Here is a 144179-nt window from a genome sequence, read left to right as displayed (position 1 = left end):
AACAGCGTTTTACTATGGCATTGATGTTGAGGAAATCGTTTCCCTCCAATAACCGGCAGTCAAGTCAGCGTCACAAATTAAATAATTAAAATTAGAAAACATTGGTAAAATATTATATTGTCATTTAAAGAATTATAGATTTACATCTCTTGAACTCAATCAACTTGCCAGATTTAAAAATAACCTTACTGGGAAATCACACTTTGCAATAATCTGAGCACTGCGCCCAGAAAAATACGCGTTGCGATACAGACTAGACGTCATGTTGGGGAGATCTAAAATCGAAAATACTATGTAAATAATCCATTACCTTTGATTCTCTTCATCAGATGTCACTTCCAGGTATCACAGGTCCATAACGAATGTAGTTTTGTTCAAAAAAGCTCATCATTTATGTCCAAAAATCTCCGTCTCGTTAGCACATGATGTAAGCCAGCCGGACTTCTCGTCATGAACGAGGGGAAAAAATATATTTCCGTTCGTTCAAACATGTCAAACGTTGTATAGCATAAATCATTAGGGCCTTTTTTAACCAGAACATGAATAATATTCAAGGTGGACGAATGCATACTCTTTTATAACGTATTGGAACGAGGGTACCCAACATGAACTCGCGCGCCAGGTGTCTAATGGGACATCATCGTTCCATGGCTCTTGTTCGGTCAGATCTCCCTCCAGAAGACTCAAAACACTTTGTAAAGGCTGGTGACATCTAGTGGAAGCAATAGGAAGTGCCAAAATATTCCTAAGCCCCTGTGTTTTTCAATGGGATAGGTTTAAAGTCAATACAACACATCAGGTATCCACTTCCTGTCAGAAAATGTCTCAGGGTTTTGCCTGCCAAATGAGTTCTGTTATACTCACAGACACCATTCAAACAGTTTTAGAAACTTTAGAGTGTTTTCTATCCATATATAATAAGTATATGCATATTCTAGTTACTGGGTAGGATTAGTAACCAGATTAAATCGGGTACATTTTTTTTATCCAGACGTGCAAATGCTGCCCCCTAGACCCAACAGGTTAAACCGCAGCCGTCGACACAGCAGTTCTTAAAAGAGGAAGTAAACATAGACAAAGCTATATTAAAATTGTCAGTCTAGAGCACCAGTGAAAGGGATTTCGAAAAGGGAGAAGTTAGGAGCAATTTATATAAGGACGGTATTTGGTATCATGATAAGTTACCAATACTACCTAAGTCATTGTTTCAAGATGCGGCAAGATTGACACATGGGCAGAGCCATGTGTCAACAGGGGGATAGTAGAGCAGGTTCGGAAACACTTTGTGGCCTATTGGATGACGAACTATTTAAAAAAACATTTTTTATAATAGATAAGTATATTAAATGGGAAGAAGCGGTCCCAACTTACTGGGTGGACACGATTAGGGTAGTTGGTTTACTAGGATCTATCTCTTTAACCTGTTAGGGCTAGGGGGCAGTATTGACACGGCTGGATAAAAAACATACCCGATTTAATCTGGTTACCACTCCTACCCAGTAACTAGAATATGCATATACTTATTACACATGGATAGAAAACACCGTAAAGTTTCTAAAACTGTTTGAATGGTGTCTGTGAGTATAACAGAACTCAAATGGCAGGTCAAAACCTGAGAGATTCCTTTACAGGAAGTGGCCTGTCTGACCATTTCTTGAACTTCTTTTCCATCTCTATCTTTTACTAAGGATCTCTGCTCTAACGTGACACTTCCCACGTCTTCCATAGGCTCTCAGAGCCCGGGAAAAAACAGAATGTCGTCATTCCAGCCCCAGGCTGAAACACATTATCGCCTTTCTCAAGTGGCCGATCAAGGGACTCTGGGCTTATGCGCGTGACCCGACCGCCCCCGCCTTTGTGATTTTTTCCTCTGTTTGCCGAAAAGGAGATTCCCTGTCGGAATATTAGCGCTTTTCTACGAGAAAAATGGCGTAAAAATTGATTTTAAACAGCGGTTGACATGCTTCGAAGTACGGTAATGGAATATTTTAAATTTTATTGTCACGAATTGCGCCATGCGCGCGACACTTCTTTACCATTTCGGATAGTGTCTGGAACGCACGAACAAAACGCCGCTATTCGGATATAACGATGGATTATTTTGGACCAAACCAACATTTGTTATTGAAGTAGCAGTCCTGGGTGTGCATTCTGACGAAGACAACAAAAGGTAATCAAACTTTTATAATAGTAAATATGATTATGGTGAGTGCTAAACTTGCCCGGTGTCTAAATAGCGAGCCCGTGATGCCTGGGCTATGTACTTAGAATATTGCAAAATGTGCTTTCACCAAAAAGCTATTTTAAAATCGGACATATCGAGTGCATAGAGGAGGTCTGTATCTATAATTCTTAAAATAATTGTTATGCTTTTTGTGAACGTTTATCGTGAGTAATTTAGTAAAATGTTAGCGAATTCCCCGGAAGTTTGCGGGGGGTATGCTAGTTCTGAACGTCACATGCTAATGTAAAAAGCTGGTTTTTGATATAAATATGAACTTGATTGAACAAAACATGCATGTATTGTATAACATAATGTCCTAGGGTTGTCATCTGATGAAGATCATCAAAGGTGAGTGCTGCATTTAGCTGTCTTCTGGGTTTTGGTGACATTATATGCTGGCTTGAAAAATGGGTGTCTGATTATTTCTGGCTTGGTACTCTGCTGACATAATCTAATGTTTTGCTTTCGTTGTAAAGCCTTTTTGAAATCGGACAGTGTGGTTAGATTAACGAGAGTCTTGTCTTTAAATAGCTGTAAAATAGTCATATGTTTGAGAAATTGAAGTAATAGGATTATTAAGGTTTTGAAAATCGCGCCACAGGCTGCAAGTGGCTGTTACGTAGGTGGGACGAATTCGTCCCGCCTAGCCCAGAGAGGTTAAATAATGGATTACATTTTAGCTGATCAGGTAAACCATATAGAATGCCAGAGTTAGAGAGGCCAGAACAGGTAGACATAGAAGTTGAAGATATACTAACAGAACACATGGTTAACCAAACCCGTATGTCCGAGACTTTGTGTCCAACAGGTGAATTACAGGAGAAGATGATTCACTCAATCCAACCAGGAGACTGGGTGTGGATCCAGTCCCTGAGGAGAAAAGAACTGGAAGCAGCCACGGTGGGAGGGCCCATACCAAGTGTTCCTGGTAATAGCCTTCACAGTGAGAATAGCTGAAAGAGCTACCTGGGTTCATATCACACATTGCGGGAGGGTAAGACACACTGACACTGTCGAACAATCACAGAGTTAGGAGAAGAACCGAATACCAATAAGGTTCGGGGGTTACCTCTCTAACGAAGATTCCCTAACCCGCCCAATCCTCACTATGTGCATTCATAGAAGTGAAAGTGTGGGTTGGCCTCTAGCCAGTGATATATTCTCCGGGAGGGGGTGGGGCTTTACAGGGGTACTGGTCAGTCTGAGCTGTCTGATTGTGGGAGCCATATTCCTAATACACCATGAACTACTCGACAAGTCAGAAAGTGGTAACTTGACCCATAGTCTAGAAGATGAGGAGTTTTTATGGCCTAGGTACAAAAGGTCACTCGATCTGGATAAAAAGGAAGTGAGAGTAAAGTTAGGGAAGGATGTCTCAATAGAGTTCTATGCAGACCAAATGGGGTCCCTAACCTCATGGCAGTCTAGGACTCGGACTTCATGGGGAAGATATCTGTGTAGATCCCGGTGTAACTCATGGAATCAGGTCATAGCTCACACAGAGAGAGAAGGCTATGTCAATCCACACACCCAATATAGAAACAGATGGAGTATAGTGAAGGCCAGGGTTTTTGACTGCAATCCAGAGCAAGGGAAGTATTGCTTGAAGATAGGAATGACCATTAAAAGCATAAAGAAAGAGGATTTAGGGTTATGGTATGTTGGCCTTGACTAGACCATTGTCGACACTGCGGTACCATTCCAAGTAGTAGAGGTTAGGACAGGAGATAGTTCTACCGCCAGCCAGAATACCAGTAGTACCCCTGATAAAACGGACATTACCGTGTAGTCATCCAGAGCCAAGGACCGGTGAGGATAGTTCAGACGAAAGATCTTAAGGAAGTGATTGAGGTGGAGACTTGGTTTGGGGATTCCAACCTATGGCTGGAATGGATTCAGTATACAGCTAGATCAGTAGCTAAAGAAGAAGGTTATGCCTGCACAACAGCCAAACTTCAGTTGACAACAATCCCCTTTCTACTCGATGGAATTAATTTACCAAAGGGAATGGCCTGTATGGTAAAGCTGTTCATGAAGGCAAGGAAGCCAGACAGTTGCACTGATCTGCATTATCTGTATCCTATGTGCCTGTTAGATCCAGACTTCCCCTTTCACAGTCGCAGGAGGAGACTATTATTGTGTGGCTCGACACAACACACACGGATGGAACGTAGGGGAAGTAAGAACATGCAATAGGACAGAGAATGTTACAACTGACGAGACAATGAGGGACCTGACTGGGTGGTTGAGTTCCGAGGACTTTAGTAAGATAAAAAGGCAGAGAGCGGATGTCTGGTGGTTGTGTGGAGGTATGAAGCTGTGGCCAAACCTGCCTGCAAATTGTACTGGTATTTGTGCATTGGTACAGTTAGGCATGCCCTTCACCCTTATACAACACAAAGACCTAGTGCCAGGTGAAAGAGAGGGGAGGAGTGCTCCGTCAGGGTCCTTTGACGATAGAATTTACATTGATAGCATTGGGGTTCCAAGGGGGGTGCCTGATGAGTTTAAAGCAAGGAATCAGATATGGGCTGGATTGGAATCAAGTCTTTTTTGGTGGTTGACTCTCAATAAAAATGTGGATTGGATAAATCACATTTATTATAACCAACAGCGTTTCATCAACTATACCAGAGAGGCAATTCAAGGGTTAGCAGAACAGACAGCTGCGACCACTTTGATGGTATGGCAGAATAAAATAGCTTTGGATATGCTTCTGGCTGAAAAGGGTGGTGTGTGTGTGATGTTCGGATCTGAATGCTGTACTTTCATCCCTGAGAACACAGCTCCAGATGGATCAGTGACCAAGGCCCTGGCCGGTCTAAACAATTTAGCTCAGGAGTTAGCAGAAAATTCCAGGGTGGACACGGCACTCACGGGATGGTTTGATAGTACGTTCGGAAAATGGAAAAAGGTTGTAATCACTGTGTTGTGGGCTGCTTTCACCTGTATGACTGTGTTGATATTATGTGGTTGTTGTTTGGTCCCTTGTGTGAGAGGTCTCATTTCCAGGGCTCTGGAGAGATCGATGACGGAGCAGATGGTGAGATACGGACCGATTCCAAGTTCAGACCAGTGGGATGACAAATACCTACCGCCGAGCCTGGTGGAGGATTCATTCAATTACGAGGAGCCCATGTTAGACGAGACCATCTTTAATGTTTAGGAAGACTGTTTCTCTAAATGAAGGTCATAGCAAAAATCCTAATCCGAAGAGTTATGACTGGACATAGGCTTAGAACAGTCATTGATAAGTATGTAATGAAAATACATGTATTCGTTTTCTTTGATCTAGTTTGATTTTGTGTGACATTTCTGAATCCAATAAAAATAGATGTGTTATAGTGTATGTGAAATATTTAGCCAATAGGGTTGATTGTAATGGAAATAATATGATTAAAGGTTTGACTAAATGATTTCACCCTAAAAAAGGTATAACCGAGTGATTATAAGATGAATGTACTAATGTGTGTGTGTCAGAAAAGTTGACCTCTTGGGGCTACCCTAGGTTAGGGAGCGCCACAGCGCATTTTGAAAAAAATTCGTTCCCATTTTCAACGGCCTACTAATCAAACTCAGAAGCTAGGACATGCATATACTTATTATATATGGATAGAAAACACCCTAAAGTTTCTAAAACTGTTTGAATGGTGTCTGTGAGTATAACAGAACTCATATGGCAGTCAAAACCCCGAGACCGATTGAAACAGGAAGTGTAATTCTGAATTGTGGACTCGACTTCATCACTTTGCCTATTAATCAAACCGTGAGCAATGGTTCACTGAGCACTTCCTATTGCTTCCACTAGATGTCCCCAGTCTTTTCACAGTGGTTTGAGCCTTATACAGTCGAAACTCAGTGAATGATACGCGTTGGAAATTGGTCACAGGGGATGGGCCATCACCATTATGACGTCGGCGGCCCTGTCTACCCCCACCTTTGGAAGTGTTTCAAAACACTCTGCAATCGTCCCCGTCAAATCTTATTGGCTCTCTTGGTGTTACAGGCCCTGAAGATTAATGTTTTACAACGTTTGACATGTTTGAACGAACCTAGAGGAGGGGAAAAGTACATTTTCCTAAACTTCTGTCCCGCGCACGTCGGAAGATTTGGAGATAGCCCTAGGACACGCTACCAACAGCAGGCTAATGGAACATGAATTATGGACTTTTTCGACCGAAAATACATCTGTTGTGGACCTGGGATTCTGAGTGCTTTCTGATGAAGACAACTAAAGGTAGGCGATTATTGACAATATTATACAAGATGAGATGTGACATGCGATTGTTCCAAGATGGCGCGGCGCTAGTATTCCAGGCTCATTTTCTGAGTATCGCAAAGTGTGATTACCCAGTAAAGTTAATTTAAAATCTGGTATGACAGGTGTTCTCAAGAGATATTCATCTATAAATGTTAGATTGACAATATAAATTAAAAAAATTGTTTTCGAATAGTAATAAATGGAATTATGCACTGTTTCCCGGGACGCATTTGAGGGGAAAATAGTTAGTCAACTCAGACGCCGATGTAAAATACTGTTTTTATATATAAATATGACCTTTATTGAACAAAAGAATGCATGCTGTGTGTAACATGATGTCCTAGGTGTGTCATCTGATGAAGTTTGTAAAAGGTTAGTGCTGCATTTAGCTGTCTTCTGGGTTTATGTGACATTATATGCTAGCTTGAAAAATGGGTGTCTGATTATTTCTGGCTTGGTACTCTGCTGACATTATCTAATGTTTTGCTTTCGCTGTAAAGCCTTTTTGAAATCGGACAACGTGGTTAGATTAAGGAGATGTTTATCTTTCAAAGAGTGTATGTTTGAAAAATTTGAATTTTGACATTTATTTGGTTTCAAATTTGCCGCTCTTGAAATGCACCTGCTGTTGATAGGGTGCACCACGGGTGGCACGCTAGCGTCCCACATAGCCCCAAGAGGTTAATGATTTAGCAATGTAAGTAACCAGACAGCAGACAACTTGTGACCACTGTGAAACTGATAACAGGAAGAAGGTCTCCCCACCCAGGGAGGGGAGAAACCTTTAGGCTTGCAGTAGATTATGTAACATGGGGCAGGATATGATAAGCAATGTATGAGATGGAGAAGACTTGTAAATAAGCATTGACAGTGTTAAAGAAGAGGAGGGGCATTTGTAAGGGGTATGACATATGGTATGACCAAATGTCAGGTATAAAAGGCTGTGTACATTGTATGATATTCAGAGCTCTCGTAAATAAACATTCTGACAAATTGTAGCTTGGCTCTCCGTCTGCGTCATTCAACCAGAATTTTACACCCTCTGGGGGGCAGACAGAGTAGTTTGATTGAAGTTCGGTTTATGAACATTGGGAACAGAATTCCCATGACAGAAGGTAGAAACTAAGGCCTGTAGGACCTGCCTTGTTGATAGTGTTGTTAAGAAGGTAGAGCAGGGCTTTATTATGGACAGACTTCTCCCCATCTTAGCTACTGTCGTATCAATATGTTTTGACCATGGCAGTTTACAATCCAGGGTTACTCCAAGCAGTTTAGTCTCCTCAACTTGCTCAATTTCCACATTATTCATTACAAGATGAACAGGTGAGCAGTACGCGTCTATGAAATGAGAGCATGAACAGTGTGAGGACCGTTAAAGCGTCTTAGGGTTAGGGGGCAGTTTTCGGAAGTTCGGAGAGTCTGGCGAGCCCAAAGTAAAATGCCTGTTACTCAGGCCCAGAAGCTATGCATATAATTGGTAGATTTGGAAAGAAAACACTCTGACGTTTCCAAAATTGTTCAAATAATGTCTGTGAGTATAACAGAACAGATATGGCAGGCGAAAACCCGAAGAAAATCCGACCAAAAAATAAATAAAATCACAGGCTCATATTTGTAAAGCTATTGAAAACTCCTATGTCCATCACCCAGATTGCAATTCATAATAGCATCCACTAGATGTCAACAGTATTTATTCAAGGTTTTGAGGCTTCTATTTTGAAAAATAAATAAATATTTACACTTTCAGTGAGCTGACTGCTTGGGTCACATCAGTGTTTTTGCGCGCGATGGAGAGGGTCCACACTTGCGAATTTGGCATTCCTATTGAACACAGTACTTTCCGTATGAAATATTATAGTTTATTTACATTTTAGACAACCTGAGGATGATATAGACACGTTATTTGACTTGTTTGGACGAAATTTACTGGTAGCTTTTAGAACTTCTTTGTCTGCACGTTGAAGGAGTGGATTTCTGAAGTCATGGCGCCTGCTAAACAGACTATTTTGGGATATAAAAGAAGGACTTTATCGAACAAAACGACCATTCATTGTGTAGCTGGGACCCTTGGGATTGCAAACAGAGGAAGATCTTCAAAGGTAAGTGATTTATTTTATCGCTATTTGGGATTCTGTGACGCCTGTGCTTGTTTGGAAAATATGTTGTTGTGGGGTGCTGTCCTCAGATAATCGAAAGCTATGCTTTCACCGTAAAGCCTTTTTGAAATCTGACAAAGCAGTTCGTTTGCCAAGATTCTAAGCTTTTAAATGATGTATGACACTTGTATTTTCATGAATGTTTAATATATTTCTATTTTGAATTTGTTGATCTGCAATTTCACCGGATGTTGTCGTAGGTGTTTCGCTAGCGGTCCTCGAGCCCTAAGAGTTAAAAAAACCATGTGCCCTGATTTAGTTAAAACTGGTTCCATCAGATCCCTTACAAAACCTTTTACAACTGATTCATCACTGTCATACCTTATAGGGTCCAGAGTTTTCCTGGTTAGGTCAACAGATAAGGACAAACTCTGGGCCCCAGGGCAAAAAAATTCCCCCCCCCCCCATTCTGGAACCTATGGTTGCCACCAGTCTGCTTGCCGTTCTCAGTTATCGTCAGGTACTGTATGTGGATGATCAGGGCTTTATTCAGAAAAAGTTTCTTGGGCTACTTTGATTTGCCAAGTGGGCGAGATGTGAATTCCGTGTTTATCTTCATGGACAAACTTGTTGTTCAAACCTACGATGGCTCAGCTTCAAGGGAACGTATCTGCTATTTTTACATTTTCATTTTAGTCATTTAGCAGACGCTCTTATCCAGAGCGACTTACAGTAGTGAATGCATACATTTCATACATTTTTTTTTCTCCGTACTGGTCCCCCGTGGGAATCGAACCCACAACCCTGGCGTTGCAAACACCATGCTCTACCAACTGAGCCACACGGGGGGAGTTATGTGTATGTCCAGCTGAGTCCCCTCCTGTTCCATGGTTTAACAAGCGATGAACACTCCACTACCATTGTCAACTAACTCCTCACATGAACTGGAAGCCATGTCTCATGTGGCCCACTCATCCACTGGCACATTGAATGTTTCCTCTCCATGCACGGTGAGGGAACCCCTGTCAATTTTTCTCTCATTACTTTATGTAGAGTCAATCACAAACACAATCACATTATTACACATCCATGATTTGACCCCTTGCTTGGACTAACTCATTCTTAGCTCTTTTGTCTCACTGTGTAGTGTTTTTGTGTTATTGTCTTCCCAGTCAAATCCTGTCCTGCACTGGTCAAGCCTCTGAACACTTCAACTCATGCCTCATACCCTCATTCAATCACTGCTGTGATCCCTTCCCAAAATGGTGTAAGTAGCCCTCTCATTCCTATTCCCCATAATATTGTACTATAAGTGTCTTTATTAAATGCTTTAGGTTAAAATAATTACTCTTTGACGAATTTTGAAACACATTTTGACGTCTCTGTGCGTAACGCACCTATACTGTGGGTCTCCCATCCTCCTCAACAACAGAAATGTCTAATAACGTCTAATACAATTCATCATTAATAATTCTGCAAGTTTTCTGTGTTCATTAGCCTGATTCTACTCACTGTGGTAGTGTGGAAGTGTTCAGCTGTATTATTTGGCCTGTGGTCCTGTTGTCCACAGTCCCATCGGTGAAGATAATGTCTTAATTGAGCTTCTTGTCTGTGACTGAGATACGTAATCTGCACATTTACTAAAACGTCAGCTCTCATCTCTCCCAATGTTCTCAATGTCAAACCATGAAGGCCGGGTAGTTTTTTTTCATGATTGCAACCCAGGTCATTTTAGTCGGCTGGCCCTCGCTACATATTCGTCGCCAGACCCACTGGCTCCAGGTCATCTATAAGTCTTTACTAGGTAAAGCTCCGCCTTATCTCAGCTCACTGGTCACGATAACAACACCCACCCGTAGCACGCGCTCCAGCAGGTACATCTCACTGTTAATTCCCCAAAGCCAACACCTCCTTTGGCCGCCTTTCCTTCCAGTTCTCTGCTGCCAGTGACTGGAACGAATTGCAAAAATCGCTGAAGGCGGAGACTTATTGCTCCCTCACTAACTTTAAACATCAGCTATCCGAGCAGCTAACCGATCGCTGCAGCTGTACATAGTCCATCTGTAAATAGCCCACCCAATCTACCTACCTCATCCCCATATTGTTTTTATTTACTTTGCTGCTCTTTTGCACACCAGTATCTCTACTTACACATCATCATCTGCTCATCTATCACTCCAGTGTTAATCAGCTAAATTGTCATTACTTTGCTACTACGGCCTATTTATTGCCATACCTCCTCACGCCATTTGCACACACTGTATATAGACTTTCTTTTTTCTGTTGTGTTGACTGTACGCTTGTTTATTCCATGTAACTCTGTGTTGTTGTTTCTGTCACACTGCTTTTTCTTTATTCTTGGCCAGGTCGCAGTTGTAAATGAGAACTTATTCTAAACTGGCCTACCTGGTTAAATAAAGGTGAAATAATAAAAATAAAAAGATCCTATATCATAATGAATCAGATTACATGGAGAGATGGGACTGATCCTAGATCATAATGAATCAGATTACATGGACGGGGGGGACCTGATCCTAGATCATAATGAATCAGATTACATGGAGAGGGGGACCTGATCCTAGATCATAATGAATCAGATTACATGGAGAGGGGGGACCTAATCCTAGATCATAATGAATCAGATTACATGGAGAGGGGGGACCTGATCCTATATCATAATGAATCAGATTACATGGAGAGGAGGGACCTGATCCTATATCATAATGAGTCAGATTACATGGAGAGGAGGGACCTGATCCTAGATCATAATGAATCAGATTACGTGGAGAGGGGAACCTGATCCTAGATCATAATGAATCAGATTACATGGAGAGGAGGGGGGACCTGATCCTTGATCATAATGAATCAGATTACATGGAGAGGGGGGGACCTGATCCTATATCATAATGAATCAGATTACATGGAGAGGGGGGACCTGTTCCTAGATCTTAATGAATCAGATTACATGCTGAGGGGGGGACCTGATCCTAGATCATAATGAATCAGATTACGTGGAGAGGGGCGACCTGATCCTAGATCATAATGAATCAGATTACATGGAGAGGGGGACCTGATCCTAGATCAAAATGAATCAGATTACATGGAGAGGGGGACCTGATCCTAGATCATAATGAATCAGATTACATGGAGAGGGGGGACCTGATCCTAGATCATAATGAATCAGATTACATGGAGAGCCGGATATATATAATATACCCTACTATTTTTTTATATTTAATATGCCATAAACTATTGTTTTTTTTAACAGTTTCATTAGTTCATTGTAATTAACTTAATCATTATGACACACCCCTCTCTATTGTCATTGGTTGCACTAATTGCACTGTTTGTCTACATAACCTGGCTCAAGTATTGATGACATCACCCTGAAGAAGGCACAGTGATGCTGAAACGTTGGTAAATACCCAATAAATGACTGGGAGTTTATATATGGAGTGTGGGATTCTCTTTATTTTGATAGTTTATAACTCTTATGTATGTGCCATCTTTTTGTGTTTTTCAGGCAGCCTGGGAAAGAACTGAAAAAACTCACTAAAGAGTCAAGACAGAGATACCAGAAAGACCCAAGAAGACTTGGACGCAGCATCAGAGGACAGAGAGGGATGTTCAGAACTCACTCAGTCTGGTCAGTTGGTGAGGGTAGACTTGGAGGCTGCTTACCTGACATGGAGGAAGTCCTCCCTCCTCTCCCCTACCTTCACTATACCCCCTCCTCTCCCCTACCTTCCCTATACCCCCTCCTCTCCCCTACCTTCCCTATACCCCCCTCCTCTCCCCTACCTTCCCTATACCCCCTCCTCTCCCCTACCTTCCCTATACCCCCCTCCTCTCCCCTACCTTCCCTATACCCCCTCCTCTCCCCTACCTTCCCTATACCCCCTCCTCTCCCCTGCCTTCCCTATACCCCCTCCTCTCCCCTACCTTCCCTAAACCCCCCTCCTCTCCCCTACCTTCCCTATACCCCCTCTCTCCCCTACCTTCCCTATACCCCCCTCCTCTCCCCTACCTTGTTTGTGATTAGGTTAGAAGAGAATGACTCCTCAACCCAAGAGGTCCTGGAGCAGCTGTGATCAGGATAGAAGAGAATGACTCCTCAACCCAAGAGGCCCTGGAGCAGCTGTGATCAGGTTAGAAGAGAATGACTCCTCAACCCAAGAGGCCCTGGAGCAGCTGTGAGAGAGCATCAGTGTTGAAGCATTTGGGGAAATTTAAAGAAGGTTTCCTGGTAAAGAGGATTGACTGTTACGTAAAGGGTCAGAGCCACTGAGTGGACAAAATATTAAGGATACCTTCCTAATATTGAGTTACGCCTGGTCAGTTTGTCATGGAAAGAAAGGTGTCCTTAATGTTTTGTGTTAATTACATAATAATGATACATTTATGGATTGTTTTATGTAGCCTATTGTTTTCTATTTATTCAACCTGCCATCTACCCACCTGGGGATTGAGGGTTATGAGAGAACCCCCACATCACTAGCTTCTCTTTATTCAACCTGCCATCTACCCACCTGGGGACTGAGGGTTATGAGAGAACCCCCACATCACTAGCTTGCATGTTTTGCAGTCTTGTAAAGATAAGGAGGGTTCGACTGGGAGGCAGGTTGGCATTTATTGTTATGAATCTTGTCCTGGAGGCAGGTTGGCATTTATTGTCATGAATCTTGCCCTGGAGGCAGTTCAGCAAAGTATCCCCTAGCTGGCACAGGCACAAAGTAATACAATCTGATTTTAATCCTAACCTCAACCCTAACCACACTGCTAATCCTTCCCTTAAATTAAGACCATAAAACAACATTTTCCACAGCCAATTCTGACTTTGCAGCTGACATATCTAGAGGAAATCGCACAGTTCTGCCTCCAGGTCAAGATTCATGACAAACGTCAACATGAGACAGGGAGAGGCAATGTAAAAATCAATAACAAAATTGTTTTCACAATTAACATGCTTTTTCTTGTTTCAAGTATGTTTTATTATGAAAAGTACAATATAACCATGTATACTTGTACAACTATGGAGCGTATGTCCACATATAATTGTACAATTTGTTTTTCCAACATAAAAGACAAGAAATGATCACATTGGTATTTTAACAGTGTTATTGTAAGAGTTTAAATGTTTAAACAGAGGATACATCTAAAACAGGATAAAACAAGTGCAGTATGTTGTGAGAATGTTACTTTAACGTCGACTCATAACGTCACACTATAACTTCATGTGAGTCCCGTGGAAAGACTGCATGTTGTTTTGGGTGGATTGAGTGACGTCTTCATCAACATTTTGCTGAATATTCCAGTAATATTTTCACCTCTTGTCGGCTGCAGACATTCATAAGGAGTTCCAGTAGTTTATTTGCCATTTGCAGGTATTAAAAGTAATACATACATTGTAATTCCTTGTTGGAGCTCTCTCACATACAGGACAGTACATACCAGAGGAGGCTGCTGAGGGGAGGACGGCTGATAATAATGTCTGGAACAGAGTGAATGAAATGGAACACATGGAAACCACGTGTTTGATACCATTCCACTTATTCCACTCCAGCCATTACAAGCCTGTCCTCCCTAAATAAGGTCCCACCAACCTCCTGTGGTACAAACACAAACAGTAAAATATATAATAAAAAATGCAAAGTGGTAAAAGATCAGAAAATATTACAAGCCTGTCACGTGTGAGTGTCCATTGTGTGAGTGTCCAGTGAGTGTGTTCAGTGTGTGTGTGTGTGTTCAGTGTGTGTGTTCAGTGTGTGTGTCAGTGTGTGTGTGTTTGTGTGTGTGTGTGTCAGTGTTTGTGTGTGTGTGTGTTTGTGTGTGTGTGTGTCAGTGTTTGTGTGTGTGTGTGTCCAGTGAGTGTGTGTGTTTCCAGTGTGTGTGTTTCCAGTGTGTGTGTGTATTTGCCCAGTGTTTGAGTGTATGTGTGTTTGTCCAGTTTGAGTGGGTGGCCAGCGTGTGTGTGTGTGTGCCTAGTGTGTGTGTTTGTGTCCAGTGTGTGTGTGTCCAGTGTGTGTGTGTGTCCAGAATGTGTGTGTGTGTGTGTGTGTGTCCAGTGTACGTGTTCAGTGTGTGTGTTGAGAGTGTGTGTCTATTTTGTGTATGTCCAGTTTGTGTGTGTGTCCATTTTGTGTCCAGTGTGTGTGTGTCCAATTTGTTTCCAGTGTGTGTGTGTTGAGTGTGTGTATATCCAGTGTGTGTGTGTGTGTGGTGTGTGAGTGTGTTGTGTGTGTGTGTTCAGTGTATGTTTATGTGAGTGTGTGTCCAGTTTGTGTCCAGTGTGTGTGTGTGTCCAGTGTGTGTCCAGTTTGTGTGTATGGGTGTGTCCAGAATGTGTGTGTGTGTCCCTTTTGTGTCCAGTGTGTGTGTATGTCAAGTTTATGTCTTGTTTGTGTGTGTGTGTGTGTGTCCAGTGTGTGTGTGTCCATTTTGTGTCCAGTGTGTGTGTGTCCATTTTGTTTCCAGTGTGTGTGTATCCAGTGTGTGTGTGTATGTGTGTGTGTGTCCTGTGTGTTTGGTGTGTCTAGTGTGTGTGTGTGTGTGTGTCCAGTTTGTGTCCAGTGTGTGTGTGTGTGTGTCCAGTGTGTGTGTGTGTGTGTGTGTGTGTGTGTGTGTGTGTCTGTGTCCAGTGTGTGTGTCTGTGTCCGGTGTGTGTGTGTATGTGTGTGTGTGTGTGTGTGTGTGTGTGTGTGTGTGTGTGTGTGTGTGTCCGTGTCCGTGTGTGTGTGTGTGTCCGTGTGTGTGTGTGTGTGTGTGTGTCCAGTTATTATTTCAGGGACACTGAGTCGCCAACATAATTAACCCTAAATCCTGGATAGAGGGGCTCAGTGAATGTGGAGGTGAATGTGATCAGGTGGGTCGGTGTGTCAGAGGAGGCTCTATAGAAGGACAGAGTGCCGGCTGACCAGTCCAGATACACTCCTACTCTGTGGGAGCTGGAGGGGCGGACGTCTATGGTAGTGGAGTTATTATTATGCCTGGCAGAGTATCTGTTGTCATAGCAGAACAGACACCAGGACTTGTCACTGTATCCAAGACAACAGTCATCACCCCTTCCTCTCCTGTTGATTCCTTTATATGTCACTCCTATACCAGCCCCCATTATCCCACTCCACTCTACCTCCCAGTAACAGCGCCCAGTCAGACCCTCTCTACACAGCACCTGTCTCCAGTCCTCAAATCTCTCTGGGTGATCAGGATACGGCTGCTCCTCTGTCCTACATGTCACCTTTCTGTTCTCCTCAGACAGAGAGAGGAGTCTGTCTACTGTGTTTAGGTCCAGTGTGAGATCACAGACATCTGATGGATGAAACCAGACACAATATTAGAAATCATCATTCACATTAGAATGTTTACTCACTTTTCACTAATTCATTTAATATAGATGTTACACACACAAACACACACACACACACACACACACACACACACACACACACACACACACTGTCAAAGCAACTCTTTGTAAATTTTGGTGACCCTGATTTGTGCTTCTGTAGAACTACAGCTGATATTTAATATGACCAAGTCAGTAATGATGGTGGTCTTTGAATTAACTTGAATTAAGACTTATTCTTAGTCATATTCTTCACAGCAGTCAACACTCACATTTTCTAAGTCCAGGTTTCATTCTGTTCTCTCCACCATGTTCCACACTGTAGCGGTAAGCAGAAAAACAGACAGTCATTGAGAGATACACCTGAACACACACACACACTAGACACACACACACACACACACACACTAGACACACACACACACAGGACACACACACAGGACACACACACAGGACACACACACACAGGACACACACACACAGGACACACACACACAGGACACACACACATAACTTTGTCCAAGTGGTGGTCAGAATGTTTGTCTTAACTAGCCTGAAAAGTCAAACATGTCTGATATGAACATTGACATAAACCCTCTACCGACTTGAGTTTCTCCAGTCTGCAGTGTGGATCCTCCAGTCCAGCAGAGAGCAGTCTGACTCCTGAGTCTCCTGGGTGATTGTAGCTCAGGTCCAGCTCTCTCAGGTGTGAGGGGTTTGACCTCAGAGCTGAGACCAGAGAAGCACAGCCTTCCTCTGTGACTAGACAGCCTGACAGCCTGCAAAGAGACAAATCATGTCAGTCAAAAGACAGACAGATGTATCATATTATAAATTACAGATTATCAACGTTTTGCCTGCAGATAGAAACATGTATAGTACAAATATTTGAGTAGACTGACCAGACCAGTTTAAAAGCAGTATCAGTCAAAAGAACCAGTGAGGTATCAGATTTAGATTGTATTGAGAATACAGTCCGCACCATATCTATTTTGACAGTGAAGATAACATTTTAAATGTGGCTCTAAACTCCAACATTTTGGATTTCAGATCAAATGTTTCATATGAGGTGACAGTATATAATGTCACCTTTTATATGAGGATATTTTCATACATATCTGTTTCACCATTTAGAAAAATGAAAGCGCTTTATGTATCTAGTCCCCCTATTTAAAGAAGTCATACGTTTTCGGACCAATTCACTTAAAGTGTGTTAAATTAGTCAAAAGTTTAGTGTTTGGTCCCATATTCTTTGACTGCAATGACTACATCAAGCCTGTGACTGCCATGATTGAGAAAGATCATGAATAATAATGAGTGAGAGAGTTACAGAGGCTACAACAAAACATGCTAACCTCTCACCATTACCAATAACAGAGGCTACAACAAAACATGCTAACCTCTCACCATTACCAATAACAGAGGCTACAACAAAACATGCTAACCTCTCACCATTACCAATAACAGAGGATACAACAAAACATGCTAACCTCTCACCATTACCAATAACAGAGACTACAACAAAACATGCTAACCTCTCACCATTACCAATAACAGTGGCTACAACAAAACATGCTAACCTCTCACCATTACCAATAACAGAGGCTACAACAAAACATGCTAACCTCTCATCATTACCAATAACAGAGACTACAACAAAACATGCTAACCTCTCACCATTACCAATAACAGAGACTACAACAAAACATGCTAACCTCTCACCATTACCAATAACAGAGACTACAACGAAACACTTGTTGACCAACTACAGGAATACTGACCTCAGAGTCTCCAGTCTGCAGTGTGGATCCTCCAGTCCAGCAGAGAGCAGCTTCACTCCTGAATCCTTCAGGTCATTGTTACTCAGGTCCAGCTCTCTCAGGTGTGAGGGGTTTGAACTGAGAACTGAGGCCAACACTTTACAGGATGTGTCTGTGAGTTTACAGCCAGTGAGTCTGCCAACACAGAAGAAATACAATGACAGACAGGTTGTATTAAAATTATACGCTTAGCTTTCCCTGTTTACGCTGTTACCCGTTTACAAATAATGTGTTGGGTTTGACCACAGAGCTGAGAACAGAGAAGCACAGTCTTCCTCTGTGACTCCACAGCCTGACAGCCTGCAAAGAGTCAAATCATATTAAAACCACACTGCTATTCTTTGGTGGTGAAAATAGTGTCAGTATATTTCTTCAACTTATTCAGATATATCAGTCATGAAACCTTCCATATCTATTCAGAAATTAAGGTATCATATTATAAATTACAAAATATCAAAGTTTTGCCTGCAGATAGAAACATGTATAGTACAAATATTTGAGTAGACTGACCAGTATCAGTCAAAAGACAGACAGTGAGGTATCAGATTTAGATTGTATTGAGTATACAGTCCACACCATATCTATTTTGACAGTGAAGATAACATTTTAAATGTGGCTCTATACTCCAACATTTTGGATTTCAGATCAAATGTTTCATATGAGGTGACAGTATATAATGTCACCTTTTATTTGAGGATATTTTCATACATTTCTGTTTCACCATTTAGAAAAATGAAAGCACTTCATGTATCTAGTCCCCCTATTTAAAGAAGTCATATGTTTTCTGACCAATTCACTCATAGTGTATTAAATTAGTCAAAAGTTTAGTATTTGGTCCCATATTCTTTGACTGCCATGATTGAGAAAGATCATGAATAATAATGAGTGAGAGAGTTACAGAGGATACAACAAAACATGCTAACCTCTCACCATTACCAATAACAGAGGCTACAACAAAACATACTGTCGTGTCTTTGGGGGTACCATTAAACTGAAGATATGTTTATCAATTAGCTCCCTGTAATTATTATCACGCGATTAAACTGATTAATCGTTTAATTGTAATTAACTAGGAGGTCGGGGCACCAAGGAGAATATTCAGATTACAAAGCTATAATTTTCCTAATATAACTTTCCTATACTATAATATTCTATTCTATTATAGTATAGGCCGATTATCTCCTAGTTTAAATGGTGTATTTACCTCTAGTCCAGTCTCATTCCAAAACGTCGTAAATTGTTGTATCTGCACGAACCCAGTCTTTACTAAAATCATCCATACCTCAATTGTCTTAAAATCATTTATTTACTACACTAAGTAATTAACAGAAAAACATACAAACAGTAATTATTGTCACAAAGGATTGGTATCGGAATGTGCCCTACTGGCTAAACAGTCAGGTCGGCCTGTTGAACAATGGGTCATAAAAGGTCGGCTGAGAAGTTACACAGGGTGATTTAATATTAACAATTGACAATTGAAGGCTCACTCATTCGGGAACAATTGCAATCAATATATATTTACGCTCAGTGTGTCGTTCTGATTCTTGTTGGAGAGTAGTTCTGTTGGGGAGTTTTGTCCGCGTTCTCTCTCTCTCTCTCGGTTAGAATGGATCTTTCAGAGCAACCTTCATTAATGTCGTCATCGAATGGTTGCTTCGTTGGTCTTCGCGTTCAATGATATAATTTACTTAGCTGCAGACTAATAATTAATATCAAAGACTTTTTCTTATTCTGTCGGTATCAATAGTCTAAAAGTTAACCACGTGGTATGGTTCAATTTCAGTAGAGTACTAGGATGGTCAAACCTCTGGCCATAGAGTGTAGGCCTGGTCTGGAGAAATGTAAATCATGGAGTGTTTTATAGTGCCCATCGAACAGGCTGATCAAATGACGCCTGGTCCTGTATATGTCCCTGGGGCGTGCCTATGACTGAGTTAGATTTGGTTACAGAAATACAATTCTATCACATTACATCAGTACATAGCATCTCAATGTCTTACAAAAGCTTTATCCTTATCAATACATTCCATACACCCATATGAGGCAAGTCTTAAACTGAGTCTATTATATAAACAGTTTTATGGTAATATGGCAATATTGTCTCTTCTGAGTATCACAAAATGGTACCAGCGGATCAGTTCGTAGCTGGATTCTTCAATTCTATGAGTTGGAATAATTTCCTTTGTCTCTCTATGGGCCATGTGGCCAGAGACTTTCCTGGAATTTTAGAGTTTTTTCTACCCTTTACACACAGGGTGGATTGTGTGCAAAAGGGAGAGGCCAACGTCATGACAATACTAACCTCTCACCATTACAATAACAGATGCTACAACAAAACATGCTAACCTCTCACCATTACCAATAACAGAGGCTACAACAAAACATGCTAACCTCTCACCATTACCAATAACAGAGGATACAACAAAACATGCTAACCTCTCACCATTACCAATAACAGAGGCTACAACAAAACATGCTAACTTCTCACCATTACCAATAACAGATGCTACAACAAAACATGCTAACCTCTCACCATTACCAATAACAGAGGCTACAACAAAACATGCTAACCTCTCACCATTACAATAACAGAGGCTACAACAAAACATGCTAACCTCTCACCATTACCAATGTATTTATTTATAAGCACCTCACATTGTGGTTACTCACGACTTGGTAGATATTCCCTCAGCGAAGTATGGCAGTTCCATGCAGGTTTCCTCACAAAGTCCAAGGCAAGCACAGCTACCCATGCAGACAGTACTCCTTAGCAGTAACCGATATCCCCATGGCAACACGAACTCGTTAAGCTTCCCAAGCCATTATCTCCCGGTGTCGCACGATGCTAGGCTAACCTCTAGGCTGGCTAATACCTCCACGACGAGACGGTAGCTTCAGTCTTTACTAAGTTTTAACTAAATTATAACAACTCTTTTATTAAATAAAACATGTATTTCCCTTCATGTCTTAGTAGCTATGGGTTTTGTTCTACTTCTGTCGTCTTCTTTTATAATTTTTCTTCACCAACCGTCCTGAGGTAAAACGTCCATCCTTTCACCAACGTCTTTTTCCCTCCCCTTAACCAGGTCAACTCCCATTGGCAACAACTTAACAAGCGACCTTATTGGTCAAAACGTAAACTTCAAAGTAAAACAAACTATTCACTTATACATTAAATAAATATTTATTTAAAAAGCATAATGCATTAACAACATTACAGTTTAGGAGCAATTCAATCATCTTTTAAATATAATACCAATTAATTATAACAAATAAACTCAATACTTGGTTCAAACAAGGGTATTACACAAACATACAGTAAATAATACAGTAGAAAAATAAGTCTATATACAATGTGAGCAAATTAAGTGAAATAAGGGAGGTAAAGGCAAAAAAGGCCATGGTGGCAAAGTAAATACATAGAGCAAGTAAAACACTGGAATAGTAGATATGTAGTGTAAGAAAGTGCAAAGTAGAAATAATGGGGTGCAAAGGAGCTAAATAAATAAATACAGTAGGGGAAGAGGTAGTTGGGCTAAGTTATAGATGGGCTATGTACAGGTGCAGTAATCTGCTCTGACAGCTGGTGCTTAAAGCTAGTGAGGGAGATAAGTGTTTCCAGTTTTAGAGATTTTTGTAGTTCGTTCCAGTCATTGGCAGCAGAGAACTGGAAGAAGAGGCGGCCGAAGGAGGAATTGGCTTTGGGAGTGACCAGGGAGATATACCTGCTGGAGCGCGTGCTACAGGTGGGTGCTGCTATGGTGACCAGCGAGCTGAGATAAGGGGGGACTTTACCTAGCAGGGTCTTGTAGATGACCTGGAGCCAGTGGGTTTGGCGACGAGTATGAAGCGAGGGCCAACCAACGAGAGTGTACAGGTCGCAGTGGTGGGTAGTATATGGGGCTTTGGTGACAAAACGAATGGCACTGTGATAGACTGCATCCAATGTATTGAGTAGGGTATTGGAGGCTATTTTGTAAATGACATCGCCGAAGTCGAGGATCGGTAGGATGGTCAGTTTTATAAGGGTATGTTTGGCAGCATGAGTGAAGGATGCTATGTTGCGAAATAGGAAGCCGATTCTAGATTTAACTTTGGATTGGAGATGCTTATAGTGAGTCTGGAAGGAGAGTTTACAGTCTAACCAGACACCCAGGTATTTGTAGTTGTCCACATATTCTAAGTCAGAACCGTCCAGAGTAGTGATGCTGGACAGGCGGGCAGGTGCAGGCAGCGATCGGTTGAAGAGCATGCATTTAGTTTTACTTGTATTTAAGAGCAGTTGGAGGCCACGGAAGGAGAGTTGTATGGCATTGAAGCTCGTCTGGAGGTTAGTTAACACAGTGTCCAAAGAAGGGCCAGAAGTATACAGAATAATACCAATAACAGAGGGGGTCTGATCTTTGTGCCTCTGTAACTTTCTCATTCATCATCATTCACGATTCATTCATGATTATTCATAATCATGGTAGCATCCACATGAATGTAGAAGTGTTCAGAAACATCTTCTATTCTTACTGACAATACAAGTGAAGTGACTCCAAAATGACAGGACATTATTCACCGTTCAGTTTCTATTAGGAAAAACATCTTCCAAAACACAACCAAGACAAACTGCAAATGCATTCAACAAGTTTGTAGAATCACAAGCTTGATGTAATCACTGCAGGCATGGAATATGGTACAACTACTAAACTTATGACTACTTTAATACAATATAAGTGAATTTGTCCGAATATGTACAACTTTTTCAAATGGGAGAACTAAATACATAAAGTGCTTTACTTTCTTAACAGTAACACAGCTATGTATGAAAATACCCTCAAATAAAAGGTCACATTCTGTACTGTCACCTAATATGAAACATTGTATCTCAAATCCAAAATGCTGGAGCATAGCACCACATTTAAAACTGTAAGCTTCACTGTCCAAACACATATGGTGTGGACGATGTGTGTCTGGTAAACACATGTGGATCTAGTGAACAGTTATCACTTGTTGACCAACTACAGGAATACTGACCTCAGAGTCTCCAGTTTGCAGTGGGGATTCCCCAGTCCAGCAGAGAGCAGCTTCACTCCTGAATCCTTCAGGTCATTGTTACTCAGGTCCAGCTCTCTCAGGTGTGAGGGGTTTGACCTCAGAGCTGAGACCAGAGAAGCACAGCCTTCCTCTGTGACTAGACAGCCTGACAGCCTGCAAAGAGTCAAATCATATTAAAATCCCACTGCTATTCTTTGGTGGTGAAAATAGTGGCAGTATAATTTTTCAACATTTTTCAGATATCAGTGTCCTGAAACCTGCCATATCTATTCGTAAATTAATGTATCATCATTAAAAATGACAAATGATCAAAGTATTGCCTGCAGATAGAAACATATATAGTACAAATATTTGAGTAGACTGACCAGACCAGTTTAAAAAGCAGTATCAGTCAAAAGACAGACAGTGAGGTATCAGATTTAGATTGTATTGAGTATACAGTCCACACCATAGCTATTTTGACAGTGAAGCAAACGTTTTAAATGTGGCTCTGTACTCCAACATTTTGGATTTCAGATCAAATGTTTCATATGAGGTGACAGTATATAATGTCACCTTTTATTTGAGGGTATTTTAATACATACAGTTGAAGTCAGAAGTTTACATACACCTTAGCCAAATACATTTAAACTCAATTTTTACAATTCCTGACATTTAATCCTCGTAAAAATCGCCTGTCTTAGGTCAGTTAGGATCACCACTTTATTTTAAGAATGTGAAATGTCAGAATAATAGTAGAGAAAATGATTTATTTCAGCTTTTATTTCTTTCATCACATTCCCAGTGGGTCAGAAGTTTACATACACTCAATTAGTATTTGGTAGCATTGCCTTTAATTGGTTTAACTTGGGTTAAACGTGTCGGGTAGCCTTCTACAAGCTTCCCACAATAAGTTGGGTGAATTTTGGCCCATTCCTCCTGACAGAGCTGGTGTAACTGAGTCAGGTTTGTAGGCCTCTTGCTCGCACACGCTTTTTCAGTTCTGCCCACTAATTTTCTATAGGATTGAGGTCAGGGCTTTGTGATGGCCACTCCAATACCTTGACTTTGTTGTCCTTAAGCCATTTTGCCACAACTTTGGAAGTATCGTTGGGGTCATTTTCCATTTGGAAGACCCATTTGTGACCAAGCTTTAACTTCCTGACTGATGTCTTGAGATGTTGCATCAATATATCCACGTAATTTTCCTGCCTCATGATGCCATCTATTTTGTGAAGTGCGCCAGTCCCTCCTGCAGCAAAGCACCCCCACAACATGATGCTGCCACCCCCGGGCTTCACGGTTGGGATGGTGTTCTTTGGCTTGCAAGCCTCCCCCTTTTTCCTCCAAACATAACGATGGTCATTATGGCCAAACAGTTCTTGTATTGTTTCATCTGACCAGAGGACATTTCTCCAAAAAGTACGATCTTTGTCCCCATGTGCAGTTGCAAACCGTAGTCTGGCTTTTTTTATGGTGGTTTTGGAGCAGTGGCTTCTTCCTTGCTGAGCAACCTTTAAGATTATGTCGATATAGGACTCGTTTTACTGTGGATATAGATACTTTTGTACCTGTTTCCTCCAACATCTTCACAAGGTCCTTTGCTGTTGTTCTGGGATTGATTTGCACCAAAGTAAGTTCATCTCTAGGAGACAGAACGCGTCTCCTTCCTGAGCGGAATGGCGGCTGTGTGGTCCCATGGTGTTTAGACTTGCGTACTATTGTTTGAACAGATGAACGTGTTACCTTCAGGCGTTTGGAAATTGTTCCCAAGGATGAACCATACTTGTGGAGGTCTACAATTTTTTTTCTGAGATCTTGGCTGATTTCTTTTCATTTTCCCATGATGTCAAGCAAAGAGGCACTGAGTTTGAAGGTAGGCCTTGAAATACATCCAAATGATGTCAATTAGTCTACCAGATGCTTCTAAAGCCATAACATGATTTTCTGGAATTATCCATGCTGTTTAAAGGCACAGTCAACTTAGTGTATGTAAACTTCTGACCCACTGGAATTGTGATACAGTGAATTATAAGTTAAATAATCTGACTGTAAACAATTGTTTCAAAAATTACTTGTGTCATGCACAAAGTAGATGTCCTAACCGACTTGCCAAAACTATATAGTTTGTTAACAAGAAATTTGTGGAGAGGTTCAAAAACACGTTTTAATGACTCCAACCTAAGTGTATGTACACTTCCGACTTCAACTGTATGTGATTGACGATTAAAAATTAAATTCTGATGATGCCATGATTAAGAAAAATCATGAATAAATCATGAATCAGAATGAGTGAGAAAGTTACAGAGGCCACAACAGAACATGCTAACCTCTCACCATTACCAATAACAGAGGCTACAACAAAACATGCTAACCTCTCACCATTACCAATAACAGAGGCTACAACAAAACATGCTAACCTCACCATTACCAATTACAGAGGCTACAACAAAACATGCTAACCTCTCACCATTACCAATAACATAGGATACAACAAAACATGTTAACCTCTCACCATTACCAATAACAGAGGCTACAACAAAACAGCTAACCTCTCACCATTACCAATAACAGAGGTTACAACAAAACATGCTAACCTCTCACCATTACCAATAACAGAGGCTACAACAAAACATGCTAACCTCTCACCATTACCAATAACAGAGGCTACAACAAAACATGCTAACCTCTCACCATTACCAATAACAGAGGCTACAACAAAACATGCTAACCTCTCACCATTACCAATAACAGAGGCTACAACAACACATGCTAACCTCTCACCATTACCAATAACAGAGGCTACAACAAAACATGCTAACCTCTCACCTTTAACCTCAAATAAAAGGTGACATTGTGTACTGTCACCTAATGTGAAACATTCTATCTCAAATCCAAAATGCTGGAGCATAGCACCACATTTAAAACTGTAAGCTTCACTGTCCAAACACATATGGTGTGGACTATGTGTGTCTGGTAAACACATGTGGATCTGGTGAACAGTTATCACTTGTTGACCAACTACAGGAATACTGACCTCAGAGTCTCCAGTCTGCAGTGTGGATCCTCCAGTCCAGCAGAGACCAGCTTCACGCCTGAATCCTTCAGGTCATTGTTACTCAGATCCAACTCTCTCAGGTGTGAGGGGTTTGACCTCAGAGCTGAGACCAGAGAATCACAGCCTTCCTCTGTGACTCCACAGCCTGACAGCCTGCAAAGAGTCAAATCATATTAAAATCACACTGCTATGCTTTGGTGGTGAAAATAGTGGCAGTATCATTTTTCAACATATTCAGATATCAGTGTCCTGAAACCTTCCATATCTATTCGTAAATGAATGTATCATCATTAAAAATGACAAATTATCAACGTTTTGCCTGCAGATAGAAACATGTATAATACAAATATTTGAGTAGACTGACCAGACCAGTTTAAAAGCAGTATCAGTCAAAAGACAGACAGTGAGGTATCAGATTTAGATTGTATTGAGTATACAGTCCAAACCATATCTATTTTGACAGTGAAGATAACATTTTAAATGTGGCTCTAAACTCCAACATTTTGGATTTCAGATCAAATGTTTCATATGAGGTGACAGTATATAATGTCACCTTTTATTTGAGGGTATTTTAATACATACAGTTGAAGTCAGAAGTTTACATATACCTTAGCCAAATGCATTTAAACTCAATTTTTACAATTCCTGACATTTAATCCTAATAAAAATTCCCTGTCTTAGGTCAGTTAGGATCACCACTTTATTTTAAGAATGTGAAATGTCAGAATAATAGTAGAGAGAATGATTTATTTCAGCTTTTATTTCTTTCATCACATTCCCAGTGGGTCAGAAGTTTACATACACTCAATTAGTATTTGGTAGCATTGCCTTAAATGGTTTAACTTGGGTTAAACGTTTCGGGTAGCCTTCCACAAGCTTCCCACAACAAGTTGGGTGAATTTTGGCCCATTCCTCCTGACAGAGCTGGTGTAACTGAGTCAGGTTTGTAGGCCTCCTTGCTCGCACACGCTTTTCCAATTCTGGCCACAAATTTTCTATAGGATTGAAGTCAGGCTTTTGTGATGGCCACTCCAATACCTTGACTTTGTTGTCCTTAATCCATTTTGCCACAACTTTGGAAGTATGTTTGGGGTCATTGTCCATTTGGAAGACCCATTTGTGACCAAGCTTTAACTTCCTGACTGATGTCTTGAGATGTTGCTTCAATATATCCACATAATTCTCCTGCCTCATGATTCCATCTATTTTGTGAAGTGCACCAGTCCCTCCTGCAGCAAAGCACCCCCACAACATGATGCTGCCACCGCCGTGCTTCACAGTTGGGATGGTATGACGGCTGTGTGGTCCCATGGTGTTTAGACTTGCATACTATTGATTGAACGTGTTACCTTCAGGCATTTGGAAATTGCTCCCAAGGATGAAGCAGACTTGTGGAGGTCTACAATTTTTTTTGCTGAGATTTTGGCTGATTCCTTTTCATTTTCCCATGATGTCAAGCAAAGAGCCACTGATTTTGAAGGTAGGCCTTGAAATACATCCAAATTATGTCAATTAGTCTATCAGATGCTTCTAAAGCCATGACATCATTTTCTGGAATTTTCCAAGCTGTTTAAAGGCACAGTCAACTTAGTGTATGTAAACTTCTGACCCACTGGAATTGTGATAGAGTGAATTATAAGTGAAATAATCTGTCTGTAAACAATTGTTTCAAAAATTACTTGTGTCATGCACAAAGTAGATGTCCTAACCGACTTGCCAAAACTATAGTTTGTTAACAAGAAATTTGTGGAGTGGTTGAAAAACACGTTTTAATGACTCCAACCTAAGTGTATGTACACTTCCGACTTCAACGGTATGTGATTCACAATTAAAACTTACATTCTGATGATGCCATGATTAAGAAGAATCATGAATGAATCATGAATCATAATGAGTGAGAAAGTTACAAGAGGCCACAACAAAACATGCTAACCTCTCACCATTACCAATAACAGAGGCTACAACAAAACATGCTAACCTCTCACCATCACCAATAACAGAGGATACAACAAAACATGCTAACCTCTCACCATTACCAATAACAGAGGATACAACAAAACATGCTAACCTCTCACCATTACCAATAACAGAGGATACAACAAAACATGCTAACCTCTCACCATTACCAATAACAGAGGCTACAACAAAACATGCTAACCTCTCACCATTACCAATAACAGAGACTACAACAACACATGCTAACCTCTCACCATTACCAATAACAGAGGCTACAACAAAACATGCTAACCTCTCACCATTACCAATAACAGAGGATACAACAAAACATGCTAACCTCTCACCATTACCAATAACAGAGGCTACAACAAAAACATGCTAACCTCTCACCATTACCAATAACAGAGGCTACAACAAAACATGCTAACCTCTCACCATTACCAATAACAGAGGCTACAACAAAACATGCTAACCTCTCACCATTACCAATAACAGAGGCTACAACAAAACATGCTAACCTCTCATCATTACCAATTTATTTATTTATTTCACCTTTATTTAACCAGGTAGGCAAGTTGAGAACAAGTTCTCATTTACAATTACGAACTGGCCAAGATAAAGCAAAGCAGTTCGACACATAACAACACAGAGTAACACATGGAGTTAAACAAATGTAACCCTCTCACCAGGCTTGAATATGACTCTCACAATATTAACATATGTAGAGTATCTCAGCAGCATGGGATGTTAGGTGAGAAGGACATCTCCAATAAGAATTCCTATTGTAAACTATCTAGGGTTATGACAATAGGGTATTAACTTCAGATGAAATGATTATAGGTTTCTGTTATTGAATCAGGATAAACCATCCCATGCATTAAATTAAAACAATTAATGGCTCCACCAAGGCGACATACATAATGTTCCATATGTGTATTAAAACATTTTCAAACACAAATACATGTTCAGACACAACATCACAAGAAAAAAATAATAATAAACCCCAATGAGTCGTGCACAACCCGTGTCCAAATTAAGCACCTCACATTGTGGTTACTCACGACTTGGTAGTTATTCCCTCAGCGAAGTATGGCAGTTCCATGCAGGTTTCCTCACCAAGTCCAAGGCAGCACAGCTACCCATGCAGACAGTACTCCTTAGTAACCGATATCCCCATGGCAACACAGCTACCCATGCAGACAGTACTCCTTAGTAACCGATATCCCCATGGCAACATGAACTCGTTAAACTTCCCAAGCAATTATCTCCCGGTGTCACACGATGCTAGGCTAACCTCTAGGCTGGCTAATACCTCCACAACGAGACGGTAGCTTCAGTCTTTACTAAGTTTTAACTAAATTATAACAACTCTTTTATTAAATAAAACATGTATTTCCCTTCATGTCTTAGTAACTATGGGTTTTGTTGTAGTTCTGTCGTCTTCTTTTATAATTTTTCTTCACCAACCGTCCTGAGGTAAAACGTCCATCCTTTCATCAACGTCTTTTCCCCTCCCGTTAACCAGGTCAACTCCCATTGGCCACAACTTAACAAGCGACCTTATTGGTCAAAACGTAAACTTCAAAGTAAAACAAACTATTCACTTATACATTAAATAAATATTTCTTCAAAAAGCATAATGCATTAACAACATTACAGTTTAGGAGCAATTCAATCATCTTTTAAATATAATACCAATTAATTATAACAAATAAACTCAATACTTGGTTCAAACAAGGGTATTACACAAACATACAGTCAATAATACAGTAGAAAAATAAGTCTATATACAATGTGAGCAAATTAAGTTAAATAAGGGAGGTAAAGGCAAAAAAAAGGCCATGGTGGCAAAGTAAATACAATATAGCAAGTAAAACACTGGAATGGTAGATATGCAGTGGAAGAAAGTGCAAAGTACAAATAATGGGGTGCAAAGGAGCTAAATAAATAAATACAGTAGGGGAAGAAGTAGTTGGGCTAAATTATAGATGGGCTATGTACAGGTGCAGTAATCTGTGAGCTGCTCTGACAGCTGGTGCTTAAAGCTAGTGAGGGAGATAAGTGTTTCCAGTTTTAGAGATTTTTGTAGTTCGTTCCAGTCATTGGCAGCAGAGAACTGGAAGAAGAGGTGGCCGAAGGAGGAATTGGCTTTGGGGGTGACCAGAGAGATATACCTGCTGGAGCGCGTGCTACAGGTGGGTGCTGCTATGGTGACCAGTGAGCGGAGATAAGGGGGGACTTTACCTAGCAGGGTCTTGTAGATGACCTGGAGCCAGTGGGTTTGGCGACGAGTATGAAGCGAGGGCCAGACAATGAGAGCGTACAGGTCGCAGTGGTGGGTAGTACAGTGGGGGGAAAAAAGTATTTGATCCTCTGCTGATTTTGTACGTTTGCCCACTTACAAAGAAATGATCAGGGTTTTGCCACCAAGTACTAAGTCATGTTTTGCAGAGGGATCAAATACTTATTTCCCTCATTAAAATGCAAATCAATTTATAACATTTCTGACATGAGTTTTTCTGGATGTTTTTGTTGTTATTCTGTCTCTCACTGTTCAAATAAACCATTAAAATTATAGACTGATCCTTTCTTTGTCAGTGGGCAAACGTACAAAATCAGCAGGGGATCAAATACTTTTTTCCCCCACTGTATATGGGGCTTTGGTGACAAAATAGATGGCACTGTGATAGACTGCATCCAATTTATTGAGTAGGGTATTGGAGGCTATTTTGTAAATGACATCGCCGAAGTCGAGTATCGGTAGGATGGTCAGTTTTATAAGGGTATGTTTGGCAACATGAGTGAAGGATGCTATGTTGCGAAATAGGAAGCCAATTCTAGATTTAACTTTGGATTGGAGATGCTTATAGTGAGTCTGGAAGGAGAGTTTACAGTCTAACCAGACACCTAGGTATTTGTAGTTGTCCACATATTCTAAGTCAGAACCGTCCAGAGTAGTGATGCTGGACAGGCGGGCAGGTGCAGGCAGCGATCGGTTGAAGAGCATGCATTTAGTTTTACTTGTATTTAAGAGCAGTTGGAGGCCACGGAAGGAGAGGTGTATGGCATTGAAGCTCGTCTGGAGGTTAGTTAACACAGTGTCCAAAGAAGGGCCAGAAGTTTACAGAATAACACCAATAACAGAGGGGGTCTGATCTTTGTGCCTCTGTAAATTTCTCATTCATCATCATTCACGATTCATTCATGATTATTCATAATCATGGTAGCATCCACATTAATGTAGAAGTGTTCAGAAACATCTTCTATTCTTACTGACAATACAAGTGAAGTGACTCCAAAATGACAGGACATTATTCACCATTCAGTTTCTATTAGGAAAAACATCATCCAAAACACAACCAAGACAAACTGCAAATGAATTCAACAAGTTTGTAGAATCACAAGCTTGATGTAATCACTGCAGGCATGGAACATGGGACTAAATACTAAACTTATGACAACTTTAATACAATATAAGTGAATTTGTCCGAATATGTACAACTTTTTCAAATGGGAGAACTAAATACATAAAGTGCTTTCCTTTCTTAACAGTAACACAGCTATGTATGAAAATACCTTCAAATAAAAGGTGACATTCTGTACTGTCACCTAATATGAAACATCTCAAATCCAAAATGCTGGAGCATAGCACCACATTTAAAACTGTAAGCTTCACTGTCCAAACACATATGGTGTGGACTATGTGTGTCTGGTAAACACATGTGGATCTGGTGAACAGTTATCACTTGTTGACCAACTACAGGAATACTGACCTCAGAGTCTCCAGTTTGCAGTGGGGATTCCCCAGTACAGCAGAGAGCAGCTTCACTCCTGAATCCTTCAGGTCATTGTTACTCAGGTCCAGCTCTCTCAGGTGTGAGGGGTTTGACTTCAGAGCTGAGACCAGAGAAGCACAGCCTTCCTCTGTGACTAGACAGCCTGACAGCCTGCAAAGAGTCAAATCATATTAAAATCACACTGATATTCTTTGGTGGTGAAAATATATATTTGTTCAACATGTTCAGATAAATCAGTGTCCTGAAACCTGCCATATATATTTATAAATGAATAAATGTATCATTATAAGAAATGACAAATTATGGAAGTATTGCTTGTAGAGAGAAACATGTATTGTACAAATATTTGGGTTGACTGACCAGACCAGTTTAAAAGCAGTATCAGTCAAAAGACAGACAGTGAGGTATCAGATTTAGATTGTATTGAGTATACAGTCCACACTATATATAATACTGACCTCAGAGTCTCCAGTCTGCAGTGTGGATCCTCCAGTCCAGCAGAGAGCAGCTTCACTCCTGAATCCTTCAGGTCATTGTTACTCAGGTCCAGCTCTCTCAGGTGTGAGGGGTTTGAACTGAGAACTGAGGCCAACACTTTACAGGATGTGTCTGTGAGTTTACAGCCAGCTAGTCTGCAAACACAGAAGAAATACAATGACAGACAGGTTGTATTAAAAAGTTATTCTCAGCTTTCCTAGCTTACACCGTTATGGTGCACGAATAATGTACAGGCTGTGCATTCATGGCTCAATGCTACAACTTTACTGATCAGTTTGTTTTGTAGTTTAAGAGTTTTCAGCTGATAGAAAGTTTAGTCAGCCAATGAAAATACTGTTGTTCCTACATTCAGTAAAGTTTGGTCTGAGGGATAGTCTCATGATTACTTACAGAGCCAGTCAGCCAATGAAAATACTGCTATAACTACAATTTATTTTGGTGTGCGATATTTACAGTGATACTTACAGAGCTTTCTTGCAGCCTCTCACAGCTGGGAGCAGTCTCCTACGACCCTCCTCTGATGTCTTGTATTCCTTCAGGTTAAACACATCCAGAACCTCCTCTGATATCTGCAGCATGTAGGCCAGTGCTGAACACTGAGCAAGGGAGAGGTTTTTGGATCTGTTCTCTGACCTCAAGTACTCTTGGATTTCCTCCTGTACTGAATGGTCTTTCATCTCTATCAGACAGTGGAAGAGATTGATGCACCTCTCAGGGGACATGTTCTTCCTCTGCATCACCTTAAGGGATCGGATTGTTTTCTGGACGCTCTCTGGACTGCTTTCTGTCTGTGCCACCAGACCTCGTAGGAGTTTCTGATTGGACTCCAGTGACATGCCATGAAGGAAGCGGACAAAAAGGTCCAGGTGTCCATTCTTACTCTCCAAGGCTTTATCCACGGTACTCTTCAGCAGCTCATGCAAGGTTAGCTCTTCAGACACAACTCTAGACTTTCTCTTGAGGAAGGGATTCAGTGCATCCATGTTCCTGGCTGTGTAACAATGGTACATGTAGACAGCTGAGAGAAACTCCTGAATGCTGAGATGAACAAAGCAGTACACCACTCTCTGAAATAACACAGACTCTTCTTTAAAGATTTGTGTGCACACTCCTGAGTACACTGAGGCTTCTTTGACATCAAGGCCACACTCTTTCAGGTCTTCTTCATAGAACATGAGATTACCCTTCTCCAGATTTTCAAACGCCAGCCTCCCCAGCTTCAGAAGAATTTCCTTATCTGACTCCATGAGCTCCTCTTGATCCATCTCATCTCTTCCATGATATTTCTGGTTCTTCAGGCTGGTCTGAATGAGCAGGAAGTGTATGGACATCTCAGTCAGAGTCGTGGGCATCTCTCTCCTCTTGTCTGTACTCAACATGTGTTCAAGGACTATTGCAGAAATCCAACAGAACACCGGCATGTGGCACATGATGTGGAGGCTCCTTGATGTCTTTATGTGTGAGATGATTCTGCTGGCCAGGTCATCATCACTGAATCTCTTCCTGAAGTACTCCTCCTTCTGTGGGTCATTGAACCCTCGTACCTCTGTCACCTGGTCAATACACTTAGGGGGGATCTGATTGGCTGCTGCAGGTCGGGAGGTTATCCATAGGAGAGCAGAGGGAAGCAGATTCCCCTTGATGAGGTTTGTCAGCAGAACATCAACAGATGATGTCTGGGTGACATCAGACACCTTTTCATTGTGCTGGAAATCTAATGGAAGTCTGCTTTCATCCAAACCATCAAAGATGAACATAGCTTTACAGGCAGTGAGTTTCTTTGCATTGCCTATGTCTAGTTCTGTGTGGAAGTCATTTAAAAGTCTGAGAAGACTGTACTGACGATCTTTGATCAAGTTCAGCTCCCGGAAAGGAAGCACAAATATGATCTCCACATCTTGGTTTGCCTTCCCTTCAGCCCAGTCTAGGATGAACTTCTGCACAGAGACTGTTTTTCCGATGCCAGCGATGCCCTTCGTCAGCACAGTTCTGATGCTTCTCTCTTGGCCAGGTAAGGGTTTAAAGATGTCATTGCAGTGGATTGCTGTGTCATGTGAGGTTGGTGTCCTGGATGCTGTCTCTAGCTGCCACACCTCATGTTCATTGTTAACCCCTTCACTCTCTCCTTCTGTGATGTACAGCTCTGTGTAAATCCTGTTGAGGGGAGTTTGGTTCCCTGCTGTTTCCATGCCTTCTATCACACATTCATACCTCCTTTTTAGACTGGCTTTATGGTTTACTATAGCTCTCTGCAGGCTGTCATCCACTACAAGGGAGGAGTAAAAGGATGTGTATCAGACATATTCATTGACAGGATGAAAAGTGGATCTTCCACAACTACAGTAATTTATATTATCTCATATTATTGTAGTTAACTACATTTAAATCATATTGAGGTATTGACTTAGCACAGGTCTGCAAGTGTTCTTACTGTTTTCAGAGCCTCTTGAATCATTGGGTTCCCTCAGGTGCTGTAGTACAGGAAGTGTTCTGGATCTCTTTCTACACTGAGGACAGTCATAGTCTCCTGAAGGAGCAGGTTTCTCCCAGTATCTGGTGATGCACTGTCTGCAGAACCTGTGTCCACAGGTGATAGAGACCGGATCCCTCAGAACCTGCTGGCACACTGCACACCTGGACTGATCCTCTGGCAGAGTAGACCATCCACTACAGAGATAAAGGAGAGAGAGATACTGATCCTTTAACAGAGTAGACCATCCACTACAGAGATAAAGGAGAGAGAGAGATACTGATCCTCTAACAGAGTAGACCATCCACTACAGAGATAAAGGAGAGAGAGATACTGATCCTCTAACAGAGTAGACCATCCACTACAGAGATAAAGGAGAGAGAGATACTGATCCTTTAACAGAGTAGACCATCCACTACAGAGATAAAGGAGAGAGAGAGATACTGATCCTCTAACAGAGTAGACCATCCACTACAGAGATAAAGGAGAGAGAGATACTGATCCTCTAACAGAGTAGACCATCCACTACAGAGATAAAGGAGAGAGAGAGACTTCTAGATGTTACTACTGATCCTCTAACAGAGTAGACCATCCCCTACAGAGTTAAAAGAGGGGGCAGTAATTCCTCTAATAAACTTAGTTCAAACAAACTACACATTACAAAACAAATCTATATGACATCTTGAAGATTCTCCTCTTCACTATTAATATTATTCTGACTAGTGACAGGTCAAAGGTAACTGATCCACCACCATTGGAGTTGACAGGATGATCCATGGAGAAATCACTGTTCATAGACAGACAGACAGCTGGGAACAGTATACTCTGTTCATAGACAGACAGACAGCTGGGAACAGTATACTCTGTTCATAGACAGACAGCTGGGAACAGTATAATGTGTTCATAGACAGACAGCTGGGAACAGTATAATGTGTTCATAGACAGACAGCTGGGAACAGTATACTCTGTTCATAGACAGACAGCTGGGAACAGTATACTGTGTTCATAGACAGACAGACAGCTGGGAACATTATACTGTGTTCATAGACAGACAGACAGCTGGGAACAGTATACTCTGTTCATAGACAGACAGCTTGGAACAGTATACTGTGTTCATAGACAGACAGCTGGGAACAGTATACTCTGTTCATAGACAGACAGACAGCTGGGAACAGTATACTGTGTTCATAGACAGACAGACAACTGGGAACATTATACTGTGTTCATAGACAGACAGACAGCTGGGAACAGTATACTGTGTTCATAGACAGACAGCTGGGAACAGTATACTGTGTTCATAAACAGACAGACAGCTGGGAACATTATACTGTGTTCATAGACAGACAGACAGCTGGGAACAGTATACTCTGTTCATAGACAGACAGACAGCTGGGAACAGTATACTGTGTTCATAGACAGACAGACAGCTGGGAACAGTATACTCTGTTCATAGACAGACAGCTGGGAACATTATACTGTGTTCATAGACAGACAGATGGGAACAGTATACTGTGTTCATAGACAGACAGCTGGGAACAGTATACTGTGTTCATAGACAGACAGCTGGGAACAGTATACTCTGTTCATAGACAGACAGCTGGGAACAGTATACTGTGTTCATAGACAGACAGCTGGGAACAGTATACTGTGTTCATAGACAGACAGCTGGGAACATTATACTGTGTTCATAGACAGACCGACAGCTGGGAACAGTATACTCTGTTCATAGACAGACAGACAGCTGGGAACAGTATACTCTGTTCATAGACAGACAGCTGGGAACAGTATAATGTGTTCATAGACAGACAGACAGCTGGGAACAGTATACTGTGTTCATAGACAGACAGACAGCTGGGAACAGTATACTGTGTTCATAGACAGACAGCTTGGAACAGTATACTCTGTTCATAGACAGACAGCTGGGAACAGTATACTGTGTTCATAGACAGACAGCTGGGAACATTATACTGTGTTCATAGACAGACAGATGGGAACAGTATACTCTGTTCATAGACAGACAGCTGGGAACAGTATACTGTGTTCATAGACAGACAGCTGGGAACATTATACTGTGTTCATAGACAGACAGACAGCTGGGAACAGTATACTCTGTTCATAGACAGACAGACAGCTGGGAACAGTATACTCTGTTCATAGACAGACAGCTGGGAACAGTATAATGTGTTCATAGACAGACAGACAGCTGGGAACAGTATACTGTGTTCATAGACAGACAGCTTGGAACAGTATACTGTGTTCATAGACAGACAGCTGGGAACAGTATAATGTGTTCATAGACAGACAGACAGCTGGGAACAGTATACTGTGTTCATAGACAGACAGATGGGAACAGTATACTGTGTTCATAGACAGACAGACAGATGGGAACAGTATACTCTGTTCATAGACAGACAGCTGGGAACAGTATACTCTGTTCATAGACAGACAGCTGGTAACAGTATACTCTGTTCACAGACAGAGTTTTGATCAAATCTATGGACAAAAAAATACCTCTATCTGATAATCACACTCTGCTATTTATTGCTGCCCAGAAGATATAACTAATGTGCATTGTGAACGAATAATGAAGCTCTGAGTAATAAACCTATTTGACACAGTTGGCTGGAAAGCCTCAATGCTTCAGGAAGTGTCACGACTTCTGCCGAAGTCGATGCCTCTCCTTGTTCGGCGGTCGACGTCGCCGGTCTTCTAGCCATCGCCGATCCATTTTTCATTTGTTTTGTCTCGTTTTCCCACACACCTGGTTCTCATTTCCCTCATTATGTGTTGTGTATTTAACCCTCTGTTTCCCCCATGTCTTTGTGTGGTATTGTTTATCTGTTCATGTACGTGCACGTTAGGCTGGTTGCGCTGGGTTATGTTCAACCCATATTTGTATTTTCGTGTTCGTTTGTGCCGTGTGCTTTTGGTTCGCCAAATAAAAGGCTCCGTTTTGCTACCAAATATCTGCTCTCCTGCGCCTGACTTCCTACAGCCCTTCACGCATACCTTGACAGGAAGCTTTGTTTCAACATCACTGCAGTGACCCCCAGCAGTTTGAGAGCTAGCACATCTGATTCATCTCGTCACGGCAGGTAGCCTAGAGTTAAGAGCATTGGGGCAGTAACTGAAAGGTCGCTGGTTTAAATCCCCGAGCTGACTAGATGACAAATCTTTTGATGTGCCCTTGAGCAATGCACTTAACCCTAGTTGCTATGGATCAGAGTGTCTGCTAAATGACTAAAATGTTACATTTAAACACGATAATAACACCTATGGAATGTTAACAATATATTATGGCTAACCAGAATGCAAAACAAATGTCAGGTTCTTCAAAATAATCTATAAAGAACCTTTGAGATTGACCTCCATAAAGGTTCTATAAAGAACCATAACAAAGGGATGTTTATAGAACTATCCTCCATAAAGGTTCTATAAAGAACCATAACAAAGGGATGTTTATAGCCACAAAAAGGGTTGTAACTTTAATTGTGTGATTGCAGTAATTACATTTATTGTGTAATTGCTGTATTCATTTTATTGTGTGATTGCTGTAATTACTTTTGTGTAACTGCTGTAATTACTTGTACTGTGTAATTGCTGTAAGTACTTTTATTGTCTAGAAGCTGATCCTTCATCAGTATTGTGAAATAATTATAATGTTAAGTAAAGATTTAAATGGAGAAAACTGATCTGAGAGCAGCGCTCCCTTTCTTTCCATCCTATCAGAATTGATACATGCTCCACCAGACGTGATACCTTGTAGTGCTGCTGATCCAGTTTCTACTGGTCTGACTGAGGATATGAACTCTGACCTGTTCACCAGATGTGATACCTTGTAGTGCTGCTGATCCAGTTTCTACTGGTCTGACTGAGGATATGAACTCTGACCTGTTCACCAGACGTGATACCTTGTTGTGCTGCTGATCCAGTTTCTACTGGTCTGACTGAGGATATGAACTCTGACTGAGGTTATCAGTATCGACACATGCTCCAACGACGCACATAGCGACCATTCTCTGTTTTAGGAAACTCATGTTATTTCTTCGGCCATTGTAGGAAAGATACATCTTTAAAACACCTGTAAGCCTAAATGCCATCACTTTCAGGAAACCGTCCCCAGAGAGACTTACAGTAAAGTTGCCGTATATTAATTTGATAATCTATTGTGTCAGAAATGTTCCTGCACAGCAGAAAATGCAAAATGGTAGTGTATTTGAGGTTTAAAAAGGCTTCTAAAGTTTGTAATTTCCAGTTTAAAATGTCACACTTGATATTGAAAAAACACAAATGTGATAAAAATTGTGGAAATATTGGAAATAAACGTAATACATTCTGAAACAGTATTGTTGTCTCACCTCTTAGCTTTGGTCTCATGTTCCCCAGAGAGACTCATTTTAGAGGCAGGGCCCCCCTCCTCTCTCTCCCCAGAGAGACTCATTTTAGAGGCAGGGCCCCCCTCCTCTCTCTCCCCAGAGAGACTCATTTTAGAGGCAGGGCCCCCCTCCTCTCTCTCCCCAGAGAGACTCATTTTAGAGGCAGGGCCCCCCTCCTCTCTCTCCCCAGAGAGACTCATTTTAGAGCACTGACCCCTGTAAACAGAGATCCAGCATGTTGGTTGTGGTTAACACAGTGACAACTAAACAGAGATCCAGCATGTTGGTTGTGGTTAACACAGTGACAACTAAACAGAGATCCAGCATGTTGGTTGTGGTTAACACAGTGACAACTAAACAGAGATCCAACATGTTGGTTGTGGTTAACACAGTGACAACTAAACAGAGATCCAGCATGTTGGTTAACACAGTGACAACTAAACAGAGATCCAGCATGTTGGTTAACACAGTGACAACTAAACAGAGATCCAGCATGTTGGTTGTGGTTAACACAGTGACAACTAAACAGAGATCCAGCATGTTGGTTGTGGTCAACACAGTGACAACTAAACAGAGATCCAGCATGTTGGTTGTGGTCAACACAGTGACAACTAAACAGAGATCCAGCATGTTGGTTGTGGTTAACACAGTGACAACTAAACAGAGATCCAGCATGTTGGTTGTGGTCAACACAGTGACAACTAAACAGAGATCCAGCATGTTGGTTGTGGTCAACACAGTGACAACTAAACAGAGATCCAGCATGTTGGTTGTGGTTAACACAGTGACAACTAAACAGAGATCCAGCATGTTGGTTGTGGTTAACACAGTGACAACTAAACAGAGATCCAGCATGTTGGTTGTGGTTAACACAGTGACAACTAAACAGAGATCCAGCATGTTGGTTGTGATTAACACAGTGACAACTAAACAGAGATCCAGCATGTTGGTTGTGGTTAACACAATGACAACTAAACAGAGATCCAGCATGTTGGTTGTGGTTAACACAGTGACAACTAAACAGAGATCTAACATGTTGGTTGTGGTTAACACAGTGACAACTAAACATTGATCTAACATGTTGGTTGGGGTTAACACAGTAACAACTAAACAGAGATCCAGCATGTTGGTTGTGGTTAACACAGTGACAACTAAACAGAGATCCAGCATGTTGGTTGTGGTTAACACAGTGACAACTAAACAGAGATCCAGCATGTTGGTTGTGGTTAACACAGTGACAACTAAACAGAGATCCAGCATGTTGGTTGTGGTCAACACAGTGACAACTAAACAGAGATCCAGCATATTGGTTGTGGTTAACACAGTAACAACTAAACAGAGATCCAGCATGTTGGTTGTGGTTAACACAGTGACAACTAAACAGAGATCCAGCATGTTGGTTGTGGTTAACACAGTGACAACTAAACAGAGATCCAACATGTTGGTTGTGGTTAACACAGTAATTCTTTAATGTCAATTGTTCTCATGTATTCATTATCTCTTTGAGAAATAAAATATTTACTAACAGACATAGAAACTGTCAGGTGATTTAATGCATCACATGAACATGTAGTTGTGACATTTCATCTCTATGTTAACTGTCAATAATAATAATAATAAAATGTGTCACTGTTTGTCTCACACACACACACACACACAGGGAGGGAATGTTGTCTTTGTTTAATATTGTTTTAGGACATCGAAAATGGACAAAAGGATTAGCCGATGGATTATGAAAACAACAAAAATAATGGGAGAAATGGGAGAAATGACTAGAGAGAGTGTTTTTTAACTCACTGACCATGACCCATGAGTTCTTCTTACCTTTGTTCAGTAGAAAAGTCTCCCTCTCTAAACGCTATAGGTTGCAGCATAGACCGGTCACTCTTCATGGACACACAGCTGGGTACAGGGGAGGCTGGTCTCTCCTGCTTGATTGGGCTTCAACACAACAGAGACAAACATCACATCTCTCATCTACTCTGAGCTCAGATGGGGAAACATAAGAAGAGGTTCATTCCAAAACGCTATATATCCATTTTCAGAAATGTTCTTTAATTAGCTTTTATTGTTTAAAGAAATTATGAAAGAGATTGGTGTGTTTTTTCACTATCTATGTCACGTCCTGACCAGCAGAGGGTGTTGTGTAGTTTTGGTTAGGACGTGGCAGAGTATGTCTGTGTATGTGTGTTCTGGGTGTTGTATTTCTATGTGGGTCTGTATGGCTCCCGATCAGGGACAGCTGGTGATCGTTGTTCCTGATTGGGAGTCATATAATTAGGAGTATGTTTGTCACTTGGGTTTGTGGGTGGTTGTGCTGACACTGCTAGTCTTTTGGGATGTACGTAGCATGTTATTAGTCATTCTGTTTATTGTTTTTTCCCCGTGGATACTTTGCTCTTATATATTAAAAAGATGAGTATCTACATTTCACTTACTGCAGTTTGGTCTCTTCAACATGGCTGTAATTATGACAGAACCACCCACCACAACAAGACCAAGCAGCGGAAAAGGGAGCAGGACGCTGAATATATGTACTATTCTGAGGAAATAGACTTCGACATGGACACTTGTGAGAAATGGACTTGGGAACAGATTCTGGCCGGAGAGGGCCCGTGGCGAAAGGCTGGTGAGGACCGGGAACGCTACCGGGGTACATGACTGGCGAGGAAGCTGGAGATGCACCCCCAATAATTTTTTTTGGGGGGGCACACGGGTAGTTTGGCTAGGCCTAGGAAGAGCCATAAGCCAGCTACCCGTGAGTACATGGAGGAGCGTATGGAGTGGAGGGCGCCGTGTTTCGCTGAGGTGCGCACTCTCTCGCCCATACGCACGCACAGTCCGGTGCGCGCCATTCCAGCCCCTCGCAGATGCCGTGCTAGAGTGGGCATCCAGCCTGGTAGGAGGATGCCTGCGCAGCGCGTCTGGTCGCCGGTACGCCTCCTAGGACCAGGCTACCCTACTCCCGCTCTATGCACGGCAACCATCAGGCCCCTGCACAGCCCAGTTCGCCCTGTACCAGCACCCCGCTCGTACAGGGCTGTTAGTTCCATCCAGCCAGGATGGGTTGTGCAGGTGGTGCGGTCACGGCCACCTGTGCGCCTCCATGGCCCAGTCTATCCGGTTCCTGCCTCTCGTGCTATCTCAGAAGTGAGTTCCTCCAGTCTGGCACGACCAGTACCAGCAACCCGGACCAAGCTTCCCATGAGTTGGCCTAGTCCTATTCAGCCTGTTCCCGCTCCTCGCACTAGCCCTAGGGTGCGTGTCTTCAGCCTGGTACCACCTCTACCAGCCCCACGCACCAGGCTTCCAGTGCGTCGGCCCAGCCTCAAGAGCCCGGCACCAGTGTGCAGTCCAGAGTATCCGGCACCAGTGTGCAGTCCAGAGTATCCGGCACCAGTGTGCAGTCCAGAGTATCCGGCACCAGTGTGCAGTCCAGAGTATCCGGCACCAGTGTGCAGTCCAGAGTATCCGGCACCAGTGTCTAGTCCGGAACCGAGGGAGACTGCCTGCGACCCGGAACCGAGGGAGACTGCCTGCGACCCGGAACCGAGGGAGTCTGCCTGCGACCCGGAACCGAGGGAGTCTGCCTGCGACCCGGAACCGAGGGAGTCTGCCTGCGACCCGGAACTGAAGGAGTCTACCTGCGACTCAGAACTGAATGTGACTAACTGTGTATTGAATGAGTCTGCCTACAGCGTGGAAATGAAGGAACCTGCCCACGATCCACAACGGATTGAGCCTGTCTACAACCCGGACCCCAATGAGTCTGCCTACAACCTGGAGGGCAGGAGGCCGGAACCAGAGCCACCTCCAGGATAGTTGGGGAGGGAGGGTGTAGCACAGTGCCGTTGTTGACGGCAGCCACCCTCCCTTCCCTCCCTTATTGTTTAGGGGGTATTTGTATTTGTTTTTCTTGTGGTTTTGGGGGATTTTGTGGTTTCTTTTTTTAGGTGCATTCGGGGTATGCACCTTTAGGGGGGGTACTGTCACGTCCTGACCAGCAGAGGGTGTTGTGTAGTTTTGGTCAGGACGTGGCAGAGTATGTCTGTATGTGTGTTCTGGGTGTTGTATTTCTATGTGGGTCTGTGTGGCTCCCGAACAGGGACAGCTGGTGATCATTGTTCCTGATTGGGAGTCATATAATTAGGAGTATGTTTGTCACTTGGGTTTGTGGGTGGTTGTGCTAACACCGCTAGTCTTTTGTTTGTATGTAGCCTGTTAGCCTGTAGTTAGTAGTTATTGTTTTTCCTGTGGATGCTTTGCTCGTATATATTAAAAAGATGAGTATCCACATTCCGTCTGCAGTTTGGTCCATTCAACACAGCAACAACCGTTACTAATATGCTGCTGTAAATAGGCATACTAGGTTATTGTACTTCATCAGCCAGTTAGCTTCAACAGGACACATGTCCTACCATCAGCCAGTAAGCTTCAACAGGACACATGTCCTACCATCAGCCAGTAAGCTTCAACAGGACACATGTCCTACCATCAGCCAGTAAGCTTCAACAGGACACATGTCCTACCATCAGCCAGTTAGCTTTAACAGGACACATGTCCTACCATCAGCCAGTTTACTTCAACAGGACACATGTCCTACCATCAGCCAGTAAGCTTCAACAGGACACATGTCCTACCATCAGCCAGTAAGCTTCAACAGGACACATGTCCTACCATCAGCCAGTTAGCTTCAACAGGACACATGTCCTACCATCAGCCAGTTAGCTTCAACAGGGCACATGTCCTACCATCAGCCAGTTAGCTTCAACAGGACACATGTCCTACCATTTGAAATGATGGTGTGAGGAACACTTCCCTGCTGAAATATATGGGTTGGTCAACAGTACATTCCACTCTGTATCAGATTTTCATTGATACACCGTTAACTGATTTAAAGTTAAACATAAAAACGAGTGATAGGTTACTGTTAGATAGTGATAGGCTCCTGTTAGATAGTGATAGGCTCCTGTTAGATAGTGATAGGCTACTGCTAGATAGTGATAGGCTCCTGTTAGATAGTGATAGGCTACTGCTAGATAGTGATAGGCTCCTGTTAGATAGTGCTAGGCTACTGCTAGATAGTGATAGGCTCCTGTTAGATAGTGATAGGCTACTGCTAGATAGTGATAGGCTCCTGTTAGATAGTGATAGGCTACTGCTAGATAGTGATAGGCTCCTGTTAGATAGTGCTAGGTTACTGCTAGATAGTGATAGGCTCCTGTTAGATAGTGATAGGCTACTGCTAGATAGTGATAGGCTCCTGTTAGATAGTGATAGGCTACTGCTAGATAGTGATAGGCTCCTGTTAGATAGTGATAGGCTACTGCTAGATAGTGATAGGCTCCTGTTAGATAGTGATAGTCTTTTGGTACGTAGCCTGTTAGTCGTTTTTTTTTTTGTTGTTTATTGTTTTTTCCCGTGGATACTTTGCTCTTATATATTAAAAAGATGAGTATCTACATTTCACCTGCTGCAGTTTGGTCTCTTCAACACGGCTGTAATTATGACAATCTAATCATGGCATGGGGTTGTTCAATGACAGACATGTATTTGTTTAAAATCTATCACTTGATGGTTTCATTTCAGAGACAAATAATCATGTTTTTTTTCTAAATGCTACATACACAGTAATAATATATCTCTGCCTCACTGTCAGAGAAATCAGTAGTACTGCTAGGTTTTACAGTCAAATGTGACCGACCGTCTCAATTCGGTCGTATGTAGCAACATTTGAAATAGTGTTTTTTACATGAGATAATTTTACCTTTATTTAACTAGGCAAGTCAGTTAAGAACAAATTCTTATTTACAATGATGGCCTAGGAACAGTGGGTTAACTGCCTTGTTCAGTGGCAGAAAGACAGATTTTTTTTTTTCCTTGTCAGCTCAGGGATTCAATCTACCAACCTTTCCTTTCGGTTACAAGTCCAGCGCTCTAACCTGCGGTAGCCTAGAAAAGTAGAGATTCTCAGCCCCGCCAAAAAGCTTGTGTCAGCACTATGCCTTCTTGTGGATGGAATGAACTACTTACTAGGGACATAAGGTAATGTTATGAAATTGGGCTCCATGTAATTAACTAGTTTTCATCAGAAAAAAAACATTGTTAAAAATGGAATATGTCCAGCCTACTTGAGGCGCCCTGAAAATAATATTCAAAAGTTTGGTCCTGGACACAGAGGGGTTAAACACTAAAGTTACTGTCCATCTAGTGAAGAGAGGAGAACCGGACAGAGGTAGCCAGCATCAGTCAACGAGAGAGGGAGGATAGGATAACTGGGATGCTGCTGGTAGAGTAGCTAGCTAGCTAGCTTACCGAGCTGTACCGACTAGCTAGGATAACTAGGATGCTGCTGGTAGAATAGCTAGCTAGCTTACCGAGCTGTACCGACTAGCTTGGATAACTAGGATGCTGCTGGTAGAGTAGCTAGCTAACTTACCTAGCTGTAAAGACTAGCTACGATAACTAGGATGCTGCTGGTAGAGTATCTAGCTAGCTTACCTAGCTGTACCGACTAGCTAGGATAACTAGGATGCTGCTGGTAGAGTAGCTAGCTAGCTTACCTAGCTGTACCGACTAGCTAGGATGCTGCTGGTAGAGTATCTAGCTAGCTTACCGAGCTGTACCGACTAGCTAGGATAACTAGGATGCTGCTGGTAGAGTAGCTAGCTAGCTTACCTAGCTGTACCGACTAGCTAGGATAACTAGGATGCTGCTGGTAGAGTAGCTAGCTAGCTTACCTAGCTAGGATAACTAGGATGCTGCTGGTAGAGTAGCTAGCTAGCTTACCTAGCTGTACCGACTAGATAGGATAACTAGGATGCTGCTGGTAGAGTAGCTAGCTAGCTTACCTAGCTGTACCGACTAGCTAGGATATCTAGGATGCTGCTGGTCGAGTAGCTAGCTAGCTAGCTTACCTAGCTGTACCGACTAGCTAGGATAACTAGGATGCTGCTGGTAGAGTAGCTAGCTAGCTTACCTAGCTGTACCGACTAGCTAGGATAACTAGGATGCTGCTGGTAGAGTAGCTAGCTAGCTTACCTAACTGTACCAACAAGCTAGGATAACTAGGATCCTGCTGGTAGAGTAGCTAGCTAGCTTACCTAGCTGTACCGACTAGCTTGGCTAGCTAGCAGGACGTTCGTCTGTCCCTCATCTCGATGATGACGACGAATCCAGTGAACCACAAAATGAAACAAGGATAGAGAGTGAAAAGGATCTGGCTACACTCATACGGTCCCTGACCGTAAAGCAAAAAGGAAATTGAACAATAAAACTTCGGCGTTTCAACACTGTAACAAACTCTGTCGTTATTCCCCAAGATCACCTCAGCCCACTCTGCGCGTAACCGGTACAATATGCTTTGCGCCACACTGTACGTGGACGCGGACAGATCTGTTTCTGTACAGGGATGCGGGCAGTTTCAGAACGTGGACATGAGCAGTGCAACACAATCAACTAAACCCAATGTTTACAGTGGGTTAAATTAGTAATATTCATTTTTTATTATTATGTTAAACAAACATTCTACGTTTTTTTATAACAATATTTTCAGATCTAGGCCCATGTCCACAAAGCGTCTCAGAGTAGAAAATTGGTCGTATAAGTACTGAGAATAAAGACATTTTACACTTATGTTACACTTATGGGTATAAATTAAAGCTATGCATGAAGTCTCTAGTCCCACCTAGTCGGCAGATATTTAGAACACCTCGTGAGCTGTCCTAAGTAGTTAAGAGTTAACAGCAGGTGTCTTGATAATACAATAGAATAATGCAGCGAGTCAGTGGTTCCTGAGCCACATGTAATTGCTTTGCAGTAGTTAAAAATAATGTTTTATATCTCTATATGGTCAATCCATAAATAATATATGTCTTGTACTTTTGGCAATGATTTATGTATAATACTTATGTATAACAAGTGATACCATGTATGTCTCCAAAGCGTTTTGTCTTCATTTTGGCAGATTAATTTATGCTAATTTCTCAAGATTAACTCAGGTTTTCGTCCAGCGGCTAAGGAGTTGGAGCTGTGGCAGGAGTTGGACCTGTGGTCCAAAGGTGGCTGGTTTATATCCCGGGCCGGCGCTGGAAAAAACGTGAGGAATTGATCTGACCCCTGGAGGTCTGCTGGGTTCATATCCTCAAAACGTTCACCTTTCGTTGATCAGAACTCTAGAGGTTCTTCTTCACTGAACCTAAATATATATAACTTTTAGTGGTTCCATATATTAAGGAAGTGATAGAAGCCTTTTTGGTTCTATAAGGAACCTTCTTTTCTAAGAGTGTAAAATTAACACGTTTATCTTTTGATTATTTAATTATCTACATCATGTTATTTCAAGTTATCCCTTTGGAGCGCAACATCACATTGTTAAAAAAAATTATCCTAAATTTGGCATGGCTATAAATTGGGCAATTGAAGACATCTAGGGCGTAATCTGTGTTCGATGAAAATGAACATTGTATGCAACGTTGCAGGCAACATTATTGGCAAGGGACTTGATGCCTACTATGCCAAAGCTATTTAGAGTTGTTAAACGGGTGTGAAGAGTGTGTTGATATAACGGGAATATTGTCAAAATTCTTCTTGTAACAACGATCAGAATTGGTAAAGAAAATATGCATTCCATTATATTAGGCAATAATTAAGAGTAGGCAAAGTGGTCGTGTCATGTGAAAATTCTATCAAATGTGTTACATTGCAACGAGTACAGTCAGGGTGCCGTGGAGCCCCTGCAGTACCTCCACAGACCCCGGATTGAGAACCCCTGCAGTACCTCCACAGACCCCGGATTGAGAACCCCTGATTTAGCAGATGCTCTTATCCAGAGAGATTTACAGTAACTGCATTCATCTTAAGATAGCTATTTATTTTGGAAATAAAGTTAATAAATTCTTCATAAAATTGTCATCTTACCTCTTAGCTTTGGTGTCATGTCCCCCAGAGAGATGCATTTTAGAGGCAGGGCCCCCCTCCTCTCTCTCCCCAGAGAGACTCATTTTAGAGCACTGACCCCTAAACAGAGATCCAACATGTTGATTGTGGTCAACACAGGGACAACTAAACAGAGATCAAGCATGTTGGTTGTGGTCAACACAGGGACAACTAAACAGAGATCCAGCATGTTGGTTGTGGTTAACACAGTGACAACTAAACAGAGATCCAGCATGTTGGTTGTGGTTAACACAGTGACAACTAAACAGAGATCCAGCATGTTGGTTGTGGTTAACACAGTGACAACTAAACAGAGATCCAACATGTTGGTTGTGGTTAACACAGTGACAACTAAACAGAGATCCAGCATGTTGGTTGTGGTTAACACAGTGACAACTAAACAGAGATCCAACATGTTGATTGTGGTTAACACAGTGACAACTAAACAGAGATCCAGCATGTTGGTTGTGGTTAACACAGTGACAACTAAACAGAGATCCAACATGTTGGTTGTGGTTAACACAGTAACAACTAAACAGAGATCCAGCATGTTGGTTGTGGTTAACACAGTGACAACTAAACAGAGATCCAGCATGTTGGTTGTGGTTAACACAGTGACAACTAAACAGAGATCCAACATGTTGGTTGTGGTTAACACAGTAATTCTTTAATGTCAATTGTTCTCATGTATTCATTATCTCTTTGAGAAATAAAATATTTACTAACAGACATAGAAACTGTCAGGTGATTTAATGCATCACATGAACATGTAGTTGTGACATTTCATCTCTATGTTAACTGTCAATAATAATAATAATAAAATGTGTCACTGTTTGTCTCAGACACACACACACACACACAGGGAGGGAATGTTGTCTTTGTTTAATATTGTTTTAGGACATCGAAAATGGACAAAAGGATTAGCCGATGGATTATGAAAACAACAAAAATAATGGGAGAAATGGGAGAAATGACTAGAGAGAGTGTTTTTTAACTCACTGACCATGACCCATGAGTTCTTCTTACCTTTGTTCAGTAGAAAAGTCTCCCTCTCTAAACGCTATAGGTTGCAGCATAGACCGGTCACTCTTCATGGACACACAGCTGGGTACAGGGGAGGCTGGTCTCTCCTGCTTGATTGGGCTTCAACACAACAGAGACAAACATCACATCTCTCATCTACTCTGAGCTCAGATGGGGAAACATAAGAAGAGGTTCATTCCAAAACGCTATATATCCATTTTCAGAAATGTTCTTTAATTAGCTTTTATTGTTTAAAGAAATTATGAAAGAGATTGGTGTGTTTTTTCACTATCTATGTCACGTCCTGACCAGCAGAGGGTGTTGTGTAGTTTTGGTCAGGACGTGGCAGAGTATGTCTGTGTATGTGTGTTCTGGGTGTTGTATTTCTATGTGGGTCTGTATGGCTCCCGATCAGGGACAGCTGGTGATCGTTGTTCCTGATTGGGAGTCATATAATTAGGAGTATGTTTGTCACTTGGGTTTGTGGGTGGTTGTGCTGACACTGCTAGTCTTTTGGGATGTACGTAGCATGTTATTAGTCATTCTGTTTATTGTTTTTCCCCCGTGGATACTTTGCTCTTATATATTAAAAAGATGAGTATCTACATTTCACTTGCTGCAGTTTGGTCTCTTCAACATGGCTGTAATTATGACAGAACCACCCACCACAACAAGACCAAGCAGCGGAAAAGGGAGCAGGACGCTGAATATATGGACTATTCTGAGGAAATAGACTTCGACATGGACACTTGTGAGAAATGGACTTGGGAACAGATTCTGGCCGGAGAGGGCCCGGGGCGAAAGGCTGGTGAGGACCGGGAACGCTACCGGGGTACATGACTGGCGAGGAAGCCGGAGAGGCACCCCCAATAATTTTTTTGGGGGGGGCACACGGGTAGTTTGGCTAGGCCTAGGAAGAGCCATAAGCCAGCTACCCGTGAGTACATGGAGGAGCGTATGGAGTGGAGGGCGCCGTGTTTCGCTGAGGTGCGCACTATCTCGCCCATACGCACGCACAGTCCGGTGCGCGCCATTCCAGCCCCTCGCAGATGCCGTGCTAGAGTGGGCATCCAGCCTGGTAGGAGGATGCCTGCGCAGCGCGTCTGGTCGCCGGTACGCCTCCTAGGACCAGGCTACCCTACTCCCGCTCTATGCACGGCAACCATCAGGCCCCTGCACAGCCCAGTTCGCCCTGTACCAGCACCCCGCTCGTACAGGGCTGTTAGTTCCATCCAGCCAGGATGGGTTGTGCAGGTGGGGCGGTCACGGCCACCTGTGCGCCTCCATGGCCCAGTCTATCCGGTTCCTGCCTCTCGTGCTATCTCAGAAGTGAGTTCCTCCAGTCTGGCACGACCAGTACCAGCAACCCGGACCAAGCTTCCCATGAGTTGGCCTAGTCCTATTCAGCCTGTTCCCGCTCCTCGCACTAGCCCTAGGGTGCGTGTCTTCAGCCTGGTACCACCTCTACCAGCCCCACGCACCAGGCTTCCAGTGCGTCGGCCCAGCCTCAAGAGCCCGGCACCAGTGTGCAGTCCAGAGTATCCGGCACCAGTGTGCAGTCCAGAGTATCCGGCACCAGTGTGCAGTCCAGAGTATCCGGCACCAGTGTGCAGTCCAGAGTATCCGGCACCAGTGTGCAGTCCAGAGTATCCGGCACCAGTGTGCAGTCCAGAGTATCCGGCACCAGTGTCTAGTCCGGAACCGAGGGAGACTGCCTGCGACCCGGAACCGAGGGAGACTGCCTGCGACCCGGAACCGAGGGAGACTGCCTGCGACCCGGAACCGAGGGAGACTGCCTGCGACCCGGAACCGAGGGAGTCTGCCTGCGACCCGGAACCGAGGGAGTCTGCCTGCGACCCGGAACCGAGGGAGTCTGCCTGCGACCCGGAACCGAGGGAGTCTGCCTGCGACCCGGAACTGAAGGAGTCTACCTGCGACTCAGAACTGAATGTGACTAACTGTGTATTGAATGAGTTTGCCTACAGCGTGGAAATGAAGGAACCTGCCCACGATCCACAGCGGATTGAGCCTGTCTACGACCCGGACCCCAATGAGTCTGCCTACAACCTGGAGGGCAGGAGGCCGGAACCAGAGCCACCTCCAGGATAGTTGGGGAGGGAGGGTGTAGCACAGTGCCGTTGTTGACGGCAGCCACCCTCCCTTCCCTCCCTTATTGTTTAGGGGGTATTTGTATTTGTTTTTCTTGTGGTTTTGGGGGATTTTGTGGTTTCTTTTTTTAGGTGCATTCGGGGTAGGCACCTTTAGGGGGGGTACTGTCACGTCCTGACCAGCAGAGGGTGTTGTGTAGTTTTGGTCAGGACGTGGCAGAGTATGTCTGTATGTGTGTTCTGGGTGTTGTATTTCTATGTGGGTCTGTGTGGCTCCCGAACAGGGACAGCTGGTGATCATTGTTCCTGATTGGGAGTCATATAATTAGGAGTATGTTTGTCACTTGGGTTTGTGGGTGGTTGTGCTAACACCGCTAGTCTTTTGTTTGTATGTAGCCTGTTAGCCTGTAGTTAGTAGTTATTGTTTTTCCTGTGGATGCTTTGCTCGTATATATTAAAAAGATGAGTATCCACATTCCGTCTGCAGTTTGGTCCATTCAACACAGCAACAACCGTTACTAATATGCTGCTGTAAATAGGCATACTAGGTTATTGTACTTCATCAGCCAGTTAGCTTCAACAGGACACATGTCCTACCATCAGCCAGTAAGCTTCAACAGGACACATGTCCTACCATCAGCCAGTAAGCTTCAACAGGACACATGTCCTACCATCAGCCAGTAAGGTTCAACAGGACACATGTCCTACCATCAGCCAGTTAGCTTTAACAGGACACATGTCCTACCATCAGCCAGTTTACTTCAACAGGACACATGTCCTACCATCAGCCAGTAAGCTTCAACAGGACACATGTCCTACCATCAGCCAGTAAGCTTCAACAGGACACATGTCCTACCATCAGCCAGTTAGCTTCAACAGGAAACATGTCCTACCATCAGCCAGTTAGCTTCAACAGGACACATGTCCTACCATTTGAAATGATGGTGTGAGGAACACTTCCCTGCTGAAATATATGGGTTGGTCAACAGTACATTCCACTCTGTATCAGATTTTCATTGATACACCGTTAACTGATTTAAAGTTAAACATAAAAACGAGTGATAGGTTACTGTTAGATAGTGATAGGCTCCTGTTAGATAGTGATAGGCTCCTGTTAGATAGTGATAGGCTACTGCTAGATAGTGATAGGCTCCTGTTAGATAGTGATAGGCTACTGCTAGATAGTGATAGGCTCCTGTTAGATAGTGCTAGGCTACTGCTAGATAGTGATAGGCTCCTGTTAGATAGTGATAGGCTACTGCTAGATAGTGATAGGCTCCTGTTAGATAGTGATAGGCTACTGCTAGATAGTGATAGGCTCCTGTTAGATAGTGCTAGGCTACTGCTAGATAGTGATAGGCTCCTGTTAGATAGTGATAGGCTACTGCTAGATAGTGATAGGCTCCTGTTAGATAGTGATAGGCTACTGCTAGATAGTGATAGGCTCCTGTTAGATAGTGATAGTCTTTTGGTACGTAGCCTGTTAGTCGTTTTTTTTTTTGTTGTTTATTGTTTTTTCCCGTGGATACTTTGCTCTTATATATTAAAAAGATGAGTATCTACATTTCACCTGCTGCAGTTTGGTCTCTTCAACACGGCTGTAATTATGACAATCTAATCATGGCATGGGGTTGTTCAATGACAGACATGTATTTGTTTAAAATCTATCACTTGATGGTTTCATTTCAGAGACAAATAATCATGTTTTTTTTCTAAATGCTACATACACAGTAATAATATATCTCTGCCTCACTGTCAGAGAAATCAGTAGTACTGCTAGGTTTTACAGTCAAATGTGACCGACCGTCTCAATTCGGTCGTATGTAGCAACATTTGAAATAGTGTTTTTTACATTAGATAATTTTACCTTTATTTAACTAGGCAAGTCAGTTAAGAACAAATTCTTATTTACAATGATGGCCTAGGAACAGTGGGTTAACTGCCTTGTTCAGTGGCAGAAAGACAGATTTTTTTTTTTCCTTGTCAGCTCAGGGATTCAATCTACCAACCTTTCCTTTCGGTTACAAGTCCAGCGCTCTAACCTGCGGTAGCCTAGAAAAGTAGAGATTCTCAGCCCCGCCAAAAAGCTTGTGTCAGCACTATGCCTTCTTGTGGATGGAATGAACTACTTACTAGGGACATAAGGTAATGTTATGAAATTGGGCTCCATGTAATTAACTAGTTTTCATCAGAAAAAAAACATTGTTAAAAATGGAATATGTCCAGCCTACTTGAGGCGCCCTGAAAATAATATTCAAAAGTTTGGTCCTGGACACAGAGGGGTTAAACACTAAAGTTACTGTCCATCTAGTGAAGAGAGGAGAACCGGACAGAGGTAGCCAGCATCAGTCAACGAGAGAGGGAGGATAGGATAACTGGGATGCTGCTGGTAGAGTAGCTAGCTAGCTAGCTTACCGAGCTGTACCGACTAGCTAGGATAACTAGGATGCTGCTGGTAGAATAGCTAGCTAGCTTACCGAGCTGTACCGACTAGCTTGGATAACTAGGATGCTGCTGGTAGAGTAGCTAGCTAACTTACCTAGCTGTAAAGACTAGCTACGATAACTAGGATGCTGCTGGTAGAGTATCTAGCTAGCTTACCTAGCTGTACCGACTAGCTAGGATAACTAGGATGCTGCTGGTAGAGTAGCTAGCTAGCTTACCTAGCTGTACCGACTAGCTAGGATGCTGCTGGTAGAGTATCTAGCTAGCTTACCGAGCTGTACCGACTAGCTAGGATAACTAGGATGCTGCTGGTAGAGTAGCTAGCTAGCTTACCTAGCTGTACCGACTAGCTAGGATAACTAGGATGCTACTGGTAGAGTAGCTAGCTAGCTTACCTAGCTGTACCGACTAGCTAGGATAACTAGGATGCTGCTGGTAGAGTAGCTAGCTAGCTTACCTAGCTAGGATAACTAGGATGCTGCTGGTAGAGTAGCTAGCTAGCTTACCTAGCTGTACCGACTAGATAGGATAACTAGGATGCTGCTGGTAGAGTAGCTAGCTAGCTTACCTAGCTGTACCGACTAGCTAGAATATCTAGGATGCTGCTGGTCGAGTAGCTAGCTAGCTAGCTTACCTAGCTGTACCGACTAGCTAGGATAACTAGGATGCTGCTGGTAGAGTAGCTAGCTAGCTTACCTAGCTGTACCGACTAGCTAGGATAACTAGGATGCTGCTGGTAGAGTAGCTAGCTAGCTTACCTAACTGTACCAACAAGCTAGGATAACTAGGATCCTGCTGGTAGAGTAGCTAGCTAGCTTACCTAGCTGTACCGACTAGCTTGGCTAGCTAGCAGGACGTTCGTCTGTCCCTCATCTCGATGATGACGACGAATCCAGTGAACCACAAAATGAAACAAGGATAGAGAGTGAAAAGGATCTGGCTACACTCATACGGTCCCTGACCGTAAAGCAAAAAGGAAATTGAACAATAAAACTTCGGCGTTTCAACACTGTAACAAACTCTGTCGTTATTCCCCAAGATCACCTCAGCCCACTCTGCGCGTAACCGGTACAATATGCTTTGCGCCACACTGTACGTGGACGCGGACAGATCTGTTTCTGTACAGGGATGCGGGCAGTTTCAGAACGTGGACATGAGCAGTGCAACACAATCAACTAAACCCAATGTTTACAGTGGGTTAAATTAGTAATATTCATTTTTTATTATTATGTTAAACAAACATTCTACGTTTTTTTATAACAATATTTTCAGATCTAGGCCCATGTCCACAAAGCGTCTCAGAGTAGAAAATTGGTCGTATAAGTACTGAGAATAAAGACATTTTACACTTATGTTACACTTATGGGTATAAATTAAAGCTATGCATGAAGTCTCTAGTCCCACCTAGTCGGCAGATATTTAGAACACCTCGTGAGCTGTCCTAAGTAGTTAAGAGTTAACAGCAGGTGTCTTGATAATACAATAGAATAATGCAGCGAGTCAGTGGTTCCTGAGCCACATGTAATTGCTTTGCAGTAGTTAAAAATAATGTTTTATATCTCTATATGGTCAATCCATAAATAATATATGTCTTGTGCTTTTGGCAATGATTTATGTATAATACTTATGTATAACAAGTGATACCATGTATGTCTCCAAAGCGTTTTGTCTTCATTTTGGCAGATTAATTTATGCTAATTTCTCAAGATTAACTCAGGTTTTCGTCCAGCGGCTAAGGAGTTGGAGCTGTGGCAGGAGTTGGACCTGTGGTCCAAAGGTGGCTGGTTTATATCCCGGGCCGGCGCTGGAAAAAACGTGAGGAATTGATCTGACCCCTGGAGGTCTGCTGGGTTCACATCCTCAAAACGTTCACCTTTCGTTGATCAGAACTTTCTTTTCTAAGAGTGTAAAATTAACACGTTTATCTTTTGATTATTTAATTATCTACATCATGTTATTTCAAGTTATCCCTTTGGAGCGCAACATCACATTGTTAAAAAAAATTATCCTAAATTTGGCATGGCTATAAATTGGGCAATTGAAGACATCTAGGGCGTAATCTGTGTTCGATGAAAATGAACATTGTATGCAACGTTGCAGGCAACATTATTGGCAAGGGACTTGATGCCTACTATGCCAAAGCTATTTAGAGTTGTTAAACGGGTGTGAAGAGTGTGTTGATATAACGGGAATATTGTCAAAATTCTTCTTGTAACAACGATCAGAATTGGTAAAGAAAATATGCATTCCATTATATTAGGCAATAATTAAGAGTAGGCAAAGTGGTCGTGTCATGTGAAAATTCTATCAAATGTGTTACATTGCAACGAGTACAGTCAGGGTGCCGTGGAGCCCCTGCAGTACCTCCACAGACCCCGGATTGAGAACCCCTGCAGTACCTCCACAGACCCCGGATTGAGAACCCCTGATTTAGCAGATGCTCTTATCCAGAGAGATTTACAGTAACTGCATTCATCTTAAGATAGCTATTTATTTTGGAAATAAAGTTAATAAATTCTTCATAAAATTGTCATCTTACCTCTTAGCTTTGGTGTCATGTCCCCCAGAGAGATGCATTTTAGAGGCAGGGCCCCCCTCCTCTCTCTCCCCAGAGAGACTCATTTTAGAGCACTGACCCCTAAACAGAGATCCAACATGTTGATTGTGGTCAACACAGGGACAACTAAACAGAGATCCAGCATGTTGGTTGTGGTCAACACAGGGACAACTAAACAGAGATCCAGCATGTTGGTTGTGGTTAACACAGTGACAACTAAACAGAGATCCAGCATGTTGGTTGTGGTTAACACAGTGACAACTAAACAGAGATCCAGCATGTTGGTTGTGGTTAACACAGTGACAACTAAACAGAGATCCAACATGTTGGTTGTGGTTAACACAGTGACAACTAAACAGAGATCCAGCATGTTGGTTGTGGTTAACACAGTGACAACTAAACAGAGATCCAACATGTTGATTGTGGTTAACACAGTGACAACTAAACAGAGATCCAGCATGTTGGTTGTGGTTAACACAGTGACAACTAAACAGAGATCCAACATGTTGGTTGTGGTTAACACAGTAACAACTAAACAGAGATCCAGCATGTTGGTTGTGGTTAACACAGTGACAACTAAACAGAGATCCAGCATGTTGGTTGTGGTTAACACAGTGACAACTAAACAGAGATCCAACATGTTGGTTGTGGTTAACACAGTAATTCTTTAATGTCAATTGTTCTCATGTATTCATTATCTCTTTGAGAAATAAAATATTTACTAACAGACATAGAAACTGTCAGGTGATTTAATGCATCACATGAACATGTAGTTGTGACATTTCATCTCTATGTTAACTGTCAATAATAATAATAATAAAATGTGTCACTGTTTGTCTCAGACACACACACACACACACAGGGAGGGAATGTTGTCTTTGTTTAATATTGTTTTAGGACATCGAAAATGGACAAAAGGATTAGCCGATGGATTATGAAAACAACAAAAATAATGGGAGAAATGGGAGAAATGACTAGAGAGAGTGTTTTTTAACTCACTGACCATGACCCATGAGTTCTTCTTACCTTTGTTCAGTAGAAAAGTCTCCCTCTCTAAACGCTATAGGTTGCAGCATAGACCGGTCACTCTTCATGGACACACAGCTGGGTACAGGGGAGGCTGGTCTCTCCTGCTTGATTGGGCTTCAACACAACAGAGACAAACATCACATCTCTCATCTACTCTGAGCTCAGATGGGGAAACATAAGAAGAGGTTCATTCCAAAACGCTATATATCCATTTTCAGAAATGTTCTTTAATTAGCTTTTATTGTTTAAAGAAATTATGAAAGAGATTGGTGTGTTTTTTCACTATCTATGTCACGTCCTGACCAGCAGAGGGTGTTGTGTAGTTTTGGTTAGGACGTGGCAGAGTATGTCTGTGTATGTGTGTTCTGGGTGTTGTATTTCTATGTGGGTCTGTATGGCTCCCGATCAGGGACAGCTGGTGATCGTTGTTCCTGATTGGGAGTCATATAATTAGGAGTATGTTTGTCACTTGGGTTTGTGGGTGGTTGTGCTGACACTGCTAGTCTTTTGGGATGTACGTAGCATGTTATTAGTCATTCTGTTTATTGTTTTTTCCCCGTGGATACTTTGCTCTTATATATTAAAAAGATGAGTATCTACATTTCACTTACTGCAGTTTGGTCTCTTCAACATGGCTGTAATTATGACAGAACCACCCACCACAACAAGACCAAGCAGCGGAAAAGGGAGCAGGACGCTGAATATATGTACTATTCTGAGGAAATAGACTTCGACATGGACACTTGTGAGAAATGGACTTGGGAACAGATTCTGGCCGGAGAGGGCCCGTGGCGAAAGGCTGGTGAGGACCGGGAACGCTACCGGGGTACATGACTGGCGAGGAAGCTGGAGATGCACCCCCAATAATTTTTTTTGGGGGGGCACACGGGTAGTTTGGCTAGGCCTAGGAAGAGCCATAAGCCAGCTACCCGTGAGTACATGGAGGAGCGTATGGAGTGGAGGGCGCCGTGTTTCGCTGAGGTGCGCACTCTCTCGCCCATACGCACGCACAGTCCGGTGCGCGCCATTCCAGCCCCTCGCAGATGCCGTGCTAGAGTGGGCATCCAGCCTGGTAGGAGGATGCCTGCGCAGCGCGTCTGGTCGCCGGTACGCCTCCTAGGACCAGGCTACCCTACTCCCGCTCTATGCACGGCAACCATCAGGCCCCTGCACAGCCCAGTTCGCCCTGTACCAGCACCCCGCTCGTACAGGGCTGTTAGTTCCATCCAGCCAGGATGGGTTGTGCAGGTGGTGCGGTCACGGCCACCTGTGCGCCTCCATGGCCCAGTCTATCCGGTTCCTGCCTCTCGTGCTATCTCAGAAGTGAGTTCCTCCAGTCTGGCACGACCAGTACCAGCAACCCGGACCAAGCTTCCCATGAGTTGGCCTAGTCCTATTCAGCCTGTTCCCGCTCCTCGCACTAGCCCTAGGGTGCGTGTCTTCAGCCTGGTACCACCTCTACCAGCCCCACGCACCAGGCTTCCAGTGCGTCGGCCCAGCCTCAAGAGCCCGGCACCAGTGTGCAGTCCAGAGTATCCGGCACCAGTGTGCAGTCCAGAGTATCCGGCACCAGTGTGCAGTCCAGAGTATCCGGCACCAGTGTGCAGTCCAGAGTATCCGGCACCAGTGTGCAGTCCAGAGTATCCGGCACCAGTGTCTAGTCCGGAACCGAGGGAGACTGCCTGCGACCCGGAACCGAGGGAGACTGCCTGCGACCCGGAACCGAGGGAGTCTGCCTGCGACCCGGAACCGAGGGAGTCTGCCTGCGACCCGGAACCGAGGGAGTCTGCCTGCGACCCGGAACTGAAGGAGTCTACCTGCGACTCAGAACTGAATGTGACTAACTGTGTATTGAATGAGTCTGCCTACAGCGTGGAAATGAAGGAACCTGCCCACGATCCACAACGGATTGAGCCTGTCTACAACCCGGACCCCAATGAGTCTGCCTACAACCTGGAGGGCAGGAGGCCGGAACCAGAGCCACCTCCAGGATAGTTGGGGAGGGAGGGTGTAGCACAGTGCCGTTGTTGACGGCAGCCACCCTCCCTTCCCTCCCTTATTGTTTAGGGGGTATTTGTATTTGTTTTTCTTGTGGTTTTGGGGGATTTTGTGGTTTCTTTTTTTAGGTGCATTCGGGGTATGCACCTTTAGGGGGGGTACTGTCACGTCCTGACCAGCAGAGGGTGTTGTGTAGTTTTGGTCAGGACGTGGCAGAGTATGTCTGTATGTGTGTTCTGGGTGTTGTATTTCTATGTGGGTCTGTGTGGCTCCCGAACAGGGACAGCTGGTGATCATTGTTCCTGATTGGGAGTCATATAATTAGGAGTATGTTTGTCACTTGGGTTTGTGGGTGGTTGTGCTAACACCGCTAGTCTTTTGTTTGTATGTAGCCTGTTAGCCTGTAGTTAGTAGTTATTGTTTTTCCTGTGGATGCTTTGCTCGTATATATTAAAAAGATGAGTATCCACATTCCGTCTGCAGTTTGGTCCATTCAACACAGCAACAACCGTTACTAATATGCTGCTGTAAATAGGCATACTAGGTTATTGTACTTCATCAGCCAGTTAGCTTCAACAGGACACATGTCCTACCATCAGCCAGTAAGCTTCAACAGGACACATGTCCTACCATCAGCCAGTAAGCTTCAACAGGACACATGTCCTACCATCAGCCAGTAAGCTTCAACAGGACACATGTCCTACCATCAGCCAGTTAGCTTTAACAGGACACATGTCCTACCATCAGCCAGTTTACTTCAACAGGACACATGTCCTACCATCAGCCAGTAAGCTTCAACAGGACACATGTCCTACCATCAGCCAGTAAGCTTCAACAGGACACATGTCCTACCATCAGCCAGTTAGCTTCAACAGGACACATGTCCTACCATCAGCCAGTTAGCTTCAACAGGGCACATGTCCTACCATCAGCCAGTTAGCTTCAACAGGACACATGTCCTACCATTTGAAATGATGGTGTGAGGAACACTTCCCTGCTGAAATATATGGGTTGGTCAACAGTACATTCCACTCTGTATCAGATTTTCATTGATACACCGTTAACTGATTTAAAGTTAAACATAAAAACGAGTGATAGGTTACTGTTAGATAGTGATAGGCTCCTGTTAGATAGTGATAGGCTCCTGTTAGATAGTGATAGGCTACTGCTAGATAGTGATAGGCTCCTGTTAGATAGTGATAGGCTACTGCTAGATAGTGATAGGCTCCTGTTAGATAGTGCTAGGCTACTGCTAGATAGTGATAGGCTCCTGTTAGATAGTGATAGGCTACTGCTAGATAGTGATAGGCTCCTGTTAGATAGTGATAGGCTACTGCTAGATAGTGATAGGCTCCTGTTAGATAGTGCTAGGTTACTGCTAGATAGTGATAGGCTCCTGTTAGATAGTGATAGGCTACTGCTAGATAGTGATAGGCTCCTGTTAGATAGTGATAGGCTACTGCTAGATAGTGATAGGCTCCTGTTAGATAGTGATAGGCTACTGCTAGATAGTGATAGGCTCCTGTTAGATAGTGATAGTCTTTTGGTACGTAGCCTGTTAGTCGTTTTTTTTTTTGTTGTTTATTGTTTTTTCCCGTGGATACTTTGCTCTTATATATTAAAAAGATGAGTATCTACATTTCACCTGCTGCAGTTTGGTCTCTTCAACACGGCTGTAATTATGACAATCTAATCATGGCATGGGGTTGTTCAATGACAGACATGTATTTGTTTAAAATCTATCACTTGATGGTTTCATTTCAGAGACAAATAATCATGTTTTTTTTCTAAATGCTACATACACAGTAATAATATATCTCTGCCTCACTGTCAGAGAAATCAGTAGTACTGCTAGGTTTTACAGTCAAATGTGACCGACCGTCTCAATTCGGTCGTATGTAGCAACATTTGAAATAGTGTTTTTTACATGAGATAATTTTACCTTTATTTAACTAGGCAAGTCAGTTAAGAACAAATTCTTATTTACAATGATGGCCTAGGAACAGTGGGTTAACTGCCTTGTTCAGTGGCAGAAAGACAGATTTTTTTTTTTCCTTGTCAGCTCAGGGATTCAATCTACCAACCTTTCCTTTCGGTTACAAGTCCAGCGCTCTAACCTGCGGTAGCCTAGAAAAGTAGAGATTCTCAGCCCCGCCAAAAAGCTTGTGTCAGCACTATGCCTTCTTGTGGATGGAATGAACTACTTACTAGGGACATAAGGTAATGTTATGAAATTGGGCTCCATGTAATTAACTAGTTTTCATCAGAAAAAAAACATTGTTAAAAATGGAATATGTCCAGCCTACTTGAGGCGCCCTGAAAATAATATTCAAAAGTTTGGTCCTGGACACAGAGGGGTTAAACACTAAAGTTACTGTCCATCTAGTGAAGAGAGGAGAACCGGACAGAGGTAGCCAGCATCAGTCAACGAGAGAGGGAGGATAGGATAACTGGGATGCTGCTGGTAGAGTAGCTAGCTAGCTAGCTTACCGAGCTGTACCGACTAGCTAGGATAACTAGGATGCTGCTGGTAGAATAGCTAGCTAGCTTACCGAGCTGTACCGACTAGCTTGGATAACTAGGATGCTGCTGGTAGAGTAGCTAGCTAACTTACCTAGCTGTAAAGACTAGCTACGATAACTAGGATGCTGCTGGTAGAGTATCTAGCTAGCTTACCTAGCTGTACCGACTAGCTAGGATAACTAGGATGCTGCTGGTAGAGTAGCTAGCTAGCTTACCTAGCTGTACCGACTAGCTAGGATGCTGCTGGTAGAGTATCTAGCTAGCTTACCGAGCTGTACCGACTAGCTAGGATAACTAGGATGCTGCTGGTAGAGTAGCTAGCTAGCTTACCTAGCTGTACCGACTAGCTAGGATAACTAGGATGCTGCTGGTAGAGTAGCTAGCTAGCTTACCTAGCTAGGATAACTAGGATGCTGCTGGTAGAGTAGCTAGCTAGCTTACCTAGCTGTACCGACTAGATAGGATAACTAGGATGCTGCTGGTAGAGTAGCTAGCTAGCTTACCTAGCTGTACCGACTAGCTAGGATATCTAGGATGCTGCTGGTCGAGTAGCTAGCTAGCTAGCTTACCTAGCTGTACCGACTAGCTAGGATAACTAGGATGCTGCTGGTAGAGTAGCTAGCTAGCTTACCTAGCTGTACCGACTAGCTAGGATAACTAGGATGCTGCTGGTAGAGTAGCTAGCTAGCTTACCTAACTGTACCAACAAGCTAGGATAACTAGGATCCTGCTGGTAGAGTAGCTAGCTAGCTTACCTAGCTGTACCGACTAGCTTGGCTAGCTAGCAGGACGTTCGTCTGTCCCTCATCTCGATGATGACGACGAATCCAGTGAACCACAAAATGAAACAAGGATAGAGAGTGAAAAGGATCTGGCTACACTCATACGGTCCCTGACCGTAAAGCAAAAAGGAAATTGAACAATAAAACTTCGGCGTTTCAACACTGTAACAAACTCTGTCGTTATTCCCCAAGATCACCTCAGCCCACTCTGCGCGTAACCGGTACAATATGCTTTGCGCCACACTGTACGTGGACGCGGACAGATCTGTTTCTGTACAGGGATGCGGGCAGTTTCAGAACGTGGACATGAGCAGTGCAACACAATCAACTAAACCCAATGTTTACAGTGGGTTAAATTAGTAATATTCATTTTTTATTATTATGTTAAACAAACATTCTACGTTTTTTTATAACAATATTTTCAGATCTAGGCCCATGTCCACAAAGCGTCTCAGAGTAGAAAATTGGTCGTATAAGTACTGAGAATAAAGACATTTTACACTTATGTTACACTTATGGGTATAAATTAAAGCTATGCATGAAGTCTCTAGTCCCACCTAGTCGGCAGATATTTAGAACACCTCGTGAGCTGTCCTAAGTAGTTAAGAGTTAACAGCAGGTGTCTTGATAATACAATAGAATAATGCAGCGAGTCAGTGGTTCCTGAGCCACATGTAATTGCTTTGCAGTAGTTAAAAATAATGTTTTATATCTCTATATGGTCAATCCATAAATAATATATGTCTTGTACTTTTGGCAATGATTTATGTATAATACTTATGTATAACAAGTGATACCATGTATGTCTCCAAAGCGTTTTGTCTTCATTTTGGCAGATTAATTTATGCTAATTTCTCAAGATTAACTCAGGTTTTCGTCCAGCGGCTAAGGAGTTGGAGCTGTGGCAGGAGTTGGACCTGTGGTCCAAAGGTGGCTGGTTTATATCCCGGGCCGGCGCTGGAAAAAACGTGAGGAATTGATCTGACCCCTGGAGGTCTGCTGGGTTCATATCCTCAAAACGTTCACCTTTCGTTGATCAGAACTCTAGAGGTTCTTCTTCACTGAACCTAAATATATATAACTTTTAGTGGTTCCATATATTAAGGAAGTGATAGAAGCCTTTTTGGTTCTATAAGGAACCTTCTTTTCTAAGAGTGTAAAATTAACACGTTTATCTTTTGATTATTTAATTATCTACATCATGTTATTTCAAGTTATCCCTTTGGAGCGCAACATCACATTGTTAAAAAAAATTATCCTAAATTTGGCATGGCTATAAATTGGGCAATTGAAGACATCTAGGGCGTAATCTGTGTTCGATGAAAATGAACATTGTATGCAACGTTGCAGGCAACATTATTGGCAAGGGACTTGATGCCTACTATGCCAAAGCTATTTAGAGTTGTTAAACGGGTGTGAAGAGTGTGTTGATATAACGGGAATATTGTCAAAATTCTTCTTGTAACAACGATCAGAATTGGTAAAGAAAATATGCATTCCATTATATTAGGCAATAATTAAGAGTAGGCAAAGTGGTCGTGTCATGTGAAAATTCTATCAAATGTGTTACATTGCAACGAGTACAGTCAGGGTGCCGTGGAGCCCCTGCAGTACCTCCACAGACCCCGGATTGAGAACCCCTGCAGTACCTCCACAGACCCCGGATTGAGAACCCCTGATTTAGCAGATGCTCTTATCCAGAGAGATTTACAGTAACTGCATTCATCTTAAGATAGCTATTTATTTTGGAAATAAAGTTAATAAATTCTTCATAAAATTGTCATCTTACCTCTTAGCTTTGGTGTCATGTCCCCCAGAGAGATGCATTTTAGAGGCAGGGCCCCCCTCCTCTCTCTCCCCAGAGAGACTCATTTTAGAGCACTGACCCCTAAACAGAGATCCAACATGTTGATTGTGGTCAACACAGGGACAACTAAACAGAGATCCAGCATGTTGGTTGTGGTCAACACAGGGACAACTAAACAGAGATCCAGCATGTTGGTTGTGGTTAACACAGTGACAACTAAACAGAGATCCAGCATGTTGGTTGTGGTTAACACAGTGACAACTAAACAGAGATCCAGCATGTTGGTTGTGGTTAACACAGTGACAACTAAACAGAGATCCAACATGTTGGTTGTGGTTAACACAGTGACAACTAAACAGAGATCCAGCATGTTGGTTGTGGTTAACACAGTGACAACTAAACAGAGATCCAACATGTTGATTGTGGTTAACACAGTGACAACTAAACAGAGATCCAGCATGTTGGTTGTGGTTAACACAGTGACAACTAAACAGAGATCCAACATGTTGGTTGTGGTTAACACAGTAACAACTAAACAGAGATCCAGCATGTTGGTTGTGGTTAACACAGTGACAACTAAACAGAGATCCAGCATGTTGGTTGTGGTTAACACAGTGACAACTAAACAGAGATCCAACATGTTGGTTGTGGTTAACACAGTAATTCTTTAATGTCAATTGTTCTCATGTATTCATTATCTCTTTGAGAAATAAAATATTTACTAACAGACATAGAAACTGTCAGGTGATTTAATGCATCACATGAACATGTAGTTGTGACATTTCATCTCTATGTTAACTGTCAATAATAATAATAATAAAATGTGTCACTGTTTGTCTCAGACACACACACACACACAGGGAGGGAATGTTGTCTTTGTTTAATATTGTTTTAGGACATCGAAAATGGACAAAAGGATTAGCCGATGGATTATGAAAACAACAAAAATAATGGGAGAAATGGGAGAAATGACTAGAGAGAGTGTTTTTTAACTCACTGACCATGACCCATGAGTTCTTCTTACCTTTGTTCAGTAGAAAAGTCTCCCTCTCTAAACGCTATAGGTTGCAGCATAGACCGGTCACTCTTCATGGACACACAGCTGGGTACAGGGGAGGCTGGTCTCTCCTGCTTGATTGGGCTTCAACACAACAGAGACAAACATCACATCTCTCATCTACTCTGAGCTCAGATGGGGAAACATAAGAAGAGGTTCATTCCAAAACGCTATATATCCATTTTCAGAAATGTTCTTTAATTAGCTTTTATTGTTTAAAGAAATTATGAAAGAGATTGGTGTGTTTTTTCACTATCTATGTCACGTCCTGACCAGCAGAGGGTGTTGTGTAGTTTTGGTCAGGACGTGGCAGAGTATGTCTGTGTATGTGTGTTCTGGGTGTTGTATTTCTATGTGGGTCTGTATGGCTCCCGATCAGGGACAGCTGGTGATCGTTGTTCCTGATTGGGAGTCATATAATTAGGAGTATGTTTGTCACTTGGGTTTGTGGGTGGTTGTGCTGACACTGCTAGTCTTTTGGGATGTACGTAGCATGTTATTAGTCATTCTGTTTATTGTTTTTCCCCCGTGGATACTTTGCTCTTATATATTAAAAAGATGAGTATCTACATTTCACTTGCTGCAGTTTGGTCTCTTCAACATGGCTGTAATTATGACAGAACCACCCACCACAACAAGACCAAGCAGCGGAAAAGGGAGCAGGACGCTGAATATATGGACTATTCTGAGGAAATAGACTTCGACATGGACACTTGTGAGAAATGGACTTGGGAACAGATTCTGGCCGGAGAGGGCCCGGGGCGAAAGGCTGGTGAGGACCGGGAACGCTACCGGGGTACATGACTGGCGAGGAAGCCGGAGAGGCACCCCCAATAATTTTTTTGGGGGGGGCACACGGGTAGTTTGGCTAGGCCTAGGAAGAGCCATAAGCCAGCTACCCGTGAGTACATGGAGGAGCGTATGGAGTGGAGGGCGCCGTGTTTCGCTGAGGTGCGCACTATCTCGCCCATACGCACGCACAGTCCGGTGCGCGCCATTCCAGCCCCTCGCAGATGCCGTGCTAGAGTGGGCATCCAGCCTGGTAGGAGGATGCCTGCGCAGCGCGTCTGGTCGCCGGTACGCCTCCTAGGACCAGGCTACCCTACTCCCGCTCTATGCACGGCAACCATCAGGCCCCTGCACAGCCCAGTTCGCCCTGTACCAGCACCCCGCTCGTACAGGGCTGTTAGTTCCATCCAGCCAGGATGGGTTGTGCAGGTGGGGCGGTCACGGCCACCTGTGCGCCTCCATGGCCCAGTCTATCCGGTTCCTGCCTCTCGTGCTATCTCAGAAGTGAGTTCCTCCAGTCTGGCACGACCAGTACCAGCAACCCGGACCAAGCTTCCCATGAGTTGGCCTAGTCCTATTCAGCCTGTTCCCGCTCCTCGCACTAGCCCTAGGGTGCGTGTCTTCAGCCTGGTACCACCTCTACCAGCCCCACGCACCAGGCTTCCAGTGCGTCGGCCCAGCCTCAAGAGCCCGGCACCAGTGTGCAGTCCAGAGTATCCGGCACCAGTGTGCAGTCCAGAGTATCCGGCACCAGTGTGCAGTCCAGAGTATCCGGCACCAGTGTGCAGTCCAGAGTATCCGGCACCAGTGTGCAGTCCAGAGTATCCGGCACCAGTGTGCAGTCCAGAGTATCCGGCACCAGTGTCTAGTCCGGAACCGAGGGAGACTGCCTGCGACCCGGAACCGAGGGAGACTGCCTGCGACCCGGAACCGAGGGAGACTGCCTGCGACCCGGAACCGAGGGAGACTGCCTGCGACCCGGAACCGAGGGAGTCTGCCTGCGACCCGGAACCGAGGGAGTCTGCCTGCGACCCGGAACCGAGGGAGTCTGCCTGCGACCCGGAACCGAGGGAGTCTGCCTGCGACCCGGAACTGAAGGAGTCTACCTGCGACTCAGAACTGAATGTGACTAACTGTGTATTGAATGAGTTTGCCTACAGCGTGGAAATGAAGGAACCTGCCCACGATCCACAGCGGATTGAGCCTGTCTACGACCCGGACCCCAATGAGTCTGCCTACAACCTGGAGGGCAGGAGGCCGGAACCAGAGCCACCTCCAGGATAGTTGGGGAGGGAGGGTGTAGCACAGTGCCGTTGTTGACGGCAGCCACCCTCCCTTCCCTCCCTTATTGTTTAGGGGGTATTTGTATTTGTTTTTCTTGTGGTTTTGGGGGATTTTGTGGTTTCTTTTTTTAGGTGCATTCGGGGTAGGCACCTTTAGGGGGGGTACTGTCACGTCCTGACCAGCAGAGGGTGTTGTGTAGTTTTGGTCAGGACGTGGCAGAGTATGTCTGTATGTGTGTTCTGGGTGTTGTATTTCTATGTGGGTCTGTGTGGCTCCCGAACAGGGACAGCTGGTGATCATTGTTCCTGATTGGGAGTCATATAATTAGGAGTATGTTTGTCACTTGGGTTTGTGGGTGGTTGTGCTAACACCGCTAGTCTTTTGTTTGTATGTAGCCTGTTAGCCTGTAGTTAGTAGTTATTGTTTTTCCTGTGGATGCTTTGCTCGTATATATTAAAAAGATGAGTATCCACATTCCGTCTGCAGTTTGGTCCATTCAACACAGCAACAACCGTTACTAATATGCTGCTGTAAATAGGCATACTAGGTTATTGTACTTCATCAGCCAGTTAGCTTCAACAGGACACATGTCCTACCATCAGCCAGTAAGCTTCAACAGGACACATGTCCTACCATCAGCCAGTAAGCTTCAACAGGACACATGTCCTACCATCAGCCAGTAAGGTTCAACAGGACACATGTCCTACCATCAGCCAGTTAGCTTTAACAGGACACATGTCCTACCATCAGCCAGTTTACTTCAACAGGACACATGTCCTACCATCAGCCAGTAAGCTTCAACAGGACACATGTCCTACCATCAGCCAGTAAGCTTCAACAGGACACATGTCCTACCATCAGCCAGTTAGCTTCAACAGGAAACATGTCCTACCATCAGCCAGTTAGCTTCAACAGGACACATGTCCTACCATTTGAAATGATGGTGTGAGGAACACTTCCCTGCTGAAATATATGGGTTGGTCAACAGTACATTCCACTCTGTATCAGATTTTCATTGATACACCGTTAACTGATTTAAAGTTAAACATAAAAACGAGTGATAGGTTACTGTTAGATAGTGATAGGCTCCTGTTAGATAGTGATAGGCTCCTGTTAGATAGTGATAGGCTACTGCTAGATAGTGATAGGCTCCTGTTAGATAGTGATAGGCTACTGCTAGATAGTGATAGGCTCCTGTTAGATAGTGCTAGGCTACTGCTAGATAGTGATAGGCTCCTGTTAGATAGTGATAGGCTACTGCTAGATAGTGATAGGCTCCTGTTAGATAGTGATAGGCTACTGCTAGATAGTGATAGGCTCCTGTTAGATAGTGCTAGGCTACTGCTAGATAGTGATAGGCTCCTGTTAGATAGTGATAGGCTACTGCTAGATAGTGATAGGCTCCTGTTAGATAGTGATAGGCTACTGCTAGATAGTGATAGGCTCCTGTTAGATAGTGATAGTCTTTTGGTACGTAGCCTGTTAGTCGTTTTTTTTTTTGTTGTTTATTGTTTTTTCCCGTGGATACTTTGCTCTTATATATTAAAAAGATGAGTATCTACATTTCACCTGCTGCAGTTTGGTCTCTTCAACACGGCTGTAATTATGACAATCTAATCATGGCATGGGGTTGTTCAATGACAGACATGTATTTGTTTAAAATCTATCACTTGATGGTTTCATTTCAGAGACAAATAATCATGTTTTTTTTCTAAATGCTACATACACAGTAATAATATATCTCTGCCTCACTGTCAGAGAAATCAGTAGTACTGCTAGGTTTTACAGTCAAATGTGACCGACCGTCTCAATTCGGTCGTATGTAGCAACATTTGAAATAGTGTTTTTTACATTAGATAATTTTACCTTTATTTAACTAGGCAAGTCAGTTAAGAACAAATTCTTATTTACAATGATGGCCTAGGAACAGTGGGTTAACTGCCTTGTTCAGTGGCAGAAAGACAGATTTTTTTTTTTCCTTGTCAGCTCAGGGATTCAATCTACCAACCTTTCCTTTCGGTTACAAGTCCAGCGCTCTAACCTGCGGTAGCCTAGAAAAGTAGAGATTCTCAGCCCCGCCAAAAAGCTTGTGTCAGCACTATGCCTTCTTGTGGATGGAATGAACTACTTACTAGGGACATAAGGTAATGTTATGAAATTGGGCTCCATGTAATTAACTAGTTTTCATCAGAAAAAAAACATTGTTAAAAATGGAATATGTCCAGCCTACTTGAGGCGCCCTGAAAATAATATTCAAAAGTTTGGTCCTGGACACAGAGGGGTTAAACACTAAAGTTACTGTCCATCTAGTGAAGAGAGGAGAACCGGACAGAGGTAGCCAGCATCAGTCAACGAGAGAGGGAGGATAGGATAACTGGGATGCTGCTGGTAGAGTAGCTAGCTAGCTAGCTTACCGAGCTGTACCGACTAGCTAGGATAACTAGGATGCTGCTGGTAGAATAGCTAGCTAGCTTACCGAGCTGTACCGACTAGCTTGGATAACTAGGATGCTGCTGGTAGAGTAGCTAGCTAACTTACCTAGCTGTAAAGACTAGCTACGATAACTAGGATGCTGCTGGTAGAGTATCTAGCTAGCTTACCTAGCTGTACCGACTAGCTAGGATAACTAGGATGCTGCTGGTAGAGTAGCTAGCTAGCTTACCTAGCTGTACCGACTAGCTAGGATGCTGCTGGTAGAGTATCTAGCTAGCTTACCGAGCTGTACCGACTAGCTAGGATAACTAGGATGCTGCTGGTAGAGTAGCTAGCTAGCTTACCTAGCTGTACCGACTAGCTAGGATAACTAGGATGCTACTGGTAGAGTAGCTAGCTAGCTTACCTAGCTGTACCGACTAGCTAGGATAACTAGGATGCTGCTGGTAGAGTAGCTAGCTAGCTTACCTAGCTAGGATAACTAGGATGCTGCTGGTAGAGTAGCTAGCTAGCTTACCTAGCTGTACCGACTAGATAGGATAACTAGGATGCTGCTGGTAGAGTAGCTAGCTAGCTTACCTAGCTGTACCGACTAGCTAGGATATCTAGGATGCTGCTGGTCGAGTAGCTAGCTAGCTAGCTTACCTAGCTGTACCGACTAGCTAGGATAACTAGGATGCTGCTGGTAGAGTAGCTAGCTAGCTTACCTAGCTGTACCGACTAGCTAGGATAACTAGGATGCTGCTGGTAGAGTAGCTAGCTAGCTTACCTAACTGTACCAACAAGCTAGGATAACTAGGATCCTGCTGGTAGAGTAGCTAGCTAGCTTACCTAGCTGTACCGACTAGCTTGGCTAGCTAGCAGGACGTTCGTCTGTCCCTCATCTCGATGATGACGACGAATCCAGTGAACCACAAAATGAAACAAGGATAGAGAGTGAAAAGGATCTGGCTACACTCATACGGTCCCTGACCGTAAAGCAAAAAGGAAATTGAACAATAAAACTTCGGCGTTTCAACACTGTAACAAACTCTGTCGTTATTCCCCAAGATCACCTCAGCCCACTCTGCGCGTAACCGGTACAATATGCTTTGCGCCACACTGTACGTGGACGCGGACAGATCTGTTTCTGTACAGGGATGCGGGCAGTTTCAGAACGTGGACATGAGCAGTGCAACACAATCAACTAAACCCAATGTTTACAGTGGGTTAAATTAGTAATATTCATTTTTTATTATTATGTTAAACAAACATTCTACGTTTTTTTATAACAATATTTTCAGATCTAGGCCCATGTCCACAAAGCGTCTCAGAGTAGAAAATTGGTCGTATAAGTACTGAGAATAAAGACATTTTACACTTATGTTACACTTATGGGTATAAATTAAAGCTATGCATGAAGTCTCTAGTCCCACCTAGTCGGCAGATATTTAGAACACCTCGTGAGCTGTCCTAAGTAGTTAAGAGTTAACAGCAGGTGTCTTGATAATACAATAGAATAATGCAGCGAGTCAGTGGTTCCTGAGCCACATGTAATTGCTTTGCAGTAGTTAAAAATAATGTTTTATATCTCTATATGGTCAATCCATAAATAATATATGTCTTGTGCTTTTGGCAATGATTTATGTATAATACTTATGTATAACAAGTGATACCATGTATGTCTCCAAAGCGTTTTGTCTTCATTTTGGCAGATTAATTTATGCTAATTTCTCAAGATTAACTCAGGTTTTCGTCCAGCGGCTAAGGAGTTGGAGCTGTGGCAGGAGTTGGACCTGTGGTCCAAAGGTGGCTGGTTTATATCCCGGGCCGGCGCTGGAAAAAACGTGAGGAATTGATCTGACCCCTGGAGGTCTGCTGGGTTCACATCCTCAAAACGTTCACCTTTCGTTGATCAGAACTTTCTTTTCTAAGAGTGTAAAATTAACACGTTTATCTTTTGATTATTTAATTATCTACATCATGTTATTTCAAGTTATCCCTTTGGAGCGCAACATCACATTGTTAAAAAAAATTATCCTAAATTTGGCATGGCTATAAATTGGGCAATTGAAGACATCTAGGGCGTAATCTGTGTTCGATGAAAATGAACATTGTATGCAACGTTGCAGGCAACATTATTGGCAAGGGACTTGATGCCTACTATGCCAAAGCTATTTAGAGTTGTTAAACGGGTGTGAAGAGTGTGTTGATATAACGGGAATATTGTCAAAATTCTTCTTGTAACAACGATCAGAATTGGTAAAGAAAATATGCATTCCATTATATTAGGCAATAATTAAGAGTAGGCAAAGTGGTCGTGTCATGTGAAAATTCTATCAAATGTGTTACATTGCAACGAGTACAGTCAGGGTGCCGTGGAGCCCCTGCAGTACCTCCACAGACCCCGGATTGAGAACCCCTGCAGTACCTCCACAGACCCCGGATTGAGAACCCCTGATTTAGCAGATGCTCTTATCCAGAGAGATTTACAGTAACTGCATTCATCTTAAGATAGCTATTTATTTTGGAAATAAAGTTAATAAATTCTTCATAAAATTGTCATCTTACCTCTTAGCTTTGGTGTCATGTCCCCCAGAGAGATGCATTTTAGAGGCAGGGCCCCCCTCCTCTCTCTCCCCAGAGAGACTCATTTTAGAGCACTGACCCCTAAACAGAGATCCAACATGTTGATTGTGGTCAACACAGGGACAACTAAACAGAGATCCAGCATGTTGGTTGTGGTCAACACAGGGACAACTAAACAGAGATCCAGCATGTTGGTTGTGGTTAACACAGTGACAACTAAACAGAGATCCAGCATGTTGGTTGTGGTTAACACAGTGACAACTAAACAGAGATCCAGCATGTTGGTTGTGGTTAACACAGTGACAACTAAACAGAGATCCAACATGTTGGTTGTGGTTAACACAGTGACAACTAAACAGAGATCCAGCATGTTGGTTGTGGTTAACACAGTGACAACTAAACAGAGATCCAACATGTTGATTGTGGTTAACACAGTGACAACTAAACAGAGATCCAGCATGTTGGTTGTGGTTAACACAGTGACAACTAAACAGAGATCCAACATGTTGGTTGTGGTTAACACAGTAACAACTAAACAGAGATCCAGCATGTTGGTTGTGGTTAACACAGTGACAACTAAACAGAGATCCAGCATGTTGGTTGTGGTTAACACAGTGACAACTAAACAGAGATCCAACATGTTGGTTGTGGTTAACACAGTAATTCTTTAATGTCAATTGTTCTCATGTATTCATTATCTCTTTGAGAAATAAAATATTTACTAACAGACATAGAAACTGTCAGGTGATTTAATGCATCACATGAACATGTAGTTGTGACATTTCATCTCTATGTTAACTGTCAATAATAATAATAATAAAATGTGTCACTGTTTGTCTCAGACACACACACACACACACAGGGAGGGAATGTTGTCTTTGTTTAATATTGTTTTAGGACATCGAAAATGGACAAAAGGATTAGCCGATGGATTATGAAAACAACAAAAATAATGGGAGAAATGGGAGAAATGACTAGAGAGAGTGTTTTTTAACTCACTGACCATGACCCATGAGTTCTTCTTACCTTTGTTCAGTAGAAAAGTCTCCCTCTCTAAACGCTATAGGTTGCAGCATAGACCGGTCACTCTTCATGGACACACAGCTGGGTACAGGGGAGGCTGGTCTCTCCTGCTTGATTGGGCTTCAACACAACAGAGACAAACATCACATCTCTCATCTACTCTGAGCTCAGATGGGGAAACATAAGAAGAGGTTCATTCCAAAACGCTATATATCCATTTTCAGAAATGTTCTTTAATTAGCTTTTATTGTTTAAAGAAATTATGAAAGAGATTGGTGTGTTTTTTCACTATCTATGTCACGTCCTGACCAGCAGAGGGTGTTGTGTAGTTTTGGTCAGGACGTGGCAGAGTATGTCTGTGTATGTGTGTTCTGGGTGTTGTATTTCTATGTGGGTCTGTATGGCTCCCGATCAGGGACAGCTGGTGATCGTTGTTCCTGATTGGGAGTCATATAATTAGGAGTATGTTTGTCACTTGGGTTTGTGGGTGGTTGTGCTGACACTGCTAGTCTTTTGGGATGTACGTAGCATGTTATTAGTCATTCTGTTTATTGTTTTTTCCCCGTGGATACTTTGCTCTTATATATTAAAAAGATGAGTATCTACATTTCACTTGCTGCAGTTTGGTCTCTTCAACATGGCTGTAATTATGACAGAACCACCCACCACAACAAGACCAAGCAGCGGAAAAGGGAGCAGGACGCTGAATATATGGACTATTCTGAGGAAATAGACTTCGACATGGACACTTGTGAGAAATGGACTTGGGAACAGATTCTGGCCGGAGAGGGCCCGGGGCGAAAGGCTGGTGAGGACCGGGAACGCTACCGGGGTACATGACTGGCGAGGAAGCCGGAGAGGCACCCCCAATAATTTTTTTGGGGGGGGCACACGGGTAGTTTGGCTAGGCCTAGGAAGAGCCATAAGCCAGCTACCCGTGAGTACATGGAGGAGCGTATGGAGTGGAGGGCGCCGTGTTTCGCTGAGGTGCGCACTATCTCGCCCATACGCACGCACAGTCCGGTGCGCGCCATTCCAGCCCCTCGCAGATGCCGTGCTAGAGTGGGCATCCAGCCTGGTAGGAGGATGCCTGCGCAGCGTGTCTGGTCGCCGGTACGCCTCCTAGGACCAGGCTACCCTACTCCCGCTCTATGCACGGCAACCATCAGGCCCCTGCACAGCCCAGTTCGCCCTGTACCAGCACCCCGCTCGTACAGGGCTGTTAGTTCCATCCAGCCAGGATGGGTTGTGCAGGTGGGGCGGTCACGGCCACCTGTGCGCCTCCATGGCCCAGTCTATCCGGTTCCTGCCTCTCGTGCTATCTCAGAAGTGAGTTCCTCCAGTCTGGCACGACCAGTACCAGCAACCCGGACCAAGCTTCCCATGAGTTGGCCTAGTCCTATTCAGCCTGTTCCCGCTCCTCGCACTAGCCCTAGGGTGCGTGTCTTCAGCCTGGTACCACCTCTACCAGCCCCACGCACCAGGCTTCCAGTGCGTCGGCCCAGCCTCAAGAGCCCGGCACCAGTGTGCAGTCCAGAGTATCCGGCACCAGTGTGCAGTCCAGAGTATCCGGCACCAGTGTGCAGTCCAGAGTATCCGGCACCAGTGTGCAGTCCAGAGTATCCGGCACCAGTGTGCAGTCCAGAGTATCCGGCACCAGTGTGCAGTCCAGAGTATCCGGCACCAGTGTCTAGTCCGGAACCGAGGGAGACTGCCTGCGACCCGGAACCGAGGGAGACTGCCTGCGACCCGGAACCGAGGGAGACTGCCTGCGACCCGGAACCGAGGGAGTCTGCCTGCGACCCGGAACCGAGGGAGTCTGCCTGCGACCCGGAACCGAGGGAGTCTGCCTGCGACCCGGAACCGAGGGAGTCTGCCTGCGACCCGGAACTGAAGGAGTCTACCTGCGACTCAGAACTGAATGTGACTAACTGTGTATTGAATGAGTTTGCCTACAGCGTGGAAATGAAGGAACCTGCCCACGATCCACAGCGGATTGAGCCTGTCTACGACCCGGACCCCAATGAGTCTGCCTACAACCTGGAGGGCAGGAGGCCGGAACCAGAGCCACCTCCAGGATAGTTGGGGAGGGAGGGTGTAGCACAGTGCCGTTGTTGACGGCAGCCACCCTCCCTTCCCTCCCTTATTGTTTAGGGGGTATTTGTATTTGTTTTTCTTGTGGTTTTGGGGGATTTTGTGGTTTCTTTTTTTAGGTGCATTCGGGGTAGGCACCTTTAGGGGGGGTACTGTCACGTCCTGACCAGCAGAGGGTGTTGTGTAGTTTTGGTCAGGACGTGGCAGAGTATGTCTGTATGTGTGTTCTGGGTGTTGTATTTCTATGTGGGTCTGTGTGGCTCCCGAACAGGGACAGCTGGTGATCATTGTTCCTGATTGGGAGTCATATAATTAGGAGTATGTTTGTCACTTGGGTTTGTGGGTGGTTGTGCTAACACCGCTAGTCTTTTGTTTGTATGTAGCCTGTTAGCCTGTAGTTAGTAGTTATTGTTTTTCCTGTGGATGCTTTGCTCGTATATATTAAAAAGATGAGTATCCACATTCCGTCTGCAGTTTGGTCCATTCAACACAGCAACAACCGTTACTAATATGCTGCTGTAAATAGGCATACTAGGTTATTGTACTTCATCAGCCAGTTAGCTTCAACAGGACACATGTCCTACCATCAGCCAGTAAGCTTCAACAGGACACATGTCCTACCATCAGCCAGTAAGCTTCAACAGGACACATGTCCTACCATCAGCCAGTAAGGTTCAACAGGACACATGTCCTACCATCAGCCAGTTAGCTTTAACAGGACACATGTCCTACCATCAGCCAGTTTACTTCAACAGGACACATGTCCTACCATCAGCCAGTAAGCTTCAACAGGACACATGTCCTACCATCAGCCAGTAAGCTTCAACAGGACACATGTCCTACCATCAGCCAGTTAGCTTCAACAGGAAACATGTCCTACCATCAGCCAGTTAGCTTCAACAGGACACATGTCCTACCATTTGAAATGATGGTGTGAGGAACACTTCCCTGCTGAAATATATGGGTTGGTCAACAGTACATTCCACTCTGTATCAGATTTTCATTGATACACCGTTAACTGATTTAAAGTTAAACATAAAAACGAGTGATAGGTTACTGTTAGATAGTGATAGGCTCCTGTTAGATAGTGATAGGCTCCTGTTAGATAGTGATAGGCTACTGCTAGATAGTGATAGGCTCCTGTTAGATAGTGATAGGCTACTGCTAGATAGTGATAGGCTCCTGTTAGATAGTGCTAGGCTACTGCTAGATAGTGATAGGCTCCTGTTAGATAGTGATAGGCTACTGCTAGATAGTGATAGGCTCCTGTTAGATAGTGATAGGCTACTGCTAGATAGTGATAGGCTCCTGTTAGATAGTGCTAGGCTACTGCTAGATAGTGATAGGCTCCTGTTAGATAGTGATAGGCTACTGCTAGATAGTGATAGGCTCCTGTTAGATAGTGATAGGCTACTGCTAGATAGTGATAGGCTCCTGTTAGATAGTGATAGGCTACTGCTAGATAGTGATAGGCTCCTGTTAGATAGTGATAGTCTTTTGGTACGTAGCCTGTTAGTCGTTTTTTTTTTTGTTGTTTATTGTTTTTTCCCGTGGATACTTTGCTCTTATATATTAAAAAGATGAGTATCTACATTTCACCTGCTGCAGTTTGGTCTCTTCAACACGGCTGTAATTATGACAATCTAATCATGGCATGGGGTTGTTCAATGACAGACATGTATTTGTTTAAAATCTATCACTTGATGGTTTCATTTCAGAGACAAATAATCATGTTTTTTTTCTAAATGCTACATACACAGTAATAATATATCTCTGCCTCACTGTCAGAGAAATCAGTAGTACTGCTAGGTTTTACAGTCAAATGTGACCGACCGTCTCAATTCGGTCGTATGTAGCAACATTTGAAATAGTGTTTTTTACATTAGATAATTTTACCTTTATTTAACTAGGCAAGTCAGTTAAGAACAAATTCTTATTTACAATGATGGCCTAGGAACAGTGGGTTAACTGCCTTGTTCAGTGGCAGAAAGACAGATTTTTTTTTTCCTTGTCAGCTCAGGGATTCAATCTACCAACCTTTCCTTTCGGTTACAAGTCCAGCGCTCTAACCTGCGGTAGCCTAGAAAAGTAGAGATTCTCAGCCCCGCCAAAAAGCTTGTGTCAGCACTATGCCTTCTTGTGGATGGAATGAACTACTTACTAGGGACATAAGGTAATGTTATGAAATTGGGCTCCATGTAATTAACTAGTTTTCATCAGAAAAAAAACATTGTTAAAAATGGAATATGTCCAGCCTACTTGAGGCGCCCTGAAAATAATATTCAAAAGTTTGGTCCTGGACACAGAGGGGTTAAACACTAAAGTTACTGTCCATCTAGTGAAGAGAGGAGAACCGGACAGAGGTAGCCAGCATTAGTCAACGAGAGAGGGAGGATAGGATAACTGGGATGCTGCTGGTAGAGTAGCTAGCTAGCTAGCTTACCGAGCTGTACCGACTAGCTAGGATAACTAGGATGCTGCTGGTAGAATAGCTAGCTAGCTTACCGAGCTGTACCGACTAGCTTGGATAACTAGGATGCTGCTGGTAGAGTAGCTAGCTAACTTACCTAGCTGTAAAGACTAGCTACGATAACTAGGATGCTGCTGGTAGAGTATCTAGCTAGCTTACCTAGCTGTACCGACTAGCTAGGATAACTAGGATGCTGCTGGTAGAGTAGCTAGCTAGCTTACCTAGCTGTACCGACTAGCTAGGATGCTGCTGGTAGAGTATCTAGCTAGCTTACCGAGCTGTACCGACTAGCTAGGATAACTAGGATGCTGCTGGTAGAGTAGCTAGCTAGCTTACCTAGCTGTACCGACTAGCTAGGATAACTAGGATGCTACTGGTAGAGTAGCTAGCTAGCTTACCTAGCTGTACCGACTAGCTAGGATAACTAGGATGCTGCTGGTAGAGTAGCTAGCTAGCTTACCTAGCTAGGATAACTAGGATGCTGCTGGTAGAGTAGCTAGCTAGCTTACCTAGCTGTACCGACTAGATAGGATAACTAGGATGCTGCTGGTAGAGTAGCTAGCTAGCTTACCTAGCTGTACCGACTAGCTAGGATATCTAGGATGCTGCTGGTCGAGTAGCTAGCTAGCTAGCTTACCTAGCTGTACCGACTAGCTAGGATAACTAGGATGCTGCTGGTAGAGTAGCTAGCTAGCTTACCTAGCTGTACCGACTAGCTAGGATAACTAGGATGCTGCTGGTAGAGTAGCTAGCTAGCTTACCTAACTGTACCAACAAGCTAGGATAACTAGGATCCTGCTGGTAGAGTAGCTAGCTAGCTTACCTAGCTGTACCGACTAGCTTGGCTAGCTAGCAGGACGTTCGTCTGTCCCTCATCTCGATGATGACGACGAATCCAGTGAACCACAAAATGAAACAAGGATAGAGAGTGAAAAGGATCTGGCTACACTCATACGGTCCCTGACCGTAAAGCAAAAAGGAAATTGAACAATAAAACTTCGGCGTTTCAACACTGTAACAAACTCTGTCGTTATTCCCCAAGATCACCTCAGCCCACTCTGCGCGTAACCGGTACAATATGCTTTGCGCCACACTGTACGTGGACGCGGACAGATCTGTTTCTGTACAGGGATGCGGGCAGTTTCAGAACGTGGACATGAGCAGTGCAACACAATCAACTAAACCCAATGTTTACAGTGGGTTAAATTAGTAATATTCATTTTTTATTATTATGTTAAACAAACATTCTACGTTTTTTTATAACAATATTTTCAGATCTAGGCCCATGTCCACAAAGCGTCTCAGAGTAGAAAATTGGTCGTATAAGTACTGAGAATAAAGACATTTTACACTTATGTTACACTTATGGGTATAAATTAAAGCTATGCATGAAGTCTCTAGTCCCACCTAGTCGGCAGATATTTAGAACACCTCGTGAGCTGTCCTAAGTAGTTAAGAGTTAACAGCAGGTGTCTTGATAATACAATAGAATAATGCAGCGAGTCAGTGGTTCCTGAGCCACATGTAATTGCTTTGCAGTAGTTAAAAATAATGTTTTATATCTCTATATGGTCAATCCATAAATAATATATGTCTTGTGCTTTTGGCAATGATTTATGTATAATACTTATGTATAACAAGTGATACCATGTATGTCTCCAAAGCGTTTTGTCTTCATTTTGGCAGATTAATTTATGCTAATTTCTCAAGATTAACTCAGGTTTTCGTCCAGCGGCTAAGGAGTTGGAGCTGTGGCAGGAGTTGGACCTGTGGTCCAAAGGTGGCTGGTTTATATCCCGGGCCGGCGCTGGAAAAAACGTGAGGAATTGATCTGACCCCTGGAGGTCTGCTGGGTTCACATCCTCAAAACGTTCACCTTTCGTTGATCAGAACTTTCTTTTCTAAGAGTGTAAAATTAACACGTTTATCTTTTGATTATTTAATTATCTATATCATGTTATTTCAAGTTATCCCTTTGGAGCGCAACATCACATTGTTAAAAAAAATTATCCTAAATTTGGCATGGCTATAAATTGGGCAATTGAAGACATCTAGGGCGTAATCTGTGTTCGATGAAAATGAACATTGTATGCAACGTTGCAGGCAACATTATTGGCAAGGGACTTGATGCCTACTATGCCAAAGCTATTTAGAGTTGTTAAACGGGTGTGAAGAGTGTGTTGATATAACGGGAATATTGTCAAAATTCTTCTTGTAACAACGATCAGAATTGGTAAAGAAAATATGCATTCCATTATATTAGGCAATAATTAAGAGTAGGCAAAGTGGTCGTGTCATGTGAAAATTCTATCAAATGTGTTACATTGCAACGAGTACAGTCAGGGTGCCGTGGAGCCCCTGCAGTACCTCCACAGACCCCGGATTGAGAACCCCTGCAGTACCTCCACAGACCCCGGATTGAGAACCCCTGATTTAGCAGATGCTCTTATCCAGAGAGATTTACAGTAACTGCATTCATCTTAAGATAGCTATTTATTTTGGAAATAAAGTTAATAAATTCTTCATAAAATTGTCATCTTACCTCTTAGCTTTGGTGTCATGTCCCCCAGAGAGATGCATTTTAGAGGCAGGGCCCCCCTCCTCTCTCTCCCCAGAGAGACTCATTTTAGAGCACTGACCCCTAAACAGAGATCCAACATGTTGGTTGTGGTTAACACAGTGACAACTAAACAGAGATCCAACATGTTGATTGTGGTTAACACAGTGACAACTAAACAGAGATCCAGCATGTTGGTTGTGGTTAACACAGTGACAACTAAACAGAGATCCAACATGTTGGTTGTGGTTAACACAGTGACAACTAAACAGAGATCCAACATGTTGATTGTGGTTAACACAGTGACAACTAAACAGAGATCCAGCATGTTGGTTGTGGTTAACACAGTGACAACTAAACAGAGATCCAACATGTTGGTTGTGGTTAACACAGTAACAACTAAACAGAGATCCAGCATGTTGGTTGTGGTTAACACAGTGACAACTAAACAGAGATCCAGCATGTTGGTTGTGGTTAACACAGTGACAACTAAACAGAGATCCAACATGTTGGTTGTGGTTAACACAGTAATTCTTTAATGTCAATTGTTCTCATGTATTCATTATCTCTTTGAGAAATAAAATATTTACTAACAGACATAGAAACTGTCAGGTGATTTAATGCATCACATGAACATGTAGTTGTGACATTTCATCTCTATGTTAACTGTCAATAATAATAATAATAAAATGTGTCACTGTTTGTCTCACACACACACACACACACAGGGAGGGAATGTTGTCTTTGTTTAATATTGTTTTAGGACATCGAAAATGGACAAAAGGATTAGCCGATGGATTATGAAAACAACAAAAATAATGGGAGAAATGGGAGAAATGACTAGAGAGAGTGTTTTTTAACTCACTGACCATGACCCATGAGTTCTTCTTACCTTTGTTCAGTAGAAAAGTCTCCCTCTCTAAACGCTATAGGTTGCAGCATAGACCGGTCACTCTTCATGGACACACAGCTGGGTACAGGGGAGGCTGGTCTCTCCTGCTTGATTGGGCTTCAACACAACAGAGACAAACATCACATCTCTCATCTACTCTGAGCTCAGATGGGGAAACATAAGAAGAGGTTCATTCCAAAACGCTATATATCCATTTTCAGAAATGTTCTTTAATTAGCTTTTATTGTTTAAAGAAATTATGAAAGAGATTGGTGTGTTTTTTCACTATCTATGTCACGTCCTGACCAGCAGAGGGTGTTGTGTAGTTTTGGTTAGGACGTGGCAGAGTATGTCTGTGTATGTGTGTTCTGGGTGTTGTATTTCTATGTGGGTCTGTATGGCTCCCGATCAGGGACAGCTGGTGATCGTTGTTCCTGATTGGGAGTCATATAATTAGGAGTATGTTTGTCACTTGGGTTTGTGGGTGGTTGTGCTGACACTGCTAGTCTTTTGGGATGTACGTAGCATGTTATTAGTCATTCTGTTTATTGTTTTTTCCCCGTGGATACTTTGCTCTTATATATTAAAAAGATGAGTATCTACATTTCACTTACTGCAGTTTGGTCTCTTCAACATGGCTGTAATTATGACAGAACCACCCACCACAACAAGACCAAGCAGCGGAAAAGGGAGCAGGACGCTGAATATATGGACTATTCTGAGGAAATAGACTTCGACATGGACACTTGTGAGAAATGGACTTGGGAACAGATTCTGGCCGGAGAGGGCCCGTGGCGAAAGGCTGGTGAGGACCGGGAACGCTACCGGGGTACATGACTGGCGAGGAAGCCGGAGATGCACCCCCAATAATTTTTTTGGGGGGGGCACACGGGTAGTTTGGCTAGGCCTAGGAAGAGCCATAAGCCAGCTACCCGTGAGTACATGGAGGAGCGTATGGAGTGGAGGGCGCCGTGTTTCGCTGAGGTGCGCACTCTCTCGCCCATACGCACGCACAGTCCGGTGCGCGCCATTCCAGCCCCTCGCAGATGCCGTGCTAGAGTGGGCATCCAGCCTGGTAGGAGGATGCCTGCGCAGCGCGTCTGGTCGCCGGTACGCCTCCTAGGACCAGGCTACCCTACTCCCGCTCTATGCACGGCAACCATCAGGCCCCTGCACAGCCCAGTTCGCCCTGTACCAGCACCCCGCTCGTACAGGGCTGTTAGTTCCATCCAGCCAGGATGGGTTGTGCAGGTGGTGCGGTCACGGCCACCTGTGCGCCTCCATGGCCCAGTCTATCCGGTTCCTGCCTCTCGTGCTATCTCAGAAGTGAGTTCCTCCAGTCTGGCACGACCAGTACCAGCAACCCGGACCAAGCTTCCCATGAGTTGGCCTAGTCCTATTCAGCCTGTTCCCGCTCCTCGCACTAGCCCTAGGGTGCGTGTCTTCAGCCTGGTACCACCTCTACCAGCCCCACGCACCAGGCTTCCAGTGCGTCGGCCCAGCCTCAAGAGCCCGGCACCAGTGTGCAGTCCAGAGTATCCGGCACCAGTGTGCAGTCCAGAGTATCCGGCACCAGTGTGCAGTCCAGAGTATCCGGCACCAGTGTGCAGTCCAGAGTATCCGGCACCAGTGTGCAGTCCAGAGTATCCGGCACCAGTGTCTAGTCCGGAACCGAGGGAGACTGCCTGCGACCCGGAACCGAGGGAGACTGCCTGCGACCCGGAACCGAGGGAGTCTGCCTGCGACCCGGAACCGAGGGAGTCTGCCTGCGACCCGGAACTGAAGGAGTCTACCTGCGACTCAGAACTGAATGTGACTAACTGTGTATTGAATGAGTCTGCCTACAGCGTGGAAATGAAGGAACCTGCCCACGATCCACAACGGATTGAGCCTGTCTACAACCCGGACCCCAATGAGTCTGCCTACAACCTGGAGGGCAGGAGGCCGGAACCAGAGCCACCTCCAGGATAGTTGGGGAGGGAGGGTGTAGCACAGTGCCGTTGTTGACGGCAGCCACCCTCCCTTCCCTCCCTTATTGTTTAGGGGGTATTTGTATTTGTTTTTCTTGTGGTTTTGGGGGATTTTGTGGTTTCTTTTTTTAGGTGCATTCGGGGTATGCACCTTTAGGGGGGGTACTGTCACGTCCTGACCAGCAGAGGGTGTTGTGTAGTTTTGGTCAGGACGTGGCAGAGTATGTCTGTATGTGTGTTCTGGGTGTTGTATTTCTATGTGGGTCTGTGTGGCTCCCGAACAGGGACAGCTGGTGATCATTGTTCCTGATTGGGAGTCATATAATTAGGAGTATGTTTGTCACTTGGGTTTGTGGGTGGTTGTGCTAACACCGCTAGTCTTTTGTTTGTATGTAGCCTGTTAGCCTGTAGTTAGTAGTTATTGTTTTTCCTGTGGATGCTTTGCTCGTATATATTAAAAAGATGAGTATCCACATTCCGTCTGCAGTTTGGTCCATTCAACACAGCAACAACCGTTACTAATATGCTGCTGTAAATAGGCATACTAGGTTATTGTACTTCATCAGCCAGTTAGCTTCAACAGGACACATGTCCTACCATCAGCCAGTAAGCTTCAACAGGACACATGTCCTACCATCAGCCAGTAAGCTTCAACAGGACACATGTCCTACCATCAGCCAGTAAGGTTCAACAGGACACATGTCCTACCATCAGCCAGTTAGCTTTAACAGGACACATGTCCTACCATCAGCCAGTTTACTTCAACAGGACACATGTCCTACCATCAGCCAGTAAGCTTCAACAGGACACATGTCCTACCATCAGCCAGTAAGCTTCAACAGGACACATGTCCTACCATCAGCCAGTTAGCTTCAACAGGAAACATGTCCTACCATCAGCCAGTTAGCTTCAACAGGACACATGTCCTACCATTTGAAATGATGGTGTGAGGAACACTTCCCTGCTGAAATATATGGGTTGGTCAACAGTACATTCCACTCTGTATCAGATTTTCATTGATACACCGTTAACTGATTTAAAGTTAAACATAAAAACGAGTGATAGGTTACTGTTAGATAGTGATAGGCTCCTGTTAGATAGTGATAGGCTCCTGTTAGATAGTGATAGGCTACTGCTAGATAGTGATAGGCTCCTGTTAGATAGTGATAGGCTACTGCTAGATAGTGATAGGCTCCTGTTAGATAGTGCTAGGCTACTGCTAGATAGTGATAGGCTCCTGTTAGATAGTGATAGGCTACTGCTAGATAGTGATAGGCTCCTGTTAGATAGTGATAGGCTACTGCTAGATAGTGATAGGCTCCTGTTAGATAGTGCTAGGCTACTGCTAGATAGTGATAGGCTCCTGTTAGATAGTGATAGGCTACTGCTAGATAGTGATAGGCTCCTGTTAGATAGTGATAGGCTACTGCTAGATAGTGATAGGCTCCTGTTAGATAGTGATAGGCTACTGCTAGATAGTGATAGGCTCCTGTTAGATAGTGATAGTCTTTTGGTACGTAGCCTGTTAGTCGTTTTTTTTTTTGTTGTTTATTGTTTTTTCCCGTGGATACTTTGCTCTTATATATTAAAAAGATGAGTATCTACATTTCACCTGCTGCAGTTTGGTCTCTTCAACACGGCTGTAATTATGACAATCTAATCATGGCATGGGGTTGTTCAATGACAGACATGTATTTGTTTAAAATCTATCACTTGATGGTTTCATTTCAGAGACAAATAATCATGTTTTTTTTCTAAATGCTACATACACAGTAATAATATATCTCTGCCTCACTGTCAGAGAAATCAGTAGTACTGCTAGGTTTTACAGTCAAATGTGACCGACCGTCTCAATTCGGTCGTATGTAGCAACATTTGAAATAGTGTTTTTTACATTAGATAATTTTACCTTTATTTAACTAGGCAAGTCAGTTAAGAACAAATTCTTATTTACAATGATGGCCTAGGAACAGTGGGTTAACTGCCTTGTTCAGTGGCAGAAAGACAGATTTTTTTTTTTCCTTGTCAGCTCAGGGATTCAATCTACCAACCTTTCCTTTCGGTTACAAGTCCAGCGCTCTAACCTGCGGTAGCCTAGAAAAGTAGAGATTCTCAGCCCCGCCAAAAAGCTTGTGTCAGCACTATGCCTTCTTGTGGATGGAATGAACTACTTACTAGGGACATAAGGTAAGTTTATGAAATTGGGCTTCATGTAATTAACTATTTTTCATCTGAAAAAAAACATTGTTAAAAATGGAATATGTCCAGCCTACTTTAGTCGCCCTGAAAATAATATTCAAAAGTTTGGTCCTGGACACAGAGGGGTTAAACACTAAAGTTACTGTCCATCTAGTGAAGAGAGGAGAACCGGACAGAGGTAGCCAGCATCAGTCAACGAGAGAGGGAGGATAGGATAACTGGGATGCTGCTGGTAGAGTAGCTAGCTAGCTAGCTTACCGAGCTGTACCGACTAGCTAGGATAACTAGGATGCTGCTGGTAGAATAGCTAGCTAGCTTACCGAGCTGTACCGACTAGCTTGGATAACTAGGATGCTGCTGGTAGAGTAGCTAGCTAACTTACCTAGCTGTAAAGACTAGCTACGATAACTAGGATGCTGCTGGTAGAGTATCTAGCTAGCTTACCTAGCTGTACCGACTAGCTAGGATAACTAGGATGCTGCTGGTAGAGTAGCTAGCTAGCTTACCTAGCTGTACCGACTAGCTAGGATGCTGCTGGTAGAGTATCTAGCTAGCTTACCGAGCTGTACCGACTAGCTAGGATAACTAGGATGCTGCTGGTAGAGTAGCTAGCTAGCTTACCTAGCTGTACCGACTAGCTAGGATAACTAGGATGCTGCTGGTAGAGTAGCTAGCTAGCTTACCTAGCTAGGATAACTAGGATGCTGCTGGTAGAGTAGCTAGCTAGCTTACCTAGCTGTACCGACTAGATAGGATAACTAGGATGCTGCTGGTAGAGTAGCTAGCTAGCTTACCTAGCTGTACCGACTAGCTAGGATATCTAGGATGCTGCTGGTCGAGTAGCTAGCTAGCTAGCTTACCTAGCTGTACCGACTAGCTAGGATAACTAGGATGCTGCTGGTAGAGTAGCTAGCTAGCTTACCTAGCTGTACCGACTAGCTAGGATAACTAGGATGCTGCTGGTAGAGTAGCTAGCTAGCTTACCTAACTGTACCAACAAGCTAGGATAACTAGGATCCTGCTGGTAGAGTAGCTAGCTAGCTTACCTAGCTGTACCGACTAGCTTGGCTAGCTAGCAGGACGTTCGTCTGTCCCTCATCTCGATGATGACGACAAATCCAGTGAACCACAAAATGAAACAAGGATAGAGAGTGAAAAGGATCTGGCTACACTCATACGGTCCCTGACCGTAAAGCAAAAAGGAAATTGAACAATAAAACTTCGGCGTTTCAACACTGTAACAAACTCTGTCGTTATTCCCCAAGATCACCTCAGCCCACTCTGCGCGTAACCGGTACAATATGCTTTGCGCCACACTGTACGTGGACGCGGACAGATCTGTTTCTGTACAGGGATGCGGGCAGTTTCAGAACGTGGACATGAGCAGTGCAACACAATCAACTAAACCCAATGTTTACAGTGGGTTAAATTAGTAATATTCATTTTTTATTATTATGTTAAACAAACATTCTACGTTTTTTTATAACAATATTTTCAGATCTAGGCCCATGTCCACAAAGCGTCTCAGAGTAGAAAATTGGTCGTATAAGTACTGAGAATAAAGACATTTTACACTTATGTTACACTTATGGGTATAAATTAAAGCTATGCATGAAGTCTCTAGTCCCACCTAGTCGGCAGATATTTAGAACACCTCGTGAGCTGTCCTAAGTAGTTAAGAGTTAACAGCAGGTGTCTTGATAATACAATAGAATAATGCAGCGAGTCAGTGGTTCCTGAGCCACATGTAATTGCTTTGCAGTAGTTAAAAATAATGTTTTATATCTCTATATGGTCAATCCATAAATAATATATGTCTTGTGCTTTTGGCAATGATTTATGTATAATACTTATGTATAACAAGTGATACCATGTATGTCTCCAAAGCGTTTTGTCTTCATTTTGGCAGATTAATTTATGCTAATTTCTCAAGATTAACTCAGGTTTTCGTCCAGCGGCTAAGGAGTTGGAGCTGTGGCAGGAGTTGGACCTGTGGTCCAAAGGTGGCTGGTTTATATCCCGGGCCGGGCGCTGGAAAAAACGTGAGGAATTGATCTGACCCCTGGAGGTCTGCTGGGTTCACATCCTCAAAACGTTCACCTTTCGTTGATCAGAACTCTAGAGGTTCTTCTTCACTGAACCTAAATATATATAACTTTTAGTAATTCCATATATTAAGGAAGTGATAGAAGCCTTTTTGGTTCAATAAGGAACCTTCTTTTCTAAGAGTGTAAAATTAACACGTTTATCTTTTGATTATTTAATTATCTACATCATGTTATTTCAAGTTATCCCTTTGGAGCGCAACATCACATTGTTAAAAAAAATTATCCTAAATTTGGCATGGCTATAAATTGGGCAATTGAAGACATCTAGGGCGTAATCTGTGTTCGATGAAAATGAACATTGTATGCAACGTTGCAGGCAACATTATTGGCAAGGGACTTGATGCCTACTATGCCAAAGCTATTTAGAGTTGTTAAACGGGTGTGAAGAGTGTGTTGATATAACGGGAATATTGTCAAAATTCTTCTTGTAACAACGATCAGAATTGGTAAAGAAAATATGCATTCCATTATATTAGGCAATAATTAAGAGTAGGCAAAGTGGTCGTGTCATGTGAAAATTCTATCAAATGTGTTACATTGCAACGAGTACAGTCAGGGTGCCGTGGAGCCCCTGCAGTACCTCCACAGACCCCGGATTGAGAACCCCTGCAGTACCTCCACAGACCCCGGATTGAGAACCCCTGATTTAGCAGATGCTCTTATCCAGAGAGATTTACAGTAACTGCATTCATCTTAAGATAGCTATTTATTTTGGAAATAAAGTTAATAAATTCTTCATAAAATTGTCATCTTACCTCTTAGCTTTGGTGTCATGTCCCCCAGAGAGATGCATTTTAGAGGCAGGGCCCCCCTCCTCTCTCTCCCCAGAGAGACTCATTTTAGAGCACTGACCCCTAAACAGAGATCCAACATGTTGATTGTGGTCAACACAGGGACAACTAAACAGAGATCCAGCATGTTGGTTGTGGTCAACACAGGGACAACTAAACAGAGATCCAGCATGTTGGTTGTGGTTAACACAGTGACAACTAAACAGAGATCCAGCATGTTGGTTGTGGTTAACACAGTGACAACTAAACAGAGATCCAGCATGTTGGTTGTGGTTAACACAGTGACAACTAAACAGAGATCCAACATGTTGGTTGTGGTTAACACAGTGACAACTAAACAGAGATCCAGCATGTTGGTTGTGGTTAACACAGTGACAACTAAACAGAGATCCAACATGTTGATTGTGGTTAACACAGTGACAACTAAACAGAGATCCAGCATGTTGGTTGTGGTTAACACAGTGACAACTAAACAGAGATCCAACATGTTGGTTGTGGTTAACACAGTGACAACTAAACAGAGATCCAGCATGTTGGTTGTGGTTAACACAGTGACAACTAAACAGAGATCCAGCATGTTGGTTGTGGTTAACACAGTGACAACTAAACAGAGATCCAGCATGTTGGTTGTGGTTAACACAGTGACAACTAAACAGAGATCCAACATGTTGGTTGTGGTTAACACAGTAATTCTTTAATGTCAATTGTTCTCATGTATTCATTATCTCTTTGAGAAATAAAATATTTACTAACAGACATAGAAACTGTCAGGTGATTTAATGCATCACATGAACATGTAGTTGTGACATTTCATCTCTATGTTAACTGTCAATAATAATAATAATAAAATGTGTCACTGTTTGTCTCAGACACACACACACACACACAGGGAGGGAATGTTGTCTTTGTTTAATATTGTTTTAGGACATCGAAAATGGACAAAAGGATTAGCCGATGGATTATGAAAACAACAAAAATAATGGGAGAAATGGGAGAAATGACTAGAGAGAGTGTTTTTTAACTCACTGACCATGACCCATGAGTTCTTCTTACCTTTGTTCAGTAGAAAAGTCTCCCTCTCTAAACGCTATAGGTTGCAGCATAGACCGGTCACTCTTCATGGACACACAGCTGGGTACAGGGGAGGCTGGTCTCTCCTGCTTGATTGGGCTTCAACACAACAGAGACAAACATCACATCTCTCATCTACTCTGAGCTCAGATGGGGAAACATAAGAAGAGGTTCATTCCAAAACGCTATATATCCATTTTCAGAAATGTTCTTTAATTAGCTTTTATTGTTTAAAGAAATTATGAAAGAGATTGGTGTGTTTTTTCACTATCTATGTCACGTCCTGACCAGCAGAGGGTGTTGTGTAGTTTTGGTCAGGACGTGGCAGAGTATGTCTGTGTATGTGTGTTCTGGGTGTTGTATTTCTATGTGGGTCTGTATGGCTCCCGATCAGGGACAGCTGGTGATCGTTGTTCCTGATTGGGAGTCATATAATTAGGAGTATGTTTGTCACTTGGGTTTGTGGGTGGTTGTGCTGACACTGCTAGTCTTTTGGGATGTACGTAGCATGTTATTAGTCATTCTGTTTATTGTTTTTCCCCCGTGGATACTTTGCTCTTATATATTAAAAAGATGAGTATCTACATTTCACTTGCTGCAGTTTGGTCTCTTCAACATGGCTGTAATTATGACAGAACCACCCACCACAACAAGACCAAGCAGCGGAAAAGGGAGCAGGACGCTGAATATATGGACTATTCTGAGGAAATAGACTTCGACATGGACACTTGTGAGAAATGGACTTGGGAACAGATTCTGGCCGGAGAGGGCCCGGGGCGAAAGGCTGGTGAGGACCGGGAACGCTACCGGGGTACATGACTGGCGAGGAAGCCGGAGAGGCACCCCCAATAATTTTTTGGGGGGGGGCACACGGGTAGTTTGGCTAGGCCTAGGAAGAGCCATAAGCCAGCTACCCGTGAGTACATGGAGGAGCGTATGGAGTGGAGGGCGCCGTGTTTCGCTGAGGTGCGCACTATCTCGCCCATACGCACGCACAGTCCGGTGCGCGCCATTCCAGCCCCTCGCAGATGCCGTGCTAGAGTGGGCATCCAGCCTGGTAGGAGGATGCCTGCGCAGCGCGTCTGGTCGCCGGTACGCCTCCTAGGACCAGGCTACCCTACTCCCGCTCTATGCACGGCAACCATCAGGCCCCTGCACAGCCCAGTTCGCCCTGTACCAGCACCCCGCTCGTACAGGGCTGTTAGTTCCATCCAGCCAGGATGGGTTGTGCAGGTGGGGCGGTCACGGCCACCTGTGCGCCTCCATGGCCCAGTCTATCCGGTTCCTGCCTCTCGTGCTATCTCAGAAGTGAGTTCCTCCAGTCTGGCACGACCAGTACCAGCAACCCGGACCAAGCTTCCCATGAGTTGGCCTAGTCCTATTCAGCCTGTTCCCGCTCCTCGCACTAGCCCTAGGGTGCGTGTCTTCAGCCTGGTACCACCTCTACCAGCCCCACGCACCAGGCTTCCAGTGCGTCGGCCCAGCCTCAAGAGCCCGGCACCAGTGTGCAGTCCAGAGTATCCGGCACCAGTGTGCAGTCCAGAGTATCCGGCACCAGTGTGCAGTCCAGAGTATCCGGCACCAGTGTGCAGTCCAGAGTATCCGGCACCAGTGTGCAGTCCAGAGTATCCGGAACCAGTGTGCAGTCCAGAGTATCCGGCACCAGTGTCTAGTCCGGAACCGAGGGAGACTGCCTGCGACCCGGAACCGAGGGAGACTGCCTGCGACCCGGAACCGAGGGAGACTGCCTGCGACCCGGAACCGAGGGAGTCTGCCTGCGACCCGGAACCGAGGGAGTCTGCCTGCGACCCGGAACCGAGGGAGTCTGCCTGCGACCCGGAACTGAAGGAGTCTACCTGCGACTCAGAACTGAATGTGACTAACTGTGTATTGAATGAGTTTGCCTACAGCGTGGAAATGAAGGAACCTGCCCACGATCCACAGCGGATTGAGCCTGTCTACGACCCGGACCCCAATGAGTCTGCCTACAACCTGGAGGGCAGGAGGCCGGAACCAGAGCCACCTCCAGGATAGTTGGGGAGGGAGGGTGTAGCACAGTGCCGTTGTTGACGGCAGCCACCCTCCCTTCCCTCCCTTATTGTTTAGGGGGTATTTGTATTTGTTTTTCTTGTGGTTTTGGGGGATTTTGTGGTTTCTTTTTTTAGGTGCATTCGGGGTAGGCACCTTTAGGGGGGGTACTGTCACGTCCTGACCAGCAGAGGGTGTTGTGTAGTTTTGGTCAGGACGTGGCAGAGTATGTCTGTATGTGTGTTCTGGGTGTTGTATTTCTATGTGGGTCTGTGTGGCTCCCGAACAGGGACAGCTGGTGATCATTGTTCCTGATTGGGAGTCATATAATTAGGAGTATGTTTGTCACTTGGGTTTGTGGGTGGTTGTGCTAACACCGCTAGTCTTTTGTTTGTATGTAGCCTGTTAGCCTGTAGTTAGTAGTTATTGTTTTTCCTGTGGATGCTTTGCTCGTATATATTAAAAAGATGAGTATCCACATTCCGTCTGCAGTTTGGTCCATTCAACACAGCAACAACCGTTACTAATATGCTGCTGTAAATAGGCATACTAGGTTATTGTACTTCATCAGCCAGTTAGCTTCAACAGGACACATGTCCTACCATCAGCCAGTAAGCTTCAACAGGACACATGTCCTACCATCAGCCAGTAAGCTTCAACAGGACACATGTCCTACCATCAGCCAGTAAGGTTCAACAGGACACATGTCCTACCATCAGCCAGTTAGCTTTAACAGGACACATGTCCTACCATCAGCCAGTTTACTTCAACAGGACACATGTCCTACCATCAGCCAGTAAGCTTCAACAGGACACATGTCCTACCATCAGCCAGTAAGCTTCAACAGGACACATGTCCTACCATCAGCCAGTTAGCTTCAACAGGAAACATGTCCTACCATCAGCCAGTTAGCTTCAACAGGACACATGTCCTACCATTTGAAATGATGGTGTGAGGAACACTTCCCTGCTGAAATATATGGGTTGGTCAACAGTACATTCCACTCTGTATCAGATTTTCATTGATACACCGTTAACTGATTTAAAGTTAAACATAAAAACGAGTGATAGGTTACTGTTAGATAGTGATAGGCTCCTGTTAGATAGTGATAGGCTCCTGTTAGATAGTGATAGGCTACTGCTAGATAGTGATAGGCTCCTGTTAGATAGTGATAGGCTACTGCTAGATAGTGATAGGCTCCTGTTAGATAGTGCTAGGCTACTGCTAGATAGTGATAGGCTCCTGTTAGATAGTGATAGGCTACTGCTAGATAGTGATAGGCTCCTGTTAGATAGTGATAGGCTACTGCTAGATAGTGATAGGCTCCTGTTAGATAGTGCTAGGCTACTGCTAGATAGTGATAGGCTCCTGTTAGATAGTGATAGGCTACTGCTAGATAGTGATAGGCTCCTGTTAGATAGTGATAGGCTACTGCTAGATAGTGATAGGCTCCTGTTAGATAGTGATAGGCTACTGCTAGATAGTGATAGGCTCCTGTTAGATAGTGATAGTCTTTTGGTACGTAGCCTGTTAGTCGTTTTTTTTTTTGTTGTTTATTGTTTTTTCCCGTGGATACTTTGCTCTTATATATTAAAAAGATGAGTATCTACATTTCACCTGCTGCAGTTTGGTCTCTTCAACACGGCTGTAATTATGACAATCTAATCATGGCATGGGGTTGTTCAATGACAGACATGTATTTGTTTAAAATCTATCACTTGATGGTTTCATTTCAGAGACAAATAATCATGTTTTTTTTCTAAATGCTACATACACAGTAATAATATATCTCTGCCTCACTGTCAGAGAAATCAGTAGTATTGCTAGGTTTTACAGTCAAATGTGACCGACCGTCTCAATTCGGTCGTATGTAGCAACATTTGAAATAGTGTTTTTTACATTAGATCATTTTACCTTTATTTAACTAGGCAAGTCAGTTACAATGATGGCCTAGGAACAGTGGGTTAACTGCCTTGTTCAGTGGCAGAAAGACAGATTTTTTTTTTTCCTTGTCAGCTCAGGGATTCAATCTACCAACCTTTCCTTTCGGTTACAAGTCCAGCGCTCTAACCTGCGGTAGCCTAGAAAAGTAGAGATTCTCAGCCCCGCCAAAAAGCTTGTGTCAGCACTATGCCTTCTTGTGGATGGAATGAACTACTTACTAGGGACATAAGGTAATGTTATGAAATTGTGCTCCATGTAATTAACTCGTTTTCATCAGAAAAAAAACATTGTTAAAAATGGAATATGTCCAGCCTACTTGAGGCGCCCTGAAAATAATATTCAAAAGTTTGGTCCTGGACACAGAGGGGTTAAACACTAAAGTTACTGTCCATCTAGTGAAGAGAGGAGAACCGGACAGAGGTAGCCAGCATCAGTCAACGAGAGAGGGAGGATAGGATAACTGGGATGCTGCTGGTAGAGTAGCTAGCTAGCTAGCTTACCGAGCTGTACCGACTAGCTAGGATAACTAGGATGCTGCTGGTAGAATAGCTAGCTAGCTTACCGAGCTGTACCGACTAGCTTGGATAACTAGGATGCTGCTGGTAGAGTAGCTAGCTAACTTACCTAGCTGTATAGACTAGCTACGATAACTAGGATGCTGCTGGTAGAGTATCTAGCTAGCTTACCTAGCTGTACCGACTAGCTAGGATAACTAGGATGCTGCTGGTAGAGTAGCTAGCTAGCTTACCTAGCTGTACCGACTAGCTAGGATGCTGCTGGTAGAGTATCTAGCTAGCTTACCGAGCTGTACCGACTAGCTAGGATAACTAGGATGCTGCTGGTAGAGTAGCTAGCTAGCTTACCTAGCTGTACCGACTAGCTAGGATAACTAGGATGCTACTGGTAGAGTAGCTAGCTAGCTTACCTAGCTGTACCGACTAGCTAGGATAACTAGGATGCTGCTGGTAGAGTAGCTAGCTAGCTTACCTAGCTAGGATAACTAGGATGCTGCTGGTAGAGTAGCTAGCTAGCTTACCTAGCTGTACCGACTAGATAGGATAACTAGGATGCTGCTGGTAGAGTAGCTAGCTAGCTTACCTAGCTGTACCGACTAGCTAGGATATCTAGGATGCTGCTGGTCGAGTAGCTAGCTAGCTAGCTTACCTAGCTGTACCGACTAGCTAGGATAACTAGGATGCTGCTGGTAGAGTAGCTAGCTAGCTTACCTAGCTGTACCGACTAGCTAGGATAACTAGGATGCTGCTGGTAGAGTAGCTAGCTAGCTTACCTAACTGTACCAACAAGCTAGGATAACTAGGATCCTGCTGGTAGAGTAGCTAGCTAGCTTACCTAGCTGTACCGACTAGCTTGGCTAGCTAGCAGGACGTTCGTCTGTCCCTCATCTCGATGATGACGACGAATCCAGTGAACCACAAAATGAAACAAGGATAGAGAGTGAAAAGGATCTGGCTACACTCATACGGTCCCTGACCGTAAAGCAAAAAGGAAATTGAACAATAAAACTTCGGCGTTTCAACACTGTAACAAACTCTGTCGTTATTCCCCAAGATCACCTCAGCCCACTCTGCGCGTAACCGGTACAATATGCTTTGCGCCACACTGTACGTGGACGCGGACAGATCTGTTTCTGTACAGGGATGCGGGCAGTTTCAGAACGTGGACATGAGCAGTGCAACACAATCAACTAAACCCAATGTTTACAGTGGGTTAAATTAGTAATATTCATTTTTTATTATTATGTTAAACAAACATTCTACGTTTTTTTATAACAATATTTTCAGATCTAGGCCCATGTCCACAAAGCGTCTCAGAGTAGAAAATTGGTCGTATAAGTACTGAGAATAAAGACATTTTACACTTATGTTACACTTATGGGTATAAATTAAAGCTATGCATGAAGTCTCTAGTCCCACCTAGTCGGCAGATATTTAGAACACCTCGTGAGCTGTCCTAAGTAGTTAAGAGTTAACAGCAGGTGTCTTGATAATACAATAGAATAATGCAGCGAGTCAGTGGTTCCTGAGCCACATGTAATTGCTTTGCAGTAGTTAAAAATAATGTTTTATATCTCTATATGGTCAATCCATAAATAATATATGTCTTGTGCTTTTGGCAATGATTTATGTATAATACTTATGTATAACAAGTGATACCATGTATGTCTCCAAAGCGTTTTGTCTTCATTTTGGCAGATTAATTTATGCTAATTTCTCAAGATTAACTCAGGTTTTCGTCCAGCGGCTAAGGAGTTGGAGCTGTGGCAGGAGTTGGACCTGTGGTCCAAAGGTGGCTGGTTTATATCCCGGGCCGGCGCTGGAAAAAACGTGAGGAATTGATCTGACCCCTGGAGGTCTGCTGGGTTCACATCCTCAAAACGTTCACCTTTCGTTGATCAGAACTTTCTTTTCTAAGAGTGTAAAATTAACACGTTTATCTTTTGATTATTTAATTATCTACATCATGTTATTTCAAGTTATCCCTTTGGAGCGCAACATCACATTGTTAAAAAAAATTATCCTAAATTTGGCATGGCTATAAATTGGGCAATTGAAGACATCTAGGGCGTAATCTGTGTTCGATGAAAATGAACATTGTATGCAACGTTGCAGGCAACATTATTGGCAAGGGACTTGATGCCTACTATGCCAAAGCTATTTAGAGTTGTTAAACGGGTGTGAAGAGTGTGTTGATATAACGGGAATATTGTCAAAATTCTTCTTGTAACAACGATCAGAATTGGTAAAGAAAATATGCATTCCATTATATTAGGCAATAATTAAGAGTAGGCAAAGTGGTCGTGTCATGTGAAAATTCTATCAAATGTGTTACATTGCAACGAGTACAGTCAGGGTGCCGTGGAGCCCCTGCAGTACCTCCACAGACCCCGGATTGAGAACCCCTGCAGTACCTCCACAGACCCCGGATTGAGAACCCCTGATTTAGCAGATGCTCTTATCCAGAGAGATTTACAGTAACTGCATTCATCTTAAGATAGCTATTTATTTTGGAAATAAAGTTAATAAATTCTTCATAAAATTGTCATCTTACCTCTTAGCTTTGGTGTCATGTCCCCCAGAGAGATGCATTTTAGAGGCAGGGCCCCCCTCCTCTCTCTCCCCAGAGAGACTCATTTTAGAGCACTGACCCCTAAACAGAGATCCAACATGTTGATTGTGGTCAACACAGGGACAACTAAACAGAGATCCAGCATGTTGGTTGTGGTCAACACAGGGACAACTAAACAGAGATCCAGCATGTTGGTTGTGGTTAACACAGTGACAACTAAACAGAGATCCAGCATGTTGGTTGTGGTTAACACAGTGACAACTAAACAGAGATCCAGCATGTTGGTTGTGGTTAACACAGTGACAACTAAACAGAGATCCAACATGTTGGTTGTGGTTAACACAGTGACAACTAAACAGAGATCCAGCATGTTGGTTGTGGTTAACACAGTGACAACTAAACAGAGATCCAACATGTTGATTGTGGTTAACACAGTGACAACTAAACAGAGATCCAGCATGTTGGTTGTGGTTAACACAGTGACAACTAAACAGAGATCCAACATGTTGGTTGTGGTTAACACAGTAACAACTAAACAGAGATCCAGCATGTTGGTTGTGGTTAACACAGTGACAACTAAACAGAGATCCAGCATGTTGGTTGTGGTTAACACAGTGACAACTAAACAGAGATCCAACATGTTGGTTGTGGTTAACACAGTAATTCTTTAATGTCAATTGTTCTCATGTATTCATTATCTCTTTGAGAAATAAAATATTTACTAACAGACATAGAAACTGTCAGGTGATTTAATGCATCACATGAACATGTAGTTGTGACATTTCATCTCTATGTTAACTGTCAATAATAATAATAATAAAATGTGTCACTGTTTGTCTCAGACACACACACACACACACAGGGAGGGAATGTTGTCTTTGTTTAATATTGTTTTAGGACATCGAAAATGGACAAAAGGATTAGCCGATGGATTATGAAAACAACAAAAATAATGGGAGAAATGGGAGAAATGACTAGAGAGAGTGTTTTTTAACTCACTGACCATGACCCATGAGTTCTTCTTACCTTTGTTCAGTAGAAAAGTCTCCCTCTCTAAACGCTATAGGTTGCAGCATAGACCGGTCACTCTTCATGGACACACAGCTGGGTACAGGGGAGGCTGGTCTCTCCTGCTTGATTGGGCTTCAACACAACAGAGACAAACATCACATCTCTCATCTACTCTGAGCTCAGATGGGGAAACATAAGAAGAGGTTCATTCCAAAACGCTATATATCCATTTTCAGAAATGTTCTTTAATTAGCTTTTATTGTTTAAAGAAATTATGAAAGAGATTGGTGTGTTTTTTCACTATCTATGTCACGTCCTGACCAGCAGAGGGTGTTGTGTAGTTTTGGTCAGGACGTGGCAGAGTATGTCTGTGTATGTGTGTTCTGGGTGTTGTATTTCTATGTGGGTCTGTATGGCTCCCGATCAGGGACAGCTGGTGATCGTTGTTCCTGATTGGGAGTCATATAATTAGGAGTATGTTTGTCACTTGGGTTTGTGGGTGGTTGTGCTGACACTGCTAGTCTTTTGGGATGTACGTAGCATGTTATTAGTCATTCTGTTTATTGTTTTTTCCCCGTGGATACTTTGCTCTTATATATTAAAAAGATGAGTATCTACATTTCACTTGCTGCAGTTTGGTCTCTTCAACATGGCTGTAATTATGACAGAACCACCCACCACAACAAGACCAAGCAGCGGAAAAGGGAGCAGGACGCTGAATATATGGACTATTCTGAGGAAATAGACTTCGACATGGACACTTGTGAGAAATGGACTTGGGAACAGATTCTGGCCGGAGAGGGCCCGGGGCGAAAGGCTGGTGAGGACCGGGAACGCTACCGGGGTACATGACTGGCGAGGAAGCCGGAGAGGCACCCCCAATAATTTTTTTGGGGGGGGCACACGGGTAGTTTGGCTAGGCCTAGGAAGAGCCATAAGCCAGCTACCCGTGAGTACATGGAGGAGCGTATGGAGTGGAGGGCGCCGTGTTTCGCTGAGGTGCGCACTATCTCGCCCATACGCACGCACAGTCCGGTGCGCGCCATTCCAGCCCCTCGCAGATGCCGTGCTAGAGTGGGCATCCAGCCTGGTAGGAGGATGCCTGCGCAGCGCGTCTGGTCGCCGGTACGCCTCCTAGGACCAGGCTACCCTACTCCCGCTCTATGCACGGCAACCATCAGGCCCCTGCACAGCCCAGTTCGCCCTGTACCAGCACCCCGCTCGTACAGGGCTGTTAGTTCCATCCAGCCAGGATGGGTTGTGCAGGTGGGGCGGTCACGGCCACCTGTGCGCCTCCATGGCCCAGTCTATCCGGTTCCTGCCTCTCGTGCTATCTCAGAAGTGAGTTCCTCCAGTCTGGCACGACCAGTACCAGCAACCCGGACCAAGCTTCCCATGAGTTGGCCTAGTCCTATTCAGCCTGTTCCCGCTCCTCGCACTAGCCCTAGGGTGCGTGTCTTCAGCCTGGTACCACCTCTACCAGCCCCACGCACCAGGCTTCCAGTGCGTCGGCCCAGCCTCAAGAGCCCGGCACCAGTGTGCAGTCCAGAGTATCCGGCACCAGTGTGCAGTCCAGAGTATCCGGCACCAGTGTGCAGTCCAGAGTATCCGGCACCAGTGTGCAGTCCAGAGTATCCGGCACCAGTGTGCAGTCCAGAGTATCCGGAACCAGTGTGCAGTCCAGAGTATCCGGCACCAGTGTCTAGTCCGGAACCGAGGGAGACTGCCTGCGACCCGGAACCGAGGGAGACTGCCTGCGACCCGGAACCGAGGGAGACTGCCTGCGACCCGGAACCGAGGGAGTCTGCCTGCGACCCGGAACCGAGGGAGTCTGCCTGCGACCCGGAACCGAGGGAGTCTGCCTGCGACCCGGAACTGAAGGAGTCTACCTGCGACTCAGAACTGAATGTGACTAACTGTGTATTGAATGAGTTTGCCTACAGCGTGGAAATGAAGGAACCTGCCCACGATCCACAGCGGATTGAGCCTGTCTACGACCCGGACCCCAATGAGTCTGCCTACAACCTGGAGGGCAGGAGGCCGGAACCAGAGCCACCTCCAGGATAGTTGGGGAGGGAGGGTGTAGCACAGTGCCGTTGTTGACGGCAGCCACCCTCCCTTCCCTCCCTTATTGTTTAGGGGGTATTTGTATTTGTTTTTCTTGTGGTTTTGGGGGATTTTGTGGTTTCTTTTTTTAGGTGCATTCGGGGTAGGCACCTTTAGGGGGGGTACTGTCACGTCCTGACCAGCAGAGGGTGTTGTGTAGTTTTGGTCAGGACGTGGCAGAGTATGTCTGTATGTGTGTTCTGGGTGTTGTATTTCTATGTGGGTCTGTGTGGCTCCCGAACAGGGACAGCTGGTGATCATTGTTCCTGATTGGGAGTCATATAATTAGGAGTATGTTTGTCACTTGGGTTTGTGGGTGGTTGTGCTAACACCGCTAGTCTTTTGTTTGTATGTAGCCTGTTAGCCTGTTGTTAGTAGTTATTGTTTTTCCTGTGGATGCTTTGCTCGTATATATTAAAAAGATGAGTATCCACATTCCGTCTGCAGTTTGGTCCATTCAACACAGCAACAACCGTTACTAATATGCTGCTGTAAATAGGCATACTAGGTTATTGTACTTCATCAGCCAGTTAGCTTCAACAGGACACATGTCCTACCATCAGCCAGTAAGCTTCAACAGGACACATGTCCTACCATCAGCCAGTAAGCTTCAACAGGACACATGTCCTACCATCAGCCAGTTAGCTTTAACAGGACACATGTCCTACCATCAGCCAGTTTACTTCAACAGGACACATGTCCTACCATCAGCCAGTTAGCTTCAACAGGACACATGTCCTACCATCAGCCAGTTAGCTTCAACAGGGCACATGTCCTACCATCAGCCAGTTAGCTTCAACAGGACACATGTCCTACCATTTGAAATGATGGTGTGAGGAACACTTCCCTGCTGAAATATATGGGTTGGTCAACAGTACATTCCACTCTGTATCAGATTTTCATTGATACACCGTTAACTGATTTAAAGTTAAACATAAAAACGAGTGATAGGTTACTGTTAGATAGTGATAGGCTCCTGTTAGATAGTGATAGGCTCCTGTTAGATAGTGATAGGCTACTGCTAGATAGTGATAGGCTCCTGTTAGATAGTGATAGGCTACTGCTAGATAGTGATAGGCTCCTGTTAGATAGTGCTAGGCTACTGCTAGATAGTGATAGGCTCCTGTTAGATAGTGATAGGCTACTGCTAGATAGTGATAGGCTCCTGTTAGATAGTGATAGGCTACTGCTAGATAGTGATAGGCTCCTGTTAGATAGTGCTAGGTTACTGCTAGATAGTGATAGGCTCCTGTTAGATAGTGATAGGCTACTGCTAGATAGTGATAGGCTCCTGTTAGATAGTGATAGGCTACTGCTAGATAGTGATAGGCTCCTGTTAGATAGTGATAGGCTACTGCTAGATAGTGATAGGCTCCTGTTAGATAGTGATAGTCTTTTGGTACGTAGCCTGTTAGTCGTTTTTTTTTGTTGTTGTTTATTGTTTTTTCCCGTGGATACTTTGCTCTTATATATTAAAAAGATGAGTATCTACATTTCACCTGCTGCAGTTTGGTCTCTTCAACACGGCTGTAATTATGACAATCTAATCATGGCATGGGGTTGTTCAATGACAGACATGTATTTGTTTAAAATCTATCACTTGATGGTTTCATTTCAGAGACAAATAATCATGTTTTTTTTCTAAATGCTACATACACAGTAATAATATATCTCTGCCTCACTGTCAGAGAAATCAGTAGTACTGCTAGGTTTTACAGTCAAATGTGACCGACCGTCTCAATTCGGTCGTATGTAGCAACATTTGAAATAGTGTTTTTTACATGAGATAATTTTACCTTTATTTAACTAGGCAAGTCAGTTAAGAACAAATTCTTATTTACAATGATGGCCTAGGAACAGTGGGTTAACTGCCTTGTTCAGTGGCAGAAAGACAGATTTTTTTTTTTCCTTGTCAGCTCAGGGATTCAATCTACCAACCTTTCCTTTCGGTTACAAGTCCAGCGCTCTAACCTGCGGTAGCCTAGAAAAGTAGAGATTCTCAGCCCCGCCAAAAAGCTTGTGTCAGCACTATGCCTTCTTGTGGATGGAATGAACTACTTACTAGGGACATAAGGTAATGTTATGAAATTGGGCTCCATGTAATTAACTAGTTTTCATCAGAAAAAAAACATTGTTAAAAATGGAATATGTCCAGCCTACTTGAGGCGCCCTGAAAATAATATTCAAAAGTTTGGTCCTGGACACAGAGGGGTTAAACACTAAAGTTACTGTCCATCTAGTGAAGAGAGGAGAACCGGACAGAGGTAGCCAGCATCAGTCAACGAGAGAGGGAGGATAGGATAACTGGGATGCTGCTGGTAGAGTAGCTAGCTAGCTAGCTTACCGAGCTGTACCGACTAGCTAGGATAACTAGGATGCTGCTGGTAGAATAGCTAGCTAGCTTACCGAGCTGTACCGACTAGCTTGGATAACTAGGATGCTGCTGGTAGAGTAGCTAGCTAACTTACCTAGCTGTAAAGACTAGCTACGATAACTAGGATGCTGCTGGTAGAGTATCTAGCTAGCTTACCTAGCTGTACCGACTAGCTAGGATAACTAGGATGCTGCTGGTAGAGTAGCTAGCTAGCTTACCTAGCTGTACCGACTAGCTAGGATGCTGCTGGTAGAGTATCTAGCTAGCTTACCGAGCTGTACCGACTAGCTAGGATAACTAGGATGCTGCTGGTAGAGTAGCTAGCTAGCTTACCTAGCTGTACCGACTAGCTAGGATAACTAGGATGCTGCTGGTAGAGTAGCTAGCTAGCTTACCTAGCTAGGATAACTAGGATGCTGCTGGTAGAGTAGCTAGCTAGCTTACCTAGCTGTACCGACTAGATAGGATAACTAGGATGCTGCTGGTAGAGTAGCTAGCTAGCTTACCTAGCTGTACCGACTAGCTAGGATATCTAGGATGCTGCTGGTCGAGTAGCTAGCTAGCTAGCTTACCTAGCTGTACCGACTAGCTAGGATAACTAGGATGCTGCTGGTAGAGTAGCTAGCTAGCTTACCTAGCTGTACCGACTAGCTAGGATAACTAGGATGCTGCTGGTAGAGTAGCTAGCTAGCTTACCTAACTGTACCAACAAGCTAGGATAACTAGGATCCTGCTGGTAGAGTAGCTAGCTAGCTTACCTAGCTGTACCGACTAGCTTGGCTAGCTAGCAGGACGTTCGTCTGTCCCTCATCTCGATGATGACGACGAATCCAGTGAACCACAAAATGAAACAAGGATAGAGAGTGAAAAGGATCTGGCTACACTCATACGGTCCCTGACCGTAAAGCAAAAAGGAAATTGAACAATAAAACTTCGGCGTTTCAACACTGTAACAAACTCTGTCGTTATTCCCCAAGATCACCTCAGCCCACTCTGCGCGTAACCGGTACAATATGCTTTGCGCCACACTGTACGTGGACGCGGACAGATCTGTTTCTGTACAGGGATGCGGGCAGTTTCAGAACGTGGACATGAGCAGTGCAACACAATCAACTAAACCCAATGTTTACAGTGGGTTAAATTAGTAATATTCATTTTTTATTATTATGTTAAACAAACATTCTACGTTTTTTTATAACAATATTTTCAGATCTAGGCCCATGTCCACAAAGCGTCTCAGAGTAGAAAATTGGTCGTATAAGTACTGAGAATAAAGACATTTTACACTTATGTTACACTTATGGGTATAAATTAAAGCTATGCATGAAGTCTCTAGTCCCACCTAGTCGGCAGATATTTAGAACACCTCGTGAGCTGTCCTAAGTAGTTAAGAGTTAACAGCAGGTGTCTTGATAATACAATAGAATAATGCAGCGAGTCAGTGGTTCCTGAGCCACATGTAATTGCTTTGCAGTAGTTAAAAATAATGTTTTATATCTCTATATGGTCAATCCATAAATAATATATGTCTTGTACTTTTGGCAATGATTTATGTATAATACTTATGTATAACAAGTGATACCATGTATGTCTCCAAAGCGTTTTGTCTTCATTTTGGCAGATTAATTTATGCTAATTTCTCAAGATTAACTCAGGTTTTCGTCCAGCGGCTAAGGAGTTGGAGCTGTGGCAGGAGTTGGACCTGTGGTCCAAAGGTGGCTGGTTTATATCCCGGGCCGGCGCTGGAAAAAACGTGAGGAATTGATCTGACCCCTGGAGGTCTGCTGGGTTCATATCCTCAAAACGTTCACCTTTCGTTGATCAGAACTCTAGAGGTTCTTCTTCACTGAACCTAAATATATATAACTTTTAGTGGTTCCATATATTAAGGAAGTGATAGAAGCCTTTTTGGTTCTATAAGGAACCTTCTTTTCTAAGAGTGTAAAATTAACACGTTTATCTTTTGATTATTTAATTATCTACATCATGTTATTTCAAGTTATCCCTTTGGAGCGCAACATCACATTGTTAAAAAAAATTATCCTAAATTTGGCATGGCTATAAATTGGGCAATTGAAGACATCTAGGGCGTAATCTGTGTTCGATGAAAATGAACATTGTATGCAACGTTGCAGGCAACATTATTGGCAAGGGACTTGATGCCTACTATGCCAAAGCTATTTAGAGTTGTTAAACGGGTGTGAAGAGTGTGTTGATATAACGGGAATATTGTCAAAATTCTTCTTGTAACAACGATCAGAATTGGTAAAGAAAATATGCATTCCATTATATTAGGCAATAATTAAGAGTAGGCAAAGTGGTCGTGTCATGTGAAAATTCTATCAAATGTGTTACATTGCAACGAGTACAGTCAGGGTGCCGTGGAGCCCCTGCAGTACCTCCACAGACCCCGGATTGAGAACCCCTGCAGTACCTCCACAGACCCCGGATTGAGAACCCCTGATTTAGCAGATGCTCTTATCCAGAGAGATTTACAGTAACTGCATTCATCTTAAGATAGCTATTTATTTTGGAAATAAAGTTAATAAATTCTTCATAAAATTGTCATCTTACCTCTTAGCTTTGGTGTCATGTCCCCCAGAGAGATGCATTTTAGAGGCAGGGCCCCCCTCCTCTCTCTCCCCAGAGAGACTCATTTTAGAGCACTGACCCCTAAACAGAGATCCAACATGTTGATTGTGGTCAACACAGGGACAACTAAACAGAGATCCAGCATGTTGGTTGTGGTCAACACAGGGACAACTAAACAGAGATCCAGCATGTTGGTTGTGGTTAACACAGTGACAACTAAACAGAGATCCAGCATGTTGGTTGTGGTTAACACAGTGACAACTAAACAGAGATCCAGCATGTTGGTTGTGGTTAACACAGTGACAACTAAACAGAGATCCAACATGTTGGTTGTGGTTAACACAGTGACAACTAAACAGAGATCCAGCATGTTGGTTGTGGTTAACACAGTGACAACTAAACAGAGATCCAACATGTTGATTGTGGTTAACACAGTGACAACTAAACAGAGATCCAGCATGTTGGTTGTGGTTAACACAGTGACAACTAAACAGAGATCCAACATGTTGGTTGTGGTTAACACAGTAACAACTAAACAGAGATCCAGCATGTTGGTTGTGGTTAACACAGTGACAACTAAACAGAGATCCAGCATGTTGGTTGTGGTTAACACAGTGACAACTAAACAGAGATCCAACATGTTGGTTGTGGTTAACACAGTAATTCTTTAATGTCAATTGTTCTCATGTATTCATTATCTCTTTGAGAAATAAAATATTTACTAACAGACATAGAAACTGTCAGGTGATTTAATGCATCACATGAACATGTAGTTGTGACATTTCATCTCTATGTTAACTGTCAATAATAATAATAATAAAATGTGTCACTGTTTGTCTCAGACACACACACACACACACAGGGAGGGAATGTTGTCTTTGTTTAATATTGTTTTAGGACATCGAAAATGGACAAAAGGATTAGCCGATGGATTATGAAAACAACAAAAATAATGGGAGAAATGGGAGAAATGACTAGAGAGAGTGTTTTTTAACTCACTGACCATGACCCATGAGTTCTTCTTACCTTTGTTCAGTAGAAAAGTCTCCCTCTCTAAACGCTATAGGTTGCAGCATAGACCGGTCACTCTTCATGGACACACAGCTGGGTACAGGGGAGGCTGGTCTCTCCTGCTTGATTGGGCTTCAACACAACAGAGACAAACATCACATCTCTCATCTACTCTGAGCTCAGATGGGGAAACATAAGAAGAGGTTCATTCCAAAACGCTATATATCCATTTTCAGAAATGTTCTTTAATTAGCTTTTATTGTTTAAAGAAATTATGAAAGAGATTGGTGTGTTTTTTCACTATCTATGTCACGTCCTGACCAGCAGAGGGTGTTGTGTAGTTTTGGTCAGGACGTGGCAGAGTATGTCTGTGTATGTGTGTTCTGGGTGTTGTATTTCTATGTGGGTCTGTATGGCTCCCGATCAGGGACAGCTGGTGATCGTTGTTCCTGATTGGGAGTCATATAATTAGGAGTATGTTTGTCACTTGGGTTTGTGGGTGGTTGTGCTGACACTGCTAGTCTTTTGGGATGTACGTAGCATGTTATTAGTCATTCTGTTTATTGTTTTTCCCCCGTGGATACTTTGCTCTTATATATTAAAAAGATGAGTATCTACATTTCACTTGCTGCAGTTTGGTCTCTTCAACATGGCTGTAATTATGACAGAACCACCCACCACAACAAGACCAAGCAGCGGAAAAGGGAGCAGGACGCTGAATATATGGACTATTCTGAGGAAATAGACTTCGACATGGACACTTGTGAGAAATGGACTTGGGAACAGATTCTGGCCGGAGAGGGCCCGGGGCGAAAGGCTGGTGAGGACCGGGAACGCTACCGGGGTACATGACTGGCGAGGAAGCCGGAGAGGCACCCCCAATAATTTTTTTGGGGGGGGCACACGGGTAGTTTGGCTAGGCCTAGGAAGAGCCATAAGCCAGCTACCCGTGAGTACATGGAGGAGCGTATGGAGTGGAGGGCGCCGTGTTTCGCTGAGGTGCGCACTATCTCGCCCATACGCACGCACAGTCCGGTGCGCGCCATTCCAGCCCCTCGCAGATGCCGTGCTAGAGTGGGCATCCAGCCTGGTAGGAGGATGCCTGCGCAGCGCGTCTGGTCGCCGGTACGCCTCCTAGGACCAGGCTACCCTACTCCCGCTCTATGCACGGCAACCATCAGGCCCCTGCACAGCCCAGTTCGCCCTGTACCAGCACCCCGCTCGTACAGGGCTGTTAGTTCCATCCAGCCAGGATGGGTTGTGCAGGTGGGGCGGTCACGGCCACCTGTGCGCCTCCATGGCCCAGTCTATCCGGTTCCTGCCTCTCGTGCTATCTCAGAAGTGAGTTCCTCCAGTCTGGCACGACCAGTACCAGCAACCCGGACCAAGCTTCCCATGAGTTGGCCTAGTCCTATTCAGCCTGTTCCCGCTCCTCGCACTAGCCCTAGGGTGCGTGTCTTCAGCCTGGTACCACCTCTACCAGCCCCACGCACCAGGCTTCCAGTGCGTCGGCCCAGCCTCAAGAGCCCGGCACCAGTGTGCAGTCCAGAGTATCCGGCACCAGTGTGCAGTCCAGAGTATCCGGCACCAGTGTGCAGTCCAGAGTATCCGGCACCAGTGTGCAGTCCAGAGTATCCGGCACCAGTGTGCAGTCCAGAGTATCCGGCACCAGTGTGCAGTCCAGAGTATCCGGCACCAGTGTCTAGTCCGGAACCGAGGGAGACTGCCTGCGACCCGGAACCGAGGGAGACTGCCTGCGACCCGGAACCGAGGGAGACTGCCTGCGACCCGGAACCGAGGGAGACTGCCTGCGACCCGGAACCGAGGGAGTCTGCCTGCGACCCGGAACCGAGGGAGTCTGCCTGCGACCCGGAACCGAGGGAGTCTGCCTGCGACCCGGAACCGAGGGAGTCTGCCTGCGACCCGGAACTGAAGGAGTCTACCTGCGACTCAGAACTGAATGTGACTAACTGTGTATTGAATGAGTTTGCCTACAGCGTGGAAATGAAGGAACCTGCCCACGATCCACAGCGGATTGAGCCTGTCTACGACCCGGACCCCAATGAGTCTGCCTACAACCTGGAGGGCAGGAGGCCGGAACCAGAGCCACCTCCAGGATAGTTGGGGAGGGAGGGTGTAGCACAGTGCCGTTGTTGACGGCAGCCACCCTCCCTTCCCTCCCTTATTGTTTAGGGGGTATTTGTATTTGTTTTTCTTGTGGTTTTGGGGGATTTTGTGGTTTCTTTTTTTAGGTGCATTCGGGGTAGGCACCTTTAGGGGGGGTACTGTCACGTCCTGACCAGCAGAGGGTGTTGTGTAGTTTTGGTCAGGACGTGGCAGAGTATGTCTGTATGTGTGTTCTGGGTGTTGTATTTCTATGTGGGTCTGTGTGGCTCCCGAACAGGGACAGCTGGTGATCATTGTTCCTGATTGGGAGTCATATAATTAGGAGTATGTTTGTCACTTGGGTTTGTGGGTGGTTGTGCTAACACCGCTAGTCTTTTGTTTGTATGTAGCCTGTTAGCCTGTAGTTAGTAGTTATTGTTTTTCCTGTGGATGCTTTGCTCGTATATATTAAAAAGATGAGTATCCACATTCCGTCTGCAGTTTGGTCCATTCAACACAGCAACAACCGTTACTAATATGCTGCTGTAAATAGGCATACTAGGTTATTGTACTTCATCAGCCAGTTAGCTTCAACAGGACACATGTCCTACCATCAGCCAGTAAGCTTCAACAGGACACATGTCCTACCATCAGCCAGTAAGCTTCAACAGGACACATGTCCTACCATCAGCCAGTAAGGTTCAACAGGACACATGTCCTACCATCAGCCAGTTAGCTTTAACAGGACACATGTCCTACCATCAGCCAGTTTACTTCAACAGGACACATGTCCTACCATCAGCCAGTAAGCTTCAACAGGACACATGTCCTACCATCAGCCAGTAAGCTTCAACAGGACACATGTCCTACCATCAGCCAGTTAGCTTCAACAGGAAACATGTCCTACCATCAGCCAGTTAGCTTCAACAGGACACATGTCCTACCATTTGAAATGATGGTGTGAGGAACACTTCCCTGCTGAAATATATGGGTTGGTCAACAGTACATTCCACTCTGTATCAGATTTTCATTGATACACCGTTAACTGATTTAAAGTTAAACATAAAAACGAGTGATAGGTTACTGTTAGATAGTGATAGGCTCCTGTTAGATAGTGATAGGCTCCTGTTAGATAGTGATAGGCTACTGCTAGATAGTGATAGGCTCCTGTTAGATAGTGATAGGCTACTGCTAGATAGTGATAGGCTCCTGTTAGATAGTGCTAGGCTACTGCTAGATAGTGATAGGCTCCTGTTAGATAGTGATAGGCTACTGCTAGATAGTGATAGGCTCCTGTTAGATAGTGATAGGCTACTGCTAGATAGTGATAGGCTCCTGTTAGATAGTGCTAGGCTACTGCTAGATAGTGATAGGCTCCTGTTAGATAGTGATAGGCTACTGCTAGATAGTGATAGGCTCCTGTTAGATAGTGATAGGCTACTGCTAGATAGTGATAGGCTCCTGTTAGATAGTGATAGGCTACTGCTAGATAGTGATAGGCTCCTGTTAGATAGTGATAGTCTTTTGGTACGTAGCCTGTTAGTCGTTTTTTTTTTTGTTGTTTATTGTTTTTTCCCGTGGATACTTTGCTCTTATATATTAAAAAGATGAGTATCTACATTTCACCTGCTGCAGTTTGGTCTCTTCAACACGGCTGTAATTATGACAATCTAATCATGGCATGGGGTTGTTCAATGACAGACATGTATTTGTTTAAAATCTATCACTTGATGGTTTCATTTCAGAGACAAATAATCATGTTTTTTTTCTAAATGCTACATACACAGTAATAATATATCTCTGCCTCACTGTCAGAGAAATCAGTAGTACTGCTAGGTTTTACAGTCAAATGTGACCGACCGTCTCAATTCGGTCGTATGTAGCAACATTTGAAATAGTGTTTTTTACATTAGATAATTTTACCTTTATTTAACTAGGCAAGTCAGTTAAGAACAAATTCTTATTTACAATGATGGCCTAGGAACAGTGGGTTAACTGCCTTGTTCAGTGGCAGAAAGACAGATTTTTTTTTTCCTTGTCAGCTCAGGGATTCAATCTACCAACCTTTCCTTTCGGTTACAAGTCCAGCGCTCTAACCTGCGGTAGCCTAGAAAAGTAGAGATTCTCAGCCCCGCCAAAAAGCTTGTGTCAGCACTATGCCTTCTTGTGGATGGAATGAACTACTTACTAGGGACATAAGGTAATGTTATGAAATTGGGCTCCATGTAATTAACTAGTTTTCATCAGAAAAAAAACATTGTTAAAAATGGAATATGTCCAGCCTACTTGAGGCGCCCTGAAAATAATATTCAAAAGTTTGGTCCTGGACACAGAGGGGTTAAACACTAAAGTTACTGTCCATCTAGTGAAGAGAGGAGAACCGGACAGAGGTAGCCAGCATTAGTCAACGAGAGAGGGAGGATAGGATAACTGGGATGCTGCTGGTAGAGTAGCTAGCTAGCTAGCTTACCGAGCTGTACCGACTAGCTAGGATAACTAGGATGCTGCTGGTAGAATAGCTAGCTAGCTTACCGAGCTGTACCGACTAGCTTGGATAACTAGGATGCTGCTGGTAGAGTAGCTAGCTAACTTACCTAGCTGTAAAGACTAGCTACGATAACTAGGATGCTGCTGGTAGAGTATCTAGCTAGCTTACCTAGCTGTACCGACTAGCTAGGATAACTAGGATGCTGCTGGTAGAGTAGCTAGCTAGCTTACCTAGCTGTACCGACTAGCTAGGATGCTGCTGGTAGAGTATCTAGCTAGCTTACCGAGCTGTACCGACTAGCTAGGATAACTAGGATGCTGCTGGTAGAGTAGCTAGCTAGCTTACCTAGCTGTACCGACTAGCTAGGATAACTAGGATGCTACTGGTAGAGTAGCTAGCTAGCTTACCTAGCTGTACCGACTAGCTAGGATAACTAGGATGCTGCTGGTAGAGTAGCTAGCTAGCTTACCTAGCTAGGATAACTAGGATGCTGCTGGTAGAGTAGCTAGCTAGCTTACCTAGCTGTACCGACTAGATAGGATAACTAGGATGCTGCTGGTAGAGTAGCTAGCTAGCTTACCTAGCTGTACCGACTAGCTAGGATATCTAGGATGCTGCTGGTCGAGTAGCTAGCTAGCTAGCTTACCTAGCTGTACCGACTAGCTAGGATAACTAGGATGCTGCTGGTAGAGTAGCTAGCTAGCTTACCTAGCTGTACCGACTAGCTAGGATAACTAGGATGCTGCTGGTAGAGTAGCTAGCTAGCTTACCTAACTGTACCAACAAGCTAGGATAACTAGGATCCTGCTGGTAGAGTAGCTAGCTAGCTTACCTAGCTGTACCGACTAGCTTGGCTAGCTAGCAGGACGTTCGTCTGTCCCTCATCTCGATGATGACGACGAATCCAGTGAACCACAAAATGAAACAAGGATAGAGAGTGAAAAGGATCTGGCTACACTCATACGGTCCCTGACCGTAAAGCAAAAAGGAAATTGAACAATAAAACTTCGGCGTTTCAACACTGTAACAAACTCTGTCGTTATTCCCCAAGATCACCTCAGCCCACTCTGCGCGTAACCGGTACAATATGCTTTGCGCCACACTGTACGTGGACGCGGACAGATCTGTTTCTGTACAGGGATGCGGGCAGTTTCAGAACGTGGACATGAGCAGTGCAACACAATCAACTAAACCCAATGTTTACAGTGGGTTAAATTAGTAATATTCATTTTTTATTATTATGTTAAACAAACATTCTACGTTTTTTTATAACAATATTTTCAGATCTAGGCCCATGTCCACAAAGCGTCTCAGAGTAGAAAATTGGTCGTATAAGTACTGAGAATAAAGACATTTTACACTTATGTTACACTTATGGGTATAAATTAAAGCTATGCATGAAGTCTCTAGTCCCACCTAGTCGGCAGATATTTAGAACACCTCGTGAGCTGTCCTAAGTAGTTAAGAGTTAACAGCAGGTGTCTTGATAATACAATAGAATAATGCAGCGAGTCAGTGGTTCCTGAGCCACATGTAATTGCTTTGCAGTAGTTAAAAATAATGTTTTATATCTCTATATGGTCAATCCATAAATAATATATGTCTTGTGCTTTTGGCAATGATTTATGTATAATACTTATGTATAACAAGTGATACCATGTATGTCTCCAAAGCGTTTTGTCTTCATTTTGGCAGATTAATTTATGCTAATTTCTCAAGATTAACTCAGGTTTTCGTCCAGCGGCTAAGGAGTTGGAGCTGTGGCAGGAGTTGGACCTGTGGTCCAAAGGTGGCTGGTTTATATCCCGGGCCGGCGCTGGAAAAAACGTGAGGAATTGATCTGACCCCTGGAGGTCTGCTGGGTTCACATCCTCAAAACGTTCACCTTTCGTTGATCAGAACTTTCTTTTCTAAGAGTGTAAAATTAACACGTTTATCTTTTGATTATTTAATTATCTACATCATGTTATTTCAAGTTATCCCTTTGGAGCGCAACATCACATTGTTAAAAAAAATTATCCTAAATTTGGCATGGCTATAAATTGGGCAATTGAAGACATCTAGGGCGTAATCTGTGTTCGATGAAAATGAACATTGTATGCAACGTTGCAGGCAACATTATTGGCAAGGGACTTGATGCCTACTATGCCAAAGCTATTTAGAGTTGTTAAACGGGTGTGAAGAGTGTGTTGATATAACGGGAATATTGTCAAAATTCTTCTTGTAACAACGATCAGAATTGGTAAAGAAAATATGCATTCCATTATATTAGGCAATAATTAAGAGTAGGCAAAGTGGTCGTGTCATGTGAAAATTCTATCAAATGTGTTACATTGCAACGAGTACAGTCAGGGTGCCGTGGAGCCCCTGCAGTACCTCCACAGACCCCGGATTGAGAACCCCTGCAGTACCTCCACAGACCCCGGATTGAGAACCCCTGATTTAGCAGATGCTCTTATCCAGAGAGATTTACAGTAACTGCATTCATCTTAAGATAGCTATTTATTTTGGAAATAAAGTTAATAAATTCTTCATAAAATTGTCATCTTACCTCTTAGCTTTGGTGTCATGTCCCCCAGAGAGATGCATTTTAGAGGCAGGGCCCCCCTCCTCTCTCTCCCCAGAGAGACTCATTTTAGAGCACTGACCCCTAAACAGAGATCCAACATGTTGATTGTGGTCAACACAGGGACAACTAAACAGAGATCCAGCATGTTGGTTGTGGTCAACACAGGGACAACTAAACAGAGATCCAGCATGTTGGTTGTGGTTAACACAGTGACAACTAAACAGAGATCCAGCATGTTGGTTGTGGTTAACACAGTGACAACTAAACAGAGATCCAGCATGTTGGTTGTGGTTAACACAGTGACAACTAAACAGAGATCCAACATGTTGGTTGTGGTTAACACAGTGACAACTAAACAGAGATCCAGCATGTTGGTTGTGGTTAACACAGTGACAACTAAACAGAGATCCAACATGTTGATTGTGGTTAACACAGTGACAACTAAACAGAGATCCAGCATGTTGGTTGTGGTTAACACAGTGACAACTAAACAGAGATCCAACATGTTGGTTGTGGTTAACACAGTAACAACTAAACAGAGATCCAGCATGTTGGTTGTGGTTAACACAGTGACAACTAAACAGAGATCCAGCATGTTGGTTGTGGTTAACACAGTGACAACTAAACAGAGATCCAACATGTTGGTTGTGGTTAACACAGTAATTCTTTAATGTCAATTGTTCTCATGTATTCATTATCTCTTTGAGAAATAAAATATTTACTAACAGACATAGAAACTGTCAGGTGATTTAATGCATCACATGAACATGTAGTTGTGACATTTCATCTCTATGTTAACTGTCAATAATAATAATAATAAAATGTGTCACTGTTTGTCTCAGACACACACACACACACACAGGGAGGGAATGTTGTCTTTGTTTAATATTGTTTTAGGACATCGAAAATGGACAAAAGGATTAGCCGATGGATTATGAAAACAACAAAAATAATGGGAGAAATGGGAGAAATGACTAGAGAGAGTGTTTTTTAACTCACTGACCATGACCCATGAGTTCTTCTTACCTTTGTTCAGTAGAAAAGTCTCCCTCTCTAAACGCTATAGGTTGCAGCATAGACCGGTCACTCTTCATGGACACACAGCTGGGTACAGGGGAGGCTGGTCTCTCCTGCTTGATTGGGCTTCAACACAACAGAGACAAACATCACATCTCTCATCTACTCTGAGCTCAGATGGGGAAACATAAGAAGAGGTTCATTCCAAAACGCTATATATCCATTTTCAGAAATGTTCTTTAATTAGCTTTTATTGTTTAAAGAAATTATGAAAGAGATTGGTGTGTTTTTTCACTATCTATGTCACGTCCTGACCAGCAGAGGGTGTTGTGTAGTTTTGGTCAGGACGTGGCAGAGTATGTCTGTGTATGTGTGTTCTGGGTGTTGTATTTCTATGTGGGTCTGTATGGCTCCCGATCAGGGACAGCTGGTGATCGTTGTTCCTGATTGGGAGTCATATAATTAGGAGTATGTTTGTCACTTGGGTTTGTGGGTGGTTGTGCTGACACTGCTAGTCTTTTGGGATGTACGTAGCATGTTATTAGTCATTCTGTTTATTGTTTTTTCCCCGTGGATACTTTGCTCTTATATATTAAAAAGATGAGTATCTACATTTCACTTGCTGCAGTTTGGTCTCTTCAACATGGCTGTAATTATGACAGAACCACCCACCACAACAAGACCAAGCAGCGGAAAAGGGAGCAGGACGCTGAATATATGGACTATTCTGAGGAAATAGACTTCGACATGGACACTTGTGAGAAATGGACTTGGGAACAGATTCTGGCCGGAGAGGGCCCGGGGCGAAAGGCTGGTGAGGACCGGGAACGCTACCGGGGTACATGACTGGCGAGGAAGCCGGAGAGGCACCCCCAATAATTTTTTTGGGGGGGGCACACGGGTAGTTTGGCTAGGCCTAGGAAGAGCCATAAGCCAGCTACCCGTGAGTACATGGAGGAGCGTATGGAGTGGAGGGCGCCGTGTTTCGCTGAGGTGCGCACTATCTCGCCCATACGCACGCACAGTCCGGTGCGCGCCATTCCAGCCCCTCGCAGATGCCGTGCTAGAGTGGGCATCCAGCCTGGTAGGAGGATGCCTGCGCAGCGCGTCTGGTCGCCGGTACGCCTCCTAGGACCAGGCTACCCTACTCCCGCTCTATGCACGGCAACCATCAGGCCCCTGCACAGCCCAGTTCGCCCTGTACCAGCACCCCGCTCGTACAGGGCTGTTAGTTCCATCCAGCCAGGATGGGTTGTGCAGGTGGGGCGGTCACGGCCACCTGTGCGCCTCCATGGCCCAGTCTATCCGGTTCCTGCCTCTCGTGCTATCTCAGAAGTGAGTTCCTCCAGTCTGGCACGACCAGTACCAGCAACCCGGACCAAGCTTCCCATGAGTTGGCCTAGTCCTATTCAGCCTGTTCCCGCTCCTCGCACTAGCCCTAGGGTGCGTGTCTTCAGCCTGGTACCACCTCTACCAGCCCCACGCACCAGGCTTCCAGTGCGTCGGCCCAGCCTCAAGAGCCCGGCACCAGTGTGCAGTCCAGAGTATCCGGCACCAGTGTGCAGTCCAGAGTATCCGGCACCAGTGTGCAGTCCAGAGTATCCGGCACCAGTGTGCAGTCCAGAGTATCCGGCACCAGTGTGCAGTCCAGAGTATCCGGCACCAGTGTCTAGTCCGGAACCGAGGGAGACTGCCTGCGACCCGGAACCGAGGGAGACTGCCTGCGACCCGGAACCGAGGGAGACTGCCTGCGACCCGGAACCGAGGGAGTCTGCCTGCGACCCGGAACCGAGGGAGTCTGCCTGCGACCCGGAACCGAGGGAGTCTGCCTGCGACCCGGAACCGAGGGAGTCTGCCTGCGACCCGGAACTGAAGGAGTCTACCTGCGACTCAGAACTGAATGTGACTAACTGTGTATTGAATGAGTTTGCCTACAGCGTGGAAATGAAGGAACCTGCCCACGATCCACAGCGGATTGAGCCTGTCTACGACCCGGACCCCAATGAGTCTGCCTACAACCTGGAGGGCAGGAGGCCGGAACCAGAGCCACCTCCAGGATAGTTGGGGAGGGAGGGTGTAGCACAGTGCCGTTGTTGACGGCAGCCACCCTCCCTTCCCTCCCTTATTGTTTAGGGGGTATTTGTATTTGTTTTTCTTGTGGTTTTGGGGGATTTTGTGGTTTCTTTTTTTAGGTGCATTCGGGGTAGGCACCTTTAGGGGGGGTACTGTCACGTCCTGACCAGCAGAGGGTGTTGTGTAGTTTTGGTCAGGACGTGGCAGAGTATGTCTGTATGTGTGTTCTGGGTGTTGTATTTCTATGTGGGTCTGTGTGGCTCCCGAACAGGGACAGCTGGTGATCATTGTTCCTGATTGGGAGTCATATAATTAGGAGTATGTTTGTCACTTGGGTTTGTGGGTGGTTGTGCTAACACCGCTAGTCTTTTGTTTGTATGTAGCCTGTTAGCCTGTAGTTAGTAGTTATTGTTTTTCCTGTGGATGCTTTGCTCGTATATATTAAAAAGATGAGTATCCACATTCCGTCTGCAGTTTGGTCCATTCAACACAGCAACAACCGTTACTAATATGCTGCTGTAAATAGGCATACTAGGTTATTGTACTTCATCAGCCAGTTAGCTTCAACAGGACACATGTCCTACCATCAGCCAGTAAGCTTCAACAGGACACATGTCCTACCATCAGCCAGTAAGCTTCAACAGGACACATGTCCTACCATCAGCCAGTAAGGTTCAACAGGACACATGTCCTACCATCAGCCAGTTAGCTTTAACAGGACACATGTCCTACCATCAGCCAGTTTACTTCAACAGGACACATGTCCTACCATCAGCCAGTAAGCTTCAACAGGACACATGTCCTACCATCAGCCAGTAAGCTTCAACAGGACACATGTCCTACCATCAGCCAGTTAGCTTCAACAGGAAACATGTCCTACCATCAGCCAGTTAGCTTCAACAGGACACATGTCCTACCATTTGAAATGATGGTGTGAGGAACACTTCCCTGCTGAAATATATGGGTTGGTCAACAGTACATTCCACTCTGTATCAGATTTTCATTGATACACCGTTAACTGATTTAAAGTTAAACATAAAAACGAGTGATAGGTTACTGTTAGATAGTGATAGGCTCCTGTTAGATAGTGATAGGCTCCTGTTAGATAGTGATAGGCTACTGCTAGATAGTGATAGGCTCCTGTTAGATAGTGATAGGCTACTGCTAGATAGTGATAGGCTCCTGTTAGATAGTGCTAGGCTACTGCTAGATAGTGATAGGCTCCTGTTAGATAGTGATAGGCTACTGCTAGATAGTGATAGGCTCCTGTTAGATAGTGATAGGCTACTGCTAGATAGTGATAGGCTCCTGTTAGATAGTGCTAGGCTACTGCTAGATAGTGATAGGCTCCTGTTAGATAGTGATAGGCTACTGCTAGATAGTGATAGGCTCCTGTTAGATAGTGATAGGCTACTGCTAGATAGTGATAGGCTCCTGTTAGATAGTGATAGGCTACTGCTAGATAGTGATAGGCTCCTGTTAGATAGTGATAGTCTTTTGGTACGTAGCCTGTTAGTCGTTTTTTTTTTTGTTGTTTATTGTTTTTTCCCGTGGATACTTTGCTCTTATATATTAAAAAGATGAGTATCTACATTTCACCTGCTGCAGTTTGGTCTCTTCAACACGGCTGTAATTATGACAATCTAATCATGGCATGGGGTTGTTCAATGACAGACATGTATTTGTTTAAAATCTATCACTTGATGGTTTCATTTCAGAGACAAATAATCATGTTTTTTTTCTAAATGCTACATACACAGTAATAATATATCTCTGCCTCACTGTCAGAGAAATCAGTAGTACTGCTAGGTTTTACAGTCAAATGTGACCGACCGTCTCAATTCGGTCGTATGTAGCAACATTTGAAATAGTGTTTTTTACATTAGATAATTTTACCTTTATTTAACTAGGCAAGTCAGTTAAGAACAAATTCTTATTTACAATGATGGCCTAGGAACAGTGGGTTAACTGCCTTGTTCAGTGGCAGAAAGACAGATTTTTTTTTTCCTTGTCAGCTCAGGGATTCAATCTACCAACCTTTCCTTTCGGTTACAAGTCCAGCGCTCTAACCTGCGGTAGCCTAGAAAAGTAGAGATTCTCAGCCCCGCCAAAAAGCTTGTGTCAGCACTATGCCTTCTTGTGGATGGAATGAACTACTTACTAGGGACATAAGGTAATGTTATGAAATTGGGCTCCATGTAATTAACTAGTTTTCATCAGAAAAAAAACATTGTTAAAAATTGAATATGTCCAGCCTACTTGAGGCGCCCTGAAAATAATATTCAAAAGTTTGGTCCTGGACACAGAGGGGTTAAACACTAAAGTTACTGTCCATCTAGTGAAGAGAGGAGAACCGGACAGAGGTAGCCAGCATTAGTCAACGAGAGAGGGAGGATAGGATAACTGGGATGCTGCTGGTAGAGTAGCTAGCTAGCTAGCTTACCGAGCTGTACCGACTAGCTAGGATAACTAGGATGCTGCTGGTAGAATAGCTAGCTAGCTTACCGAGCTGTACCGACTAGCTTGGATAACTAGGATGCTGCTGGTAGAGTAGCTAGCTAACTTACCTAGCTGTAAAGACTAGCTACGATAACTAGGATGCTGCTGGTAGAGTATCTAGCTAGCTTACCTAGCTGTACCGACTAGCTAGGATAACTAGGATGCTGCTGGTAGAGTAGCTAGCTAGCTTACCTAGCTGTACCGACTAGCTAGGATGCTGCTGGTAGAGTATCTAGCTAGCTTACCGAGCTGTACCGACTAGCTAGGATAACTAGGATGCTGCTGGTAGAGTAGCTAGCTAGCTTACCTAGCTGTACCGACTAGCTAGGATAACTAGGATGCTACTGGTAGAGTAGCTAGCTAGCTTACCTAGCTGTACCGACTAGCTAGGATAACTAGGATGCTGCTGGTAGAGTAGCTAGCTAGCTTACCTAGCTAGGATAACTAGGATGCTGCTGGTAGAGTAGCTAGCTAGCTTACCTAGCTGTACCGACTAGATAGGATAACTAGGATGCTGCTGGTAGAGTAGCTAGCTAGCTTACCTAGCTGTACCGACTAGCTAGGATATCTAGGATGCTGCTGGTCGAGTAGCTAGCTAGCTAGCTTACCTAGCTGTACCGACTAGCTAGGATAACTAGGATGCTGCTGGTAGAGTAGCTAGCTAGCTTACCTAGCTGTACCGACTAGCTAGGATAACTAGGATGCTGCTGGTAGAGTAGCTAGCTAGCTTACCTAACTGTACCAACAAGCTAGGATAACTAGGATCCTGCTGGTAGAGTAGCTAGCTAGCTTACCTAGCTGTACCGACTAGCTTGGCTAGCTAGCAGGACGTTCGTCTGTCCCTCATCTCGATGATGACGACGAATCCAGTGAACCACAAAATGAAACAAGGATAGAGAGTGAAAAGGATCTGGCTACACTCATACGGTCCCTGACCGTAAAGCAAAAAGGAAATTGAACAATAAAACTTCGGCGTTTCAACACTGTAACAAACTCTGTCGTTATTCCCCAAGATCACCTCAGCCCACTCTGCGCGTAACCGGTACAATATGCTTTGCGCCACACTGTACGTGGACGCGGACAGATCTGTTTCTGTACAGGGATGCGGGCAGTTTCAGAACGTGGACATGAGCAGTGCAACACAATCAACTAAACCCAATGTTTACAGTGGGTTAAATTAGTAATATTCATTTTTTATTATTATGTTAAACAAACATTCTACGTTTTTTTATAACAATATTTTCAGATCTAGGCCCATGTCCACAAAGCGTCTCAGAGTAGAAAATTGGTCGTATAAGTACTGAGAATAAAGACATTTTACACTTATGTTACACTTATGGGTATAAATTAAAGCTATGCATGAAGTCTCTAGTCCCACCTAGTCGGCAGATATTTAGAACACCTCGTGAGCTGTCCTAAGTAGTTAAGAGTTAACAGCAGGTGTCTTGATAATACAATAGAATAATGCAGCGAGTCAGTGGTTCCTGAGCCACATGTAATTGCTTTGCAGTAGTTAAAAATAATGTTTTATATCTCTATATGGTCAATCCATAAATAATATATGTCTTGTGCTTTTGGCAATGATTTATGTATAATACTTATGTATAACAAGTGATACCATGTATGTCTCCAAAGCGTTTTGTCTTCATTTTGGCAGATTAATTTATGCTAATTTCTCAAGATTAACTCAGGTTTTCGTCCAGCGGCTAAGGAGTTGGAGCTGTGGCAGGAGTTGGACCTGTGGTCCAAAGGTGGCTGGTTTATATCCCGGGCCGGCGCTGGAAAAAACGTGAGGAATTGATCTGACCCCTGGAGGTCTGCTGGGTTCACATCCTCAAAACGTTCACCTTTCGTTGATCAGAACTTTCTTTTCTAAGAGTGTAAAATTAACACGTTTATCTTTTGATTATTTAATTATCTACATCATGTTATTTCAAGTTATCCCTTTGGAGCGCAACATCACATTGTTAAAAAAAATTATCCTAAATTTGGCATGGCTATAAATTGGGCAATTGAAGACATCTAGGGCGTAATCTGTGTTCGATGAAAATGAACATTGTATGCAACGTTGCAGGCAACATTATTGGCAAGGGACTTGATGCCTACTATGCCAAAGCTATTTAGAGTTGTTAAACGGGTGTGAAGAGTGTGTTGATATAACGGGAATATTGTCAAAATTCTTCTTGTAACAACGATCAGAATTGGTAAAGAAAATATGCATTCCATTATATTAGGCAATAATTAAGAGTAGGCAAAGTGGTCGTGTCATGTGAAAATTCTATCAAATGTGTTACATTGCAACGAGTACAGTCAGGGTGCCGTGGAGCCCCTGCAGTACCTCCACAGACCCCGGATTGAGAACCCCTGCAGTACCTCCACAGACCCCGGATTGAGAACCCCTGATTTAGCAGATGCTCTTATCCAGAGAGATTTACAGTAACTGCATTCATCTTAAGATAGCTATTTATTTTGGAAATAAAGTTAATAAATTCTTCATAAAATTGTCATCTTACCTCTTAGCTTTGGTGTCATGTCCCCCAGAGAGATGCATTTTAGAGGCAGGGCCCCCCTCCTCTCTCTCCCCAGAGAGACTCATTTTAGAGCACTGACCCCTAAACAGAGATCCAACATGTTGATTGTGGTCAACACAGGGACAACTAAACAGAGATCCAGCATGTTGGTTGTGGTCAACACAGGGACAACTAAACAGAGATCCAGCATGTTGGTTGTGGTTAACACAGTGACAACTAAACAGAGATCCAGCATGTTGGTTGTGGTTAACACAGTGACAACTAAACAGAGATCCAACATGTTGGTTGTGGTTAACACAGTGACAACTAAACAGAGATCCAGCATGTTGGTTGTGGTTAACACAGTGACAACTAAACAGAGATCCAACATGTTGATTGTGGTTAACACAGTGACAACTAAACAGAGATCCAGCATGTTGGTTGTGGTTAACACAGTGACAACTAAACAGAGATCCAACATGTTGGTTGTGGTTAACACAGTAACAACTAAACAGAGATCCAGCATGTTGGTTGTGGTTAACACAGTGACAACTAAACAGAGATCCAGCATGTTGGTTGTGGTTAACACAGTGACAACTAAACAGAGATCCAACATGTTGGTTGTGGTTAACACAGTAATTCTTTAATGTCAATTGTTCTCATGTATTCATTATCTCTTTGAGAAATAAAATATTTACTAACAGACATAGAAACTGTCAGGTGATTTAATGCATCACATGAACATGTAGTTGTGACATTTCATCTCTATGTTAACTGTCAATAATAATAATAATAAAATGTGTCACTGTTTGTCTCACACACACACACACACACAGGGAGGGAATGTTGTCTTTGTTTAATATTGTTTTAGGACATCGAAAATGGACAAAAGGATTAGCCGATGGATTATGAAAACAACAAAAATAATGGGAGAAATGGGAGAAATGACTAGAGAGAGTGTTTTTTAACTCACTGACCATGACCCATGAGTTCTTCTTACCTTTGTTCAGTAGAAAAGTCTCCCTCTCTAAACGCTATAGGTTGCAGCATAGACCGGTCACTCTTCATGGACACACAGCTGGGTACAGGGGAGGCTGGTCTCTCCTGCTTGATTGGGCTTCAACACAACAGAGACAAACATCACATCTCTCATCTACTCTGAGCTCAGATGGGGAAACATAAGAAGAGGTTCATTCCAAAACGCTATATATCCATTTTCAGAAATGTTCTTTAATTAGCTTTTATTGTTTAAAGAAATTATGAAAGAGATTGGTGTGTTTTTTCACTATCTATGTCACGTCCTGACCAGCAGAGGGTGTTGTGTAGTTTTGGTTAGGACGTGGCAGAGTATGTCTGTGTATGTGTGTTCTGGGTGTTGTATTTCTATGTGGGTCTGTATGGCTCCCGATCAGGGACAGCTGGTGATCGTTGTTCCTGATTGGGAGTCATATAATTAGGAGTATGTTTGTCACTTGGGTTTGTGGGTGGTTGTGCTGACACTGCTAGTCTTTTGGGATGTACGTAGCATGTTATTAGTCATTCTGTTTATTGTTTTTTCCCCGTGGATACTTTGCTCTTATATATTAAAAAGATGAGTATCTACATTTCACTTACTGCAGTTTGGTCTCTTCAACATGGCTGTAATTATGACAGAACCACCCACCACAACAAGACCAAGCAGCGGAAAAGGGAGCAGGACGCTGAATATATGGACTATTCTGAGGAAATAGACTTCGACATGGACACTTGTGAGAAATGGACTTGGGAACAGATTCTGGCCGGAGAGGGCCCGTGGCGAAAGGCTGGTGAGGACCGGGAACGCTACCGGGGTACATGACTGGCGAGGAAGCCGGAGATGCACCCCCAATAATTTTTTTGGGGGGGGCACACGGGTAGTTTGGCTAGGCCTAGGAAGAGCCATAAGCCAGCTACCCGTGAGTACATGGAGGAGCGTATGGAGTGGAGGGCGCCGTGTTTCGCTGAGGTGCGCACTCTCTCGCCCATACGCACGCACAGTCCGGTGCGCGCCATTCCAGCCCCTCGCAGATGCCGTGCTAGAGTGGGCATCCAGCCTGGTAGGAGGATGCCTGCGCAGCGCGTCTGGTCGCCGGTACGCCTCCTAGGACCAGGCTACCCTACTCCCGCTCTATGCACGGCAACCATCAGGCCCCTGCACAGCCCAGTTCGCCCTGTACCAGCACCCCGCTCGTACAGGGCTGTTAGTTCCATCCAGCCAGGATGGGTTGTGCAGGTGGTGCGGTCACGGCCACCTGTGCGCCTCCATGGCCCAGTCTATCCGGTTCCTGCCTCTCGTGCTATCTCAGAAGTGAGTTCCTCCAGTCTGGCACGACCAGTACCAGCAACCCGGACCAAGCTTCCCATGAGTTGGCCTAGTCCTATTCAGCCTGTTCCCGCTCCTCGCACTAGCCCTAGGGTGCGTGTCTTCAGCCTGGTACCACCTCTACCAGCCCCACGCACCAGGCTTCCAGTGCGTCGGCCCAGCCTCAAGAGCCCGGCACCAGTGTGCAGTCCAGAGTATCCGGCACCAGTGTGCAGTCCAGAGTATCCGGCACCAGTGTGCAGTCCAGAGTATCCGGCACCAGTGTGCAGTCCAGAGTATCCGGCACCAGTGTGCAGTCCAGAGTATCCGGCACCAGTGTCTAGTCCGGAACCGAGGGAGACTGCCTGCGACCCGGAACCGAGGGAGACTGCCTGCGACCCGGAACCGAGGGAGTCTGCCTGCGACCCGGAACCGAGGGAGTCTGCCTGCGACCCGGAACCGAGGGAGTCTGCCTGCGACCCGGAACTGAAGGAGTCTACCTGCGACTCAGAACTGAATGTGACTAACTGTGTATTGAATGAGTCTGCCTACAGCGTGGAAATGAAGGAACCTGCCCACGATCCACAACGGATTGAGCCTGTCTACAACCCGGACCCCAATGAGTCTGCCTACAACCTGGAGGGCAGGAGGCCGGAACCAGAGCCACCTCCAGGATAGTTGGGGAGGGAGGGTGTAGCACAGTGCCGTTGTTGACGGCAGCCACCCTCCCTTCCCTCCCTTATTGTTTAGGGGGTATTTGTATTTGTTTTTCTTGTGGTTTTGGGGGATTTTGTGGTTTCTTTTTTTAGGTGCATTCGGGGTATGCACCTTTAGGGGGGGTACTGTCACGTCCTGACCAGCAGAGGGTGTTGTGTAGTTTTGGTCAGGACGTGGCAGAGTATGTCTGTATGTGTGTTCTGGGTGTTGTATTTCTATGTGGGTCTGTGTGGCTCCCGAACAGGGACAGCTGGTGATCATTGTTCCTGATTGGGAGTCATATAATTAGGAGTATGTTTGTCACTTGGGTTTGTGGGTGGTTGTGCTAACACCGCTAGTCTTTTGTTTGTATGTAGCCTGTTAGCCTGTAGTTAGTAGTTATTGTTTTTCCTGTGGATGCTTTGCTCGTATATATTAAAAAGATGAGTATCCACATTCCGTCTGCAGTTTGGTCCATTCAACACAGCAACAACCGTTACTAATATGCTGCTGTAAATAGGCATACTAGGTTATTGTACTTCATCAGCCAGTTAGCTTCAACAGGACACATGTCCTACCATCAGCCAGTAAGCTTCAACAGGACACATGTCCTACCATCAGCCAGTAAGCTTCAACAGGACACATGTCCTACCATCAGCCAGTAAGGTTCAACAGGACACATGTCCTACCATCAGCCAGTTAGCTTTAACAGGACACATGTCCTACCATCAGCCAGTTTACTTCAACAGGACACATGTCCTACCATCAGCCAGTAAGCTTCAACAGGACACATGTCCTACCATCAGCCAGTAAGCTTCAACAGGACACATGTCCTACCATCAGCCAGTTAGCTTCAACAGGAAACATGTCCTACCATCAGCCAGTTAGCTTCAACAGGACACATGTCCTACCATTTGAAATGATGGTGTGAGGAACACTTCCCTGCTGAAATATATGGGTTGGTCAACAGTACATTCCACTCTGTATCAGATTTTCATTGATACACCGTTAACTGATTTAAAGTTAAACATAAAAACGAGTGATAGGTTACTGTTAGATAGTGATAGGCTCCTGTTAGATAGTGATAGGCTCCTGTTAGATAGTGATAGGCTACTGCTAGATAGTGATAGGCTCCTGTTAGATAGTGATAGGCTACTGCTAGATAGTGATAGGCTCCTGTTAGATAGTGCTAGGCTACTGCTAGATAGTGATAGGCTCCTGTTAGATAGTGATAGGCTACTGCTAGATAGTGATAGGCTCCTGTTAGATAGTGATAGGCTACTGCTAGATAGTGATAGGCTCCTGTTAGATAGTGCTAGGCTACTGCTAGATAGTGATAGGCTCCTGTTAGATAGTGATAGGCTACTGCTAGATAGTGATAGGCTCCTGTTAGATAGTGATAGGCTACTGCTAGATAGTGATAGGCTCCTGTTAGATAGTGATAGGCTACTGCTAGATAGTGATAGGCTCCTGTTAGATAGTGATAGTCTTTTGGTACGTAGCCTGTTAGTCGTTTTTTTTTTTGTTGTTTATTGTTTTTTCCCGTGGATACTTTGCTCTTATATATTAAAAAGATGAGTATCTACATTTCACCTGCTGCAGTTTGGTCTCTTCAACACGGCTGTAATTATGACAATCTAATCATGGCATGGGGTTGTTCAATGACAGACATGTATTTGTTTAAAATCTATCACTTGATGGTTTCATTTCAGAGACAAATAATCATGTTTTTTTTCTAAATGCTACATACACAGTAATAATATATCTCTGCCTCACTGTCAGAGAAATCAGTAGTATTGCTAGGTTTTACAGTCAAATGTGACCGACCGTCTCAATTCGGTCGTATGTAGCAACATTTGAAATAGTGTTTTTTACATTAGATCATTTTACCTTTATTTAACTAGGCAAGTCAGTTACAATGATGGCCTAGGAACAGTGGGTTAACTGCCTTGTTCAGTGGCAGAAAGACAGATTTTTTTTTTTCCTTGTCAGCTCAGGGATTCAATCTACCAACCTTTCCTTTCGGTTACAAGTCCAGCGCTCTAACCTGCGGTAGCCTAGAAAAGTAGAGATTCTCAGCCCCGCCAAAAAGCTTGTGTCAGCACTATGCCTTCTTGTGGATGGAATGAACTACTTACTAGGGACATAAGGTAATGTTATGAAATTGGGCTCCATGTAATTAACTCGTTTTCATCAGAAAAAAAACATTGTTAAAAATGGAATATGTCCAGCCTACTTGAGGCGCCCTGAAAATAATATTCAAAAGTTTGGTCCTGGACACAGAGGGGTTAAACACTAAAGTTACTGTCCATCTAGTGAAGAGAGGAGAACCGGACAGAGGTAGCCAGCATCAGTCAACGAGAGAGGGAGGATAGGATAACTGGGATGCTGCTGGTAGAGTAGCTAGCTAGCTAGCTTACCGAGCTGTACCGACTAGCTAGGATAACTAGGATGCTGCTGGTAGAATAGCTAGCTAGCTTACCGAGCTGTACCGACTAGCTTGGATAACTAGGATGCTGCTGGTAGAGTAGCTAGCTAACTTACCTAGCTGTAAAGACTAGCTACGATAACTAGGATGCTGCTGGTAGAGTATCTAGCTAGCTTACCTAGCTGTACCGACTAGCTAGGATAACTAGGATGCTGCTGGTAGAGTAGCTAGCTAGCTTACCTAGCTGTACCGACTAGCTAGGATGCTGCTGGTAGAGTATCTAGCTAGCTTACCGAGCTGTACCGACTAGCTAGGATAACTAGGATGCTGCTGGTAGAGTAGCTAGCTAGCTTACCTAGCTGTACCGACTAGCTAGGATAACTAGGATGCTACTGGTAGAGTAGCTAGCTAGCTTACCTAGCTGTACCGACTAGCTAGGATAACTAGGATGCTGCTGGTAGAGTAGCTAGCTAGCTTACCTAGCTAGGATAACTAGGATGCTGCTGGTAGAGTAGCTAGCTAGCTTACCTAGCTGTACCGACTAGATAGGATAACTAGGATGCTGCTGGTAGAGTAGCTAGCTAGCTTACCTAGCTGTACCGACTAGCTAGGATATCTAGGATGCTGCTGGTCGAGTAGCTAGCTAGCTAGCTTACCTAGCTGTACCGACTAGCTAGGATAACTAGGATGCTGCTGGTAGAGTAGCTAGCTAGCTTACCTAGCTGTACCGACTAGCTAGGATAACTAGGATGCTGCTGGTAGAGTAGCTAGCTAGCTTACCTAACTGTACCAACAAGCTAGGATAACTAGGATCCTGCTGGTAGAGTAGCTAGCTAGCTTACCTAGCTGTACCGACTAGCTTGGCTAGCTAGCAGGACGTTCGTCTGTCCCTCATCTCGATGATGACGACGAATCCAGTGAACCACAAAATGAAACAAGGATAGAGAGTGAAAAGGATCTGGCTACACTCATACGGTCCCTGACCGTAAAGCAAAAAGGAAATTGAACAATAAAACTTCGGCGTTTCAACACTGTAACAAACTCTGTCGTTATTCCCCAAGATCACCTCAGCCCACTCTGCGCGTAACCGGTACAATATGCTTTGCGCCACACTGTACGTGGACGCGGACAGATCTGTTTCTGTACAGGGATGCGGGCAGTTTCAGAACGTGGACATGAGCAGTGCAACACAATCAACTAAACCCAATGTTTACAGTGGGTTAAATTAGTAATATTCATTTTTTATTATTATGTTAAACAAACATTCTACGTTTTTTTATAACAATATTTTCAGATCTAGGCCCATGTCCACAAAGCGTCTCAGAGTAGAAAATTGGTCGTATAAGTACTGAGAATAAAGACATTTTACACTTATGTTACACTTATGGGTATAAATTAAAGCTATGCATGAAGTCTCTAGTCCCACCTAGTCGGCAGATATTTAGAACACCTCGTGAGCTGTCCTAAGTAGTTAAGAGTTAACAGCAGGTGTCTTGATAATACAATAGAATAATGCAGCGAGTCAGTGGTTCCTGAGCCACATGTAATTGCTTTGCAGTAGTTAAAAATAATGTTTTATATCTCTATATGGTCAATCCATAAATAATATATGTCTTGTGCTTTTGGCAATGATTTATGTATAATACTTATGTATAACAAGTGATACCATGTATGTCTCCAAAGCGTTTTGTCTTCATTTTGGCAGATTAATTTATGCTAATTTCTCAAGATTAACTCAGGTTTTCGTCCAGCGGCTAAGGAGTTGGAGCTGTGGCAGGAGTTGGACCTGTGGTCCAAAGGTGGCTGGTTTATATCCCGGGCCGGGCGCTGGAAAAAACGTGAGGAATTGATCTGACCCCTGGAGGTCTGCTGGGTTCACATCCTCAAAACGTTCACCTTTCGTTGATCAGAACTCTAGAGGTTCTTCTTCACTGAACCTAAATATATATAACTTTTAGTAATTCCATATATTAAGGAAGTGATAGAAGCCTTTTTGGTTCAATAAGGAACCTTCTTTTCTAAGAGTGTAAAATTAACACGTTTATCTTTTGATTATTTAATTATCTACATCATGTTATTTCAAGTTATCCCTTTGGAGCGCAACATCACATTGTTAAAAAAAATTATCCTAAATTTGGCATGGCTATAAATTGGGCAATTGAAGACATCTAGGGCGTAATCTGTGTTCGATGAAAATGAACATTGTATGCAACGTTGCAGGCAACATTATTGGCAAGGGACTTGATGCCTACTATGCCAAAGCTATTTAGAGTTGTTAAACGGGTGTGAAGAGTGTGTTGATATAACGGGAATATTGTCAAAATTCTTCTTGTAACAACGATCAGAATTGGTAAAGAAAATATGCATTCCATTATATTAGGCAATAATTAAGAGTAGGCAAAGTGGTCGTGTCATGTGAAAATTCTATCAAATGTGTTACATTGCAACGAGTACAGTCAGGGTGCCGTGGAGCCCCTGCAGTACCTCCACAGACCCCGGATTGAGAACCCCTGCAGTACCTCCACAGACCCCGGATTGAGAACCCCTGATTTAGCAGATGCTCTTATCCAGAGAGATTTACAGTAACTGCATTCATCTTAAGATAGCTATTTATTTTGGAAATAAAGTTAATAAATTCTTCATAAAATTGTCATCTTACCTCTTAGCTTTGGTGTCATGTCCCCCAGAGAGATGCATTTTAGAGGCAGGGCCCCCCTCCTCTCTCTCCCCAGAGAGACTCATTTTAGAGCACTGACCCCTAAACAGAGATCCAACATGTTGATTGTGGTCAACACAGGGACAACTAAACAGAGATCCAGCATGTTGGTTGTGGTTAACACAGTGACAACTAAACAGAGATCCAACATGTTGGTTGTGGTTAACACAGTGACAACTAAACAGAGATCCAACATGTTGATTGTGGTCAACACAGGGACAACTAAACAGAGATCCAGCATGTTGGTTGTGGTTAACACAGTGACAACTAAACAGAGATCCAACATGTTGGTTGTGGTTAACACAGTGACAACTAAACAGAGATCCAGCATGTTGGTTGTGGTCAACACAGTGACAACTAAACAGAGATCCAGCATGTTGGTTGTGGTCAACACAGTGACTAATTCTTGAATGTCAATTGTTCTCATTCATTCATTATCTCTTTGAGAAATATATTTTTAACAACTTTCTCTTTTACTTCTCTACATTCATGAAGAAAAAGATGTACTATTTACTCCATACATTTTCCCTGACACCCAAAAGTACTCGTTACATGTTGAATGCTTAGCAGGACAGAAAACGGTCCAATTTGAACACTTATCAAGAGAACATCCCTACTGCCTCTGATCTGGAGGACTAACTAAACAGAGAACATCCCTGGTCATCCCTACTGCCTCTGATCTGGAGGACTAACTAAACAGAGAACATCCCTGGTCATCCCTACTGCGGACTCACTAAACAGAGAACATCCCTGGTCATCCCTACTGCCTCTGATCTGGAGGACTCACTAAACAGAGAACATCCCTGGTCATCCCTACTGTCTCTGATCTGGAGGACTCACTAAACAGAGAACATCCCTGGTCATCCCTACTGCCTCTGATCTGAAGGACTCACTAAACAGAGAACATCCCTGGTCATCCCTGCCTCTGATCTGGAGGACTCACTAAACACAAATGCTTCATTTTTAAATGATGTCTGAGTGTTGGAGTGTGACCCTGGCTATCCGTAAATTAAAATAACAAGAAAATTGTGCCGTCTGGTTTGCTTAATAAAAGGAATTTTAAATTATCACTACTTTACTTTTACTTTTGATGCTTAAGTATATTTTAGCAATTACATTTACTTTTGATACTTAATTATATTTGAAACCAAATACTTTGACTTTTACTGAAGAAGTATTTTACTGGGTGACTTTCACTTTTAATTGAGTCATTTTCTATTAAGGTGTCTTTACTTTTACTCCAGTATGAGAATTGAGTACTTTTTCCACCACTGTTCTAACGTTCTAGAGACATATGAGCCACAGTTTCAACAGACATTTTGTAACTGCGTGGGCTACAAAGTTACTTTCAGTTTCATATAAGGAAATAAAACAACGGTCACAGGGTGAATTTGTTTTGCATTGCCCGGCTCCCCGGGTGCGCAGAGTTTACGCATTTTAGACCATTCCATTGGTCCTTAAAATAAAACTCCACTCACCTGTAGCACCGGGCCATGCAAAACTAACTTCCCACTGTCGCAGGGCACTGAGACACAGAGTTCTAAACCCAGATGCGTTTCTTCAAGACATCTCTCTTACATTATTTTAGCTAAACATATAATTTACTGGAAACCAAGTTTAGCTGTGTTTTTTCCTCCAGAATGTGAGTTACTGTAGGACTATAATAATTGTTAACAGGCCTACAAACCCAAAAGGTTTTAATTATTTGAGAATGTTAATTTGTATGCCTCAAATATTAAACTGTCATAAAATATTTAATGATTAGTTGAATCAGGTGTGTAAGTGCTGGTAAGAACAAAAGGATTGAGAAACCCTGAGATAAACATTAAACCATATAATGTAAAAGCTCCTCCGCCATCTTTACCAGACGTTTTACTGATAACATGTAGACCTACTGATTAGTTTCCACTTTGAAAACTGCTGTCTATCAGCAACTCAGCTCAAGTAGCAGTTCTACTAACTAGTAATATCTCATTCCTAGTATTCATTCTCTTACTCTGTCCATTAGAATAGATTATTGTTCAGAAATACTTACTTTATTTTTCAATAATCTCCATGTAGTGTTTTCTGCTCTGTCGTCTCAAAATGGATCCTGAACAAAAGAACAACTTTACTTTCGGTTTCAATCAGCCGTCTCCCCACCCTGAAAATAAAGTGTTTTATTGGTATCATCCACTAGATGGCAGTAAACACCTGCTGTAACTACACTTTACAACTATGTGTTCGGTTTCATACAGGCAGTGTCCCAGAGTTAGATTGCTGATCTAGGATCAGGTCCCCCTCTCTCCATGTAATCTGATTCATTATGATTTAGCATCAGTTCCCTCCTCTCCATGTAATCTGATTCATTATGATCTAGGATCAGGTCCCCCCTCTCCATGTAATCTGATTCATTATGATCTAGGATCAGGTCCCCCCTCTCCATGTAATCTGATTCATTATGATCTAGGATCAGGTCCTCCTCTCCATGTAATCTGATTCATTTTGATCTAGGATCAGGTCCCCCCTCTCCATGTAATCTGATTCATTATGATATAGGATCAGGTCCCTCCTCTCCATGTAATCTGATTCATTATGATCTAAGATCAGGTCCCCCTCTCCATGTAATCTGATTCATTATGATATAGGATCAGGTCCCCCCTCTCCATGTAATCTGATTCATTATGATATAGGATCAGGTCCCCCCTCTCCATGTAATCTGATTCATTATGATATAGGATCAGGTCCCCCCTCTCCATGTAATCTGATTCATTATGATCTAGGATTGGGTCCCCCCTCTCCATGTAATCTGATTCATTATGATCTAGGATCAGGTCCCCCCCTCTCCATGTAATCTGATTCATTATGATCTAGGATCAGGTCCCCCCCTCTCCATGTAATCTGATTCATTATGATCTAGGATCAGGTCCTTCCTCTTCTTGAGAGAACTAATCCAAAATGAGTCGAAAGGTCAAGTGATTCTCTTCCTGAGAAGAAGCTGACAGCCTTCAAACAGAGCAAAAAAAGTGGTCCCAAAAAATATGTCAAAATGAATAAAAAAATGATACAGCTGTCTTTAATAAGATCAAACTGAACTAACTGCTATCTTGAAATGTTGAAAAATTGTTTTTAAATCGCTCAGTCTTATCACTCAATATGAGTCAAAATCTGTCACTTCCAGGAGTGCTCATTTTGTCAAAAATGCAAAAATGAAAAAAATAACAACTCACAGCTGTGTTAATAGACCCAACTCAAACATCTGCTATCTTGAAATGTCCAAAAAAGGTATTTAAATGGGCCTACCAGTAGGGCTGGGCGATATATCGATATAAAAAATATATCGGTATATATTTTAAATGTGATATGAAATTAGACCATTTCGCATATATCGATATAGTTGAAATTTGCGCTTTGATCCTTGCTCCAAGCAAGCTGCAGACCCGGAGCTCTCTGCGCTGCTCCCCGCGCCTCCTCTTTCATGCACAGAGGGCGGAGGGGCAGGAACAGACACTTCAACAAACATGGAGGAAGCAACAGCGTCTGCGGAGCGTTTTGACGAGGAATTGGTTAGTAAAATATGTAGGCAGTGCCATAAAAAAAGTTACAGCCAGGGGTGGAAGCACTACAAATCTTTTTCACCACCTAAACAGTGGCACAAACTGCAATACGAAGAGTGTGTGAAACTGCGCGCTGCAGAAGCCCCAGCCGCAAGCCGTCGACAACCCGAAAAAGTACCAGCCCCGAAACAAAGCTCACTGCAAACTTCATTTTCCCGCAGTGTGCCTTTATGAAAAGAAAATTGGCAAGTGGTGTACTATAACTACAGCGGTGTCCTATCACATTGCTAAAGATATGGTCCCTGTTGCAACTGTGGAACAAGTCGGATTCAAAAAGCTACTGAAAACTATGGACCCGAGATATGAGCTTCCCAACTACTTTACACGAGAAGCACTGCCACAAATGTCCACTGAAGTCAGGCAGAGCCTTGCTGACCGGCTCGCTAACGGGACCCATTTTGGCGTTGACCAGCGATATGTGGGTCGAGCAGGACAATGTGAGCCTTTACATGAAGCGTGACATGTTCACTTCATTCAACGACTGGGGGAGATGAAAACAGCGTCGTGTCTCCAAAACAAGTTATTTCCCCCCAGGATCACACCGGTGAGCATATAGCTGAGGCCTCGCAGGACGCAAGCTGGGAAACTCCAAGAAAAGCATCCGGTTGCTATAACAACCGCCAACGGGAGCGACGTGGTCAGAGCGGTGGAGCTGAACGATGAGGATGCAGTGCTTCGGTCAGACTACACTTGGCTATTGGGGAGTGCAGTGTTATATTAAGGACTATTCACATATTTTACTTTAAAGAAAAAAACATATTAAAATATTAGTTTTTCATTATTTTCCTTTGTGTCTGTCTGCAACTTGTTTTGTTTTATGCTGCTGTCTTGGCCAAAAAATGATTAATAAAACACAAAACATAAAGTGTTAAAAGTAAAATCACTTACAATACAGGATGGTAGATTTCAGAACCATATTTATTAGGTTATTGGATAAGAATTAGTGATGCATTGATGTGTTTACCACTTTAATGTTACAGCTGGTAAAGGTGAGGTAATTATGACTTTAAAATGCTGGTTAGCCTGTTGATATCATCAAGGTAACATATTTAGTTATTATGATAGACTATAGTTTTTTCTCTGGATTGAAGAGCCAACTGCAAAGTAACTAGAAACTAATGTTGACACGTAGGTAGGCCTAAACATTGTGGAGTTTTTAGTGGAGTAGAAATATGAAGTAGCATTAAATACTAAGCATAAATACTAAGAACAACAACAAGAACGAAACATCAGTAAATGTACATACAGTATAGTCATCATTTATAAATTATACACAAATAATAATACATAAAAATCACTTACAGGATTCAAATTCACAAAATAAATGAATATAATATTTGATATTTATGATTAGGACTGGCGTTGATTAAAAAAAATTAACTATGAAACAAGAAAATATTAATGTAGAATATTTCTAAAGCTTGATTTTGGAAAGCACTTAGTTGTATGAGTGTGTTAAAGTGAAAACAGAGTCAAATTTCTCGCATAAGCACATTTGTTTAATAGTTTTTTTTAATGATTCTGACAGGACATGGCATGAATGACAAGCGCGTCACCCGGGCCATTTCTCTGTGCAAGAGAATTGTAAGCTGTTTTTGGTACAGCTGGAAGAAAAGGAGACATCTTGCTGAAGTCCAGATTCAGCTGGGTCTGCCAAGTCACCAACTCATAACCGAGTCTGCCACACGCTGGGGATCAAGGCAGCAGATGATAGAGAGAGTCCTGGAGCAGGAAGGAGCACTGGCCAAAGTCCTGTCTAATGACAAAAAGACCAGGCACCTTGTCCCTACCTGGCAGGACTTAGAGGTCCTAGAAGCAGTCCAAAAGGTCCTGAAACCTCTCCAGGACTTTACCGATGCTTTGTCAGGTGAGGAGTACGTCACTCTATCATATGTAAAACCTGTGCTGCACCTTTTTAACGACAGTCTCCTGGCATGTGAAGAGGGTGATAGCGAGCTTTGCAAATCAATCAAGACCAGCATTGTTGAGTACCTCAACCGCAAGTATTCTGACCCAGCCACTACTGACCTATTGGAGATGGCTTCATTTGTGGATCCACGCTTCAGGGCCACCTATATCCCAAGTGAAAAAGTTGATGCATTGAAGCACAGAGCTGTCTTGGAGGTGGAGACGCTACTGGCTGATCAGAGCAGCTGTCAACCGCCTTACCAACGTGTGCCAACTGTGCCTGAGCCTGCAGATGGAGAAGCAGCAGTGGCACCAAAAGCTAAGACACTGGCAAGCTTCTTCAAGCAGCGCACAGCCACCACCACTGCACCACCAACCAAGAGGGAGGCTATTAAAATGAACTGTCAAGTTACTTGCAGTCAGCAAGTGTGGAGAGTGACACTGATCCCCTCAAGTGGTGGAAGGATCATGAAGTTGTCTTTCCAGCTCTGAGCCACCTGGCAAAAAAGTATCTCTTGGTACCAGCTACCAGTTCACCCTCCGAAAGGGTTTTCAGCTGCAGTGGCAATATCGTGACCTGCCACAGAGCATCTCTGAAGCCGGATGCCGTTGACAGGCTGGTGTTTCTCGCACAAAATCTTTAAACGAAGGAGGACACGCTTGTCTTCTAATGTCTACCTCAAGACAGCATTACTGTTTATCAAAGTAAAAAAAAGAGGGGGAAAATGTTTATTGAGTTGATAGTCTGTTTCTTGTGCAACTGGTTGAAGCTGTTCAGATAAGAAATTGAGTTAACAAAAAGCAAATGGTAATCTCAGGCTGATGTTTAAAAAACATTTTCTCAAACTGAGCACTTTATTTTGTTCTTTATTTATATATAATTGCTGCCCTTAATAGTGTTTGTCATAGTTTATTATTTTGTAATGTTCGTTATTTGCATCTGTGGATTTGTTAGAAAGGAGAAGAAATCTGTAAATTGATTTTAATAAGCCATTTAAAGTTGTCAAACTAAAAAAAAGTTGACTTTTCTCATAAATATATATAATATTTATTTCAGAAAAAGACAGGCCTATTTTATTTTATAGGCTATTTTTGTTTAAGATATTTGTATTTATTTAAATGTGCACCTTATGGAGCTTTGATTTCCAAAAAGGTCGTCCTGTTGTTCTACAGTGTTTATGTTTACATGTTGTTGTTATTTGAACAGCTGAGCATTTAATCTGAACCAGGTGAAGAGCCCTGTTTATTATTTATTCATTTGATTTTTCAACTGTTCACTGAAATAGCCGCTTTCAATAAAACTACTTGAGACATGTCATATCTGGCTTTGACTTTGACTGAACATTTGCTCTCACTTTGCAGAAAAAAATATCAGGATATATATCTTATATCGATATTCAGCCTAAATATATCAGGATATGACTTTTGGTCCATATCGCCCAGCCCTGCCTACCAGACATCTTCTTGAGAGAAGATAAGGTCAGGGACTCCTGTCTTACTCTCCGTCATGTTGAAATAGGTTTCTGTCACTGTCTTACTTTCTTCTCTCCACACCACTGTGATCTATATAGTGGTGTTGGCTGGTCTCCACACCACTGTGATCTATATAGTGGTGTTGGCTGGTCTCCACACCACTGTGATCTATATAGTGGTGTTGGCTGGTCTCCACACCACTGTGATCTATATAGTGGTGTTGGCTGGTCTCCACACCACTGTGATCTATATAGTGGTGTTGGCTGGTCTCCACACCACTGTGATCTATATAGTGGTGTTGGCTGGTCTCCACACCACTGTGATCTATATAGTTTATTATCATAGTTTCTCACAGATCCTGGCTTCCACTGTTAGAATGGCTGGGCGAGAGGTGGTCGGCCTTTTTTCATATCCTGAGAGAGAGAGAGGATATATTACATAAAGTTATCACAGATGCAAACAATTTAAAACAGTATAGTAAATATGATTTATATTTTCTAGTCTGAGAGGTTCTGAATAGAACCTGTTTCCAAACAGTATGAATAATAACAATGTCTGGGCTGATGGGCAGTTCAGTGAGTTGGAGCCTTTGATTGCCCTGCCTCTGGGAGCCTGTCGACTTGTTACATGATTACTGAGTGAAAGAGAGCCTATGAAAGTTTTCATGGAGGGTGGGTGCCACCTGGTGGCTGAACCTGAGATCATTAGTCGAAAGGCTAAGTGATTCTCTTCCTGAGAAGAAGCTGACAGCCTTCAAACAGAGCAAAAAAAGTGGTCCCAAACAATATGTCAAAATGAATAATAAAATTATACCTTACAACAGAACTACCCCACCATGTCTGGACCTTAGAGCAGCACTACCCCACCATGTCTGGACCTTAGAGCAGAACTACCCCACCATGTCTGGACCTTACAACAGAACTACCCCACCATGTCTGGACCTTAAAGCAGAACTACCCCACCATGTCTGGACCTTACAGCAGAACTACCCCACCATGTCTGGACCTTACAGCAGAACTACCCCACCATGTCTGGATCTTACAACAGAACTACCCCACCATGTCTGGACCTTACAACAGAACTACCCCACCATGTCTGGACCTGAGAGCAGAACTACCCCACCATGTCTGGACCTTACAACAGAACTACCCCACCATGTCTGGACCTTAGAGCCGAACTACCCCACCATGTCTGGACCTTACAACAGAACTACCCCACCATGTCTGGACCTTAGAGCAGAACTACCCCACCATGTCTGGACCTTACAACAGAACTACCCCACCATGTCTGGACCTTACAACAGAACTACCCCACCATGTCTGGACCTTAGAGCAGAACTACCCCACCATGTCTGGACCTTACAACAGAACTACCCCACCATGTCTGGACCTTAGAGCCGAACTACCCCACCATGTCTGGACCTTACAACAGAACTACCCCACCATGTCTGGACCTTAGAGCAGAACTACCCCACCATGTCTGGACCTTACAACAGAACTACCCCACTATGTCTGGACCTTAGAGCAGAACTACCCCACCATGTCTGGACCTTACAACAGAACTACCCCACCATGTCTGGACCTTACAACAGAACTACCCCACCATGTCTGGACCTTACAACAGAACTACCCCACCATGTCTGGACCTTAGAGCAGAACTACCCCACCATGTCTGGACCTTAGAGCAGAACTACCCCACCATGTCTGGACCTTAGAGCAGAACTACCCCACCATGTCTGGACCTTACAACAGAACTACCCCACCATGTCTGGACCTTACAACAGAAATACCCCACCATGTCTGGACCTTAGAGCAGAACTACCCCACCATGTCTGGACCTTACAACAGAACTACCCCACCATGTCTGGACCTTACAACAGAAATACCCCACCATGTCTGGACCTTAGAGCAGAACTACCGAACCATGTGAAAACATGCCTGATATCTCTGGACTTTGTTAACCTACAGCATTTATTAAGCAAATAATATTTTTTTTCTGCTGCTACTTGTGGTATGGAGCTTACAATGCCAGGGTTGTAGGTTCAATTCCCACGGCCACACAAACATAACATGTATACACGCATGACTGTAAATAACTTTGTTTAAATGTAATATATTACAAAAGTATTTTTCTCTTCATCCTGAAGTGATTTGTCTGTGTTTCCAGTCTAGAGGTTAACTGATCATTTCATGGTGTGACTGTAAACACTGATAAAGTATCATATACATCATGTTGGTGTGACTGTAAACACTGATAAAGTATCATATACATCATGTTGGTGTGACTGTAAACACTGATAAAGTATCATATACATCATGTTGGTATGACTGTAAACACTGATAAAGTATCATAAACATCATGTTGGTGTGACTGTAAACACTGATAAAGTATCATATACATGTTGGTGTGACTGTAAACACTGATAAAGTATCATATACATCATGTTGGTGTGACTGTAAACACTGATAAAGTATCATAAACATCATGTTGATATGACTGTAAACACTGATAAAGTATCATATACATCATGTTGGTGTGACTGTAAACACTGATAAAGTATCATATACATCATGTTGGTGTGACTGTAAACACTGATAAAGTATCATAAACATCATGTTGATATGACTGTAAACACTGATAAAGTATCATATACATCATGTTGGTGTGACTGTAAACACTGATAAAGTATCATATACATCATGTTGGTGTGACTGTAAACACTGATAAAGTATCATAAACATCATGTTGGTGTGACTGTAAATACTGATAAAGTATCATAAACATCATGTTGGTGTGACTGTAAAAGGGATTGGTTGGACAACAACAAAATAATCTCAAAATTAAAATTCAAGCATTATACGGCATTTTAAATGACTTGCCTAGTTAAATAAAATAAAACATATGACCATGGTTTGTTTATGTGGTCTATTCAGCATGGCTCTGTTCTGCCCTGCCTTGCCCCCTTGTGGAGCTCAAAAGTTACTTTCTTACTGTTAGAACTCAAATCTGGGATTTTGTCAATGCAATAAACTATTTTTATGTTATTTGTAATATTGTTTTATTGCTATATCCTTATATTGTATTCTAATGAATAATTCCTCTTTATTCTGTACTTTCAGAAACCACAAACAGTATTTGCCAATATCATAACTGGAACTGGACATCTTTCCAGCTGAAGATTGAGGACAGCTTTTGTATGCTAACGTTCTCTCCTTAATAGTTTTACTGGATGGAAACACAGCAAGAAAACACATAGGCCAATATGTAATAGTCGTCTATTTTATTGAAGTATTGGTAGTTGGTTCAACAACAACTTGTTTTACTAGAGGACAAAAAAATGGAATATGCATAACCCATATTTAATATTCATGCAGTGACTGAACAACAACTGCATTTCCACCCCCACCTCTAAAGGCATAGTATCACGGCAGGTCACCTGTCAAGTCACTTGTCAGGTCAGTCAGTCACTTATTGCTGCAGATGTGCTCAATAATGCTTGAGCATGTGATACTCCTCAAAGCATGGTGAAACACATAGAGGTGTATCACAAGCTAAACACATGTATTTTGTCATCTTCCTCTGCTTACTTCTCCTGGCGCCAGACAGGCAGACTTTGCAGTGCCTCCGTGTGCGACTACCTTGAGCAGCAGTTTGAGGGAAGTCATATCCCGATATATTTAGTCTGAATATCGATATAAGATATATATCCTGATATTTCTTCCGCAAAGTGAGAGCAAATGTTCAGTCAAAGTCAAAGCCAGATATGACATGTCTCAAGTAGTTTTATTGAAACCGGCTATTTCAGTGAACAGTTGAAAAATCAAATGAATAAATAATAAACAGGGCTCTTCACCTGGTTCAGATTAAATGCTCAGCTGTTCAAATAACAACAACATGTAAACATAAACACTGTAGAACAACAGGACGACCTTTTTGAAATCAAAGCTCCATAAGGTGCACATTTAAATAAATACAAATATCTTAAACAAAAATAGCCTATAAAATAAAATAGGCCTATCTTTTTCTGAAATAAATATTATATATATTTATGAGAAAAGTCAACTTTTTTTTTAGTTTGACAACTTTAAATGGCTTATTAAAATCAAATTACAGATTTCTTCTCCTTTCTAACAAATCCACAGATGCAAATAACGAACATTACAAAATAATAAAATATGACAAACCCTAGTAAGGGCAGCAATTATATATAAATAAAGAACAAAATAAAGTGCTCAGTTTGAGAAAATGTTTTTTAAACATCAGCCTGAGATTACCATTTGATTTTTGTTAACTCCATTTCTTATCTGAACAGCCTCAACCAGTTGCACAACTAACAGACTATCAACTCAATAAACATTTTCCCCCTCTTTTTTTTACTTTGATAAACAGTAATGCTGTCTTGAGGTAGACATTAGAAGACAAGCGTGTCCTCCTTCGTTTAAAGATTTTGTGCGAGAAACACCAGCCTGTCAACGGCATCCGGCTTCAGAGATGCTCTGTGGCAGGTCACGATATTGCCACTGCTGCTGAAAACCCTTTCGGAGGGTGAACTGGTAGCTGGTACCAAGAGATAGTTTTTTTGCCAGGTGGCTTAGAGCTGGAAAGACAACTTCATGATCCTTCCACCACTTGAGGGGATCAGTGTCACTCTCCACACTTGCTGACTGCAAGTAACTTGACAGTTCATTTTCAATAGCCTCCCTCTTGGTTGGTGGCGCAGTGGTGGTGGCTGTGCGCTGCTTGAAGAAGCTTGCCAGTGTCTTAGCTTTTGGTGCCACTGCTGCTTCTCCATCTGCAGGCTAAGGCACAGTTGGCACACGTAGGTAAGGCGGTTGACAGCTGCTCTGATCAGCCAGTAGCGTCTCCACCTCCAAGACAGCTCTGTGCTTCAATGCATCAACTTTTTCACTTGGGATATAGGTGGCCCTGAAGCGTGGATCCACAAATGAAGCCATCTCCAATAGGTCAGTAGTGGCTGGGTCAGAATACTTGCGGTTGAGGTACTCAACAATGCCGGTCTTGATCGATTTGCAAAGCTCGCCATCACCCTCTTCACATGCCAGGAGACTTTCGTTAAAAAGGTGCAGCACAGGTTTTACATATGATAGAGTGACGTACTCCTCACCTGACAAAGCATCGGTAAAGTCCTGGAGAGGTTTCAGGACCTTTTGGACTGCTTCTAGGACCTCTAAGTCCTGCCAGGTAGGGACAAGGTGCCTGGTCTTTTTGTCATTAGACAGGACTTTGGCCAGTGCTCCTTCCTGCTCCAGGACTCTCTCTATCATCTGCTGCCTTGATCCCCAGCGTGTGGCAGACTCGGTTATGAGTTGGTGACTTGGCAGACCCAGCTGAATCTGGACTTCAGCAAGATGTCTCCTTTTCTTCCAGCTGTACCAAAAACAGCTTACAATTCTCTTGCACAGAGAAATGGCCCGGGTGACGCGCTTGTCATTCATGCCATGTCCTGTCAGAAACATAAAAAAACTATTAAACAAATGTGCTTATGCGAGAAATTTGACTCTGTTTTCACTTTAACACACTCATACAACTAAGTGCTTTCCAAAATCAAGCTTTAGAAATATTCTACATTAATATTTTCTTGTTTCATAGTTTATTTTTTTTAATCAACGCCAGTCCTAACCATAAATATCAAATATTATATTCATTTATTTTCTGAATTTTAATCCTAAGTGATTTTTATGTATTATTATTTGTGTATAATTTATAAATGATGACTATACTGTATGTACATTTACTGATGTTTCGTTCTTGTTGTTGTTCTTAGTATTTATGCTTAGTATTTAATGCTACTTCATATTTCTACTCCACTAAAAACTCCACAATGTTTAGGCCTACCTACGTGTCAACATTAGTTTCTAGTTACTTTGCAGTTGGCTCTTCAATCCAGAGAAAAAACTATAGTCTATCATAATAACTAAATATGTTACCTTGATGATATCAACAGGCTAACCAGCATTTTAAAGTCATAATTACCTCACCTTTACCAGCTGTAACATTAAAGTGGTAAACACATCAATGCATCACTAATTCTTATCCAATAACCTAATAAATATGGTTCTGAAATCTACCATCCTGTATTGTAAGTGATTTTACTTTTAGCACTTTATGTTTTGTGTTTTATTAATCCATTTTTGGCCAAGACAGCAGCATAAAACAAAAAAGTTGCAGACAGACACAAAGGAAAATAATGAAAAACTCATATTTTAATATGTTTTTTTTATTTAAAGTAAAATATGTGAATACTCCTTAATAAAACACTGCACTCCCCAATAGCCAAGTGTAGTCTGACCGAAGCACTGCATCCTCATCGTTCAGCTCCACCGCTCTGACCACGTCGCTCCCGTTGGCGGTTGTTATAGCAACCGGATGCTTTTCTTGGAGTTTCCCAGCTTGCGTCCTGCGAGGCCTCAGCTATATGCTCACCGGTGTGATCCTGGGGGGAAATAACTTGTTTTGGAGACACGACGCTGTTTTCATCTCCCCCAGTCGTTGAATGAAGTGAACATGTCACGCTTCATGTAAAGGCTCACATTGTCCTGCTCGACCACATATCGCTGGTCAACGCCAAAATGGGTCCCGTTAGCGAGCCGGTCAGCAAGGCTCTGCCTGACTTCAGTGGACATTTGTGGCAGTGCTTCTCGTGTAAAGTAGTTGGGAAGCTCATATCTCGGGTCCATAGTTTTCAGTAGCTTTTTGAATCCGACTTGTTCCACAGTTGCAACAGGGACCATATCTTTAGCAATGTGATAGGACACCGCTTTAGTTATAGTACACCACTTGCCAATTTTCTTTTCATAAAGGCACACTGCGGGAAAATGAAGTTTGCAGTGAGCTTTGTTTCGGGGCTGGAGCTTTTCCGGGTTGTCGACGGCTTGCGGCTGGGGCTTCTGCAGCGCGCAGTTTCACACACTCTTCGTATTGCAGTTTGTGCCACTGTTTTAGGTGGTGAAAAAGATTTGTAGTGCTTCCACCCCTGGCTGTAACTTTTTTTATGGCACTGCCTACATATAACGTGATTTTGTTGCTCATCTGATACTTTGAATCCGAACCATCTCCAAATGACTGAGCCAATGCTTTTTCTTTTACTAACCAATTCCTCGTCAAAACGCTCCGCAGACGCTGTTGCTTCCTCCATGTTTGTTGAAGTGTCTGTTCCTGCCCCTCCGCCCTCTGTGCATGAAAGAGGAGGCGCGGGGAGCAGCGCAGAGAGCTCCGGGTCTGCAGCTTGCTTGGAGCAAGGATCAAAGCGCAATTTTCAACTATATCGATATATGCGAAATGGTCTAATTTCATATCACATTTAAAATATATATCGATATATTTTTTATATCGATATATCGCCCAGCCCTAGTCAGGCTGATAAGAACAATTCTTATTTTGTATAACGGGTCACTTAGGATGGCAGTAGCATTGTTGACGAAATGCAGGCATCGCAGCAGAATTAGGAAGCGGTCTTGGGAAAAGAGGGTGGCAAAGAAGGGAGTTGCAAACATAGGATCTGTGCTCCAGTATTCTCTTAGGGAGTTCTTCTTTACTATCCCCATGGGGAGGACTGTCACCAGGAAGGTATACATTTCACTCATTGTGGTTGTCACCCATTTAGCGAGTTTCCCCCTCACTCCTGGCTCTCTCTTCTCCTGTAGCTCCAAGGCATAGCGATTGGTCTCCTGTACTATGTTTCCCACCAGCTCCTCTGTCAGAAACAACTTGAAGCACTCTGCCTCAGATGGAAATGGACTCCAGACTGGGACTCATCAAAACAAACAGCACGGCCAGGAGGGGTGAAATGACTGGTGGCCTTCCAGCTACCACAGAACTCCTGTACTTCATCCACTGTCGGTCTCCCTCCATCACCACCAGCATCTTCAAAGGGACCTGGTACTTGGTCAGTGGACAAGGGAACCTCAGATTCAGGGTTCTCAATGGCTACAAGGTTGGGGGTGGGGGGGCAGCTCCTCACTGTCAGAATCTGATTCCTGACTTTCAGACTCAGACTCATTGTCAGAATTGTTTTTTTAAATCTCCAGAAATTCCACATTTGTGAGTTGTCTCCTTTTGAAAGACATTGCTAATGCTACAGCTTAGCTCACTAGCTACATACATAAACAACAACACTGAATGGCTCAAAGTGAGAGGGGACGTGATTGACTGCCGGCATGCGTCAC

General features: G+C 43.5%; 2 protein-coding genes and 10 long non-coding RNA genes across 13 annotated transcripts; all 12 read right to left on the bottom strand.

Moving 5' to 3' along the window:
* Window positions 1-13548: 13548 nt before the first annotated feature.
* On the bottom strand, window positions 13549-16775 carry LOC145866046 (stonustoxin subunit beta-like). Its single transcript, XM_082970924.1, has 2 exons — window positions 16199-16775; window positions 13549-15889 (listed from the first exon to the last, which is right to left on the bottom strand). The coding sequence occupies exons 1-2, from the start codon at window positions 16275-16277 to the stop codon at window positions 15357-15359; spliced, it is 612 nt and encodes a 203-aa protein (XP_082827050.1). The 5' UTR covers window positions 16278-16775; the 3' UTR covers window positions 13549-15356.
* Window positions 16776-32541: 15766 nt separating this feature from the next.
* Window positions 32542-47967, bottom strand: LOC123732661 (NLR family CARD domain-containing protein 3-like). Of its 2 annotated transcripts, XM_082970920.1 has the most exons (4): window positions 47846-47967; window positions 40751-40867; window positions 34512-34747; window positions 32542-34346 (listed from the first exon to the last, which is right to left on the bottom strand). In XM_082970920.1, the coding sequence occupies exons 1-4, from the start codon at window positions 47926-47928 to the stop codon at window positions 32542-32544; spliced, it is 2241 nt and encodes a 746-aa protein (XP_082827046.1). In that variant the 5' UTR covers window positions 47929-47967. The 2 variants fall into 2 exon arrangements, with proteins under 2 accessions (XP_082827046.1, XP_082827045.1); XM_082970919.1 differs by lacking the exons at window positions 40751-40867; window positions 47846-47967 and adding an exon at window positions 38909-39111.
* A 761-nt stretch (window positions 47968-48728) lies between these two features.
* Window positions 48729-56146, bottom strand: LOC145866055 (uncharacterized). Its single transcript, XR_014383139.1, has 2 exons — window positions 55979-56146; window positions 48729-49006 (listed from the first exon to the last, which is right to left on the bottom strand). It is a non-coding gene; the product is annotated as an uncharacterized LOC145866055 (long non-coding RNA).
* A 715-nt stretch (window positions 56147-56861) lies between these two features.
* Window positions 56862-64285, bottom strand: LOC145866054 (uncharacterized). The gene is made up of 2 exons (XR_014383138.1): window positions 64118-64285; window positions 56862-57139 (listed from the first exon to the last, which is right to left on the bottom strand). It is a non-coding gene; the product is annotated as an uncharacterized LOC145866054 (long non-coding RNA).
* Window positions 64286-64998: 713 nt separating this feature from the next.
* LOC145866056 (uncharacterized) lies at window positions 64999-72416 on the bottom strand. Its single transcript, XR_014383140.1, has 2 exons — window positions 72249-72416; window positions 64999-65276 (listed from the first exon to the last, which is right to left on the bottom strand). It is a non-coding gene; the product is annotated as an uncharacterized LOC145866056 (long non-coding RNA).
* A 715-nt stretch (window positions 72417-73131) lies between these two features.
* On the bottom strand, window positions 73132-80509 carry LOC145866052 (uncharacterized). The gene is made up of 2 exons (XR_014383136.1): window positions 80396-80509; window positions 73132-73409 (listed from the first exon to the last, which is right to left on the bottom strand). It is a non-coding gene; the product is annotated as an uncharacterized LOC145866052 (long non-coding RNA).
* A 632-nt stretch (window positions 80510-81141) lies between these two features.
* LOC145866053 (uncharacterized) lies at window positions 81142-88502 on the bottom strand. Its single transcript, XR_014383137.1, has 2 exons — window positions 88335-88502; window positions 81142-81419 (listed from the first exon to the last, which is right to left on the bottom strand). It is a non-coding gene; the product is annotated as an uncharacterized LOC145866053 (long non-coding RNA).
* Window positions 88503-89262: 760 nt separating this feature from the next.
* LOC145866050 (uncharacterized) lies at window positions 89263-96650 on the bottom strand. The gene is made up of 2 exons (XR_014383135.1): window positions 96483-96650; window positions 89263-89540 (listed from the first exon to the last, which is right to left on the bottom strand). It is a non-coding gene; the product is annotated as an uncharacterized LOC145866050 (long non-coding RNA).
* Window positions 96651-97365: 715 nt separating this feature from the next.
* LOC145866049 (uncharacterized) lies at window positions 97366-104733 on the bottom strand. The gene is made up of 2 exons (XR_014383134.1): window positions 104566-104733; window positions 97366-97643 (listed from the first exon to the last, which is right to left on the bottom strand). It is a non-coding gene; the product is annotated as an uncharacterized LOC145866049 (long non-coding RNA).
* A 715-nt stretch (window positions 104734-105448) lies between these two features.
* On the bottom strand, window positions 105449-112907 carry LOC123732607 (uncharacterized). Its single transcript, XR_014383133.1, has 2 exons — window positions 112740-112907; window positions 105449-105726 (listed from the first exon to the last, which is right to left on the bottom strand). It is a non-coding gene; the product is annotated as an uncharacterized LOC123732607 (long non-coding RNA).
* A 715-nt stretch (window positions 112908-113622) lies between these two features.
* Window positions 113623-121027, bottom strand: LOC145866048 (uncharacterized). Its single transcript, XR_014383132.1, has 2 exons — window positions 120860-121027; window positions 113623-113900 (listed from the first exon to the last, which is right to left on the bottom strand). It is a non-coding gene; the product is annotated as an uncharacterized LOC145866048 (long non-coding RNA).
* A 668-nt stretch (window positions 121028-121695) lies between these two features.
* On the bottom strand, window positions 121696-131265 carry LOC145866047 (uncharacterized). The gene is made up of 3 exons (XR_014383131.1): window positions 131052-131265; window positions 128960-129058; window positions 121696-121973 (listed from the first exon to the last, which is right to left on the bottom strand). It is a non-coding gene; the product is annotated as an uncharacterized LOC145866047 (long non-coding RNA).
* Window positions 131266-144179: the final 12914 nt, after the last annotated feature.

This window comes from Salmo salar, unplaced genomic scaffold (assembly GCF_965601325.2).
Source record: "Salmo salar unplaced genomic scaffold, fSalSal1 ptg000117l, whole genome shotgun sequence".
Taxonomy (NCBI): domain Eukaryota; kingdom Metazoa; phylum Chordata; class Actinopteri; order Salmoniformes; family Salmonidae; genus Salmo; species Salmo salar.
This window is presented reverse-complemented; position numbering and strand designations above follow the sequence as displayed.

Coding starts and splice junctions, on each gene's coding strand:
- LOC123732661 (XM_082970920.1), bottom strand. CDS start 47,928: ATGAGTCTCTCTGGGGAGAGAGAGGAGGGGGGCCCTGCCTCTAAAATG. Junction 34,748..40,750: donor GACTTTTCTACTGAACAAAG/GTAAGAAGAACT, acceptor TTATCTCTGTAG/TGGATGGTCTACTCTGCCAG. Junction 34,347..34,511: donor TTCAAGAGGCTCTGAAAACA/GTAAGAACACTT, acceptor CCTCCCTTGTAG/TGGATGACAGCCTGCAGAGA.
- LOC145866046 (XM_082970924.1), bottom strand. CDS start 16,277: ATGACTGTCTGTTTTTCTGCTTACCGCTACAGTGTGGAACATGGTGGA. Junction 15,890..16,198: donor GAAACCTGGACTTAGAAAAT/GTGAGTGTTGAC, acceptor TTCATCCATCAG/ATGTCTGTGATCTCACACTG.